Raw genomic sequence first — 142070 nt, 5'->3', positions numbered from 1 at the left:
CAATAATATGAGCATTTGTGAGGCACAGGCAGGTGAACCTATGTTTTCAAGGTAAACATGGTCTACATAGAAATTCTGGAACATGCAAATACATATATTGAGTACTCTTTGAGAAATATCTTTTTAGAGGCTCTTACTTTATTAGAACTATTAAAACAACATAGATTGTAAATACCTTTTAGTGAAAAAATTCATATGTAATAATATTTGGGGAAGATATATACCCCTCTTGAGTTGTCCACAGTGATTTTGAACCTTGGTTCCCAGGAGAACAAAATGCCAAGCTCTAAGCCTGTGTTCTCACAATGAGATGGAGAACCATCATCCCATTTAGTTTTGCAATGTTTTGTACTTAGTGCATATAAATATAAGGGAGTTCCTATTGACATCATCCAGGCTCTGTATATGTAAAAAAACAAAAACAAAAACAAACTTTTAAACTGATATATTTTGTATTTAAATTGTCTGCTCACAATTTTGAGCTTCATATTACATTGGTTGTTAGAAAATAAAAGGTTTCTGGGACAGAATGCTCATATTTTGAGGATATTTTGAAAGTATTGTTTCATGTTGATGGGTTATTTAAGGCTGCTGTGTGCATAGTGGACAAAGAGTACTTTCTGTTGAATGGGCATTTTTTGTTTTTTGGTTTCTGTTTCCTCTTTGTTCTTCTGGCCTAAGTGGTCAAGGATTCTGGTGACTAGGCAGTTTATAGGTCCATTAGGTATCGCCAGTGGGGTTTTGTGGATTTGGATGCCACAGTGGCCTCTCTGGTTGCAATAACCTGTGTGGCCTCTTGTGTCATGGGAATCTGCTTAGTGTCTGGTGTTCTTCATACAGCATAGGCTCCAGTAAAGCAGAAGTTTTCTGCGGAAGTTGTGGGCTGGGATAGGGAGTGCAGGTGGTGTGCAGTTGGGGGCTGTTGGACCAGCTTTTGTGAGTGTTGGAAATCAGTGAGCAGTGTCTTACCTTGGGTCTCTAGAACCAGCCTGGCCTGAGGTAAAACAGAATTCTTCAGCCTAATGTGTAGGTAGGAATATGGAGCCCAGGGGAGGGAATACAGTCTGGGCCTGTAGAGCAGGATTTAAGAAGTGTTAGGTGCAAATGAAGGTGGTATAGCATCCTATCTGGGGTCCCTATGATAAACCTGTCATCCAGTAAATGTGCCACAGGTGTGGGCTGGAATATGGAGCCCAAGAGACATGGTGCTGCTGGTCTATGTTGGGCATGCTTCAATGAGTGTTAGCCAGCAGTGGGCAGAGACTTATCTGGTGTTCCTAGGACCTTCCAGAGCTGTTTGCTGGAATGTGGATCCAAGTGAAGGGGATATTAGGGTCCCTAGTATCAACCTGGCCTTTTGTAAAGCAGAAGTCTACTTCTGATGTTGTGAGCTGGAATATGGAGCCCTACGGTACAGTGCAGCCTGGAGCTGTTGGGAAGACTGAGATCCATAGGACCAGCCTAGAGTCCATTATAGTGCCAGAGTTTGGGGCCAGAATATGGAGCCAAGGGGATATGGTAATGTTCTGGGCTGTTATTTTTCTTCATGTATTTTCTTCTGGTCTTGTTGGATTTTTCCTTAATATTTTGATATACAACTTTGTGTTTTGTGCTTTTGAGGTTCGTGGGTGGCATGTGTGAGAGAGTGAGGTTATTTCATTGTTGTTTTGTTGGGTTTGTTGTGATTTTCTTTTTCTAAAGAAAGAGAGAAAGACAGCATGTGGATTTGGGCAGGAATGGGGGGGGAATCTAAGAAGATTTGGGGTAGTGCAAAATCATGATCAGAATGTATTATATAGGGAGTGTGAATGGTAATGTGATGATATAAAGAGAATTAAATATATATCAAAAATAAAAATGTGTATAGAAATATGGACATTATTAATATATTGAAAATATAGCAGAAAAATCCATAAGCATAAATCATATTCCAATTGTAATTTGCATTTGACAAATTCAGAGAAAATAATTCCATTATCCATCCTATTTTGGTAAGTTCAACATGTACCTGATTCACTTTCTATCCTAACTTATATTACTAACAGAACTATCTTATAACATCTTTCAAATTTACACACTTACACTTTAGTGAGTTTCTTTTCTAAAATTCTTAACAAGGAAAATTATAACTATCTAAACTTTAACTATAACTGTCTAATCTCCAGCTCTATCAGAGACCCAAGAAGGAAATATTACCTAACAAAAATAAAAGCAGGAAGTGCACGCAAGAAGCTTCCAAAAAAAAAAAATGTGCGTTGACAGAAACAGCCAGTTGCCTGGACAGTCACCAGATGTTTCTCCACAGTGTTGGGGCATCATCTTCAACCTATCTGACAGACTCATTTATGAAGTAGGATGTACACAATGTTAACAGTTTGACCTCACATTTTGTGAGAGCAGTCCATGTACCAGAAATACCTGAATTTCACTAGCGTCATGCCATGATTCAAGATTTTAAATTCTGGTAATTATTGATTTTTTTAAAATTCAGCTGTCCATTCTTCTTGGCTGTGTGTGTTTGTGGCTTCATCTCAGCCTCCCATTCTTGTACACATTGCTCGGTTAAATGCCAGGCTACCATTGAGAGGTTAGACTCTGTCAGTGTAGTTACTCTTCAGGAACAACTGTTTCAGCTGCTGTTCCACTGCACATCAGAAGGCATGAGTCCACTGCCAGTTCAGCTGCCTTCGAAGTAAAGGGCACTGTACCTTTTCCAAATTGCAATGGCCACTTCAGAGATGGTACCATATTGTCCCGACCTCAGAGGATGTCTGTTGCTAAAGCTACAACCACACTTGTCATGGCAGGAATTGGTAGACCTTTGTTTCATGTCCTGTCTGTCCATGTTGTCCTGTTTGTCAGCAGTCGATTTGAGCATACTTTGTTGTTCAGTGGCTAACTTTTGCGAGAATGAAAGTTAACTCCATATGCAGTTTCTTCAATGCCCATATTTTCCCTGAAGTAGATTGGTACTGCTAGGAGCTGACATATCTCATAGTCATAACAAAAAAAAAGAAAAATTTTCTAAGTTATTAAAACGTTTTAAGTGCCATATTCTATAGATCTATGAAGCGTTTGATATGACCTGTCTATCTAGAATATATCGGCTCAATCTTGAAAACACATCTAATATGACTACAAGTTCAATTATGTCTAACTACTAACTTTCATTTCTTTGTATTCTAATAGTTGGTAGTAATAACATTCAAGGATCAGCAAATTGCATTACATTGTTAAATGAATGATATAAGTACAATATCTTGAACAAGATTAGAAATATACATATAGCATTTTCTTTTTTTTTTCCATCACAGGCAATTTATTTTGTTCTATTCATTCACAGTTAATACAGAAAATACTTGGAAACATTTCTATATAATGTTTGACACAGAAATCATCAAATAGAAGTATACAATGTTGACAGGAGACAGTATATATATAATTTATAACCCCAAATGTATTTATAAATTAGAAATGGAAAGATCTACAAATGAAATTATGAAGGTTCACCAAAGTCATTTAATCTGTCAGTTTCTCATTCATTTTTATGTCTTAATAATATTCTATTGTATGAATAAGCCACATTTTATTTCTCTACAGTATTTGATAGCTATTTGAGTTGTTTTAACTTTTTTACTATTAGCAACACACTGCTGTAAACCTTCATGTACATGTTTCATAGGTGCACATTTTCAGTAGTTTGAGGATATATTCCTAAAGGTAGAATTGTTGAGTAACAGAGTAACAATGTTTTGCATTTTGACCAACCATCAAACTGTTTTGCCAAAGTGGCACACCATTTTACAATCTCACCAAATCCTTGATTTTAAGGCTCTGATTTTTGTACAAAAGCATTCAATCATTCTGTCAGAACAAACCAGGAAAGGTAAGCTATAGTTCAGAGCTGTTCTATTCCATTTACTATGCAAAGCCAGTCTTGGTGTTTGCAACTCTCAGCCCTTTTGAGTATTCTTTCAGTGTTTACCTTTTCCTCCACCACTTTTTTTTCTTCTTTTTTTTCTGGTTTATTTCTATCTATTACAAATGCATAAAAAATCCTCCATCAACGCTGCTGATAGCAGCAGAACCTTGAGAAATATACCTTTGGTTTGCCTCAGAAAAGGAACACATATTGCACTGTAAAGTTTATAAAATTGGTGCAAAACATTGTGATAATGTTACAATACCAGTTTTAAGAGTTCAGTGACTAATGGGGAGCCGATGGGATACATGCAGAACTGTGAAAGTGATCTCACTTAGCCAGCTGTACGCGTAGACTGTAAATCTACATTCAGATCATTTCTGAACTAAGACTATCATCTCAGTTTATCTGTTGAGGTCAACCAGGAAACCCTAGAATATACCTTGATTTTTGCAAAAAACAAAATAGGAGGAGGGGATTCTTCCGCATTTCAGTCCATGAGTAACAGTATCCTAACAGGCAAAGTGTTCTCTCACTGTCAACATAGAATGAACTGCTGCTGGAGGTCAACTTGGGCTTTAATTTGCATTAGCACTTACATGCATAGTAGTCCCAAGTTGTTGATCTCATGACTTTAAAAAGTAACTCTAAAAAAGTAAAATGGCCCTTCTTGGAAGACTAAAGAAAGACATCCAGCCACAGTTGTAAAAAGTCTCATCAAAACAATATACCCTTTTATGAATTACACCTCAATTTTTAAAATAAAAAAAGTAGCCCCAAATAAGAAGCAGCTCTGAAAAAGAAAATATAACTTAAGATATTTGAAAAAAACAAGGTGAATACAGGTTCAAAAATAATTAAGATGCATTTTCCTAAGGCTACCTAGAATTAGGCTTTAAAGAATTCTACCATTTCAAGTTTACCACTAGTTACTAGATACCTATTTACAAACAAGATGTTCACTTTTTTGTTCCTTTATCAAGAGAAAAATCTACCTTCAGACTATGAGGTTGGTGATGGGGAGGGACTAGAAAACAAGATTCAAACAATCCCATGCAAATATCACATTTTTCAAATGGAAGAACTCCAAACTGCACTAGAAGTTCCAATCACTAAGACACTTTCCATTGAAATGATTTAAGTACAACTACATGGCACCAAGGTTTAGGCCTAATATAGGCCTGACAACCAAGTCCTTGTTTGCTGGAAAAAAGGCCTCAAAAGTCCCACTCAATTCCACATAACAATACTTCAAAGATCAATTAGGTTTTCCTTTCCTTAATATTTTTGTTTTTGACTTCTAGTCTTAAAGACTAGATTAAAACTTAGCTCATTTCTAAGGCATTGCTTCCCTTTGCTCTATGAAAGAGTCCACCAAGACCTCTTCCTCAAAACAATCTAGCCCCCAGCCTCCAGCCTGTGCTTGTGATGCATCTTTATCAACATCCTGAAAAGGTAATGTAGATAAAATATGCTCATAAACATTAAAACAAGTTGTTAGAACGATGTAACTAGCTTTATAATTTAAGTTTTAAAACATAAATACTTGCAGCTTGATCTGCACTGACAATGATTGTCGGAGCCTAGAATTCAACATTTACAAATTATTCACACACAAAAAACACACTATTATCTCACAACTTGTGTCTTGAGAGAATCTTCTGCTTTTTAAATCTTTGGCTTCCCAGTCAATCCCAAATTCAACCAACTTTAACTAAAACTTCACTCAGAATTTCACCAAACTTTTCACCCACACATTAATGCTTGTCATATCTTTCATCAACTGTCAAAATCTGAAGCCTGGACAGATACAATGTCCACTGTTAAAAGAATTTTTCTTCAATTTAAATGTCTTTTCTCATCTCTAAAGAAACCTTAAAGTGCTAACTTTACTTATATAAAGCAGGCAAATTCTTCAAGTAATTTGCTACGCCAATTTTTATCAGCCTAAACAAGGAACTAAAAATAGCAAGTGAAGTGAAAAGGGCAGAACACCCGATGGGTTCCACACAGGTAGACATGCCGGAGAATGTCACCTACCATCCTGCCTTTCTTCACTGCACTGCACAAGCTAACAGATTAAGTATCTGTTTTCTTACATTAACTCCCTAGGATTTGCTAAGGTTTTTCAAGTTACTAGGTAACACATACAGTCCTAAGGAAATAATGTCACTTAAATATCAGCACTGGACACTAATTAAAGCGAGCTTGTGTGTGTCTACTGCCTTAAACTAAAAGTGAGGCATTGCTTACAAACTGTGACGAGCCGCCCTCCACCAGCCTGCTCACTACTCCTGCCCCTCGGCTGCTTTTTCAAGGAAGTATACATTAACCAGATGGCGATTGAGGTGCTTGCTGTAATCCTTTTCCTTTCTGAAAGACCAATCACAGAAAATACAAATAAACTCTCCCTCGGTTATTTTAACTGCCAACCCCTCCTTCCCACTTTTTGAACTTGCTTCTTGTGGCACTGGCCAAGCCCCATGCATCCCAGAATCATCACTTCCCTCGGACATATTATCACTCAGGTCACTTCCATCATGGCTGTGGATGCTTTCGTTTTCATCAATGTCCGGTGACTCATTTTCAGCCAACGTGATAGGAGGCGAGGCCGTTACGGTTGGTGATGGGACAGGAGGCAATGGTGACGCTGGTTCGGGTGCTGAGGCTTTCACAGGGACACAGTCTGGGTTCTGCTCAGTGTCCACTTCCATTTCGCAAAGCCCAGCTGAACCAGTCTGACACTTAGAATGTAACGTTTCACCATCTGACCCATTTAAGTTTTGTTCTGAGGATAAGACACTGGTAGATTCCTTGGGAGCAGCAAGCGTAGCTAGACTCTTGCCAGCTTCCTCTGTTCCCACTTTCTTGAGAAGGGCCATTTTATTTCCTTCCCCATCAGAGCCAATTTCTTGGTCCTTATATGTCTCGTCTCTTCTTGGGTTTCCCTTTGGAAGATCCTGTGCATGCCTGCTTCCCTTCAGAAGCTGGTTATATCTAACAGGCACCAAGCCAACTTCAATAAGGACTTGCTCCTGCTGCACCACCTCACTCCGAATGCCCGACTTCTCCTTGGTACTCTCTTTTCGGGGAGAATACCTTTTGGTGACTGGTTTCACTTGAAGAGGTGGCTCCATGACAGCAGGAGGCTCTTTCTGAACAGATCCCATGTGAGGAGGCCCTGTCTGAGCAACCTCCACCTGAGCATGGTCCAAAGGACAAAGCAGCCTCTTCTGACAATGTCCCCGCTGAGACTCCATGGGAGGAGGCAGCTCCATCTGATCAGGCTCCATGGGAGGAGGCGTCTCCCTCTGAGCAGGCTCCATAGGAGGAGGAGGCTCCATCTGATCAGGCTCCATGGGAGGAGGCTGTTCCATCTGAGCAAGCTCCATGGGAAGAGGCCGTTCCATCCCTGGAGGCTCCATGGGAGAAGGCAACTGCCACTAAGGAAGCTCCAGGGGAGAAGGCAGCTCCCTCTGAGCAGGCTCCAGGGGAGGAGGGGGCTCCCTCTGAGGAGGCCCCAGGGGAGAAGGCAGCTCCAGCTGAGCAGGCCCAGTCTGAGCAATATCCATGGGAGAAGGAAACCCGGGCTGAGTAGAGCCTGTAGGGGTGACCACCACCTGAGTGAGCACAGGACCAGAATAGACCTCCTCCTGAGCCAGCTCCATGGAAGGAGGCTCTGCCGGAGCTGTCTCCTTCTGTGTCTCCTTCTGCATCTCCTGAGCAGGTCTGCTGTCCTCACTTGACCTACCTTTTTGAGGTTCCTTCTTTGCACCTTTTTTAATGGAAGTATTTTGCTTTTTATTGTCCCCCTTAGTCTCCTCCGTCTTGCTGTCATCCTTTGGCACCTCGGTACTATTTTTGGATTTGCTTTCCATCTTTTTTTTTCTTTTTTGTCACTGGTTCCTCGTTCACAGGCTCATCTTATGGATGGGCTTCAGCATCCACCTTTCTTTTGTTCTTCTTGGCTTTACTGACTTTTTCTTTATTATTTCCTGTATGTACATCTATGTGTTTCATCTCTGCTGCCTTAGTCTCCGTCGCAGATTTCCAAGTTCTGGTAGTTACCTGGACCACTGAGGCATTGCCACAAGAGTTCTTCTCTTTTGAAACATCCTTTTTCTCTAGATATTAGGATAGCTACACCAGCTTGTTTCTTAGGTCCATTTGCTTGGAAAGCCTTTTCCCAGCCCTTTACTCAGAGGTAGTGTCTGTCTTTGAAGTTAAGGTGTGTTTCTTGTATGCAGCAGATGGATGGGTTCTGTTTTCTTACCATTCTGTTAGCCTATGTCTTTTAATAGGTGAGGTGAGACTATTGATATTGATGGATATTAATGACCAGTGATTGTTAATTCCTGTTATTTTTTGTGGTTGTGTTGTGTTGTCCTTCTGTGGTGTATGTTGGTGTGGGATTATCTATTGCTTGATTTTTCATGGATGTGTTTAGCTTCTTTGGGTTGAATTTTCCCTTCTAGTGCTTTCTGTAGGGCTGGGTTTGTGGACAGGTATTGATTAAATCTGGTTTTATCCTGGAATATTTTGTTTACTCTGCCTATGGTGGTTGAGAGTTTTGCTGGGTATAATAGTCTGGGTTGGCATCCATGGTCTCTTAGTGTCTGCATGAGATTTGTCCATGATCTTCTAGCTTTCATAGTCTCTATTGAGTAGTCTGGTGTTATTCTGATGGGTTTGCCTTTATATGTTACTTGGTCTTTTTCCTTTGCAGCTCTTAATATTTTTTCTTTGTTCTGTGTGTTTAGTGTTTTGATTATTATGTGGCGAGGGGACTTTTTTTTTGGATCCAGCCTATTCGGTGTTCTGTAAGCTTCTTGTATCTTCATAGGTATTTCTTTCTTTAGGTTAGGAAAGTTTTCTTCTATGATTTTGTTAAATATATTTTCTGTGCCTTTGAGTTGGTATTATTCTCCTTCTATCCCTATTATTCTTAGGTTTGGTCTTTTCATGGTGTCCCAAATTTCCTGGACGTTTTGTGTTACGACTTTTTTGTCTTTAATGTTTTCTTTGACTGACATATCTATTTTCTCTATCGTGTCTTCAGTGTCAGAGATTCTTTGTTCCATCTCTTGCAATCGGTTGGTTATGCTTGTTTCTGTAGTTCCTGTTCATTTAGTCAGGATTTCTATTTCCAGCATTCCCTCAGCATGTGTTTTCTTTATTGTCTCAAATTCATTTTTCAGATCTTGGAATGTTTCTTTCATCTGTTTAATTGCTTTTTCTTGGCTTGATTTAATTTCTTCCCATTTTTTGTTCATTTTTTCTTCCATTTCTTTAAGGGAGTTTTTTATTTCCTCTTTAATGGAGTTTTTCATTTCCTCTTTAAGGGAAGTTTTTATTTCCTCTTTAAGAGAGTTTTCCATTTCCTCTTTAAGGAAAGTTTTTATTTCCTCTTTAAGGTAGTTTTTCATGTCCTCTTTAAGGAAAGTTTTTATTTCCTCTTTGAGGGAATGTTTTATTTCTTCTTTAAGGGCTGCTATCATCTTCTTAAAGTCATTTTTAGGGTTCATTTCTTCTGTTTCTTCTGTCATGATATGTTTAGGTCTTGCAGGGGTAGAATCACTACCTTCTGATGTTGCCATATAGGTCTTTATGTTGTTGCCTGTATTTTTGCACTGGCGTCTACTCATCTTTTCCTCTGTGTGGTACAGGTGGTGTCTGTGTATGAGAGTGCGTCTCTTGTTCTAATTTTTAGTCTTGTTTTAGTAGGGGTTCTTGGTTAAATTGGTGCTATTGGGCTGTTTCTTCAGGGACAGCTGATTTCAGTCGGTGAATTATATACTTATAATTCTGGTGATCTGGTTTAGTGGCTGGGTAGAGCCTTCTTCTGTGTTCTCAGGTCACGTTTTGTTCATTTGTCAACTCCTCAGCTGATCTTCTTTCTTCAGACTTCAAATTGTAGGCATCTGAATCCTTTCCCAATTGGGTTTCAGCTGAGCAGGGTAGTCTCACCAACACCTCCAAGTTGTGAGGTTTCACAGGATCAGCAGTTGGGCCCTGGGTTGTCCCCAGACAGAGTGCCCAGACTCGCCCCGGTTCCGACCCATGGAGACAGCCTCTTCCCCAGGTGTTGGGGCTAGGGCCATCCCCATTCCAAGCTGCGTCTACCCATCTCCATCCCTGGGCCTGTCCACCCCTGCGGCCGCTGCCACAGGCAAACCTGTGTCCCCTTGTCTCCACTGCTGGGCCTGTATGTCCCTGTCAGGTGCCGCTGGGTCTGTCAGCCTCTGCGGGTCGCCAACGGGCCTGTATGTCTCTGCCGGCTGCCGCCATGGGCCTACCTACCTCTGCTTGTCACTACTGCCGGGCCCATCCACCTCTGTGGGCCGCCATCAGGCCTGTATGTCTCTGATGGCTGCTACTGGGCCTGTATGTTCCTGTCGTCCGCTGCCACTGGGCTTGTCCACCTCCGCGGGTCGCCGCCACGGACCCACCTACGTCTGCTGTCTCCGCCGCATGGTCTGTCTACCTCTGTGGGCCGCCGCCGGGCCTGTTCACCTCTGTGGGCCGCTGCTAGGCCTGAATGTCTCTGCTGGCTGCCGCTGGGCCTGAATGTTCCTGTCGACTGCAGCCGCCGGGCCTGTCTACCTCTGTGGGCCACTGCCACAGGCCTACCTGCGTCTGCTTGTCTCTGCCATCTTGTTCTGGGACCAGTCAGCTTCAGTTCCAGTCCATTGCTGATGGAAGTCAGGGCAGCACTCAGGACAAGAACCTGGAGACAAGAACTGAAGCAGAGACCGTGGAGGAATGCTGCTTACTGGCTTGTTACATATAGCATTTTCTAACAATATCAATCTCTCTCTCTCTCTATATATATATATATATATGTATGTATATATATATATATATATATATATATATATATATGTAATTTGTATACAATACACAAAAATCCAATCCAATGTAACAATGTAAAGTATTTAAAACTAGTAATTGTTTTTAAGAGTAGATTAAATAATCTTTCTTTTTATCTATATCATATCTATATCTTCTCTTTACTTTTCCAAGTAGATTCAATAATTTACCCTCTATTCTATCATTTGTATGTATCATTTTTCAGACAAGAAACTTAAATCTAATCTCCTTGCTTAGCTCTTTTTCTAACCCTTAACAACAACTTGTAACCAGCCCTCCTAAACAATAAAAATTATCACAGACCCAAAACCCACTAAAAGACAAAAGAACCCCGTGCCATACACAACATCTTTGGGAATGTGGGTGTCATATTAATAAAATTGCTTCCTGGTGGATATGGTCAAATGTATCTTTTTCTGAAAAGAAAAAAAATTTGGGTTAATTGTCAAATTCTAGGAAAGGTAGCTATATCCTTTGTTGTCCAGTCTGAGAATAATGCCAAAGTTCAGGGCTTATCTCGAGTTCTTATTCAAGTATTCTTTGAAAATGGATTATCTCAGCTAGCCATCTCAAAATTGCTCTGAGCACTTTGTAGTCCAAAGCTGATCTGTATATGATGTTTGTCAGCTTAGTGATATTATTATTGTCCACATGGAATAATTGTTTTTGTGGGGCACCATCTTCTTCCTGGAGATTTCAGTTGATGTTAGGCCTGGCCGTGATTTCCTGCAGAAAACTGATAAAGACTCAAACACAAAAACATGTATAAGCAGCTAATTAAAGCCTTTTTTTCTAGAATTGGATGTACTCTATATGGCCATTGATATCTTAACAAAGTTTAAAATTATATATATATATATATCTTGTAAATTTTGATATAAAATTCATACTTTAAGAAAAAATGTAAAGAATCAGAATAGAATCAAAGAACTGAGATTAGTAGTAATAGAATAGTCCTTTAATTGATTTGGTTTTTCTCCTGTCTCATATCAGAAGATGGATCTTTCTTCTGGCATGATACAGAGAGTCTGCATTTTCCTTTTAACAACATGCTTGAGATTAAAGAAGGATAGAGCCATTCTCCAATTCCAGAGCCAGCTTTAAATTTTAATTGACCTGGGACTACAAGAAGACCAATAGTGTTAAATGTCTTTAGAGTACAGCAGAAACAAACATTTAGGAAGACTTATGAAATTTTGTAGATGATATACCAACGGGCCATTTTACTGTTTTTCCTGGGACAGATGATTTGCCCTTTTTCTTCAGTTGCCTCATTTGTCCAGTGTTCTTCAGATTCCTTAACCTTCATTCTCCTAAAAGACAAAAACAATAATCTTTCCCTAAGACTAATTTTGGGGAGGTTCCCTTTCAGCAAGTTATTATCTGATTAAATGAAAAGGCATGTGTTACTGGTATAAGTTAGTTTAAATTGGATGTTCATGCTGGTTGATGAACTATCACCTCCTCTAATTAAGAGATCTCTCTTGTTCAAATCAAAACATTATCAATTTTGATGTTATCCATAGTTTATCTTCTCCTGTAGAAACAAAAGCAAAACTTCATGTGAAGTTAACACATGTCTTAGTTTTCATTCTGAGGTCAGCCTATCCTTGAAGTATATAGGCTGATTTAATTCTGTAGTTTTTTATATTATCCAATGTCTCTGTGCATCTGTTGTTCCTTTCTCATTGGCACTGAGAAAATTCAAAGTTAATAGAGCAATATGCAGTCTAATTCTGGGGTTTTTTGCTACCTCTTTCTGTTTATTTAGCCTATTCTTTAGAGTTCTGTTTGATCTTTCTATAACTGCTTGGCTGTTAGGATTATGTGGTATACCTATAATATGCTTTATATTGTAAAATCCATTAATATCAACAGAATAGCATAAAATTCCAATTTTTTGAACTGAATTATAAGGACTTCAAACCACTTTACTTAAATTTTCTGATTTGTAATCTGCCTCTCCTTGTTTTTTGGCATTTCGTATAAAATGTATGAACTCCAGATATGGGTTTTTCCTGTACAATTCGAGGCAAAATCCAATCATATCTCTTAATAAGATCAATTCTATCAATTTTGGGATATTTGCAGTAAATTTCTCCAAAAAATACTGCAAGCTTTTTGCCAAGGTTCACTTTCTGCCCATATTTTTTTAAATGTCCTCCTTACTTAAAGGTACAACAATTTCTGCTGGGTCTATTCCTGCCAATATACAAAATCTCAATTTTCCTTTCCAAATCAAGTCAGAGATTTTTTTCCACATAAGTTTTTAATTTTTATTCAATTCATTTAGTAAAAAGTATTAATTCCAAAATAATATCTTCCCTCTGCATTAATATTCCTGTAGGAGAATGCCTAGAGGGTAAAATAAGCAAAATGCAATCCAGCTTTGGATGGATACAATCCACATATCCTTCTTGTACTTTCTTCTACCAAGGCCAATTCTTTCTCAGCCTCAGGTGAATATTCTCTTGGACAAAGTCCTTGTTACCTTCTAAGGTTTTGAACAAATTATTCAGTTCATCATTTTTTATCCCAACATTAGTTTGTAGATGAGAAATGTCTCCAAATAATCTTTAAAAGTCATTAAGAGTCTGTAATCGATCTCTCCTAATTTGTACCTTTTGGGGTCTAATTTTTTTGTAGACCTATTTTATGTCCTAAATAATTAATAGAATCTACTCTTTGTATCTTTTCAGTAGCAATTTGTAACCCCCAGCAAGGCAAAATTGTCTTTACTTCTTCAAACATTCTTTCTAAAGTATCTGCATTTGAGTCTTCTAGTAATATATCATCCATATAATGATAAATTATAGATTTAGGAAATGTTTTAAGTATCACTTCCAATGTCTATTGTACAAAATATTGGTACAGGGTTAGGCTATTCAACATTTCCTGTGGGAGGACCCACCATTGATATCTCTTAACTTGTTGAGAATTATCATAAGTAGGCACCATGAAGGCAAATCTTTCTCTGCCTTTTACTTGTAAGGGTATATAAGAGAAACAGTCTTTTAAATCAATAATTATAAGAAGCCATCTTTTTGGTAACAGAGTATGCAAAGAAATTCCAGATTGTAGAGAGCCCTTTGACTGGATTACTTTGTTAATTGCTCTAAGGTCTGTTACCACTCTCCATTTACCAGACTTCTTTTTAATAACAAATACAGGAGAATTCCAAGGGCTCTCTTAATTCTTTAATATGCTGAGCATTTAACTGCTCTTCTACCAGCTCTTCTAAAGCCTGGAGTTTCTCAGTTGTTAAAAGCCATTGATGAACCCATACAGGCTTCACTATTAACCATTTTAAAGGCAGAGCTGTTGGTATCTTTGGAAGGTCATCAGTTGTGCCCTGTTCTTGTACAATCTGGATGGCTGGTGACCACTTTTTAGAATAATATCTTCTAATATTTCTCTCAGAAACATGTACTAGTTTATGATTTGTTTCTGAGGTTGGAAGGATGTTAATCTGAGTATTTCATTGTTGTAGCAGGTCTCAACCCCACAGATTCATTGCTATGGTAGCCACATATGGTTTTTCTTTTCCTCTCTGTCCTTCTGGACCTATACATTGGAGCCATCTTGCACTGTGTTTCACTTGATATAATGTTCCAATTCCTAACAGTTGAATGTTTACCTCCTGAAGAGGCCAAGTTTGATGCCAAAATTCTGATGCAATTGTGGTCACATCAGCACCTGTGTCTACCAGACCATACAACAAAACACCATTTATATTTATATGTTAATTTTAGTCTTTGTTCATTTAAAGAAGTTTGCAAAAATATTTTTCTTTATGATTTCTCTTGAATTTTATTTTCTCTCTACTCAGCTGTTTCATCAGACCGAGCAGGCTGGTTTATTCCAATAGGATTTTGTTTATTTAATTGCTCTGAGTAGGGGTTTGCTCTATGAGTGCAGGAAAGTTCTGAACTGGATTTCCTGTGGAGGCCTGCCTGAGGCCCCTCTGAGATTTTTCCAAAGACTGAGGCAAAGTATTACCTAGTCTGTCTCTTGTTGAACTACATTGGTTTCCCTTACCACAACTTCTGCATACTCCATAAGGAAGAGGCATTCTGTTGCCATTGTTCCTTGAAGAAACATTGTTTCTAGGAATGCCCTGCTTACAGTCCCTTTTCCAGTGTTTTTGATTTCCCCATCCAAACCATCTAACATTCCTCAAACCTCTCGAAATTGCTTCTCCTATCCACATATCATCATGGTCATGAGCCTCAACAATAAATGTGTCTCTAATACAATCTTCCATGGGTGCATATCTGGCCTTTAAAGGCCTGATTATTCTGTTGAATGCTGCATTTGCATTCTCAAAAGCCAAAGATTCAATTATTATCTTGCTAGCTTCTGAATTTGGGACCATTCTTTTTACTGCTGAGGTCAGTCTTTGGAAGAAATCCATGAAGGACTATTTTGGGCCCTGTACAACCTTTGTAAATGACTCAATTTTCTTTCCTGGTTCCTCAACTATGTCCCATGCAGTCAATGCTGCCATTCGACACAGAATTATGATTTGGTTATCATATAAACATTGTGTTTGTATTGCCACATATTGGCCTTCTCCAACAAGCTGATCCTGGAAGATGTGTATACCTCTATCCCTTCATTTTTTTCTATGTTTTTAGCTTCCTCTTTCAACCACATTTGCCAATGTAGCTGTGCCCCGGGTTCCAAAACAGCATTTACCAACTCTCGCCAGTCCTGTGGTATAATCTTACTATAAATTGACCAGTAGTTTAACATTTGCTTTACAAATGGGGAATGCATGCCATAAGATAGTACTGTCTCCTTAAACCTTTGTAAATCTAACATTTCAATTGGAGTCCAAATATTTTGTGCATTCACTTGACCAGATACCTGCTGTATGGTCACCAGATAAATTAAGGGTGATTGTGTGAAAACAGGCTTTCTCTTTGTAACCTTATAATCCAATACTGAAACAATTTCACCATTATTTTCTGCTGTCTGAATCTGAATTTCTCTATAATTCATTTTAAAAGGTTTAACAGGTTTTTCTAAAGCTTTTATCCTGGCACTTAAATTGACTATCTTTTTAAATAGTAAAATAAGGATAAGGAAAGTAATAATATGCATAATCCCATCATCATTAATCTTCTTATATAGTTATTCCATTTTCAGACTGCCTAAAATTTTATCACACAAAGTTCAATTTTCTTCTAATGTACACATATTACCCATTTTTTAATGTGGGAATTTTTATTCTCTTTTAAATAGTTTTTTCTTTAAAATATCTGCTATCTTAATTGACTTACTTAGTCTGTGTAGAACAGTAGAAATCCGAGAGAATTTCAAACAGCTACCTAGCATCCAAGGTGGGAATCCAAAGAAACAGAGAGAGAGAGAGAGAGAGAGAGAGAGAGAGAGAGAGAGAGAGAGAAAGAAAGAAAGAAAGAAAAGAAAAGAAAAGAAAAGAAAAGAAAAGAAAAGAAAAGAAAGAAAAGCTACGAGTTTTGGCTAAAAGCTTAAATCCAGCCACCTGTTCCCGCTTGAGCCGAGTCAAACCTGGCCTCCAGCTTCCTTAAGCTCTGCCCACATGTGTTGCCATTTTGGCTGAAAGCAGCTCTATCTGCAGTTGCATGTAGCTGCTGCAACTACAGTGCACCCAAACAGTAGCTCCAGCAGGGACTGTGTTGTTCTTATCACCTGCTTTAAAAAAAAAAAAAAAAAAAAACCTGAGTCGCTTGAGTTATCAATCTGGCTGCAAGTAGCTCCAGATGTGGGTAACCGCTTGTAACTGTGGTCAGTCAGGCCTCGGGCCTGGTCCCAGCTGGCTGGATATGGGGAGCCAGGCCAGCTGAGGGCGGAAACCCGGCTGGGCTGGGTCACCAAGCCAAGCAGGTTTTAATGAATTCTTGCCACATGGGCACCAACTGTAGATGCAACAGTCTTATTAAATAAGAAACACAGAGCCAAATGCAGAGTTAAAAGCCCAAGAGGTCAGAGCAAAATCTAAGAGCTGAGACTAAAAACCCTTTCTTATCCTTCATTGCCGCTGCTGTCCTTCGCCTGAGAAAGAGGCCTACTTCCTGTCTATCTGTCTTTTTACAGACTTTCTGTTCTGCCTTCTCATTGGTTATAAACCCAACCACATGACCTCCTCATCACTGCCTGACTATATAGACCTCCAGGTCTCTATGGTTGGTATTGAGATTCAAGGCGTGTGTCTTGTCTCCATGCTGGCTGTATCCTTGAACACACAGAGATCTGCCTGTCATTTGATCAGGGTTAAGGGCATGTGTTAACCACTGCCAGACTTCTGCTATGGCTTGCTATTAGCTCTAACCCCTAGACAACTTTATTAACATACAAATAAAATCACATTTCAGCACAAGTAAAATATCATCATAGAGTTTAATCCTTTTGCATTTTATGTGAAACAAAGTAAGACGTGTCAGACAACATTGCAAAGTTCTGGAGCAGGGAAGTGATTTAGAATAAAAGGGGAAACCTGTGTATGCATTCATGATCACATGCACTTCTGTTAGATGTGAATCAGTGTGTGAAATGTCCAGAAAGACAGTATGCAAATAATGAGAAGAGCCACTGCCAACATAAGACTGTGACATTTCTGGCCTTTGAAGATCCCTTCAGGAAGATATTCAGCATCATGTCCTTGGGATTTTCCTCACTCACAGCTGTCATTCTTGGGGTATTTCTGAAACATAGAGACACTTCTATTGTCAAGGCCAATAACTGGCATCTCAGTTATGACCTGCTCATCATTCGCATTCTCTCTTTTCTCTGTCCCTTGCTTTACATTGGCCATTCTAGCACAGTTACCTGTATCCTGCAGTAGAACACATTTGGACTTCTGTTCACTGTGACTCTTTCCACTGTAATGGCCAAAACTCTCACTGTACTTATAGAATTCAAGATCACTGCTCCATGAAAAATAAGGAGGTGGCTGCTGATAGCAAGGGCCCTCAATTTCATCATTCCCATCTGCACCTTACTGCAAGTTGTTCTCATTGGAATCTGGCTGGCAACCTCTCCTCCATTTATTGACAAAGATATCCTTTCAGAACATGGACACATTATCATCATTTGCAACAAAGGCTCAGCTATTGCTTTCTACTGCATCCCGGGATACCTGGGAACACTGACTATAGGCAGCTACCTTATGACTTTTTGTTCAAGGAATCTGCCTGACACATTCAATGAAGCCAAATTCCTGGTTTTTAGCATGCTGGTGTTCTGTAGTGTCTGGGTCAGCTTCCTCTCTGTCTACCATAGCACTAAGGGGAAGGTCATGGTGGCTATGGAAGTCCTCTCTATCTTGGCTTCTAGTTCATTACTCTTAGGCATCATCTTTGTTCCCAAGTGCTACATAATACTATTAAAACCAGAAAGGAACTCACTTCATCACAATAGGGTTATAACATATGCTAGAAGAACAAACCTTAAACCTAGTTCCCATATTTCTTAAATTAAAGAGTTTTGAAGCATGATTGTTCTTCACTGTCTGAATACTCACATAAAAGTCATAATTTGCCATTTGATACCATAGGCTATTATTTCTTTAAGTAATCATATTAGGCTAAATGAATTTTGCATCTATCCTCTTATTCATGTTCAGATATAGCTTGCATGTTCTGTCCATCTTTTACATTCACTATTACTTTTGTGTTATTGATTTCATTTGCTGATGAAATGCTAATTTGGAAGTTCTTCCACTTGGATCATTTAAACATTTTATTAATTTGAACCCTAGATTATTCCAAAAAAGTTGTATCTATCCTGTCAATTACATATGCTGATGAAAAGATTCAAGCATTTTACATGTATATATTCTTAAAATTTTTATAAATTTGACATTCAGTATAACAAATTTGTGTCAGTATAGTGTTTTTTTTTACTGAAGCCCTTGAGACATTTCCCCAATTTATAATGAGTTCTTATAGGATTTTATTGTGAAGAAAATCAAATTATTCACATTCAATGTAACTATGCATAAAACTTATACTATACCAGATCACTGAATAATGAGCTACATACTAAGTTATTGCAAACTTAAGACCTCATTTTATATCCCAACACCAAATGTCAAGCATAACAACCAATTTACAGTCAATACCTGGAGACTCTCTATAAATTATGGTGCCCTATGTCAAATCCCCAGATGTAACTAGTCCTACTGATTCTGTACTCACTTCTCTGTGTTACTCTAAACATCCAGTCAGCCTTTATCTTGTCACTTCCCCATAGTCCTTCACCTTTTGCTAAATTAGTGCATATTCCTTCAACTCATACAGACTGGAAAAGACCTACAATCCAGGAAGGCCATTTGCAGCCATTGAGGTGGAGGCTTCTCTGTATCCAGGACTCCAGTGGAATCAACAAGACCCTTGGCACTCAGGTTGAGATCTGGTTTGTGTGATGGCTGTATGTGAACCAGGACTTTTTTAGCCATGTCTGAGAGAGCCAGATAAGTCAGGAAGACAAGAGTAAATAATAATCCATAAAGAAGGTGGAGACTGGCAAACACTCTTATACACACAGGGTCCCTAAAAGAGGAAGATGATGCCTCATGTGTCGCTAAAGCCCCAGGACTTCCCATGATGCACTTCCCACATTTTCATGGAAACCCACTTTGTTCATTTGCCTGGTCCATTCAAATAGTGTGTGTGTGTGTGTGTGTGTGTGTGTGTGTGTGTGTGTGTGTGTGTGTGTGTAAGAGAAAAAAGGGAAAATGGAATAAAATAAAATAAGGGAAAATGTTTTAATCTCATCATGGAAGCTGCAGTGTGAGACAGTGATACATGCAGTAAACCCCTTTGTGCATTTATCTTTACTTTCAAGTGTTCATTGCAAAGAGTCATTGGTCTGAATCGAGGCCTTTGGTTTCTACTATCTTATCAATGATGGGCCCTCACTAGGGATCCTCCTGGATATCTTTTTGTTGCCCTATGTTTTAGAAATCTTAAGACTTTAGGTCTACAGAACAGGTCCCGTCACAAGCTCCAGCAGATCATAGATGGCATGAATAGTGGGGCAGGCCAAGTCATATCCTTCGGTCTGGGCCTGGGAAGCTGTAGGATTTGTCTACCAGATGTCAAATGGGGACAACTGCTCCATGTTTTCATCTTTGGGGCTGGCTCACACACAGCTGCACTAACAAGGATGGATCCATTGTGCTGCACTGGTGAGGTCCAAGGCCTGCTCTCCCAAGTGATGCAGCTGGTGGGGTTCAGGTATAGTTCTCCCACTCTATGACCACAAAGTCAGCTCTATCACTTGTCCCAGATATTGAAGGGCATAGGGGAGGAGGGCAACTCTCCTCCACCCATGCCACCTCAAGACAGATGAATAATTGGGACAGATCTCCCATGCTCACAATTTTTAAGCTGGCTCATCCACAATGACACCAACAAGGTTGGCTACATTGTGATTTTTCTCATAAAGTATAGGGTTGCAGCTACTGGGAGTCAGGTATGGTTCTCCCATTCCTATTGCCACAGGACATGCTCTCCCAAGTACCCATATGTCTGGTGATAGCAGGGAGGGGCATGAGCTTGCTTCTTCCCCTTCCCCTCACCCAGCCATGCCTGGTTCATGTGGAAGAGCAGGCCCTGTGGTCTTAGGAGCTGAAGGCATTCCTTAATTGATGTCCCCTCTTCTCAGATGACTTTAGAGGTGGTGACTCAGATGTGTCAAGTTGTTATGAAACCATCCAGCACAATTGACCCCACATCATCTTGACACACAAATACATACCACAAAGTTACCTTTCTTTCCCATTCATCCCTGAGATCCCACATTAAATTTTAAGTAGGGGCTGGAGAGATGGCTCAGCATTTAACAGCACTGGTTATTCTTCCTGAGGACCCAGGTTCAAGTCCCAGCACCAACATGGCAGCTCACAAATGTCTGTAACTTTAGTTTCATGGGATCTAATACCCTGACTCAGATAAACATTCAGGCAAAACAAGAATGCACATAAAATAAAAATAAACACACATTTTTAAAAACATAAGTAACTTTAAATGTCACACAGTTTTAAAAGGCCCACAATGGAACACAGTAAAATTTCACTCAGAGGTTAAGAGTACTGGCAGATCTTCCAGAGGTCCTAAGTTCAACTCCCATCAATTGCATGTTGGCTCACACCAGCTATAATGAGAGCTGGAGCCTTCTTCTGACATTCAGAAATACATGCATGCAGAATACTATACATAATAAATAATTCTTTTTAAAAAATGAAGTCCTGCTGGGAAGTGGAAATGGTGGCACACACATTTACTGCCAGCACTCAGGAGACAGAGACAGATGGACCCCTCTGTTTTCAAAACCAGTCAGATCTACAGAGTGAGTTTCAAGCCCGCCAGTACTACACAGAGAAACCCTATCTCAACAAACAGAAAAAATAGTCCCCTTATCATATCCAGTCTGTTTTCAAACCCAAACAATACTTTTAAACATTTGAAATCTCTCAAGTGTGGGCTCCTAAAAAATTAAAAATTAGCTTAAATAATCCCTTACCTCTAGAGGGAAAGGCCCTAGGCAAAGTCTCTACTGACAAATAAAATCCACTTTCCAACTGTCTAATAGTTCCATTTCCAATGTCTAGATCCACTTACTATCTTCTGGGCTTCTCCAAAGGGCTTGGGTCACTTCTTCAGCTCCATCCTCTGCAGCACACACAGCTTGCCTTCCAGGCTCAGGATGGCTCCACTCTATAGCTGCTGCTGCTCTTGTCAGTCACCCCACAGTACTGACATCTATGGTGATATTTTATTTGTACTGAAATGTGATTTGTATGTTAAGAAATAAAGTTTCTTGAGGGTCAGGGATATAAGCAAGCTATAGCATAAGCTGGGGGTTGGTGGCACATGCCTTTAATCCCAGCACTTGGTAGGCAAAGCTAAGTTGATCTGTGTTTTCAAGGATACAGCCAGCAATAGAGACACACACCTTTAATCTCAATTCCAACCATAGAAGACCTGGAGGTCTGTACAGACAGGCAGTGACTAAGAGGTCATATGGTTTGGATTTACAACCAATGAAAAGGCAGAACAAAAACTCTATAAAAAACGACAGACACAGGAAGTAACTCTCTTTCAGGGAGGTACAGCAACAGTGAAGGGTAAGGTTTTTAGCTCTTAGCTATTGCTTTCACCTCTTGGTTTTCATCTCTGTATTGTCTATGTGTTTCTTATTTTAAGACGATTGGTTACATCTACAGACATCAACCACAATGCTGGGTCTTTGCTGCAACATGGCTGCACTTTCATCAATGCCTCTCATAGACTCTCTTCATGGTTCCACGTCTCAAATTCTCTGTGTGACTCCTTTAATTTTGGACCTTCAACTGCTAGTGTACCTCTTCCTTCACCAATTGCATCTCCTGGATTCTCACAGTGCCAAGCCTCAGCTGGAATCCATGACCAAATCATGCCTTTAAAATCAGTAACACCTGGGTGTCTCACACCACCAAATTTGACTGCCAGCATGAAATACAACTGCCTCTGGGACACAGCACCCATGTGCCCTCAGGAACCACTTCTCAGAAGATTTCAACTCAGCAATGCTGGCCTCCTCTTTTTTTCCCCCATTGGTTTTTTTGAGACATCATTTCTTAGTGTAGTTTTGGTGCCTGTCCTTGAACTTGCTCTATAGCCCAAGCTGTTCTTGAACTCACAGAGATGCGCCTGGCTATGCCTCCAGAGTGCTGGGATTAAAGACATGCACCACCATCACTGTGGACTTTTCTTAATCACCACTAATTTCTCAACTCCAGTCAACCAGAATCCAGTATCTCAGTAACACAAAGGTTTCACTTTAGCAGTTCAGATATTTTGTTAATCAAAGCTGATTATTCAGTTCCAGATAACCAGGACCACATAATCTTAATTCAAAATAACAAATGGCTCCAATAGAGCCTTTAAACTTCCCTCTGAAATTTCACAAGCCATGTTCCCTTCTTCTGCATCACTGAATAATGTGCTCAACATTATTATATTCCAAGCTACTACAGAACAGCTTGCTGTTCCATAAACACTAAATGGATTTTCTTATTCAATGTTTCAAAGTCCTCCAAAGTCCTCCTACAAAACAACATGGTCAGGTCTGTCAAAGCAAGACCCCACTGCTGGTACTAACTTGTCTTAGTTGGAATTTCTATAGCTACAATAAAACAACATGGCCAAAAACTAAGCTGTAAAGGAAAAGGCTTATTTTGCATACACTTTCACATTTGAGTACATCATTGCAGGAAGCCAGGACCAAAATCAAACAGGAAGTGAGGAAGACGCCATGGAGAGGTGCTGCTTACTGCCTTACCCAGTCTACTTTCTTATAGAACTCAGGACCACCAGTGTAGGTATGTCAACACCCACTTTGAGCTGGGTCCTCCCATTCAATCACTGAATAAAAAAAAGCCCTATAAATGGATCTCATGGAGACATTTTCTTTCAAGAGTGTGGGAGGCTTTAAGACAGAGTTTCTTTATGTAGCCTTGGCTATCCTGTAACTAACTCTGAAGACCAGGCTGGCCTCAAACTCACAGACATCTGCCAGCCTATGCCTCCCAAGTGCTGGGATTAAAGGTGTGCACCACCACTGCCAGCTTAAAAACATTTTCTAAATTGGGGTTCTCTCCTCTCAGATGACTTAAGCTTGTGTCAGATTGACAAAAAACTATCCAGTGAGGGGTCCTTGAGCTGAAAGGAGAAGTGGACACAGGCTTCATTCCTAAGCCAGAAGCAATATCCAGTTGATAGCCAGCTGCTAATGAAAGCTTAGTTTCCACCAAGGGAGTCTCACTGGAGTTTCAACTATTCTGAAGGATAGAATGCATGTGCTACAGTGGATGACCAACAGAAAATTAACTCAGTGGCATCTTTGGATGTTTCTTGTCTCACAATATCATTTCAAGATGCTTTCTTTTTTTGTTTGTTTATTTCTTTGTTGTTTTAATCTTTTTTGTTTTGTTTCATTTTGTTTTGTTTTCTCTTCTTATTTTTTTCTTCTCTCATTTTACCCTATAAGGTACTTTGAGTATGGACAATGGCTACCACTTTACAGTTTTAATGGGATTGAGAATGTGCAACCAAGTGGGTCTCTGATTTTGTGACTTTCCTTCTATTTGTTTGTTTTGTTCAATATAATGTGTTATTTTTCTTTTATCTTAGTGTATTTTATTTCACTATTATCCCATAAAAGTCTGTTTATTTTCTAGTGATAGGCAGAAAAGGTTTGGATTCTGGTGTGTGTGTGTGTGTGTGTGTGTGTGTGTGTGTGTGTGTGTGTGTGTGTGTGTTGTGTTGTGTTGTGTTGTATATATGTATGTGTGTTGAATGTATTGTTATGTGCATGTGTGTGTATAAGAGGCCTTGGAGGCCCAAAGAGGGCTTTGATCCCTTGCAGCTACTGTGACAGGTGTGTGTGAACTACATTTTATGATGTCTGTGTATTGAACTCTGCCAATTTACAAGAGCAGTACATGAGTTTTTCTGCTGAGATATCTCTCCAACATCTGCAATATTCTACATTAACTGTTTATTGAAACATCCTGTTCAATCCTAAGTTCTACTTCTCTAATTCCCAGGATGCATCAAGATTTTCTAGTCTTCCCCCTACAAGGGGTAGTATTGTGTTGCCTTCATCTGCAAACATGAGGTCACAAATGTTCTTCAATTTCCCCAATAATTAATTGCTGTTAAAGTCTTACATTCACTAAGATATCAAAAAGAAACCTCTGAGTTACATATTAGAGACAAGGAGAACAGTTCCACTCTTCACTAATATCCAAAAGCCAAGTCCTGTAACAATAGGTGGCTGAGTGGAAGTTTATGGGAGACAATATAGATAAAAGTAGTATACATGACACTGATAAGCAACACCATTAGAAGAAACAGTGAGAGTCACTAGCTAATGAATAACCTTGCATTGTATCCTAATAGTTGGTTCTGTACCAACATTACATTTGTCAGTTAAAATTTATGACATGTGAGTTGTGGAAAATGTTTTTTCTCTTAACTTTTGTAGAGAATTTCTCTCTTGTCTTAGCAAAATGATATAGCACTTGGGTACAAAGATGCATCCCAGCAAGCCAGCACTGGAGGCTAAGATGGAGAAGACCTCCACAGCCACCATGACCTTGCCCTTGGTGCTGTGGTAAACAGGGAGAAATGTGACCCACACACTGCAGAACAACAGCATGCTGAACGTCAAGAATTTGGCTTCATTGAATGTGTCAGGGAGATTCCTGGGCAAGAAAGCCACAGTGAAGCTCCCCAGGGCCAGAGAGCCCAGGTATCCTAAGACAGAATAGAAAGCAGTTACTGAGCCCTTGTTGCACACAATGATGATGTGGCCATGCTCAGAGTGTGCATCAATGTCAACAGAGGGAGGAGATGTTCCCAGCCAGATTGCACAGAGAATAATTTGGATGGTGGTGCAGATAGGAATGAGGTAGGTTGGCGCCCCTGATACCAGGAGCCACTTCATCCTTCTTCCAGGAGTAGTGACTTTGAAAGCCAAAACCACAGTAATTGTCTTGGCCAACACAGTGGAAATAGCCACAGTGAATGAAACTCCATATGTTATTTGCTGCAGAATGCAGGTGACTGAGTTGGGATGGCCAATGAAGAGCAAGGAACAGAGGAAACAGAAGATGAGGGAGATGAGCAGGATGTAGCTGAGAGTGAGGTTATTAGCCTTCACAATGGGAGTGTTTTGGTGCTTCACAAAGATCCCAAGAACCAGAACGGTGAATGCAGAAAAACACAAGGCCATACAGGACAGAGTCATCCCCAAGGGGTCATCAAAGGCCAGAAAGGTCACATCTTTGTAGAGGCAGTGGTTCTGCTCTGCATTGGCATAATGGTCTTCTGGACACTTCATACATTGATCCATATCTGAAACACAAAGCAAAAGTATTGTTAGTGCAACTTCAACATTTCTTTTGGAAAGGCCACGTCAGTGTATTTTGGAAACTTTACAACATCCACATACCTTATTGATAAAGATATAATTGACACTTTTCTGAAAAGCAATGCTTCAATTTCACAGTACCTATCTTCTTCAACAACAAACACAGATCCTATTGATACACTATAACATGAATCTTTCTGTCTGAATTAGAAGTGATGCCCTCATGAGAGATGGAGACATGGTCTTATCCAGGATGAAACACTTATAGTTTTTTTTTTATTCCAACATGATCATCAAAAACCACATTGAATCTATTGTGTGTGTGTGTGCAAGTGCATATTATGTGAAAGCAGTAAATGAAAAAGAGCTCATGAGTTTGAGAGTTTTTGTTGCATGTGATGTATGGGAAGAGAATTGGGAGAGAGAGCTTTTATAATGATGTATGAAATTCTCAAGAAAAGTTAATTAAATATGATGCCCTTAGTTGTGTCCTCATTAGGGAACAGGGACACTAAAAAGTTTATAAAATTAAATAATCCTACTATTAAGGTAGAACACTCTATACATATATAACTCCCAAAAGTCTTGTATCTTTTATCAGCACCTTTGTTAACACACAGCACCTACTTCCTTCCCTAATTTCTTTCTACATGAGACCTCCATGGGGACTTTCCCCCTGAGTGTTTGGGGATTGAGGGATAAATGGTTTAGATGGAAATATAGAGGGAAGAGAGAGACAGAAAAACAGGATAGCCTCAGAGGAGCCTAGATCCTTATCCACCAGCCCAGAACTTTATTCCAAAGGGCTTTTGATATCAATTCCAAGGGGGAGGCAAAAGACCACCCCCTTACTAGATACAACTAAATATAATCCCTACCAAACAGCTAGTACCCAGGCCTGAGTTCCAATAATCCTTGTATGCAGCCCTGATTGTAATGCAAGCTCAGTTATCACTAGGAAACCTCTGTGTACTCCAAAAGACCTGGGTTCTACTAATGTACTCAATGGTGAAGGAGTTATTGTTAAAACAGCATGAACAAGACAACATAAGAACTCCCAAGTGAGAGTGGTAACACAAAATATTTGAAGTGAACAGTAATACCCCATTCATAAGTTGTAATTTCCACAACAGCAAGTAAGTGAAATATGATTGTAATTGTGGTAAACTGTGGATAATAATGGAAAGCAATGATGTGCTTCCAGGATTTTCAGTCATTTCATGAATAAAACCAACCTAGCATTTGTGGCCAGCTATGATTCCTTTTTTTTGTTTGTTGTTCTTTAAGGGGCTGGAAAGATGGCTAATTGTTAAGAACGTGGTCTGCTCTTACAGGGGGCTAAGTCCAGTTCCAAGGACATGTGAAGTGCCATATTACTACCTGTAACTCTAGTACAAAGGGCATCAGATTCCTGTGTTGGCCTTCACTGGGACCTGTCCCTGTTTGGACTTACTACCCTCTATATATGCCTAATTCAAATATTCAAAAACATAAAGTTTTTGTTTATTTTATGTTGGTATTCATTAATATAAATGCCCTTTATACTTATTATCTTAAATCAGTTTTATTACAATATGTTAATTTTTTCACATGTGTGTGCATGGTATGTGTGTGTGTGTGTGTGTATGTGTGTGTGTGTAAAGTGCAAGCTGTCAAGAAGGCGTCATGTAGGGGTTGGCTCCATCTCATTTCAATGGGCTTCCTGCAATGAGTTCAGGTCATCAAATTTGTGGCAAGACATTTACCTGCTAAATCTTCTCATTGACCCTAAATATCCTTTTTTTTTAAAGATTTTGTTATTTATTATATATTCAGTGCTCAGCCTGCATGTATGCCTGCACACAAGAAGAGGGCAGCGAATCTCATTATGGAAAGTTGTGAGCCAGCATGTGGTGTCTGGAAATTGAACACAGGACCTCTGGAAGAGCATCACATGCTTTTAACTGCTGAGACATCTCTCCAACTCCCCAAAAATCTTTTTATTTATTTTTTATTATTTAAACTTTTTGGTCTAATGGCTCAGGCTTCTTGCTAACTGTTCTTATATCTTTTTATTTTATAATTTAATTTAATTTTACATATCAGCCACAGATTCCCTTGTTCTCCCCCCTCCCACTCCCATACCTCCCCCCAGCAGACTCCCCATTCCAATCTCCTCCAGGGCCAAGACTCCCCTGTGGTGTGACACCTTGCACAGGCTTGATGCAGTGGGAAGGGGCTTGGACCTGCCTAAGCTCAGTGTGCTGGGCTCCCTGACTCCCCGTGGGGAACTCAATTTGAGGGATGTGGGGATGTGGTGTGCCTTGGGAAAGAGGGATGGGGTGGGAGGAGGGAGGGGGTTTATGGATAATATGTGGAGTGAGTAGAAAATTTCTTAATGATGAAAAATGAAAAAAAAAGAGTGCTTACAGCTCTTGCAGAGAACAAGGGTTTGGACGTAGCATCCATGAGGAAGCTTATACCTGTCTGTAACTCAAGGTTCAGGGGCTTGTATGCACTCTTTTGGCCTCCACAATCTCATGCACAAAAACACATGAATACATACATACATTCAAGGAAGATAAATGAATAACCAAATATTTAGAAAGACTCATGACTCCAATCTAGTCTACATGTAACTTTACAGGGATATACTCATTTGGACAGTATAGTATAGAATTCTCTCACAGGTTTGTTTGATTTTTCAAAACACTTTCTTTTACAAAATACTACCAACAATGATTTTACAGTGAGTCAAGGGTATATGTGAAGGCACAGTTTGTTATTTATAAGGACATTATTATTAATCACATACTTGTAAAATAAAATTAGGAAAGGAATAGATTCTATTTGTGCTGTAAAAGGGCCACAGAACTTAGTAGGTCCACAAACTCTCTCTAGCAAAACTGAATCCATGATAGAAGTACCAGCCAGACTATAAAACTCACCACCTAGCAGCACCACCTACCAAACTGAAGCAAAGGCCTAATCCATCATAGTCTTTATACTTCTGGAAAAGATTCAAAATGTAGTAACTCTGCTTTTTAACTTCTGTTGGATCTGCTTTCAGCTCACTGTTCTTGGTAACTGAAGTATGTCAACCCAGAACATGGTTCTTTACTTCAAATCTCAACCTGAGAAAGGCTCAGTGCTACACTGTAGTCCTGAACATCAACTGCAGTTGATATCCAGCTAATGATGACTTTATTTGGCTTAAACCTATGTCCAAGGGGTCTTTTCTAGTGAATACCACACAGCAGTGCAGCCCCCTTCCAGGCCCCTTCGAAAGTGCAGTGTGGATAGCAGAATTCAGTCAATCTGAAGGATTTCTCCCTGCAGTCAACACTTACCTGTCTCATTGGAAATCTCATTTTCTGGGCAGGGGGTGCAATCAAAACAGCAGGCTGCCATTCCTTCTTGATGGAATTTTCTGAATCCAGGGTGACAATCAACACTGCACACAGCAGAGGGCATCTGAGGAAAATCAGACAGATGCTGGGCCGGGAGTCTGACTACTCCTTCAGTAGTTATAGCATGTCATCATGTTGAGTAGTTAACAAGATTTCTTTCTATACATTACCTGAGTGAACACATTTCTTTCAGGACTTTGTACAAGACCACACATGAATATATGAGAACAATTGATGAAGTGTTGAGGTGCTTCTGAACTACTAAAAGTTCAGGAAGACCTAGGAGTATATGTTGTGTGACCACTGGAATGCCTGAACTAAACACCCTACCCACACATTGTGTAGCTTAGCTTTGTCAACTTGACACAAAGCAGAGATACAAGAAAAAAGAGAAACTTCATTGAGAAATTGTCTAATTGGTCTTTGGTCATATTGGTGACCAAATTTTTAGTTTTTCATTAATTCTGGGAAGCACCACCACACTTGATTCCATTTCTGAATTTAGTGGAAATGCTTTAAGTTTCTCTCCATGTAGTACAATGTTTTCTTTGTTCTGTTTTTATTTAAAAAACCCTAATTTTGTCAAAAAAAGTCCTTTCTATTTTTCAAATTTGTTTTTTTTTATTTTTCTTTGTTTGCTTTCTCTGAAGGGATGCTGGACATTGCTCAAGACCTTTTCTCTATCTTTTTCAATGAGCATACAATTTTTATCCTAGCATATATTTAAGTGACATATTATACTTGATTGGTTTGCATATGTTGACCCAACCTTACATCCATGTAATAAAGTCATCTTGTGTATAGGGACTGATCTTTCTGATGTGCTCTTGAGACCTGTTTGCCAGTATTTACTTGAGAATTTCTCCATCCATGTTCATTAATTAGAGTACAATTTTCTTCTTTCTGATTCATTTTACCTGGAATGGTCTTTTCCTGTACTGTGGGGACTCTATTCTTTTTTTATGAGTGGAGTAGAAAGACAGTATTTTTTGTTTCTTTGTTTTTTAAAAAAATTCCTTATCTGTGCCCTTTGATTAGAGAGTTGGATTTTTCAAATTCAGTTATTGATGAAAGCTATTTGGTGATTGTTGTGAATTTTGTTTTTGTAAGTTGTGATGTATTTCAAACCTTTGGTTTTCTGTCTAGTGATCTAGTGTAGTTCGCACATTCCTGTGACATCTACTGTTTATCTTAATATTCAGTGTGAAGGAGTGTGACATGTCAAGACAGTCTGGAAGTGTCTTCCTTAGTGATGTTCCAGTAGCTATATATTCCTGCAATTTGTGTTCATGATTACAAGTTTTTCTATCTTCCTGAAATTATGAAGGATTGCTTTGTTGTGTAGAGTAGTTGAAGTTGGAAATTTTGTCTCTGTTTGAAACAAATAATTGATACTCCCTCCTGTCTAAGTGTCTATGAATAAAAGTACTGTGATTATGATGGGGACTTTCAATGAAACTTATCTTCTCTATTGTAACCTAAATCTCCTCTTTATTCTGCCTAATTCAGATTTTAAGTAATATTCAAAATTCAAAATATCGAGACGGGCCCAGAAACAGCCCGCTGAGGTAGACGTGCCCAGCGGCGGCAGCCGACAGGGATATTCAGGCCCGGAGGCAGCCGGCAGAGACATTCAGGCCCAGCAGCGGCCCACAGAGGTAGACAGGCCCGGCAGCAGAGACAAGCAGACGCAGGTAGGCCTGTGGCGGGGGCCCGTGGAGGTAGACGGGCCCAGCGGCGGCAGCTGACAGGGATATTCAGACCCGGCGGCAGCCGGCAGAGACATCCAGGCCCAGCGGCGGTCCACAGAGGTAGACAGGCCCAGCAGCGGAGACAAGCAGACGCAGGTAGGCCTGTGGCGGGGGCCCGTGGAGGTAGACGGGCCCAGCGGCGGCAGCCGACAGGGATATTCAGACCCGGCGGCAGCTGGCAGAGACACTCAAGCCCAGCGGCGGCCCACAGAGGTAGACGGGCCCAGCAGCGGCCCGCTGAGGTAAACGGGCCCGGCGGCAGCGGCTAACAGGGACATTCAGGCCCGGCGGCAGCCGGCAGAGACATTCAGGCCCAGCAGCGGCCCACAGAGGTAGACAGGCCCGGCGGCAGAGACAAGCAGACGCAGGTAGGCCTGCGGCGGCGGCCCGCGGAGGTAGATGGGCCCAGCAACAGCCCGCTGAGGTAGACGTGCCCAGCGGCGGCAGCCGACAGGGATATTCAGACCCAGCGGCAGCCGGCAGAGACATTCAGGCCCAGCGGCGGTCCACAGAGGTAGACAGGCCTGGTGGCGGAGACAAGCAGACGCAGGTAGGCCTGTGGCGGCGGCCTGTGGAGGTAGACGGACCCAGCGGCAGCCCGCTGAGGTAGACGTGCCCAGCGGCAGCGGCCGACAGAGACATTCAGGCCCGGTGGCGGCCCCCAGAGGCAGACAGAACCAGCGGCAGCTGACAGGGACCACAGGCCCGGCGGAGGACCGCAGAGGTAAACAGGCCCAGGGACGGAGACAAGCAGACGCAGCTTGGAACAGGGACGCCCCTAACCCCAACAACTGGGGAAGAAGCTATCTCTGTGGGTCAGAACCAGAACAAATCTGAACACTCCATCTGAGGACAACCCAGGGCCCAGCTGCTGATCCTGTGAAACCCAACAACTTGGAGGTGTTGGTGAGACTACCCTGCTCAGCTGAAACCCATCTGGGAGAGGATTCAGATGCCTACAGTTTAAAGTCTGAAGAAACAAGATCAGCTGAGGAGTTGACAAATGAACAAAAAGTGACCTGAGAACACAGAAGAAGGCGCTTCCCAGACACCAAACCAGATCACCAGAATCATAAGTATATAATTCACCGATCGAAATCAGCTGCCCCTGAAGAAATAGCCCACTAGCACCAATTTAACCAAGAACCACTACTAAACCAAGACTAAAAATTAGAACAAGAGAGGCACTCTCAGACACAGACACCACCTGCACCTCACAGAGGAAGAGATGAGCAGACGCCAGTGCAAAAATACAGGCAACAACATAAAGACCTATATGGCAACATCAGAACCTAGTGATTCTACACCTGCAAGACCTAAACATACCATGACAGAAGAAGCAGAAGAAATCAACCCTAAAAATGACATTAAGAAGATGATAGAGGCCCTTAAAGAAGAAATAAAACATTCCCTCAATGAGGAAATAAAAACTTTCCTTAAAGAGGAATTGAAAAACTACCTTAAAGAGGAAATAAAAACTTTCCTTAAAGAGGAAATAAAAAACTCCCTTAATAAGGAAATAAAAACTTCCCTTAAAGAGGAAATGAAAAACTCCATTAAAGAGGAAATAAAAAACTCCCTTAAAGAAATGGAAGAAAAAACGAATAAAAAATTGGAAGAAATCAAAGAAAGCCAAGAAAAAGCAATTAAACAGATGAAAGAAACATTCCAAGATCTGAAAAATGAATTTGAGACAATAAAGAAAACACATGCTGAGGGAATGCTGGAAATAGAAATCCTGACAAAACGAACAGGAACTACAGAAACAAGCATAACCAACCGATTGCAAGAGATGGAACAGAGAATCTCTGACACTGAAGACACGATAGAGAAAATAGATTTGTCAGTCAAAGAAAACAATAAAGACAAAAAAGTCCTAACACAAAACGTCCAGGAAATTTGGGACACCATGAAAAGACCAAACCTAAGAATAATAGGGATAGAAGAAGGAGAAGAATACCAACTCAAAGGCACAGAAAATATATTCAACAAAATCATAGAAGAAAACTTTCCTAACCTAAAGAAAGAAATACCTATGAAGATACAAGAAGCTTACAGAACACCGAATAGGCTGGATCCAAAAGAAAAGTCCCCTCGCCACATAATAATCAAAACACTAAACACACAGAATAAAGAAAAAATATTAAGAGCTGCAAAGGAAAAGGACCAAGTAACATATAAAGGCAAACCCATCAGAATAACACCAGACTACTCAATAGAGACTATGAAAGATAGAAGATCATGGACAAACCTCATGCAGACACTAAGAGACCATGGATGCCAACCCAGACTATTTTTTTTTTTTTTTGGTTTTTCGAGACAGGGTTTCTCTGTGTAGCTTTGCGCCTTTCCTGGGACTCACTTGGTAGTCCAGGCTGGCCTCGAACTCACAGAGATCCACCTGGCTCTGCCTCCCGAGTGCTGGGATTAAAGGCGTGCGCCACCACCGCCCGGCCAACCCAGACTATTATACCCAGCAAAACTCTTAATCACCATAGGCGGAGTAAACAAAATATTCCAGGATAAAATCAGATTTAATCAATACCTGTCCACAAACCCAGCCCTACAGAAAGCACTAGAAGGGAAAATTCAACCCAAAGAAGCTAAACACATCCATGAAAAATCAAGCAATAGATAATCCTACACCAACATACACCACAGAAGGACAACACAACACAACCAAAAAAATAACAGGAATTAACAATCACTGGTCATTAATATCCATCAATATCAATGGTCTCAACTCACCTATAAAAAGACACAGGCTAACAGAATGGATTAGAAAACAGGACCCATCCATATGCTGCATACAAGAAACACACCTTAACTCCAAAGACAGACACTACCTCCGAGTAAAGGGCTGGGAAAAGGTTTTCCAAGCAAATGGACCTAAGAAACAAGCTGGTGTAGCTATCCTAGTATCTAATAAAATAGACTTCAAACTAAAATCAATCAAAAGAGACCAGGATGGACATTACATATTCATCACAGGAAAAATCCACCAAGATGAAGTCTCGATTCTAAACATTTATGCTCCAAATACAAAAGCACCCACATTCATAAAAGAAACACTACTAAAGTTTAAAACGCACATCAAACCCCACACATTAGTAGTGGGAGACTTTAACACACCACTCTCACCAAAAGATAGATCTACCAGACTGAAACTTAACAAAGAAATAAAGGACCTAACAGATGTTATGACTCAAATGGACCTAACAGATATCTACAGAATATTCCATCCTAACACAAAAGAATATACCTTCTTCTCAGCACCCCATGGAACCTTCTCAAAAATTGACCACATGCTTGGACACAAAACAAATCTCAACAGATACAAAAAAATTGGAATAACCTCCTGTATCTTATCAGACCACTATGCCTTAAAGTTAGAACTCAATAACAACAAAAATTATAGAAAACCCACAAACTCATGGAAACTGAATAATACCCACCTGAAACATCAATGGGTCAAGGAAGAAATAAAGACAGAAATTAAAGAGTTCCTAGAATTCAATGAAAATGAAAGTACAACATACCCAAACTTATGGGACACTATGAAAGCAGTGCTAAGAGGAAAATTCATAGCTCTAAATGCACACATAAAGAAGATGGAGCAATCCCATACCAATGAATTAACAGCACAACTGAAAGCTCTAGAACAAAAAGAAACAAACTCACCCAGGAGAAATAGACGCCAGGAAATAATCAAATTGAGGGCTGAAATCAACGAAATAGAAAACAAGAGAACAATACAAAAAATCAATGAAACAAAGAGTTGGTTCTTTGAAAAAATCAACAAGATAGACAAACCACTAGCCAAATTAATCAAAAAGCAAAGAGAGAACACCCAAATTCACAAAATCAGAAATGAAAAGGGAGACATAACAACAGACAATGAGGAAATCCAGAGAATCATCAGATCATACTTCAAAAACCTGTACTCCACAAAAATGGAAAACCAGGAAGAAATGGACAATTTTCTGGATAAATACCAAATACCAAAATTAAATCAAGACCAGATAAACCATTTAAATAGACCAATAATCCCTAAAGAAATAGAAACAGTCATCAAAAGTCTCCCAACTAAAAAAAGCCCAGGACCAGATGGTTTTAGTGCAGAATTCTACCAGACTTTCAAAGAAGAACTAATACCAATCCTCTTCAAAGTGTTCCACACAATAGAAACAGAAGGAACACTACCAAACTCTTTTTATGAGGCTACAATTACCCTGATACCCAAACCACACAAAGATGCAACAAAGAAAGAGAACTACAGACCAATCTCCCTCATGAACATTGATGCAAAAATACTCAACAAAATATTGGCAAACCGAATCCAAGAATACATCAAAACAATCATCCATCACGACCAAGTAGGATTCATCCCAGGGATGCAAGGATGGTTCAACATACGGAAATCAGTCAATGTAATAAACCATATAAACAAACTGAAAGAAAAAAACCACATGATCATCTCCCTAGATGCTGAAAAAGCCTTTGACAAAATCCAACACCCCTTCATGATAAAGGTCTTAGAAAGAATAGGAATACAAGGAACATTTCTAAACATAATAAAAGCAATTTATAGCAAGCCAACAGCAAACATCAAATTAAATGGAGAGAAACTCAAAGCGATACCACTAAATTCAGGAACAAGACAAGGCTGTCCACTCTCCCCATATTTATTCAATATAGTACTAGAAGTTCTAGCTAGAGCAATAAGACAACAAAAGGAGATCAAAGGGATACAAATTGGCAAGGAAGAAGTCAAACTTTCACTATTTGCAGATGATATGATAGTATACATAAGTGACCCCAAAAACTCTACCAGGGAACTTCTACAGCTGATAAACTCCTTCAGTAAAGTGGCAGGATACAAGATCAACTCAAAAAAATCAGTAGCCCTCCTATACACAAATGATAAAAGGGCTGAGAAAGAAGTCAGAGAAACATCACCCTTTACAATAGCCACAAATAATATAAAATACCTTGGGATAACACTAACTAAACAAGTGAAAGACCTTTTTGATAAGAACTTTAAATCTCTAAAGAAAGAAATTGAAGAAGATATCAGAAAATGGAAGGATCTCCCATGCTCATAGATAGGCAGGATTAACATAGTAAAAATGGCAATCTTACCAAAAGCAATCTACAGATTCAATGCAATCCCCATCAAAATCCCAACACAATTCTTCACAGACTTGGAAAGAAAAATACTCAACTTTATATGGAAAAACAAAAGACCCAGGATAGCTAAAAGAATCCTATACGATAAAGCAACCCTTGGAGGCATCACCATCCCGGACCTCAAACTCTACTATAGAGCTATAGTAATAAAAACAGCTTGGTACTGGTATAAAAACCGACATACGGACCAATGGAATCGAATTGAAGACCCTGACATTAATCCATGCACATATGAACACCTGGTTTTTGACAAAGGAGCCAAAACTATACAATGGAACAAAGAAAGTATCTTCAACAAATGGTGCTGGCATAACTGGATGTCAATATGTAAAAGATTACAAATAGATCCATATCTGTCACCATGCACAAAACTCAAGTCCAAGTGGATCAAAGACCTAAACATAAATCCAGTTACACTAAACTCAATAGAAAAGAAGATAGGAAGCACTCTTGAACACATTGGCACTGGAGACCATCTCCTAAATAAAACACCGACAGCACAAACCCTGAGCACAACCATTAGTAAATGGGATCTCTCAAAACTGAGAAGCTTTTGTAGGGCAAAAGACACAGTCAATAAGACAAAAAGACACCCAACAGATTGGGAAAAGATCTTCACCAACCCCACATCTGACAGAGGATTGATCTCCACAATATATAAAGAACTCAAGAAACTAGACATCAAAGCACTGAACAGTCCAATTAAAAAATGGGCTAACGAGCTAAACAGAGAATTCACAAAACAAGAACTACAAATGGCTGAAAGACATTTAAAGAAATGCTCAACATCCTTAATCATCAGAGAAATGCAAATCAAAATGACTCTGAGATACCACCTTACACCTGTTAGAATGGCTAAGATCAAAAACACCAATGACAACCAATGTTGGAGAGGATGTGGAGCAAAGGGAACACTCCTCCACTGTTGGTGGGAATGTAAACTTGTACAACCACTGTGGAAATCAGTATGGCGGTTTCTCAGAAAATTAGGAATCGAACTACCTCAAGACCCAGCCATCCCACTCTTGGGCATATACCCAAAGAATGCTGATACATACCATAAAGATACATGCTCAGCTATGTTCATAGCAGCACTATTTGTAATAGCCAGAACCTGGAAACAACCTAGATGCCCATCAACTGAAGAATGGATGAAAAAAATGTGGTACATATACACAATGGAGTACTACTCAGCAGAGAAAAACAATGAAAGCATGAAATTTGCAGGCAAATGGATGGAACTAGAAAAAATCATCCTGGGTGAGGTAACCCAAACCCAGAAAGACAGTTATGGTATGTACTCACTCATTGGTGGATTCTAGATATAAAATGAACAATCAGACCACAACTCATAGAACCATAGAGGCTATATATATAGCATGGAGGTCCCTAGGATGACTGTGGCATATAATCAATTTCAGTTTTACTCAATTATTGAAAAAAAATAGCCAAATGAATGGAAACACATGAACTATGAACCAAAGGCTGAGGGGCTCCCAGCTGGATCAGGCCCTCTGAATAGGTGAGACAGTTGATTGGCTTGATCAGTTTGGGAGGCATCTAGGCAGTGGGACCAAGTCCTGTGCTCATTCCATGAGTTGGCTGTTTGAAACCAGGAACTTATGCAGGGACACTTGGCTTAGTCTGGGAGGAAGGGACTGGACCTCCCTGGACTGAGTCTACCAAGTTGATCACAGTCCTCGGGGGAGGACTTGTCCTGGAGGAGGTGGGAATGGAGGGTGGGCTGGGGGTAAGGGGAGGGCGTGGGAGGGGGGAGAATAGGGGAACCCATGGCTGATATGTAGAACTGAATGGTATTGTAAAATAAAAAATATATATCACAAAAAAAAGAAAATTAAAAAAAAATTCAAAATATCCTTTTCTGAACCTGTCTGTTAAGCATTCTGACTGCCTCCTCTATCTGGATGGCCATATTTCCCCAGCATTTGGTAAAATTTTGGCTGTCATTCTATTAGAAATACCTTTGGTTCTTTCACATATTGTCCTCCTCTTGTGCCTGTGCTTTCTTAATTTGGTCTTTTACTGATGTCCCCTAAGTCTCTTGCGTTTTCTTCATCCTTCCTTATTGTTTTATCTTTGTCACAGTTTGAATTATAATTCACCTGTCTTGTTTCAAGTTCTGAAAGCCTGTCTTCTACTTGAGATATTCTCTTAGTAAGACTTTTTATACAGTTTGTTATTTGAATTGTTGTGTCTTTTATTTTCAGAATGGTAGTATGAATTCTTCATTGTTATTGTACCTTTATTGAATTTTTATCACATCTTTACTCTATTACTTATTATTTGCAAGTTTTTGTGATCTAATTGGATTGTCTTTAGAGGTGATTATTTTTGCTCTTTAATTTTTTGAACATCCTTACAATTATTCTTTGTAGTCTTTGTTTAATATGTCATTAAGTTCACTGTCACATAAGCCTATGATTGTATCATTTGGAGTCCTGCTGCTTCACTGTTTGCAAGTTTCATTCCTGCATTATGATTTGTATATCTGTAATATAGCACATACTGGGTTGGTTTTAGTCCTGCCTAACCTTTTGGTTGATGTTGTTGTAATGTTCAAGTTAGACCTGGTAGAAACAGTCTTGTGATTTCATCGTTTGCCTCTGATCTAGTGGAACAGGCCAGTCACTAAAAATTCATCCCATTTGCTCTATTCTCTGAGCATAATTTTCTCATCACTGTGAAAATAGAATATTAACTCTTGATTCAACTCTATTTGAGCAACTTGAAATTATCACTTCAAATTAAGTTTGCACACTTTCTGGACGTAAACCCCTTTCAAACTCAACAAACAACATTGTAGTAGGCGATGTAGTTCAGATAATATAAAACCAGACATAACAGAATCAATACCTATAATATATCTGGGGACACATAATGGAATATTTTATTTACAAATTTTCTCAAAGCCAAATTATGATGGTTATGAGTGCCTGTCCAACCAGATAAGGAAACAATACATATCTTTTTAATTTCACTGTTTATTCTTTTGTTTGTTTGAATGAGTTATGCAAGAACTAAGGTGCAAAGAAATGCTCTTCTAATGAAGGATTCCTTTAGAAGTTATGATTCAGGGCTGGAGAGATGGCTCAGCAATCTATCACACTTGCTGTTCAATCCCCCACTCCTAAACATAAGCTCAAATTTGTATTCCATTCCTTGATATCTTAATTCCTCTCCAGGCATACTTAGCTACCTCATACTCAAATGGAACACAGATATATACAAGCAAAACATCGATATACAATAAATAGTGTCAAAAACAAGTTATAATTAATAAAATGTCTAAAGTGGTCAATGAAAATGTGATGTATTGTTAGAGAAGTGGGGAATCTAAGACATCCTGGTCAAAGTGCTTGAATAAAATTATAGAATATAAATTAATGACTTGCATATCTGTTCCTAGTTCCAAATCTTTCCTTACAATTAGCTTCAGTCTTTCCAGCTTGCAGAATAGAGATTCAGCAGAAGAGAAGAAAGGCAATGGGCAACAATCAGAATGGTACCAAGAGAATATTGATAACTTTACTGGGAATAATATCAAACATTGGTCATATCTAGTTTATATTTGTTTATAAATCAGAGAGTTTCTGATATGATAAAAATATATCATATGTATGGCTTAGATTTTCAAAAAATCATATTTTTAAAAACTGAAGTGAAGATATATCATATAGAAGTTTAAAATTGAATCTTTACATGACCATACTTCTAATTTCACTAAGTCACAGGGAAACCCAAATGGCCCCACTTGACACTGGTTACAGCTGTGAGGTGTGCATCAGTACCTTTTGGTCAGACCCACCTGTCTAGTTCCTGTGGTCCATGCTATCATGTCTTCATATAAATGGAGCTGTTCACCATGTGGAAAATATGGCTTAAACTCTCCTATTTTCACCTTAAGTCCAACACCATGGGGGAAATTAGAAATGTGGTAAATGCCATACTCGGCTTGCAGTTTTTCTTTCTGATTCATATTTATTACATCTCCAACAGGATTAATAAAGTGCATATTCTTCAGAAATAGGTGAAGCTGAAAGATAGGCAACATTTTAATCTGTATTCCCTTATTTTATGTCTGAAAATCTGTTTTGATTTCATCCCAAGGCAACTTTATTGAAGGTGCCCAAGGGAAAAACTCAATAAAAACATGTGAATAAATGAAATCATTGTGTTCATACGATTTTAGTTCTCTTAGGAGAAACAATCAAACACAAACACAGACATATACACAACCCACAATATAAATTTGCACCATACACACACACACACTCACACACACACACACCTACACACACACAATTACACACAGATACCCATGCAGAGGCACACACATAATACAACCACACTCATTCACACACATACACAATAACACACACATAAATATAGACCTAAGTGATCAAATACAGACACAGTCACAGAGACACACAGGCACATAAAGACACAAAACACACACAAAGAACCACACTGATAAAAACATTCACAAAGAGACATACATACACACGACAAATATATGCTCATATACACAGTTACTCACAAACACAGGAGAGAGACATTCATACATACAAAGTAGCACATCTACACACACACACACACACACACACACACACACAGGCACAGAAATGCATTTAGACACCCACAAAGACACAAACACATACACAAAAACAAACACAAAGACATAAAGACAATCAAACACAAATATACCCACACACACAGGCACACAAGTAGGTATTGAACTGAATCTCAGAAATATTTCCTGCGATATTGTTCTCAGAGAATCAAGAGGGATAATATCCACAAAGCTTACAGTGGTATCAGAATCAATTGAATACACTTATGCACACCATCCCTTATAGCAAACCCCACATATGCCAAATATTGGTTTCAGAATGTGAGAGACTCTTAAAGAATATAGCATTGATGATACCAAGTACCATCCATTGGAAGATAGTGTACCTGTGAGCAGTCAGAATCTAGTGCTCTCACAGTGTTGATTGGCTGATTTTCTACTTGTTGAAGAAGCATTTCATGGAGAGCATGGGCTACAGCATACACAGCATTGTATATATCATAAGCATCATCACTGAAGGCCATGTCAAAACTCTGTAGCATTAACCATTCCAGGGAGACATTTAATGAGCAGTTCTCCAGTGTCTTACAGTTAGATGTGGAGGCATCACAGCTAAAGTACATCCACTCCAGTCCTGCTAGGAACATGTCTGTGTATTTGGAAGTGTTCAGTGTCTGAACAAAATTTTTAAAACCAAAAATCTCAGCATGGTGGTGTGCAAAAGCAAGAGTCCCATGGACTGAGTCAAGGATGAAGTCTCTCTTACTTGTAATGACATCCCACTGTGAGGTGGTAACCCATATTCTCTGCATACCCTGTGATACCCACATTCTAAAGCACACAGCAAGAGTACTCTCTGTGTCACCATAAATGATAACAACATTTGTGGATGATGTCTCAATTTGGTTGTTATACACTTCAGCTCTTGACATGTATAACTCCAAGTTGACTGGGATCATGATCACAAAGGCTAAGCAGACTCTTTGGACTTCACCTACTCCTCTCAGATCTGAGAGAAATTGGAGACCCTGGTCATCATCTGAGATGGCCAGCCCAACCCAGTTCCAGTTGAAGTGAAGAATCAAAGAGACCATGGCCAGGGCCAGAGCTGTGTCCTTGGGTGCCATCTGATACAGATTGGGAAACTGTTTACGATCACTCAGGATAGGATGGAAAGGTCCATAGGTGAGCTGAAGGACATAAAACACAGAGAACAGTATAAGGTAGAATACTGTCAGAAATCTCAATGAGAGCTCTGAGGTGTGGGAAGCAGCAGTTTGAAATGACAGGAAGGGCAATTTTCCCCTATTGCTACAGGTTTTTATTTTATTTTATTTTTTATTATACTGTTAAAAACCTGCAGAAAATCACCTTTCTACAATTTGTTCAAGGAAAGTCACCTTGACTGCTAATTCTTCTTCTCATCTACATGTCAAACAATGAATTGGGAATGTACCATTGAGTGAATGATTAATTACACTTGAACTTGATTTACATTAATGTGAAGCCAATCTCCCCCTTATACTCTCCTCAGCATCAGGCTAAGCCAAATAATGAGAAAGATTCCATACTTTCCTAAGCTCACCTGTGGATATTTGCAGAACTCCAGAAACTGTGCCAGGCTCATGGATGGCAATAACATTGGTCCTGTAATCATTATACGACATTTGTTCGTATCTTTACAGATGTAGTTAAGGGGAAGTCTATACAATTTTGCAGCAAAGTATATGAAATTTTGAAATGCTTGTTTATCATCATAATTGTCAGTGAAGAAGTAAAATATGAGAGACACATTTGGTAGAAGATATATATTCCTGTTGACTTCTTCCACAGCAAAAGCCAAAGGCAGAGCAAACTGGTAGTTTCTAGTTGGTATTCTGAAAATAATGGCACAGGGTTTAGTATGGATAAGGCTATATAGGTGAAAGGTTTGTAGTTAATACAAGGACTATCCTGCATTCAATGTCATTTTCACATATAGCTTGACAAATTCCTCTGAGTTGTTGGAAAAATAAGAGATGTTTGAGAGCTTGAAAAAACCCAAAATGTTGATGAGAGTGGATGTCACAAAACTAAGAAATGTGTTCTTGTCCACTTTGACAGAGATTTTCTCCTTGGCTATTTGAGGACTGGACGCACATTTGATAAATGATATATTTGTGTATCTGTAGGAAGCTTAAGAATTCAGTTTTCTGGCTCAGCCTGGGAGGAGTGGACTGAACCTGCCTGGAATGAATCTACCAGGTTGAACTCAATCCTCGGGGGAGTCTTTGCCCTGGAGGAGATGGGAGTGCGAGGTGGGCTAGGGGGAAGGCAGGGGTAGGTGTGGTGGGGTAAGGCAGTGGTTTGGAGGAGAACAAGGGAATCCGTGGCTGATATGTAAAATTAAATTCAATAAATAAATTTTAAAAATGAAAAAAAAGAATTCAGTTTTCTTGGGGGCCAGAAGAGTAAGCTGGATCCTGCAGAGCTGGAATTGTAAGTGGTTTTGAGGTGCCTGCCAACTGAACTCAGATCCTTTGACAGAACAGCAAGTGCTCTTAAATGATGACTTGTGTCTACAGCCCCAGTTTATTACTGCTTTCTATATTCTAGATATATATTCTAGATATTCTTCAGTCTAGTATAGCCAGTAGATATTTTTTCTATCTGTGTGGGTTGCCTCTTAACATACTCATAACATTTTTGAATGAAAACAAAATTAGTTTTATGCAATCACATACAACATGTATGACTGCAGGTCAGAAGAGGGTACCAGATCACATTAAAGATGTTTTTGAGCCACCATGTGGTTGACAGGAATTGAATTCAGGACCTCTGGAAGAACAGTCAGTGCTCTTAACCTCTGAGCCATCTCTCCAGCCCCCAAGCCTGAATCTTCTACACAGGTTGTGGCTGAAAATTTTGTCAAATCCCAGGTGACTATATCCATGGAATTGAATTATGAGTTTTCCATTTTGCTTTCTTGAAATATTTATATAATACTGAGTTAGCACTGTGATCCTCCGTTACTATTGCCCTAGGTTATAAATAAAATACACGTATTGTGATACCTCTAGCAGCAGTGGTTCCTTTCTTCACCTTTGCTTGGTCTATCTGGAATTTGATTTGTTATAAGAAATTTTGGATTGTTTTTTCCTATGTTTTTCGTTATGTTTCAATGGAATTTTGATAGAGATTACATAGAATCTTAGATAATTTTGGTAATTTAACCACGTATTAATGTATAATACTGATTGTGCTAACCCATCAACATGTCAGATAGTTTCATTTTCCATTGTCTTCTCTTTCTTTCCTCAGTGTTACAAAATCTTCACCATGAAGACCCTTGAGTTCCTTGGTTGCATTTATTGTCAGGTATTTTAATGTGGGAAGTTATTGTAACTGTGGTTGCTTTCTTAACTTTTTTCTCAGTATCACCATTCCTTGTACACAAAAAATGATCTTTTGTATCTTGATTTTGTATTCTCCTGTTTTCCTGATGGTATTCATTAGGTCTAAGGCACACTCCCAGAGTATTGACCACCTCATGTACAAGTTTATACCATCTCCTGGTAAAAAAGCTTGACTTCCATTTTTGATTCATTACATCCTTTTTTCTGGGCTTATTGTTTTATCAGAATATTAGCAAGACTTATTTTGTGATATATGAATGAGCATCTTCCCACCTTCAAAGTGTTTCTAAGGGAAAGTTCTCAGTTATCCTCCATTTGATGTAATGCTGGACATGGGTTTATCCTGTGCAGACTTCAGCCCATTGAGACATTACCCTTCTATCCCTAATGTTTCAGAGATGCTGTAGAATGTCAGATGTCTTTTCTGCATCTTTTGAGATGATCATGTAATGTCTTCCTTGTCTGTTAAAGCTATCTGTGACATTCACTGAGTTTTGGTGTTAAACCATCTTTCCATCCCTAGTCCACAGTGGATCTTACGGATACATATTTGAATTTGGATTGCATGTATTTTCTGGAGAATATTTGGTATAAGTACATCAGTAATATTTGCCTATAATTGCCTTTTCCTTTATTCTGTTTTGATGATTCCTTATTTGGTTTTGGTGTCAGGGACATACTGAATTTTTAAAATATCATTGTTTCTATTACTTTCAATTTCTGAGAATGGTTTAAATGACATTCTTGTTGCATTTTCTTTTTTTTTCTTTTTTTGGTATTTTGAGACAGGGTTTCTCTGTGTAGCTTTGTGCCTTTCCTGGGACTCACTTGGTAGCCCAGGCTGGCCTCAAACTCACAGAGATCTGCCTGGCTCTGCCTCCCGAGTGCTGGGATTAAAGGCATGCACCACCACCACCCAGCATAGCATTTTCTTTAGGTATCTGGTAGAAAAATTAAACCAAGATGTGGCAAAAACCTTAAGCAAATCTACTTTAAGGATTGAGATTGAAACAGTTATAAAAAATCGTCTTCCAACTAAAACCCACCAGACTATTAGTAGTCACTACTAGATGCAAATAAATCTTCCAATAACTAACACCAATGCAATTAAGTTTTTAAATTATTACTTTTAGCAGAAATGGATGAAGTACTATCTAAATATAGATATGAAGGCAGTGTCTTTCTGATGTTCAAACAATATTTATACAAAACAAAACTTCTATGATGATTTAATAAAACACTCATATCTTTTTGATACAGGGTCAGTTATGTCTCCCTGGCTCTCCTGGTATTCACTATATAGACAAATTTGGTCTTGAACTCACCAGAGACTGCTTATATCTGCCTCCAGACTGCTGGGATTACAGACCTGCTCCATCATGACCACCTATTTGTAGATTCTTAATACAGTATTTTTAAAAACAATTAAAGAACACCTTAGATTAAATCATTCACAATGATTGTAGGCTTCTTTCCAGAAATGCAACAATGGATCAGGATAAGGAAATCTATTAATGTAATGTATTGCATAAATGACCTAATTAATGAATCACAGTCTCATCTGGCTAGATGCAAAAAATACTTGGGACAAAAATTCCCTTTTTGTATCAAATACCTCTTTTTGTATCAAAGAACAAAAGAGAAACCAACAACTGGACTCCATATTTGAGATCGTAAACACTCCACAGGGAATTATTTACATCAAAATGACAGGATACAAAATTACCACAAATTCCGTTGCTTTCCTACATACAAAGAACACATTTGCTGAGAAAGAAAACTGCATTCACTGCATTCACAATTGTCTCAGAAATATGGTAAAGTAAACTTAAGAAAAACTTGAAGGACATTGATAATGAAAAAATTAAAACAATGAAGAAACTGAGTATATCATTAGTAGATGGGGAACTCTTACACACACACACACACACACACACACACACACACACACACACACATAGGAATACTCAATATTGTGAAAATAATTCCTTTAAAAAATTAATTGAGAGAACATAAGGGAACTGGATGGTCAAACTGGAATTGGGAAGGAGTGGGAGAGCAATGAAAGAGATACCGTGATAAAAGGAGACATCATGGGGATAGCTAGAAACTGAGTACTAGGGAAGTTCTCAAATTCCACAAAACACCCGAGCTTAGACTACTAGCAATAGTGGAGAGGGTGCCTAAACTGCCTTACTCCAGTGATCACATCAGTGAATACCCTATCTGTCATCATAGAGCATTCGTCCAGTAACTAATGAAAGCACTTGTGGAGATCCTCAGCCAATCACCAGGCCAAACTCCAAGAGTTTAGTCGAGAAAAGAGGGAAGAGGGATTCTATGAGCAAGGGGCATCAAGATCATGATGGGGAAATCTACAGAGAAAACAAACCAAAATAGTGGGACCTCATGAACTTTGCCCAACAGCTGTGGAGCCACCATGAGACTGGAGTAGGCTCTCTGCATAAGGGAGACAGTTGTGTAGCTTGATGATTAAGGGTTCTGCTGGCAGTAGGATCAGGATCCATCCCATCACAGGAGGTGGCTTTTTGGAGCGCACTATATATGATGGAACACCTTTGACAGCCTTGATACAGGGAGAGGGCCTTGGGCCTGCCTCTACTGAATGCACCAGGCTCGGATAATTTCCCATGGAGGACACCTTATTGCATAAGGGAATGAATAGTGGTTTGGGGAGGGGAGAAACCTGGAGGGGAGAGAGGATAGAACAGACAGAGATATATGGTTGGTATGTAAAATAATTTTAAAAATTCCTTAACAAAACACACACACACACACACACACACACACACACAAGGAAAAGAGGAATAGATGTAAAGGGAAGTATCAAAGAATAAAACATTTAGACTTAAAAACATCAGACACATACATATTTTACAGTAGCAGAGATGACCCAGTGTGTAGCTTCTCCATGCCAGTTCTCAAATGATGACAGCTACCACAGGCAGGTCCTGCCACTATAGCAAGTGAGAAGGGGAGTAAGCAGTCACCACTATAAGCAATGGCCTGGCTTTTTCAGAATGAAAACATAACATTTGAAATGAAGACATTCCTTTTTGACTTCGAAGACAGAGGTAGACCTGACCTTTGTAATCCTTAAAAGTCTGTAACTGTGCATGTGTTCAAGTGAGGGGGACAAAAAGCACACACAAGTACCTCACAGTAGACAGATCTCATGCATCCTCACCCTCGCAGCTTAGGAGGTGTGGAGTGATCCCACGCAGAGTACCTGAAAACTTAACTAAATGGCTACATGGATACTCACTCCATTGACAAATGGCACAAATATTAGAGACCCTGCATCCACAGTAGGAGTCACACACTGATACATGTGACATTAGCAGACTCTGGAAGAGACTGGAATGCACCTTGTGACTACTGAACTCAATGTAGTCGTGTGGAGCGTCTTGTCTTACAACACCACTGTCTACCTCACAAGGGCACCTGTGAAAAGTAAGGCTGCCTATGATCGATCAAAGTAATGAATGCTGTTTTTAATTTTGCTGTCAGCCTTGTAAATGAAGGCTACTTGGAAGAAAATTTTAAAAGTCTCACAGCTTGATAGTGGGATAACAGTGATTACTAAATATCAAAACATATTTTGCATCAGTTTTAGTGATAGGATTGGGAGAAAGGACATAACCTCCCAGCATTGCTCTACCCTATAACACACATTTCACAAATTATATATCATGACATTTACATGAAAAATGCAAACACACTTACAGCACATCCAGGACAAAGTTGAAATACTCTTTGTTCAACGATCTGGGCACTGCAATAAGGTAAAAGACACAACCTGTCACCACCTCTCCAGGCTTGTCTTCATTCTGCTTCATTCTCCAAAAGCACTTGGGGTGAGTGAGGTTGGACATGAGGAGGGGGATGTTCAGGAGCCAGAAGAAGAAATGCAGAGTGAGCATCAGGTCCTGTCTCCAAATCTCTAAGCCAGTAGTGTGGTCTGTGGATGCATATCAGTTTATCAAATGGATAATCATGTATACACATCTGCTTTTATGTCTGCTGCCTACTGGAGAGGTCACTTATGTAGATGAGATGCCTTGCTCTCCAGATGGCTCCACTACTCTGGAGAAATGTCAAGCACTCTCTGACCTAGGGCTCTGCAGCTGATGTCCACAGCAGAGTAAAAAAAATATGGGCTGGAAAATATATCCAAGAACATCTCAGCCTCAGGTCCTATGACATCAACTCATATCCCTGGGTATTGAGGCCCATGGGGGAAAGCAATGTTGGGCAGATTGGTCCCAGGACAGTGTCAATGAGTTATTTGTTTGAACACCTTAGAAATGATCTCAACAGAATGTATCAGAGAATGGACAGTTAGATGTGAAGGTAAAGAATTGAAACAACCCATGACAATCAAAGTTCATGTGGACACACTGTGTTTTCTATTCCCAAGTGCATATGAGAGAGCCTGTCTCATGTGTACGGCATTCACCATTCATAGAGCATAAGCAGTATGGCCTATACTATATCACTCACAGAGACCCAATAACCAACCAGTATCCCTGCTGTCCATTTTAAGAAGCTCCAACAATCAGGTCAAATCTAGAAATTCTTGTCTTATACTGTGTTCAGAAATGCCCAGGCCATCATTATCCATGAGAAATTAAGCTGAGTATTTGAGTTATGAATCATGAACTGCTTCTCTGATGTCAGTACTTTTTGATGGCCTATTTCTTCAACTTTATCCTTCATTATCTATGCATTTCTGCTTATATTAGAACCCAGTAGTGACTCCAAAGCAGCACTATATTCAGTAGCTTAGAACCGATTTGTAACTGGGAATAAAGCCTGTGTTCAATGTGTAAGCTGTTCTTATTCCATTGTGATGCTCATATAATTGTGGCTGCATTCTAGAATATGTATTGCCAGTGGGAAAGCTCAATGATGAGTGTGGGCTGAGGAAACACCTTTAGATGATGTGGACTATAGAGCAAAGACCACAATCGTGGGGCAATTACTTGGTGTGGAGGACGGTAGATGTTATTTAGAACTGGAGATGAGGTACACAGGGCTGGTGTTCTCTGGATCTTGTGGAATATTTAAAAATCAACATTTAACACATGCATGGCCCCCTGGTTCTGTGATGAGCTGACTAAGACTGAATAAGTTGTGGATATTCATGGATGTGATGGGAATAAATGTTTATATGAAAATGAGAAAATTCATTTTTCAAAGCTGAATCTGTATTGATCATAGTAACCAGGATTAATGCTTTCTTTCTACTAATTATTGTTAGTATTTAAATTAGTTCATAACATAATAGGATTTAGTCGGGCATTCTCTTGTGATGTGGATAGAGACAGATGTGATTGAAGTAGACGCTCATAGTATCTTATGGCATGCATTCCCCATATGTAAAGCAAATGTTAAATTCCTGGTCAACTTATAATAGGATTATACCACAGGGCTGGCAGGAGCTGGCACATGTTGTTCTGAAAACTGGACAACAGCTCCAGTGGCAAATGTGGTTCAAAGAGGAATCTAGAAACATAGGAAAACAATGTAGGAATAAAGGTACACAAGTCTTCCAGAATCAGCTTTTTGGAGGAGGCCAATATGCTGCAGAACAAAAACAATGTTTATATGATATCCAAACCTTAATTCTACGTTGAATGGAAGCCTTAAATGCATGGGACAGAGTTGAGGAACCAGGAAACATAACTGAGTCATGTACAAAGGTTATACAGAGCCCAAAAGAATCTTTCACAGATTTCTTACAAAGACTGTCTTCAGCAGTAAAGAGAATGGTTCAGAATGCAGAAGCTAGTCAGATAATAATTGAATCTTTGGTTTTTGAGAAGGCAAATGCAGGATGCAAGATAATAATCAGGCCATTAAAGGCCATTAAAGGCCATTAAAGATCTGAACCCTTGGAAGATTGGATTAGAGACACAGTTAATGTTAAGACTCATGCCCATGATATGTGGATAGGAGAAGCCATTTCAAGAGGTTTGAGGAATGTCAGATGTTTTGGATGTGAGAAGCAAGGACATTGGAAAAGGGACTATAAACAGGGCATTCCTAGAAACAATGTTTCTTTAAGGAACAATGGCAACAGATTGCCTCTTCCTTCTGGAGTATGCAGAAGTTGTGGTAAGGGAAAACACTGTACTAATGAATGTAGATCAACAAGGGACAGGCAAGGTAATACTTTCCTCCCTCTTCAGGAAACTCAAAGAGGGCCCTCAGGCAGGCCTCCCCAGCAAATCCAGTTCAGAACTTTCCTGCAGTAGTAGAGCAAACCCCTACTCAGAGCAATCAAATAACCAAATGCCTATTGGAATAAACCAGGCTACTCGGAGTAATGGAACAACTGAGAAAGAGAGAACAGAAAATTCAGGAGAAAACATAAAGAAAATTATTTGGCAAACTTATATAAATGAACAAAGACCAAAATTAACAATAAAAATAAATGGTGTTTTGTAGTCTAGTCTGGTAGACATAGGTGCTGACGTGACCATAATTGCACCAGAATTTTGGCATCCAACTTGGCCTCTTCATGAGGTAAATGTTCCACTGTTAGGAATTGGAACATTATCTTAAGTGAAACAGAGTGCAAGATGGCTCCAATGTATAGGTCCAGAAGGACAGTAAGGAGAATTAAAACCATATGTGGCTAACATGGCAATGAATTTGTGGGATCAAGACCTTTTACAACAATGGAATACTCAGATTAACAGACTTCCAACCTCAGAAATCTTGAGACTTTAGGTCTATAGACCAGGTCCCATCACAAGCTCCAGCAGATCATAGATGGCATGAATAGTGGGACAGGCCAAGTCATATCCTTTGGTCTGGGTCTGGGAAGCTGTAGGATTTGTCTACCAGATATCAAATGGGGACAACTGTTCCATGTTTACATATTTGGGGCTGGCTCACACACACCTGCACTAACAAGGATGGATCCATTGTGCTGCACTGGTGAGGTCCAAGACCTGCTCTCCTAAGTGATGCAGCTGGTGGGGTTCAGGTATAGCTCTTCGACTCTATGACCACAAAGCCAGCTCTATCACTTGGCCCAGATATTGATGTGCATAGGGGAGCAGGGTAACTCTCCTCCAAGATACCACATCAAGACAGACACAGAATCGGGACAGATCTTCCATGCTCACAATTTTTAAGCTGGCTCATCCATAACCACACTATCAAGGTTGGCTATATTCTGCTTTTCTCATGAGGTATAGAGTTTGCTCTCCCAAGTTTTGCAGCTGCTGAGGGTCAGGGATAATTCTCCCATTCCTATTGTCACAGGACATGCTCTCCCAAGTACCCATCTGTCTGGTGGTGGCATGGAGGGGCATGAGCTTGCTTCCTCCCCCTCCCCTCATCCAGCAATGCCTGGTTCATGTGGAAGAGCTGGCCCTGTGCTCTTAGGAGCTGAAGGCCTTCTTTTAACTGATGTCCCCTGTTCTCAGATGACTTTAGATGTCATGACTCAGATGTGACAAGTTGTTAGGAAACCATCTAGCACAATTGACCCCATATCATCTTGACACACAAATACATCACCAGAAAGCCACCTTTCCTTTCCCATTCATCCCCATGAATTCACATTAAATTCTAAGTAAGGGCTGGGGAGATGGCTCATCATTTAACAGCACTGGTTATTCTTCCTGAGAACCCAGGTTCAAGTCCCAGCACCAACATGGCAGCTCACAACTGTCTGTAAGTTTACTTCCATGGGATCCAATACCCTGACACCAATATATATTCAGGCAACACGCCAATGCACATAAAATAAAAATAAATACTTTTAAAAACACGAGTAACTTTAAAATGTCCCACAGTTTTAAGTGTCCCACAATGAAACACACTAAAATTTCACTCAGAGGTTAAGAGTACTGGCAGAATTTCCAGAGATCCGAAGTTCAACTCCTAGCAATTGCATATTGGCTCATAACCAGCTGTAATGAGAGCTGGTACATTATTCTGGCATTTAGAAATACACGCATGCAGAACACTATACATAGTAAATAAATCTTTTTTTTAAAAAAAAAAATGCAGTCCTGCTGGGCAGTGGTGGTACACACCTTTATTCCCTGCATTTAGGAGACAGAGACAAGTGAATCTCAGTGATTTCAAAACCAGTCAGATCTACAGAGTGAGTTCTAGGCCAGCCAGTACTACACAGTGAAACCCTGTCTCAAAATACAGTCCCTTTATCTGAAAAATCAGTCCCTTTATCATATCTAGTCTCTTTTCAAACCCAAAAAAATTATTTTAAAACTTTGAACTCTCTCAGGTGTGGGCTCCTAAAAAATAAAAGTTAGGTTAAATAATTCCTTACTTCTAGAGGGAAAGGCCCAAGGCAAAGTCTCTATCTGACAAATAAAAACCACTTTCCAACTGTGTAAACGTGTGATTTCCAATGATGGAACCACTTACTACCTTCTGGGTTTCTCCAAAGGGCTTGGGTCACTTCTTCAACTCCATCCTCTGCAGCACACACAGCTTGCCTTCCAAGCTCAGGATGGCTCCATTCTATAGCTGCTCCTGTTCTTGTCAGTCACCCACAGTACTGACATCAACCACAATGCTGTGTCTTCTGCTGCAACTTGGCTGCACTTTCATCAACACCTCTCACGGACTCTCTTCATGGTTCCAAGTCTCAAATTATCTGTGTGACTCCTTTAATTTTGGACCTTCAACTGCTAGTGTACTTCCACATTCACCAATGGCATCTCCTGGCTTCTCACAGTGCCATGTCTCTGCTGGAATCCATGACCAAATCATGCCTTCAAAACCAGTACTACCTGAGTGACTCTCACACCACCAAATTTGACGGCCAGCATGAAATACAACTGCCTCTGGAACACAGCATCTGTGTGCCATCAGGAACCACTTCTCCAAGGATTTCAACTCAGCAATGTTGGGCCTCTCTTTTTTTGTATGTATTTTTGGTTTCAGGCTGGCCTTGAGCTCACAGTTATCTGCCTGGTTCTACCTCCTGAGTGTTGGGATTAAAGGTGTACATCACCACCACCGTGGGTTCTTCTTCATCACTACTAATTTCTCAACTCCAGACAACCAGCTTTGAGTATCTCAGTAAAACAAAGGTTTCAATTTAGTAGTTCAGATATTTTGTTAATCATAGCTGATTACTCAGCCAGAGCTAACGAGAGCCACAAAACCATTGGAAGTGATACGTAAAAAAATTTCCTAAATCTATAATTTATCATTATATGGATGATATTTTACTAGCTGACTCAAATGCAGATACTTTAGAAAGAATGTTTGAAAAAGTAAAGAAAATTTTGCCTTGCTGGGGATTACAAACTGTTCCTGAAAAGATACAAAGAGGAGATTCTATTAATTATTTAGGATATAAAATAGAGCTACAAAAAATTAGACCCCAAAAGGTGCAAATTAGGAGAGATAGACTACAGACTCTTAATGACTTTCAAAGATTATTTGGAGATATTTCTCATCTACGAACTATTGTTGGGGTAAAAAATGATGAACTGACAAATTTGTTCAAAACCTTAGAAGGTGACAAGGACTTAAATAGTCCAAGAGAATTAACACCTGAAGCTGAGAAAGAATTGGCCTTGGTAGAAAAGAAAGTGCATGAAGGACACGTGGATCATATTGATCCAAAGCTGGATTGCATTTTGGTTATTTTACCTTCTAGGAGTTCTCCTACTGGAATATTAATGCAGAGGGAATATATTATATTGGAATGGATATTTTTACCAAATAAACCAAATAAAAAATTTAAAACATATGTGGAAAAATCTCTGACTTGATTAACAAAGGAAAATTGAGACTTCGTCAATTAGCAGGCATAGACCCAGCAGAAATTGTCGTACCATTAACTAAGGAGGACATTGAAAAATTATGGACAGAAAGTGAACCTTGGCAAAGAGCTTGCAGTAATTTTTTGGGAGAAATTAACAGCAAATATCCCAAAAGCAATAGAATTGATCTTATAAAGAGAGCTGATTGGATCTTGCCTCGAATTGTACGGCAAAAACCCATATCTGGAGTTCGTACATTTTATACAGATGCCAACAAAGAAGGAAAGGCAGGTTACAAATCAGAAGATTTAAGTAGAGTGGTTCAAAGTCCGTATTATTCAGTTCAAAAATCAGAATTGTATGCTATTCTGTTGATATTAATGGATTTTTCAGAACCTCTCAACAAAGTAACTGACTCTCAGTATGCTGAAAGAGTGGTGTTACATATTGAGACTGCAGAATTTATCCCTGATGCTTCAGAATTAACTTCACTATTTATTCAATTACAAGATACAATCAGGAAAAGGAATCATCCTTTATATATAACTCACATTTGATCCCATACTGGTCTGCCAGGCCCTCTACCACAAGGCAATGATGAGATTGATAAATTATTGATAGGAAATGTGCTGGAGGCCTCAGAATTTCATAAAAAACCATCATGTCAAATAGTAAAAGGCTTAAAAAAGGATTTTTCCATAACCTGGCAACAAGCCAAAGAAATAGTAAAGAAATGTCCTACTTGTTCCTTCTACAATCAAGCGCCATTACCAGCAAAATGTAACCCAAAGGGTACTCAGAGGAATGAAATCTGACAAATGGACGTGTTTCACTTTGCAGAATTTGGAAAATTGAAATATGTACACCACACCATCGATATTTATTCAGGATTTCAATGGGCAACTGCTTTGAGTTCTGGAAAAGCTGATTCTGTAATCACTCATTTGCTAGAAGTTATGGCCATCATGGGTATACCTGCACAAATCAAAACTGACAATGCTCCATCATATGTCTCTGTTAAAAGGAAACAGTTTTTTGCTTATTACAATATTAAGCATATTACAGGCATACCACATAATCCTACAGGTCAAGCAGTTATAGAAAGATCAAACAGAACTCTAAAGGATATGCTAAATAAACAGAAAGGGGTAACAAAAACCCCCAGAAATAGACTGCATAATGCTCTTCTAACTTTGAATTTTCTGAATGCCAATGAGAAAGGAACAACAGCTGCAGAGAGACATTGGATAATAGAAAAAACTACAGAATTAAATCAGCCTATATACTTTAAGGATGTGCTGACCTCAGAATGGAAACCAGGGTATGTATTACATTGGGAATGCGGTTTTGCTTTTGTTTCTACAGGAGAAGATAAGCTGTGTATACCATCAAAATTGATAAAGGTTCGATTTGAACAAGAGAGACCTCTTAATTAGAGGAGGTGATAGTTCATCAACCAGCATGAACATCCAATTTAAACTAACTTGTACCAGTAACACATGCTTTTTCATTTAATCAGATAATAACTTGCCAAAAAGGAACATCCCCAAAATTAGTCTTGGGGAAAGGTTTTTGTTTTTGTCTTTTAGGAGAATGAAGGTTAAGGAATCTGAAGAACACTGGACAAATGAGACAACTGAAGAAAAGGGACAAATCATCTATCCCAAGAAACAGAATGAAACGGTGTATGGGTATATATTATCTAAAAAAAAAAATTATGTCTTCCTAAATGTTTGTTTCTGCTTTTCTCTAAAGATTTAACACTACTGGTCTTCTAATAGTCCCAGTTCAATTAAAATTTAAAGCTGACTTTGGAGTTGGAGAATGGCTCTCTCCTTCTTTAAACTCAAGCATGTTGTTAAAAGGAAAATGCAAACTCCCTGTATCATGCCAAAATAAAAGAGCCATATTCTGCTATGGTACAGGACAAAAGAAAAATTAATTAAGGGACTATTCTATTACTAATCTCAACTCTTTGATTCTATTCTGATTCTTTAAACTTTTCTTAAAGTATGAATTTTATATCAAAATTTGCAAGATTAACATATATAGATATATATATATTTTAAACTATGTTAAGATATGAATAGTCATATAGAGTACTAACTAATTCTAGAAAAAAAATGCTTCAGTTACCTGCATATATATGTCTTTGTGTTCGAGTCTCTTATCAGTTTTCTTCAGGAAATCACGGACAGGCCTAACATTAACTGAAGTCTCCAGGAAGAAGATGGGGCCCCACAACAACAACAGTTCCACATGGACAATAATAATATCATTAAGCTGACAAACATCATCCACAGATGACCTTTGAACTACAAGGTGCTCAGAGCAATTTTGAGATGACTAGCTGAGATGATCCAGTCTCAAATACTACTTGAATAAGGACTTGAGATAAACCCTGAACTTTGGCATTATACACAGACTGGATAATAAAGGATATAGTTACCTTTCCTAGAATTTGACAATTAACCTAAAATTTTTCTTTCAGGATAAAGAAAACTTCACCCATACCCAGCAGGAAGCAATTTTAAGAATACGATGCCCACATTCCCAAAGAGGTGGTGTGGGGCAGGTGGTTTTTTGGTCTTTTTAATGGGTTTTGGGTCTGGAATAATTTTCAGTATTTAGGGGCGTTGGTTACAAGTTATTGTCAAGGGTTAGGAAAAAGGCTAAGCAAAGGAGATTAGATTTAAGGTTCTTATTTAAAAAAAAGAAAAGGAAGAAAGGAAAGAAAAAGACAATTACTAGTTTTAAATACTTTACATTGGATTGGATTGTCTTATATTGCATACAAATTTGAAACTGATATTGTTAGAAAATGCTATATGTATATTTCTAATTGTATTTATACCATTCATTTAACAATATAATGCAATTTTCTGATTTTTGAATGTTATTATTACCAACTATTAGGATATAAAGAAATGAAAGTTAGTAGTTAGACATTACAATAGAACTTATATTCATATTAGATATGTTTTAAAAATTGAGCAGAGATGTTTTAGAGAGGTCATCTTCAAACCCTTCAGAGATCTACAGAATATGGCATTTAAAATGTTTTCAAAACTTAGAAAATTTTTCTTTTTTGAAACATGTCGGCTCCTGGCAGTACCAATCTACTTCAGAGAAAATATGGGCATTGAAGAAACTGCATACGAAGTCAACTTTCATTGTGGCAAAAGTTAGCCACTGGACCTCAAAGTATCCTCGAATCAACAGGACAAAATTGACAGACAGAACACGAAACAAGGAACTACTGATTCTTGCCAAAACAAGTGTGGTTATGGCTTTATCAAAAGGAATCTTCTAGGCCAGGACAATATGGCCCCATCCCTGAAGTGGCCTTCGCATTCCAGAAAAAGTATGGTGCCCTTTTCTTTGAAGGCAGCTTAACAGGCAGAGGGCCGATGGCTTCTGTTGTGCAATGGAACAGCAGCTGAAAGCTCACACCTCTTGATAGTAGACTGGCATTTAATAGAGGGATGTGGAGAAGAAGGGGATGCTGAGATGAAGCCATATATACACAGCCAAGAAGAATGGACAGCTGAATTAAAAAACTGTCAGCAATTTCCAGAATTTAAAATCTTGAATCATGACAAGACACTAGTGGAATTCATGTGTTTCTGGTACGTGGACTGCTCTCACCCAATGTGAGGTTGAACTGTTGACCTTGTGTACATCCTACTTCACAAATGAGTCTGTCAGATACACTAAGCCTATAGGTTGAAGATGATGCCCCAACACTGTGTAGAAACCTCAGGTGACTGCCCAGGCAGCTGGCTGTTTCTGTCAACTCACAAATTTTTTGGAAGTTGCTTGCATGCACTTCCTGTTTTTATTTTTGTTAGCTAATATTATTCCCTTCTTGGGTCTCTGAGGGAGTTGAAGATTAGTTAGTTATGGTTGAAGATTAGTTAGTTATAGTTAAAAATTAACTAGGATAGAAAGTGCACTAGATACATCTTGGATTTACCAAAATAGGATAGATAATGGAATTATTTTCTCTGATTTGTGAAATACCTGTTCAGGTATTTATTACTTGTATATATTGTATATAGTTATTGTACTTTTGTATATACTTTTTCTTTTGTTAGTTATAACCTTTTACTTTTTTTTCTTTTTATTAAAATAGAAAAAGGGAAATGTGGTGGTATTCTAATTGTACTAAAAATTGATTTTGATTGTATGTTAATAAATAAACTTGCCCAGGGGTCAGAGCTATTAGAGCCATAGACAGAATGTGGCAGTGGTGGCACACACCTTTAATCCCATAGATCTCTGTGTGTTCAGGGATACAGCTGGCATTGGAGACATATGCCTTTAAGACCTGGGGGGCTGTACATACAGACATTGACGAGGCAGTCACGTGTTTGGGTTTACAACCAATGAGAAGGCAGAACAAAATAATATAAAAAGACGGACAGACAGGATATAGCTCTCTTTCGGGAAGCTGGGACACCGCAAGCGGAAGGGTGAGATTTTAGCTCTGAGCTCTGACCTCTTGGCTTTCTCTTTTATATTGTTTCTGTGTTTCTTATTTAATAAGACTGTTGAATACATCTACATTTGTATGTATTTTTGGTTTCAGGCTGGCCTTGAACTCACAGTTATCTGCCTGGCTCTACCTCCTGAGTGTTGGGAATAAAGGTGTACACCACCACCACCATGGGTTCTTCTTCATCACTACTAATTTCTCAACTCCAGACAACCAGCTTTGAGTATCTCAGTAAAACAAAGGTTTCAATTTAGTAGTTCAGATATTTTGTTAATCATAGCTGATTACTCAGCCAGAGCTAACGAGGGCCACAGAATCTTAATTCAAAATAATAAATGGCCCAAATAGAATCTTTAAACTTCCCCCTGAAACTTCACAAACCATGTTCCCATCTTCTGCATTGCACTCAACCTTCTTATTATACAAGTTACTGTTCAGTAAAGACTCAAAGGATTTTCTTATACAATGTTTCAAAGTCCCTCCATAATCCAACTACAAAACAACATGGTCAGGTCTGTCAAAGCAAGATCCCACTCCTAGTACCAACTTTTCTTAGTTAGAGTTTCTATTGCCACAATAAAACAACATGGCCAAAAACCAAGCCGGAGAGGGAAAGGCTTATTTTGCATACATTTTCACATTTGAGTCCATCATTTCAGGAAGCCAGGACCAGAATCAAACAGAAACTGAAGCAGAGGCAATGGAGAGGTGCGGCTTACTTCCTTATTCAGCCTGCTTTCTTATATAACTTAGGACCACCAGCCTAGAAATGTCACCACCCACTTTGAGCTGGGTCCTCCCAGTCAATCACTGATTAAGAAAATACCATATAGCTGGATCTCATGGAGACATTTTCTTTTGGGGACATGGGAAGCATCAAGACAGGGTTTCTTTATGTAGCCTTAGCTATCCTGTAACTAACTCTGAAGACCAGGCTGGTCTCAAACTCACAGACATCTGCCAGCCTACGCCTCCCAAGTACTGGCATTAAAGGTGTGCACCACCACCAACAGCTTTAAAACATTTTCTTAATTGGGGTTCATTCCTCTCAGATGACTTTAGCTTGTGTCACATTTGCAAAAAAAAACCTCCAATGCAGGGTACTTGAGCTGAAAGAAGAAGTGGACAAATGTCTCATTCCAAACCCAGAAGCAATATCCAGTTGATAGCCAACTACTATTGAAAGTTTAGTTTCTACCAAGGGAGTCTCACTGGGGAAACGAACTACTTTGAAGGGTAGGTTGCATATTCAACAGTAGATGACAACAGAAAATGAACTCAGTGGCATCTTTGGATGTTTTTTGTCTCACAGTATCATGTCAGGGTGTTTTCTTTTTTTTTGTTTATTTCTTTGTTGTTTTTTCTTGGTTATTGTGGTTATTGTTGTTATGTGTTGTTTTGCTTTGTCTTCTTATTTTTCTTCTCTCATTTTTACCCTATTAGTTTCTCTGAGTACGTATAATGGCTAACACTTTAAAGTTTTTATGAGACTGAGAATGTGCAACCAAGTGGGTCTCTGATTCATCTGACTTGTTTGAGCTTCGTTCCTTCTTTTTTGTTTGTCTTGTTTAATCTAATGTGTTATTTTTTGTTTTATCTTAGTACATTTTATTTTATTATTATCCCATAGAAATCTGTTTATTTTCTACTGACAGACAGAAAGGGATAGGATTCTGGTGAGTGTGTGTGTCTATGTAGGTGTGTGTGTGTGTGTGTGTGTGTGTGTGTGTGTGTGTGTGTGTGTGTTGAGTGTATTGTTATGTGCATGTATGTGTATAAGAGGCCTTGAAGGTCCAAAGAGGACATTGATCCCTTGGAGCTACTGTTACAGGGGGGTGTGAACTGCATTTTATGAGGGCTGTGTATTAAACTCTGCCACTTTACAAGAGCAGTACATGATTTTGTCTGCTGACACATCTCTCCAGCTTCTGTAATATTCTGCAATATCTGTTTATTGAAACATCGCTCTCTCTCCTAAGTTCTACTTCTCTAACTCCCAGGATGCATGAGTATTCTCTAGTCTTCCCCCCTACAAGGGGTACCATTGTGTTGCCTTCATCTGCAAACATGAGGTCACAAATGTCCTTCAATTTCCCCAATAATCAATTTCTGTCAGAGTCTTACATTCATTAAGATATCGAAAAGAAACCTCTGAATTAATTTCAAATCTTATTACATATTAGAGACAAATAGAGCACTTCCACTCTGCACTAACATCCAAAAGCCAAGTCCTGTAAAAATAGGTGGCTGAGTGGAAGGTTATGGGAGAAAATATACATAAAAGTAGTATACATGGCACTGATAAACAACACCATTAGAAGAAAGAGTGATAGTCACTATCTAGTGAATAACCTTGCATTGAATCCTAATAAGTGGTTCTGTACAACATTACATTTGTGCATTGCAATTTATGAAATGTGAGTTCTGGAAAATGTTTTTTCCCTTAACTTTTGAAGAGAATTTCTCTCTGGTCTTAACAAAATGATGTAGCACTTGGGGACAAAGATGCATCCCAGCAAGCCAGCACTGGAGGCTAAGATGGAGAAGACCTCCACAGCCACCATTACCTGGCCTTTGGAGCTGTGGTAGACAGGGAGAAAGGTGACCCAGACACTGCAGAACAACAGCATGCTGAACGACATGAATTTGGCTTCATTGAATGTGTCAGGGAGATTCCTGGCCAAGAAAGCCACAGTGAAGCTCCCCAGGGCCAGAGAGCCCAGGTATCCTAAAACAGAATAGAAAGCAGTTACTGAGCCCTTGTTGCACACGATGATGATGAGGCCATGCTCAGAGTGTGCATCAATGTCAACAGAGGGAGGAGATGCCCCCAGCCAGATTGCACAGAGAATAATTTGGATGATGGTGCAGATGGGAATAATGTAGTTAGGTACCCCTGATACCAGGAGCCACTTCATCCTTCTTCCAGGAGTAGTGACTTTGAAAGCCAAAACCATAGTAATTGTCTTGGTCAACACAGTGGAAACAGCCACAGTGAATGAAACACCATATGTTATTTGCTGCAGTATATAGGTAGCTGAGTTGGGATGGCCAATGGAGAGCAAGGAACAGAGGAAACAGAAGATGAGGGAGATGAGCAGGATGTAGCTGAGAGTGAGGTTATTGGCCTTCACCATTGGAGTGTCTTGGTGTTTCACAAAGATCCCAAGAACCAGAATGGTGAATGCAGACAAACACAAGGCCATACAGGACAGAGTCATCCCCAAGGTGTCATCAAAGGCCAGAAAGGTCACATCTTTGTATAGGCAGTGGTTCTGCTCTGCATTGTCATAATGGTCCTCTGGACACTTCATACACTGATCCATAGCTGAAGCAGAAAGCAAAAGTATTGTTAGTGCAACTTCAGCATTTGTTATGGACAGGCCACTCCAGTGTATTTTGGAAATTTTACAACATCCATGTACCTTATTAATAAAGATATAATTGAAACTTTTCTGAAGAGCAAAGCTTCCATTTCACAGTGCCTATCTTTTTCAAGGACAAACACAGATCCTACTGATACACTATAACATGAATCTTTCTATCTGAATTAGAAGTGATGCCCTTATGAGAGATGGAGACTTGGTCTCATCCAGGATGAAACCTCTTATGGCTTTTTTTAAATTCTCATATGATTACTACCAAACACATGAGTAGCCCAGCAACATCAAATAGAATCGTGTTTGTGTTTGTGTTCATGTGTGTGTGTGTGTGTGTGTGTGTGTGTAAGTAAGTGCATATGTATGTGAAAGCAGTAAATGAAAATGAGTGCTTGAAAATAGTACATTAAAAAGAGCTCATGCGTGGCCGAGTTTTTGTTGCATGTGATATATGGGAAATAGAATTGGGGAAAAAGAGAGAGAGAGAGGGAGAGAGAGAGAGAGAGAGAGAGAGAGAGAGAGAGAGAGAGAGCGCTTTTATAATGATGTATGAAATTCTCAAGAAAAATTAATTAAATATGATGCCCATAGTTTTGTCCTCATCAGGGAATGGGGACACTAAACAGTTTATAAAATGAAATTATCCTACTAATAAGGTGGAAAACTCTATACATATATAACACCCAGAAGTCTTGTGTCTTATACCACCACTTTGTGAGCACAGAGCTGTTACTTACTTCCCTAATTTCCTTCTATATGAGACATCTGTGGGGACTTCCCCCTGGGTGTTCTTGGGGAGTGAGGGATAAGAGATTTAGATAGATATATAGAGGGAAGAGAGACGGAGAGACAGAAACACAGGATAGCCTCAGAGGAGCCTAGATCCTAACCCACCAACCCATACCTTTATTCCAAAGGCTTTTTATATCAATGCTGTGGGGGGGCAAAAACCAACCCCTTAGTAGATACAACTAAATGTAGACCCTACCAAACACCTAGTACCCAGGCTGGAGGTCCAATCATCCTCTTATGCAGCCCTGCTTGTAAAGCAAGCTCAGATATCATCTGAAAAACTTTGTGGACTCCAACAGACCTGGGTTCTACTAATGTACTCAATGGTGAAGGAGTTATTGGTAAAACAGCATGAACAAGACAACATGAGAACTCACAAGTGAGAGTGGTAACACAGAATATTTGAATTGAACAATAATACCCCATTCATAAGTTGTATTTTCCACTACAGCAAGTAAGAGATATATGAATGTAATTGTGCTAAACTGTGGATAATAATGGAGAGCAATGATATGCTTCCAAGATTTTATGTCATTCCATGAATAAAACCAACCTAGCATTTATTGCCTGATATGATTACATTTTTGTTGTTTTTAAGGGCCTGGGAAGATGGCTAAACTGTTAAGAACATGGTCTGCTCTTACAGGAGGCCAAAGTCCAGTTCCCAGAATATGTGTAGTACCATATTACTACCAGTAACTCTGGTACAAAGGGCATCAGATGCCTCTGGTGGCCTTCACATGGATCTGGCCCTGTGTGGAATTACTAACCTCTACACATGCCTTTTTCAAATATTCATAAACCCAAGTTTTTTGTTTATGTTTTGGTATTTATTAAAATAAATGCCCTTTATAGTTATTAACTTAAATCAATTTTATTACAATCTGTTATTTTTTGGCACGTGTGTGAGTGGTGTGTGTGTGTGTGTGTGTGTGTGTGTGTGTGTGTGTGTGTGTGTGTAAAGTGCAAGTTGTCAAGAAGGTATCTTGTAGGAGTTGGCTCCATCTCATTTCAATGGGCTTCCTGCAAGGAGTTCAGGTCATCAGACTTGTGGCAAGAGATTTACCTGATAACTCTTCTCATTGAAACTAAATATCTTTTTTTTAAGATTTAGTTATTTATTATGTATGGTGCTCAGCCTGCATGTGTGCCTGCACACAAGAGGAGGGCAGCGAATGTCATTACAGATAATTATAGATAGATATAGGTGGTTTTAAGCCACCATGTGGTTTCTGGAAATTGAACACAGGACCTCTGGAAGACCATCCCATGCCCTTAACTGCTAAAACATATCTCCAATGCCCCAAATGTCTTTTTTAAATGTTCTTTGCTTTATAGACAATGACTAGCAATAAAAGTCAAAAACAATTCTGGAATCTCCTTTGAATTTGGTCATCTCCAAATCAATAACCAGTTGACTTATATGGATCGTGTATGCCAAACTATCATTGGAATCATTGTGGCTGTTTCTTTTCGCTAAAAAACTATTTTATCTATATTATTGTGACATTCATTGCTACTGTGTACAAAAATTTTAAGACGGACACCTGTCTTTCTCCACATCAAGTATTCACACTTTTCCCCATTTTTTATATGAAATCAAGGGCTGTCTCGTTTTTAGCTGTTTCTAGTAATTTTACTCACAGTTCCTACTCTTTAGTCACTACAACCTACAATGGCATCAGTCTCAAAATCCTCTGAGAACCTCCCTCACATGGAAGTAACAGCACTTGCATCATCTCAAAGTTTCCTGAGCAGGCTCCCATTGCAGCCTTATGGTACCACCCTGAATTCACATCTTCATGCTGTCTTCCACACACACCTGTCAGCTAAATAACAACACAATATACTTGCTATTCATCAAATGCTGTATAAACAGCATGTCCACCACCACACAATACTTATTTATCATCATAACACATGGTGACTCAATATCTCTCTTTGTCAGCAATGTTTGTGGGCAGTGGCAAGAACAAGTTGTGTAGGATTCATGACTTCAGTGGCAGGAGATGACTCAACAGTTAAGAGTGTTTACAGCTCTTGCAGAGAACAAGGGTTTGGACTCAGCATCTATGAGGAAGCTTATACCTGTCTATATCTCAAATTCAAGGGGCTTGTATGCACTATTTTGGCCTCCACAATCTCCTGCACATGAACTCACACAGGAACACATACATACATTCATGGAGGATAAATGAATAACCAAATATTTACAAAGACTCATGACTCCAATCTAGTCTACCTGTAACTTTACAGGGATATAATCATTGGGACAGATAAAGCGTAGATTTCCCTCACAGGGCTGTTTGACTTTTCAAAACACTTTCTTTTACAAAATACTGCCAGCAGTGATTTTATAGTGAGTCAAGGGTATATGTGAAGGCACAGGTTGTTATTTATAAGGACATTATTATTGATCACATAATTATGAAAACAAAATTAGGAAAGGAATAGATTTTATTTGTGCTGTAAAAGGGCCACAGAACTTAGTATGTCCCCAGAACCTCCCTAGCTCAACTGACTCCATGATAGAAGTACCACTCAGACTATAAACCTCACCACCTAGCAGCACAACCTGAAAAACTGAAGCAAAGGCCTAACCCATCATAGTCATTATAGTTCTGGGAAAGTCTCGAAATGTACTAACTTTACTTTTAATATTCTGTAGATCTCCTTTTGGCTCACTGTTCTTGGTAACTAAAGTATGTCAACCCAGAACATCGTTCTTTTACTTCAAATCTCACCCTGAGAAAGGCTCAGTGCTACACTGGGGTCCTCTATACCAACTGTAGTTGACATCCAGCTAATGATGACTTTATTTGGCTTAAACCTATGTCCGAAGGGTCTTCTCTGGTGAATATCACAAAGCAGCACAGCCCCCTTCCAGGCCCCTTCTAAAGTGCAGTGTGGATAGCAGAAATTAGTCAATCTGAACAATTTCTGCCTGCAGTAAACACTTACTTGTCTCATTGGAAATCTCAATTGCTGGGCAGGGGGTGCAATCAAAACAGCAGGCGGCCATTCCTTCTTGATGGATTTTTCTGAATCCAGGGTGACAATCAACACTGCACACAGCAGAGTGCCTCTGAGGAAAACCAGGCAGATGCTGGGCCAGGATTCTGACTACTCCTTCAATAGTTACAGAATCTCATCATGCTGAGTAGTTAACAAGTTTTCTTTCTATACATGAACTGAGTGTACACATTTCTTTCAGGACTTTGTACAAGGCCACACATGAATATATGAGAACAACTTGATGAAATATTGAGGTGCTTCTGAACTAATCAAAGTTCAGAAATATCTAGAAGTATATGTAGTGTCACCACTGGAATGCCTGAACTGAACACCCTACCCACCCATTGTGTAGCATAGCTTTGTCAACTTGAAACAAAGCAGAGATACAAGAAAAAAGAGAAACTTAATTGAGAAATCGTCTCTGTCTAATTGGCCTCTGCTTCTATTCGTGACCTATATTTTTGGTTACTCATTAATTCTGGGAAGCAACACCACATTTGGTTCCGTTTCTGAATTCAGTGTAAATGCTTTGAGTTTCTCTCCATATAGTATAATGTTTTCTATGTTTTGTCTTATAGAAACTTACTTTGTCAAGGGTTTTTTATGTTTCTTTGTTTGCTTTTTCTGAAGGGCTGCTGGACATTGCTCAAGACCTATTCTCTATCTTTTTCAATGAGCTTACAATTTCTACCCTAGCATGTTTATGTGACATATCATACTTGATTGATTTGCACATGTTGAACCAGTCTTACATCCCTGTAAATAAAGTCATCTTGTGTATAGGGACTGATCTTTCTGATGTGCTCTTGAGACCTGTTTGCCAGTATTTACTTGAGAATTTCTCCATCCATGTTCAGTGATTAGAGTACAATTTTCCTCTTTCTGATTCACTTTACCTGGAATGATCTTTTTCCTTTACTGTGGAGACTCTGTTCATTTTTTATGGGTGCAGTATTTACCTTCTGAGCAACACAGTATTTTTTTTAAATTTCCTTGTCTGTGCCCTTTGATTAGAGAGTGGGATTCTTCAAATTCAGTTATTAATGAAAGCCATTTGGTGATTATTGTAAATTTGTGTGTTTGTAAATTTGATGTATTTCAAACCTTTGATTTTCTGTCTAGTGATCTAGTATAGTCTATACATTCCTGTGATATCTACTGTTTAACGTAATATTCAATGTGAAGGAGTATGAAGTGTAAAGATTCTCTTCAAGTGTTTCCTTTAGTGATGTTCCAGTAGCTATATATTCCTGCAATTTGTGGTCACCATTACAAGTTTTTCCATCTTCCTGAAATTAGGAAGGATAGTTTTGCTGGGTATAGTAATTAGAGTTGGAAATTTTGTCTCTGTTTGAGACACATAATTGATACTCCCTCCTTTTAAAGTGTCTATGAATAAAGCTACTGGGATTATGATGGGGACTTTCAATAAAATTGACCTTCTCTCTTGCAACCGAAAATTCCTCTTTGTTCTGCATAACTGAGATTTTAAGTAATTTTCAAAATGGTCAGGTCCCTTTCTGAACCTGGCTGTTAGGCACTCTGAATGCCTTCTGTATCTGGATGGCCATGTTCCCCAGAATTTGGTAAAATTTTTGATGTCCTTTTATTAGAAATACCTTTGGTCCTTTCACATGTTGTCCTCCTCTTGTGTTTGTGCTTTCATAATTTGGTCTTTTACTGATGTCCACTAAGTCTCATGTGTTTTCTTCATCCTTCCTTATAGTTTTATCTTTGTCGTAGTTTGAATTAAAATTCATCTGCATTTTTTCAAGTCTTGATAGTCTGTCTTCTACTTGAGACATTCTGAGAGAAAGACATTTTATACAGTTTGCTGTGTGAATTTTTGTGTCTTTCATTTTCAGAATGTTAGTGTGAATTTATGAAATTTTTGTCACATCTTCACTCAATTCCTTATTATTTGCAAGTGTTTGTGATCTTTTTGGTTTGTTCTTAGAGGTAATTTGTATGCTCTTTGATTTTCTGGAACATTCTTACAATTATTCTTTGAAGTCTTTGTTTAGTATGTCATTGAGTTTACTCTCATGTTAGCCTATGATTGTGTCACTTGGAGACTTTCTGCCTCACTGTTTTCAAGTACAGCACATATTTGGTTGTTTTTAGTTCTCCCTATCCTTTTGGTTGATGATTTTTAATGTTCAAATTGGACCTGGTAGAAGCAGGCTTGTGATTTTATTGCTCTCCTCTGACCTAATGGAACAGGCTAGTAGCAAAACTTCATCCCATTTGCTCTGTTCTCTGAGCATAATTTTCTCATCACTGTGAAAATAGAATATTAACACTTGATTTAATTCTATTTGAGCAACTTGAAGATTAAATTTGCAGACTTTCTGGAAGCAAACCCCTTTCAAATCCAGCAAACAATGTTGTAGTAGGCAATGTAATTCAGATACTATAAAATCAGACATATCAAAATCAATACCTATAATCTATCTGGGAACATATGATGGAACATTTTATTTACAAATTTTCTCAAAAAAAATTATGATGACTATAATTGCCTGTCCAATCAGATAAGGAAACAATACAAATCTTTTTTGTTTGTTTGTTCATTTGTTTGTTTGTTTGAATGAATTATGCCTAAATTAAGGTACAAATAAATGCTCTTCTAATGAAGGATTCCTTTAGAAAATATGATTCAGGGCTGGAGAGATTGCCTAGCAATCTATCACACTTGCTGTTCAATCCCCCACTCTTACACTTAGGCCCAAATTTGTCTTCAGTTCCTTAATCCCTCTCCAGGTATACTTAGATACCTCATACTCAAATGGAATATATATAGGCAAAGCATCCATATACACAAAAGTCTAAAAAACATGGCTAAAAAACAAGTTATAATTAATAAAAATCTAAAGTGGCCCAAGAAAATATGAATGTATTGTTAGACAAGTAGGCAATTTAGTCAATGTGCTTGAATAAAATTATAGAATATAAATTAATGACTTGCATATATGTTCCTAGTTCCAAATCTTTCCTTACAATTAACTTCAGTCTTTTCTGAATTCAGATTAGAGTTTCAACAGAAGAGAAGAAAATCAATGGGCAGCAATCAGAATGGCACCAAGAGAATATTAATAACTACTGGGAATAATATGAAATGTTGGTCATATCTAGTTTTATATTTTTTATAACACATATAGTTTCTGATATGACAAAATATATCATATGATTGTCTTAGATTTTCAAAAACTTCCTTTAAAAATCATATTTTAAAAATCTGAAGAGAAGAAACATCGTATAGAAGTTTAAAATTGAGTCTTTACATGACCATCCTTCTAATTTCACTAAGTCACAGGGAAACTCAAATGGCCTCACTTGACAGTGGTTACATCAGTACATATTGATCAGACACACCTGTCTAGTTCCTGTGGCCCACTCTATCATATCTTCATATAAATGGAGCTGGTGACCATGTGGAAAATATGACTTAAACTCTCCTATTTTCACCTTAAGTCCAACACCATGGGGAAAACTCCATATATGGAAAATGCTGTACTCTGCTTGCAGTTTTTCTTTCTGATTCATATTTATTACACCTCCAACAGGATTAACAAAGTGCATATTCTTCAGAAATAGGTGAAGCTGAAAGAAGGTAAACATTCTTTAGTGCATATTCCCATATTTTAAGTCTCAAAATCTGTTCTGATTTCATCCTAAGGAAACTTTATTGAAGGTGCATAAGGGAGAAACTCAATGAAAGTATGTGAATAAATGAAGTCATTGTGTTCCTAGAATTTTAGTTCTCTTGGGGGAAACCATCAAACAAACACAGACATGCACACAACAATCAAATATAAATATGCAACACACACAATTTCATACAAATACCCATGTAGAGGCACACACATAATAGAGCTAAACTCATTAACACACATGCACACTAAAACACACATACAGAAAGACCTAAGCAACCAAATACAGACACAGATACAGAAACACACAGGCACATGAAGACAAAAAAACACACAGAGAGAAACACACTGATAAAAATATTCACAAGAGACATGTACACACAACAAATATATATGCTCATATACACAGTCATATACACAGGAGAGAGACATTAATATTTGCAAAGAAGCACATGTATACACATGCATACAAAGGCAAGAAAATGCATTTAGACACCCACAAAAACACAAACACATACACAGAAACAAACACAAAGACATACAGACAATCAGACACAAATATATTCACACCCAGAGGCACACAAGTAGGTATTGAATTGAATCTCAGTATTATTTCCTGTGATATTTTCCCCAGATAATCAAGAAGGATAAGGTCCCCAGAGAATACAGTGGGGTCAGAATTAGGTGACTACACTTATATAAACCATCCCTTATAGTGAACACCACATACATGACAAATATTGGTTTCAGAATGTGAGAGATTCTTAGAGAATGTAACATTGATGACACCAAGTACCATCCATTGGAAGATAAAGTACCTGCAAGCAGTCAGAATCCAGTTCTCTCAGAGTGTTGATTTGCTGGTTTTCTACTTGTTGAAGAAGCATTTCATGGAGAGCATGGGCCATAGCATACACAGCATTGTATGCATCGTAACCATCAACACTAAAGGCCATTAAAAGTCTGTACATTAACCATTCCAGTAAGACATTCAATGAGCAGTTCTCCAGTGTCTTACTGTTAGATGTGGAGGCATCACAGCTCAAGTACATCCACTCCAGTCATGCCAGGAACACGTCTGTGTATTTGGAAGGGTTCATTTTCTGAACAAAATTTTTAAAACCAGAAATCTCAGCATGGTGGTATGCAAAAGCAAGAGTCCCATGGAATGAGTCAAGGATGAAGTCTCTCTTACTTGTAATGACATCTCACTGTGAGGTGGTGATCCATAGTCTCTGTATACCCTGTGATACCCACATTCTAAAGCACACAGCTAGAGTACTCTCTGTGTCACCATAAATGATAACAACATTTGTGTATGGTGTCTCAATTTGGTTGTTATACACTTCAGCTCTTGACATGTATAACTCCATGTTGACTGGGATCATGATGACAAAGGCTAAGCAGACTCTTTGGACTTCAATTTCTCCCCTCAGATCTGAGAGAAATTGGAGACCCTGGTCATCATCTGAGATGGCCACCCCAACCCAGTTCCAGTTGAAGTGAAGAATCAAAGAGACCATGGCCAGGGCCAGAGCTGTGTCCTTGGGTGCCATCTGATACATATTGGGAAACTGTTCACGATCACTCAGGATAGGATGGAAAGGTCCATAGGTGAGCTGAAGGACATAAAACACAGGGAGCAGCATGAGGTAGAGGAATGTCAGAAATCTCAATGAGAGCACTGAGGTGTGTGAAGCAGCAGTTTGAAATGACAGGAAGGGCAATTTTCCCCTATTACTACAGTTATACTACACTGTTAAAAACCTGCATAAAATCACCTTTCTAAAATTTGTTCAAGGAAAATCACCTTGACTGCTAATTCTTCTTCTCATCTACATGTCAAACAGTTAATTGGGAATGTCCCATTGAGTGAATGATTAATTACATTTGATCTTGATTTACATTAATGTGAAGCCAATCTTCCCCCCCAACCCCCCACCCCCGCTTATACTCTCTTTAGCATCAGGCTTAGCCAAAAAAAATGAGAAAGATTCCATAATTTACCACCTAAACAACCTCACCTGTGGATATTTATAGAGCTCAAAAAATTGTACCAGGCTCATGGATGGTAATAACATTGGTTCTGTAATCATTACACAACATTTGGTCTTACGTTTACAGCTGTAGTTAAGAAGAAGTCTATGGCTTTTTGCAGTAATATGTATGAAATTTTGAAATGCTTGCTTATCATGATAATTGTCAGTGAAGAAGTAAAGTATGGGAGACACATTTGGTAGAAGATATCGATTCCTGTTGATTTCTTCCACAGCAAAAGCCAGAGGCAGAGTGAACTGGTAGTTTTCAGTTGGTATTCTGAAAATAAAGGCACGGGATTTAGTATGGATAAGGCACTATAGATGAATGCTTTGTAGTTAAAGCAAGGATTATCATGCATTCGATGGCATTTTCAGATATAGCTTAACAAATTCCCTTGTGTTGGAAGGTTGGATAAAAAAGGAGATGCTTGAGAGCTTGAAGAAAAACCTAAAATGTTGATGAGAGTAAATGTCACAAAAATAAGAAATGTGTTCTTGTCCACTTTGACTGAGAATTTCATCTTGGCAATTTGAGTACTGGATGCATATTTCATAAATAATATGTGTGTGTATCTGTAGGGGACTTGAGAATGCAGTTTTCTTGGGGGCCAGAGGAGGAAGCTGGATCCTGCAGAGTTGGAATTTTAAGTGGTTTTGAGGTGTCTGCCCACATGGGTGGTTGAAACTGATCTCAGATCCTTTGACGGATCAGCAAGTGCTCTTAACTGATGACTCATGTCTACAGCCCCAGTTTATTAATACTTTCTATATTCCAGATATTTTTCAGTCTAGTATAGCCAGTAGATATTTTCCCATCTGTGTGGGCTGCCTCTTAACATGCTCATAACATTTTTGAATGCAAACAAAATTAGTTTTATGCAATCACACTTGTTAAAATGTGGTCTTATTTCCTGAGTTAGTCAATATATTTAAATGTTTTCCCCATGTTTTCTTTATCAGATTCATGCTTTCTGTACTTACACTAAGGTCTTTGATCCATTTGGTCTTGATTTTGGAACAGGACAATTGTTGGGAGATACTTCTTTTTTACCTCTGAATGGGCAATTTTTCCATTAGCATTTTTTGAGCAGACTGTCTCTATTCCACTTTACACATAGGGGATTGTGTACTATTAAATTGAATTTGTTTTCCTAGAGTGTAGTTTAATAATGTTTTTCTCTTCTTCCAAATTCTTCTGTGTCCTCCTCAACTGCCTACATACCTAACTTTTTTTTTTTTTTTTGGTTTTTTTTTTTTTTTTTTTCGAGACAGGGTTTCTCTGTGTAGCTTTGCGCCTTTCCTGGGACTCACTTGGTAGCCCAGGCTGGCCTCGAACTCACAGAGATCCGCCTGGCTCTGCCTCCCGAGTGCTGGGATTAAAGGCGTGCGCCACCACCGCCCGGCTTTACATACCTAACTTTATATTGATTTTTTTCTCTATTTTTCTTTAAAAACAAAACCAAATAGAGGAGAAAAAAGGCAAAGAGAACAACACAAGGGGGATTAGAGATTTAGCTTTGTTGTAGAGCATTTGAGTAGCAAATGTAAGGCCCTGTGTTTGGTTTTCAGCTCTTAGAAAAAAATAAGAAAACCCATAAAAATAAGCATAAAAAAACAAATAGACATCTGTTTCCATATGTCGTTGCATGAAGTATCTGCTATGAGAATTGGTCTAGACATCAATTTGAGAGTATAGAGAAATATCATTGGAAATCATTCCATTGACTTTTTTCCTACTCATATTTGGTTATATCCCAGGTCTCTGGGATATCCCGATTCCATGTCCTGGTCCTCATGGAGGATTTCCTCTCATGAAATGGGGCTCCAGCTGTGCCCGTCATCTGTTGGTCACTCCCACAACTTCTGCACCATTTTTACCCCATAACTTGTAGAAGGGACAAATTATAGCAGTCAAATATTAGCATAGCATGGGGAATACTGCCAAAGAGCAAGAGGAAGGATTGTAGGATCTAGTGGTGTCAAGAGCACTACAAGAAAACCCACAGAATCAACTAACCTGGGCTCAAAATTGTTCACAGAGACTGAAAGGCCTATATGTTACAACTGGGTAACTTTGTCTTCATGTAGGATTCCTAGTAGTGAGAGCAGGGGGATGTCTCTGACTCTGTTGCCCACTTTTGGGACCCATTTCTCCTGCTGGACTGCCTGATCCAAACTTGGTGGAAGAATGCGTGCTTGCTCTCACTGCAGCTTGATATACCTGGACTCACTGATATCCATGGGATTCCTTCCTGTATCTAAAGAATAATAGTGAAGGAGGATTTGATGTGGTGGAGGGGGAGAATAAAGAACCAGGGATCTAGGAAGAGGGAATGAAGGGAAAGCTTTGGGTGGAATGTAAAATCAAGAAAATAAATAAACACATAAATAAATAATAAATATGAAAAAATGAAAAGACAAGTACATAAAAAGACCAAGAGAAGAAAAATAAGACAAAAAAATCTACAAAAATACCTTTCTGTCCATTTTGTGTTATGGAACCACTCCTGTGCATGGGACTGTCCTGAAGTGTGTCTGATAATATACTCAGTGAGACTCTACTGGAGAAAAAAGATTTTCCTTTTCAAAGCAGGTATCAATTTCACATAGCTTCTTCTTTAGGGGTGAAAATTGGTGTCCACTTGTCCCTCTCAATCATGAGACACCTGTAGCATTTCAACTTCAATAGGCCTTGGGCATGCCCACACAGTCTGGGTGAGCTTTTGTATTTATCAGTGCCATTGTGTCTGGAAGACACTGCTTCATTGGAGTTATCCACCTCCTTTGACTCATAATTCAGTCTGTCTCCTCTTCTGCATAGATCTCTGAGCCTTGAGTTGAAGGAATTGATGAGACAATTCACTGAAGACAATGTGCTCCAAAGTTCTTCACTCTCTGCACAAACTATCCAGTTGTGGATTTCTGTGTTAGTTCCCATCTACTACAAGAAAAATCTTCTCTGACGAGAGCTGAGTGATGCACTGATCAATGAGCATTGCAGAATATCATTAGAATTGAATTTATTGCTGAGTTCCTTAAACAGAATATTAGTACTAGATTTTCCACTATGTCTTTGACATATATACACTGAGGTTCTGGGAATCTTTATCCATGTCAGGTCAAATTCCATTTTATGGAGTGAACTTTAAATCCAGTCAGACATTGGTTGGTAAAACCACTAATATTTATGCCATTATTGTACTTATATATCATGCAGGCAGGTCACCATTGTAGATCACAAAGTCTGTAGCTAGATTGGTGGTTACAATTCTCCTCTGGTAGAATACAGAATTCCTTCCAGTACAATGAATGCAAGTCAGTGGTGGTGAAGGCTTTAGGTAAGCACTAGCTTGACTTCTCCATGTTCAATGAAATAATAAGTGGTGTCTTCTGCAATAAAGCTTTAAGAGAAACTTGTGTAGAGTAACTAACAGCTTCGGGAATAGCAAAATTATATTTGGTAGTTTCCTTGGATGCCCTTTAGCCAATGACTCAACAAGATAATGTAACCTGTCCCTGGCATTAGATAAATATTTGGTGCAGAAAATATCTAGCTGGGGCACTTCTCCGCCTTTATTTAGTGATTCCATTTAGACTTCTTTCACACATGTAAATACATTAGGAACCTTCTATGTAGCAGGTTTCCAAATAGTTTTCAAGTGGCCTTGAGTGTGAGTTGTCCTTCTAAACACACCTACATTTACCACTTTCTGCCATTCCCTACCTATTTTATCTTCTAATTCTGTTTGCCCTGTGTCTCTCCATAACAGTGTGTTCCATTTTCCTCTTCATGTTATATCCTCTCCTCCCCCTGTCCCTTACTATATACATAACTTCTGTGGTTATTCAGATGGTAGCATGCATATCAAAGATTTAAAAGCTAATAATCACATGTAAAAGAAAACCTGCATTTGTCTTTTTTTGGGTGTTAGGCACATTCCTCAAGATGATTTTCACTACTTCCAATATTTACTTGTTTATTAAATGTTTATTTATTAATTTATATCCTGACCATAATTCCCCTCCCTCCTCTCATCCAAGCCTTTCCCCCCACCTCACCTCTTCCCCACCCCCATCTATTCCTCCTACTTTTATATTCAGAAAGGGTCAGGCCTCCAATGGTTATCAACAAATTATGCCATATCAAGTATCAGAAAGCCTAAGCACCTCCCCTTGTATTAAGGCAGCCCAGGAAAAGGAGTAAGATCCCAATGCCAACAAAAGTGTCAGAGATAGCCCCTGTTCCCACTGTTAGGAATCCCACAAGAAGACAAAGCTACACAATTGTCACATATATGCAGAACACCTAAGTCACTACCATGCAGGCTTTCTTTTGTTGATTCAGTCTCCCTGAGCTCCTACGATCCCAAGTTAGATTTACTATGAGTTTTCTTGTGATGTCCTGGATCTCTCTGGCTTCTACCACCTTGTGCTCTCTCTCCTGTAGGATTCCCCAAACTCAGAATAAAGTCTGGCTGTGGATCTCTGTCTCTGTTCAGGAATTCCTCTTAAAAAATTATTGCAACTGAAAAACAAAACCTCAGAGTTCAAATGTGCTATGATTTCATTATCCATTCCTCAGTTGATGATGTTCTAGGATGATTACAATTTCCAAGTGTTACAAATAGAACAAGAATGAAAAGGATGAAGAAGTATCTGTATAGCAAGATGTAGAATACTTTGATTATGTGTCTAAGAATAAAGTAGCTGGATATTGAAGTACATAGATTCACAACCTCATGAGGAATTGTCACCCTGGTTTCCTTAGTGGCTGCACATGTTTTTACTCCCACAATCATTCAATAAGTGTTTCCCAGAATCCTCACCAGCATGTGCTGTCCTTTGTATTATTGACCTTGGCCATTCTGACTGATGTAAGAGGAGTTCTTCTTAAAGTAGTTTTTACTTGCAATTCTGTGATGGCTAAGGATGATTTCTGTAAGTGTTGTTCAGACATTTGTATTTAAACCTCTAAGATCTCACTGACTACTTCTTTACCCCACTTTTAATTTGACTATTATTTGCTTGATGTTCTTATGTATTTGAGATACTAAATCTCAATGTCCAGTTTCCTAACAATATTTATTAAAAAGAATGTTTCTGAGGGAATGCTGGAAATAGAAAACCTGCGTAAAAGATTGGGAACTTCAGAAGCAAGTATAACCAACACAATGCATGAGATGGAAGAGAGGATCTCTGGGGTTGAAGATACAGTAGAAGAAATAGTTTCATCAGTCAAAGGAAACACTAAAGCCAAAAAAGTCATGAACCAAAATGTCCAAGAAATTTGGGACACCATGAAAAGATCAAACTTATGAATTATAGAGATAGAAGAAGGTGAAGAATACCAACTCAAAGGCACAGAAAATATTTTCAACAAAATTATAGAAGAAAACTTTCCCAACTTAAAGAAGGAAATACCTATGAAGATACAAGAAGCCTATAGAACACCAAAGAGACTAGATCCCCCAAAAAAGTCCCCTTGACACATAATAATTAAACAACTAAACATACAGAATATATAAAGAATATTAAGAGCAGCAAACGAAAAAGGCCAAGTGAACTATAAAGGTAAACCCATCAGAATAAAACACGATTTCTCAATGGGGACTTTGAAAGCAAGAAGGACCTGGACAGATGTAATGCAGACACTAAGAGACCATGGATGTAAGCCCAGACTAACACACCCAGCAAAACATTCAATCATCATAGACGGAAGGAACAAGACATTCGAAGACAAAGCCAGATTTAAACAATACCTATCCACAAACCCAGCCCTACAGAAAGCACTAGAAGGAAAATTCCAACCGAAGGAAGTCAGATACACACTCAAAAACACAGGAAATAGATAAATCCACAACAGTAAACCCCAAAGAAGAGAAGTACACACACACTACAACCAAAAATAACAGGGATGAACAATCACTGGTCGTTAATATCCCTTAATATCAACGGACTTAATTCACCTATAAAAAGACATCGACTTACAGAATGGATACGAAAGCAGGACCCATCTTTCTGCTGCATACAAGAAACACATCTCAAATTCAAAGACAGACACTACCTAAGAATAAAAAGCTGGGAAAAGACTTTCCAATCAATAGGTGTTAAGAAACAAGCAGGTATAGCCATCCTGATATTCAACAAAATAGACTTCAAACTAAAATCAATCAAAAGAGATCAAGAACGGCATTACATCCTCATCACAGGAAAGATCCACCAAGATGAAGTTTCAATTCTGGACATTTATGCCCCAAACACAAGGGCACCCACATATGTAAAAGAAACATTACTAAAGCTTAAACCACATATAAAACCCCAAACATTAATAGTGGGAGATCTCAACACCCCACTTTCACCACTGGACAGATTTCCCAAATCGAAACTTAACAGAGAAATATAGGACTTAACTGATATCATGGCCCAATTGGACCTAATAGATATCTACAGAACATTCCATCCTAACAAGAAAGAATATACTGTCTTCTCAGCACCCCATGCAACTTTCTCTAAAATCAACCACATACTTGGAAACATAGCAAATCTCAACAGATACAAAACAATTGGAATAACATCCTGTGTTCTATCAGACCACCATGGTTTAAAGTTAGATTTCAACAACAACAAAAACTACATAAAACCTACAATCTCATGGAAACTGAATAATGCTCAACTGAATCACCAATGCCTTAAGGAAGAAATAAAGAAAGAAATTAAAGACTTCCTAGAGATCAGTGAAAATGGAGACACCACATACCCAAACTTATGGGACACTATGAAAGCAGTGTTAAGAGGGAAATTCACAGCACTAAATGCCCACATAAAGAAGTTGGAGAAACCCCACACTAGTGACTTAACAGCACACCTGAAAGCTCTAGAACAAGAAGAAGCAAAGTCTCCCAGGAAGAATAGACACCAGGAAATTATCAAAGTGAGAGGTAAAATTAATAAATTAGAAACTAAGAGAATAATACAAAAAATTAATGAAACAAAGAGTTGGTTCTTTGAGAAAAATCAACAAGATAGACAAGCCCTTATCCAAACTAACCAAAAGCCAGAGAGAAAGAATTCAAATCAACAAAATCAGAAATGAAAAGGGGGACATAACAACAGACATTGAGGAAATCCAAAGAATTATAAGGTCATATTTCAAAAAACCTACTCCACATAACTGGAAAACCTAAAAGAAATGGACATTTTTATCAATAGGTACCACATACCTAAGTTAAATCAAGACCAGATAAACTATTTAAATAGTCCAATAACCCCTAAGGAAATAGAAACAGTCATTAAAAGTCTCCCAACCAAAGAAAGCCCAGGACCAGATTGTTTCAGCGTAGAATTCTACCAGATCTTCAAAGAAGAGTTAATACCAATTCTCTCTAAATTGTTCCACACAATAGAAACAGAAGAGACATTACCAAACTCTTTATATGAGGCTACAATTACCCTGATTCCTAAACCAAACAAGGATGCAACAAAGAAAGAGAAATACAGTCCGATCTCCCTTATGAACATTGATGCAAAAATACTCAATAAAATACTGGCAAACAGACTCCAAGAACACATCAGAACAATTATCCACCATGATCATGTAGGCTTCATCCCAGGGATGCAAGGGTGGTTCAACATATGAAAGTCCATCAATGTAATACACCATATAAACAAACTCAAAGAAAAAAAGCCACATGATCATAACACTAGATGCAGAAAAGGCATTTGACAAAATCCAACACCCCTTCATGATAAAAGTCTTGGAGCGATCAGAAATACAGGGAACATATCTACACATAATAAAGGCAATTTACAGCAAGCCAACTGCCAACATCAAATTAAATGGAGAGAAACTCAAAGCAATTCCACTAAAATCAGGAATGAGGCAAGGCTGTCCACTCTCCCCATACTTATTCAACATAGTACTTGAAGTTCTAGTCAGAGCAATAAGAAAACTTAAGGAGATTAAGGGGATACAAATTGGAAAGGAAGAAGTCAAGCTTTCCCTATTTGCAGATGACATGATAGTATACTTGAGTGACCCCAAAGATTCCACCCAGGAATTGATAAAGCTTATAAACACCTTCAGCAACATAGCAGGATACAAGATCAACTCAAAAAAATCAGTAGCCCTCCTATATACAATGGACAAAGAAGCTGAGAAGGCAATTAGAGATACATCACCCTTTACAATAGCCAAAAATGACATAAAATACCTTGGGGTAACACTAACCAAGCACGTGAAGGACCTATATGACAAGAACTTTAAGTCCCTGAAAAAAGAAATTGAAGAAGATGTCAGAAAATGGAAAGATCTCCCATGCTTTTGGATAGGCAGGGTTAACATAGTAAAAATGGCAATCTTACCAAAAGCAAACTACAGATTCAATGCAATCCCCATCAAAATACCAACACAATTCTTCATAGACCTGGAAAGAATAATACTCAACTTCATATGGAAAAACAAAAAACCCAGGATATTCAAAAGAATCCTGTACAATAAAACAACTTCTGGAGGCATCACAATCCCTGACTTCAAGCTCTACTATAGAGCTACAGTAATAAAAACAGCTAGGTATTGGCATAAAACACAACTTGTGGAACAATGGAATCGATTGAAGACCCAGAAATTAACCCACACACCTATGAACATATAATTTTTGACAAAGAAGCCAAAAGTGTACAATGGAAAAAAGAAGGCATCTTCAACAAATTGTGCTGGCATAACTGGATATCAATATGTAGAAGGCTGCAAATAGATCCATATCTGTCACTGTGAACAAAACTTAAGTCCAAGTGGATCAAAGACCTCAACATAAATCCAGCTACTCTGAACCTGCTAGAAGAGAAAGTAGGAAGTCGTCTTGAACGCATTGGCATAGGAGATCACTTCCTAAATATAACACCAGTAGCACAGACACTGAGACAAACAATCAATCAATGGGATCTCTTGAAACTGAGAAGCTTTTGTAGAGCAAAGGATATGGTCAACAAGGCAAAGCGACAGCCTACAGAATGGGAGAAGATCTTCACCAACCCCACCTCTGACAGAGGACTTATATCCAGAATATATTAGGAACTCAAGAAATTAGACATCAAAACGACCAACAGTCTAATTGAGAAATGGGCTTTAGAACTAAACAGAGAATTCTCAACATAGGAAATTCAAATGGCTGAAAGACATTTAAGGAATTGCTCAACATCCCTAATCATCAGGGAAATGCAAATCAAAACAACTCTAAGATACCACCTTATGCCTGTCAGAATGGCTAAGATCAAAAACACTGAAGACACTTTATGCTGGAGAGGATGTGGAACTAGGGGAACTCTCCTCCACTGCTGGTGGGAATGCAAGCTTGTACAACCACTTTGGAAATCAATATGGTGCTTTCTTAGAAAATTGGGAATCAATCTCCCCCAAGATCCAGCTACACCACTCTTGGGCATATACCCAAGAAATGCTCAATCTTACCACAAGGGCCCTTGCTCAGATATGTTCATACCAGCATTGTTTGTAATAGCCAAAACCTGGAAACAACCTAGATGCCCTTCAACTGAAGAATGGATAAATAAATTGTGGCACATATACACAATGGAATACTACTCAGCAGGGAAAAACAGTGACATCATGAGGTTTGCAGGCAAATGGATGGATCTAGAAAAAATCATTCCAAGTGAGGTAACCCAGACTCAGAAAGACAAATATGGTATGTACTCACTCATAGGAAGATGCTAGATGTGGATCAAGGATGACTTGACTGCTACTCACATCACCAGTGAGGCTACCTGGAAAATGGGACCCCAAGAAAGACACGGAGAAATGGATGAGATCTACATGAACAGCCGGGACATGAGTGAGAGCAATGAAGGGCGATGGTGGAGGGAAAGAGAGTGGGAGATCCTAGCTGGATCAAGCAAAGAGAGGGAGAACAAGGAATAGGAGACCATGGTAAATGAAGACCACATGAGAAGGGGAGGAAGTAGAGAGCTAGGGAGGCCCATGGAGATCCACAAAGATACCCCCCGCAAAAGACTGCTGGCATTGGTCGAGAGACGGCCGGGACTGACCTACCCTGGTGATGGGATGGCCAAACACCCTGATAGTTGTGCCATAAACCCCATCCAAGGACTGAGGAATCTGGATGCAGACATCCACAGCTGGGCCCTGTTGGAGCTCTGGGAGTCTAATTAGTGAGAAAGAGGAGGGTTTATATGAGCGAGAATTGTTGAAGCCAAGGTTGGATAAACACATGGACAAATAACCAAATGAATGGAAGCACATGAACTATAAACCACAGGCTGAGGGGCCCCCAACTGGATCAGGCCCTCTGAATGGGTCAGACAGTCGATTGGCTTGATCTGTTTGGGAGGCATCTGGGCAGTGGTGCCTGGTCCTGAGCTAGTTGCATGAGTTGGCTGTTTGAATCCTGGGACTTAGGCAGTTAAGCTTGGCTCAGTCTGGGAGCGGGGGACTGGACCTGCCTGGACTGAGTCTATCAGGTCGATCCTGGTCCTCAGGGGAGACCTTGATGTGGAAGAGGTAGGAATGGGGGGTGGGCTGGGGAAAGGGGGCGGGGGGCGGGAGGGAGAGCAGGGGAATCTGTGGCTATTATGTGGAACTGAATGGTGTTATAAAATAAAAAAAAGGAAAAAAAGACTGTTTCTTCTACACTGGTTATTGTTGAAACTGGTTATTGTTAAAGGTCAGGTGTCTATACCTGTGGAATTGAATTATGAGTTTTCCATTTTTCTTTCTTGAAATATTCATATAATATACAGTTAGCACTGTGATCCTCTTACTATTGCCCTAGGTTATAAATGGGACACATGCATTGTGATGCCTCCAGCATTCTTTCCTTTCTTGACCTTTGCTTGGTTTATCTAGAATAAAAAATCTATCTGATTATTTTATGAAAAATTTTGGATTGTTTTTGCCTGTTTTATAGTTATGTTTTCATCGAATTTTGATGGTCATTGCATAGAATCTTAGATTATTTTGGTAATGTAACCAAGTGTTAATGTACAACACTAATTGCGCCAACCCATCAACATGTCAGATAGTTTCATCTAACATTGTCTTCTCTTTCTTTCCTCACGGTTTCCAAATTTTCACCATGAAGACCCTTGAGTTCCTGGTTTGAATTTATTCTCGGGTATTTTATTGTGGGAAGTTATTGTTACTGTGATTACTTTCTTAAATTCTTTCTCAATATCATCATTCCTTGTACACAAAAATGATATTTGGTATCTTGATTTTGTATTCTCCTATTTTTTCTGATGGTATTCATTAGGTCTAAGACACACTCAGGGAGTGTTGACAACCTCATGTACAAGTTCATACCATCTCCTGGTGAAATAGTTTGACTTCTTTTCTTGATCCATTTTGGTATTTTTTCTGGCTTATAGTTTTAGCAGAATATGAGCAAGACTTACTTTTGTGATATATGAATAAACATCTTCCCTCCTTTGGTGTTTTTAAGGGAGGGTTCTTGGTTACCCTCTATTTGATGTAATGCTGGACATGGGTTTGTCCTGTGCTGCCTTCATCCTATTGAGATATTATCCTTCTATAACTAATGTGTCAGGGATACTGTAGATTGTCAGATGCCTTTTCTGCATCTGTTGAAATGATCATTTAATGTCTGCCTTGTCTATTAAAGCTTTATGTGACACTCACTGAGTTTTGGTGTTAAACCATTTTTCCAACCCCAGAATGAAGCCACATAGTCCACAGTAGATCTTGCTAATACATACTTGAATTTGGATTTCATGTATTTTCTGGAGAATATTTGGTTTAAGTACATCAGTGATTTTTGCCTATAATTGCCTTTTCCTTTTTTTTCTGTTTTGATGATTCCTTATGTGGTTTTGTTGTGGGGGACATACTGAGTTTCTAAAATATCAATGTTTGTATTACTTTCCTTTCAATTTCTGAGAATTGTTTGAATGACATTCTTGTTGCACTTTTTTTAGGTATTTGGTAGAAAAATTAAACCAAGATATGGCAAACACCTTAAGCAAACTACTGTAAGGATTGAGTGAAACAGTAACAAAAAACCATCTTTCAACTAAAAACTCACCAGACTAGTAGTAGTCACTACTGAATGCAAATAAATCTTCCAATTACAAACACCAATACTATTAAGCTATAAGATTATTCTATTCAAAAGAAATGGATGAAGTACTATCTAAATATGTATATGAAGGCAATGTCAGCCTGATGTCCACAAGATTTATACTAAAAAAAATTTATATGATCATTTAATAAAACACTCTTGTATCTTTTTGAGACAGGGTCAGTCATGTCTCCCTGGCTATCCTGGTATACACTATATAGACAAAATTGGTCTTGAACTCACTAGAGACTGCATATATCTGCCTCCAGAGTACTGGGATTACAGATTATAGCTCCATGATGACCGGCTATTTAAAGACACTTAATATATAATTTTAAAACAAATAAAAGAAGACCTTAGATGAAATCATTCACTATGATCCTAGGCTTCTTTCTAAAGATGCAACAATGGCTCAGGATAAAGAAATCTGTAAATGTAATGTATTGCATAAATGGCTTAAGAAATAAATCACCCCTTTGCCTGCAAACTTTATGATGACAGTTTTTTTTTCTGCTGAGTAGTACTCCATTGTATATATGTGTCACATTTTCTTTATTCATTATTCACTTGAGGGGCATTTAGGTTGTTTCTAAGTTCTGGCTATTACAAATAGTGCTGTCATGAACATAGTTGAGCATGTGTCCTTGTGGTATGATTGAGCATTCTTTGGGTACATACCCAGGACTGGTATACCTGGGTCTTGAGAAAGATAGATTCTCAATTTTCTGAGAAACTGCCATATTGATTTCCAAAATGGCTGTACAAGTTTACATTCCCACCAACAGTGAGTGAGTGTTCCACTTGCTCCATATCCCCTGCAACATAAGGAGTCTTCAGTGTTTATTATCTTAGCCATTCTGACAGGTGTAAGATGCTATCTCAGAATCGTTTTCATTTGCATTTGCATTTCTGTGATGACTAAGTATGTTGAGCATGTCTTTCAGCCATTTGAAATTCTTCTGTTGAAAAGAATGAATGGAAAAATCTCTTAATAAAAATTAAAAATCAAAATAAATAAGAAATGGATCACAGTGCCATCTGGCTTGATGCAAAAGTACTTGGGATAAAAATTCAACCTCTTTTTGTATCAAATGACACAAATAAGGAAAGAATAAAAGGATACTATATTGCACTGGTTATTTCTTTCCATGAGACTCAAACATGACATATCTTGGAAGAAAATGTCTTTTGGGAGAAGTTACCTCCATCAGATTGGATTGTACACATGTCTTTCAAGGCATTTATTGATTGTTGATTGATATATGAGGAAAAGGCTCAATTTGACCCATACCATCCCTGAGCAGATAGACCTGGGTTGTATTAAATATCAAACTGATTAAGCCATTGATAGCAAGCCATTAGGCAATGTTTCTCCATGATTCTTGCCTCTGCTCCCACTGGAGTTTCTGACATGTCTTCCTTCAGTGATGGACTGTCATCAGGAGAAGAAAGCAAGATATAAATGTATCCTCTCCAAGTTTCTTTTGGTTGGTATTTTATAACAACAACAGAGCAAATTAAAATATATACCAGCACTGTAATAATATTTGTGACAAGGTGCCAACAATGTAATAAACAGAAAAAAACTCACTATTTTGGATAAAACCAAGAAAAACATAAGTGCTTTCATTAGTCCATTTTGGGAGTAAGGATGGGACAGAGTCATAAAAGGTATCTTAGTTAGGGGTTTTATTGCTGTGAAGAGACACCCTGACCATGCCAACTCTTATAAATAAAAGCATTTAATTGAAGTGCCTTGCTTATATTTTCAGAGGTTCAGTCCTTTATCATCAGGATGGGGAGCATTGCAGCACACAGGCAGATGTGGTGCTAGATCTAAGAGGCCTACATGTTGACTCAGAGGCAACAGGAATTGGACTGAATGTCACACTGAGGGAAGTTGGAAAAAAGAGACTTCAAATCCTTCCCCAAAGAGACACATTTCTTTCAACAAGGCCATATCTGCGTATAGTGCCACACCATTTGGGGGCCATTTTATTTCAAACTACCACAGAGGTAAATCTGGTTGCCCTAGAACATACTATGCAAAGCATGCCAGCCTCAAAACCACATAGTCCAGTCTGGCACTGCCTCCTGAGTTGTAGGATTAAAATAGTTGACCACCATGTCCAGATTTTGTCTCCATTTTATGCTATGCAGTGATTGAAGTCTTAGCCAAAGCAATAGGACAAGAGATGACATACAAGGGATACAAATAGGAAAGCAAGAAGCCAAAGTTTCCTCCCTCGAAGAAGATATGCTTCCATTGTAAAATATTATTTTGAGAAGTGTTACATTTGTTTATGCTGTGGAACATTTGTTTCAATGATGCCAACATGAGTTGCATTCTTTAATGTTTCATTTATTCAACTGTGTGAAGCTGTGTTACTATGCTTGTCTAAAATACCAGATTGGTCTAATAAAGTTCTTAATGGCCAGTAGCTTGGCAGGAGAAAGGATAGTCAAGGCTGTCAGACAGGAGGGATAAGCAAGGGGATAAATTTGGAAAGAAAAGATTGAGAACAAAGAAAAAGAAGAGTGGAGGACTTGAGGGGCCAGCCATCCAGCTACAGAGAAAGCCACAGTATATGAAGTAAAGAAACAAATACAGAAATAGAAAAAGAAAAAAGGCAGAGACAAAGTGTAATGAGGTATTTTAGGTTAAGGAAAGCTGGCTAAAAAAGCCAAGCTGAGACCAAGTAGTAACAAGAATAAGATTCCATTTATTTATTTCTGAACTGGGTATTAGGCCCCCCAAATTGACAAAGAATAAAACAGAAACCAACAACAGGCTTCCACATTTGAGATCCTAAACACTCCATGGAAAATATTTACATCAAAATGGCAGAAATTTGTCCTTACTGTGGGCCAGGCAGGACTGGAGAAAACTTCAGCTACAAATGGCACCCAATGGCTCGAGTTTCTACCTTATACCTGAGAATATTTAATACATAATTCTAAACAGAACCAAAACCAGGTTCCTGCTCCATGTCTCATATGGGCGGCTAGACACCACAACATGTGGCCTTGAGCTACTCTATGGCAGGTTCACGAAATGTGGGTTTGACCTATTTCCAGCAAGGTACACAGATGGTTCTATAAGCCACACAACATAAAAAGCAGTTTCTTGACTAAATGCTGCTTTTATAGAAGCATAGACCCACTGTTTCTGAGGGTTGATGACTCCCAGACCTGTCAGTAAATGTATCACCACCGTGTTGGGAAGCTGAGGTGGGTGGAGCCAGCAGCCACAGCAGTTGTTTCAGTCTTAGAATGCTGCAGTTAAAGCAATAGATTCACAATAAGACAGATTCAGATGGTATAGTTTACAATTTGTGTAAAAAATGTACTTAGTCTTGAAAGAGAGAGAAAAGGGAACATACGCAGCTATGTAAACAAATAGTTTTTAAAAATAAAGTCTTTAAGAGACAGTAAAGGTAGTATAAAATAAGCCACATAAAGAAGGATATTACATAGAGAATCTGGATTGTGTTGTCTTTGGGATTTTTAAATACACAAAAACATTTGATCATAAAAGTTGTTTTAAGAAAAGAGTTAAGCCAATATATATATATATATATATATATATATATATATATATATATGTACTTTGACTTCAAAATTTGGATGTAAGGATATATTGCTTTGGAAAGAAGGCCCTGCTTTTGTTTCCACAGAAAGCAAGTGGCTATAGATTTGTTCCAGATTAAGATACATTAGGTTTGACCAGCCAAGACCCCCTGAAAGGTCTCTGATGACACCATGGCCCAGATGATCCAACATCTAGAACAGTTTCAGGGCAACTGGCTCAGACAATACAGCCTCACGGACTACCCCATAAGGTTAAAATTTTCTATGTATCTCCATAAGATACAGCACCCCCCTCCAGCAGGAAGTAGTAAGAGAAGCTATACCCAAATTCCCAAATATTCCAAGCTGGCTTTGGAGATGGAATTGGCAAACTCCTTCTCTAAACCCAAGCATATTAATAAAAGAAAAGGATAAGAGATTCTTGTGTCCTATATCAGAAAAGCCCTCTGATGTGGAACAGAGATAAAACAATATTTTAATTTAAATCAGGTTGATTATAAATGTAATCTTTTTCTAAAGAAGAAAAGGGGATAGATATAGATATGGTAGGATGAAAGGGTAGATTATTAAATCTATATTTAAAGAGCAACTTTTTGAAAATATTTTACATTGCTATGGATTTTAGTCTATTGATATGAGTTTAAACTTGTTATACTGTATATATATATATATATATTTCTATATTAGTTAAGTTTTCTAGGTATACATAGATATATTTCAAATAGATACGTAATCTTCAAACACTTCAAAGACCTACAGAATATGGCACTTAAAATGTTTTAAAAATTTAGACTTTCTGGACAATGAGACATGTCTGCTCCTGGTAGCACTGATTTATTTCAGTGAGGAGGATAGGCATCAAAGACATTCCATATGGAGTTTATCTTTACCTTGGCAAAAATAGCCATTTGTGCAAGAAACTGTACTTGCCTGGAATGCTTGATGAAATGGACATACAGGACCATAGGAAGGTGACTACAGAGATTTGCATGGCAAAATTGTCCTTCAGGTTCCTGCTTCACAGAGGAAACTGCCAGACATTCTACAGCACACAGAGAAAAGTGACTAAGAGACTCTAGGCCTGTGGACTGAAAACAGATGCCCCAACTTTACAGAAAAACATTAGGTGACTGTTCGGACTGCCAGCTGTCTCTGTCTACTGTCACAAGACTCCCAAAAGTTGCTTGTGTCCTTCTTCTGTTTCTCAGATAATATTATATCCTTCTGAGGTCTTTGCTAGAATTGAAGACTAGATAGTTATAATTTCTTCAGTTATGATAAAAATAAGTTAGATATGGAACCTTAGACTCACAAATGTAGGATAGACAGGATATCTTCTTTAATTTTGCTAAATACAAATAGACTAGATATTGTAACTGTTATTCTTCCTAGATAACTGTTTTGTTATATGTAATTTTACTATGTGAAAGTTAAAAACTTCCTTTAAAAAAAGAAAAGAGAAGTGCTGTGGATATCACTCTGTATAAATAAAATGCTGATTGGCCAGTAGCCAGGCAGGAAGTATAGGCAGGACAAGCAGATGAGAATTCTTGCAAGTGGAAGGCTGAGGCACAGAGACACTGCCAGCTCCCGCCATGAGAAGATGTTAAGATACCGGTAAGCCACGAGCCAAATGGCAAATTATAGATGAATAGAAATGGGTTGATTTAAGATACAAGAATAGTTAGCAAGAAGCTAATGTCACACACTGATACATGTGACATTCACAGACTCTGGAAGAGACTTGAATGAGCCCTGTGACTACTGAACTCATTGTAGTAGTCTGGAGTTTCTTGTCTTAGGACACCACTGGATACCTCACAGTGGCATCTGTGAAAAGGAAGGCTGCCTATGATAGAACAAAGTAAAGAATGCTGTTTTCATTTGGCTTTCTACCTTGTAAATGGAGGCTAATTAGAAAAAAATTTAAAGTCTCACACCTTGATAGTATGAAAACAGTGATTATTAAAAATCAAAATGTATTTTGCATTAGACCTTGGAGATAAGATTGGGAGAATAGGACAGAAGCTCCCAGCATTGCTCTGCCCATTCACACACCTATCATGCATTATATATCATGACATTTACATGAAAAATGCAAACACACTTACAGCATATCCAGGGCAAACCTCAAATACTCTTTCAAGTCCACCTGCACTTCACTGCTCTGCACTGCAATAAGGTAAAAGACACAACCTGGAACCACCTCTCCAGGCTTGTCTTCATTCTGCTTCATTCTCCAAAAGCACTTGGGGTGAGTGGGGTTGGACATGAGGAGGGGGATGTTCAGGATCCAGAAGAAGAAATGCAGAGTGAGCATCAGGTCCTGTCTTCAAATCTCTAGGCCAGTTGTGTGGTCTGTGGATGCATATCAGTTTATCAAATGGATAACCATGTATACACATCTGCTTTTATGTCTGCTGCCCTCTGAAGAAAATACTTACGTGGATGAGATGCCTTGCTTTCCAGGTGTCTCCACGACCCTGGAGAAATGTCCAGCATTCTCTGACCTAGGGCTCTACAGCTGATGTCCACAGCAGAGGTAAAAACATGGGTTGGAAAACAATCTGAGGACATCTCAGCCTCAGGTCCTATGACATCAACTCATATCCCTGGGTATTGAGGCTCATGGAGAAAACAATGTTGGGCAGATTGGTCCCAGGACAGTGACAATGAGTTATTTGTTTGAACATTTTTAGAAATGATCTCAGCAGAATGGATAAGAAGATGGACGGTTAGATGTGAAGGTAAAGAACTGAAATGACCCATGGCAATCAGAGTTCATGTGGACACAGTGTGTTCTATTCCCAAGTGCAAGTAAGAGAACTTCACTCTCATGTGTACGGCATCCACCTTTCATAGATCATGAGCAGTAAGGCCCATGCTACGTCAGTCACAGAGACCAAATATCCAACCAGTATCCCTGCTCTCCATTTTGTGATGCTCCAATAATCAGGTCAGATCCACAAATTTCTTGGCTTATATTGTGTCCAGAAATGCCCAGGCTATCATTATCCATGAGAAACTAAGTTGAGTATTTGGTTATAAAACATGACCTCCTTCTCTGAAGTCAGTTCCTTCTGATGACCTTTTCCTTCAACTTAATCCTTTTTTATCAATTTCCTCATGCTTATCTCAATACCGGGTAGTGACTCCAAAGCAGCACTGTGTCCAGTAGCTTAGAACCCATTAGTAACTGGGAAAAAGCCTGTGTTCAATGTGTAAGCTGTTCTTATTCCATTGTCATGCTCACATAATTGTGGCTGCATTCTAGAATATGTATTGCCAGTGGGAAAGCTCAGTGATGAGTGTGGGCTGAGGAAACACCTTTAGATGATATGGACTACAGAGCAAACAGCACAAACATAGAGCAATTACTTGGTATGGAGGGTAGAGATGTTATTTAGTCCTGGAGATGAGGTACACAGGACTGGTGGTCTCTGGATTTTGTGGAATATTTAAAAAATCAACATTTAACACATGCACGGCCCCCTGGTTCTGTGATGAGCTGCCTAAGACTGTCTAAGATGTGGAAATAGACAGATGTGATGGGAGTAGATGTTCATATGAAAATGAGAAAATTCATGTTTCAAAACTGAACCTGTATTGATCACAGCAATCAGGAATAATGCTTTCTTTCTACTAATTATTGTTAGTTTTTAAACTAGTGCATAACAAAATGGGATTTAGTGTGGTGTTTTCATATGTGTGTACCAGTGTACTTTACTGATGATTGCTCCTTTATTACCCACATTTGTCACTCATTTCCTAATGATTTTCTTACTCAGCACAAGTAACTGCCTTCTGAGTTCATGTCATATGTGTGTATGTGTTTCATATGAGAGAATATGTGGTAAATTTGCACCTTGGAGTGTTACTCTGCTCTTTAAAAAAATGACATCATCAGCTGGGCAATGGTGGTGTATGACTTTAATCCCAGCACTCATAAGGCAGAGGCAGAGGGATCTCTGTGAGTACACGAAAGCTAGATCTACAGAACAAGTTCCAGTTCAACCAGATATACACAGAAAGACCCTGTTTCCAAAACCAAAACAAAACAAAAACGGCATCATGAAATTACAGGCAAATGGATATAATTAGAAAAAAGAAACACCTTGAGTGAGATAACCTGGGCCCAGCATGATAAATATGGTATGTATTCACTTATGGGTGGGTATTAGCCATTTGATAAATGATAACCTACTTGTAATCCATAGACCCCGAGAGGGTAGGTATAGAAGAAAGCTCTCGGAAAATGCATGAATCTTTCAGGGGGAGAAATAGAATAGAATTTATGGGTGGAATGGGGATGGGGGACAGGAATGGGATGTCAGGTGAGCAGGGTGAAGAGAAATGGGGTTGAGGAAGGGAATCTGGGGAGAGACAACTGGAATTCAGTAGCAGTTGATCCCCTAGGTTGCTGAAAGTCATATAGACCTGCTCAGCTCATCATTCACTGTTGAGTTAAAAATTTTGGACTTTCTAACCATTATAGTTTCATCCAGTGGAAATAACAATAATTTTATTTTTTCCCTTCACAATCAAATTTTCTTATCTGATTAAACTAGAATGTTATGTAAAAATGAAGATAATGGGAATTCAGGTTCTTTTCCAAATTATGCCAATTTGTTTTTGTTGTTAACATTTGATCATTTAACATGACAATTTTTCTGGTAGGTGTTTTTTGCAAGACTAAGAAATCACACTCTTAATATGGCATGAGTTTTAAAATTTTTATTATTTTTTAATTTGTGTGTATATGTGTGTGTGCGTGCACACACACATTTGTGTGTAAATACAGACACTTAAAGTGTGGGTGTGGAAGTCAGGGGGTAGTTCTCAGAATCTATTCTCTCCTGTCACTATGGGATCCTGCGGTTGGTCTCAGAGCCTCAGTTCTGTCTGTGTCTCTTGCCACTGAGACATCTTGCTGGCCTTGGTATAAGTTTTTAGTACATCTGCTGTTGTTACTAAAAACAGAAGTTGATCAGGTAATATGGCAGTTTAGAAGCCATGCTAGAACTAGCAAATGATTATAGTTGGGGAAACAAAGGGAACATGAATATTTCATCACTCTGTCAGCTGCTTTTCCAGTCCCTAGGATATAATTACTCAATATTCCAGTATCCATGGTGTCAGCACTCATTGCCAACAATAGTCTGAAGATATTTAATGGAAAATCCCAGATATAAGTCATTCATAAGTTCTAAGTTAGTGTCATTTTAAGTAGCATGATAAAATACTATGTCTTTTCATTCTTTCTTGCTTGAGACATGAATAACTTTGTTCAACGTGTCCATATTGGACACGCTACCCACTAATTAGCCACTTGGTTATCAGACTGACAGTCATGGCATCTGAATGCTTGTGTTCATATAACACTTATTAAAAGGTTTTATTTGAGAAAAATTAGAGTGGCTGGACATTTCTATGTCATTTCATCTAGGCCTCAATTTCTTTAATGTGGTTTTATTTGTAGATTTTCTGTTCTCAGAATTCTAATTCCTCTCATAAAGGAAAGTGTTTAAAACTACATGATAGTAATATTAGGATTTTTACTGAAAAAATAAGGAAACCACAGTTTCCATTTCACATTTAATTATTTTTCCCATTTTTTATTAAGAAAGTTTCTACTAACCCTACATACCATCCACAGGTCCCACCTTCTCCCTCCTCACACCCCCCGCCCTCCCTCCCAAGCCACCCCTTATCCCCACATCCTCCAAATCAAAGTCTCCATGGAGAGTCAGCAGAGCCTGGCACACCCAGCTGAGGCAGGTCCAAGCCACTCCCGGCCTCACCAAGGCTGTGCAAGGTGCCACAGAACAAGCACTGGGCTCCCAAAAGCCTGACCATGCACCAGGGACCAATACCTAGTCCCCCTCCTGGGTGTCCCCCAAAGAGTTCAAGCTAAACAACTTTCCCCCATATCCAGAGGGCCTAGTCTAGTCCCATGGGGGCTCCAAAGCCACTACTCAACAATTCATGGGTCTTCACCAATATGGCTGGTCATCTGTGCATGTCTTCCCATCATGATCTCGCTGTCCTCCTGCATCCGCTAAATCCCTCCTCTCTCCCACCGACTGGATTCCTGGAGCTCAGCCTGGTGCCTGGCTGTGGAATCCTGCAACTGCCTCAATTAGTCCCTGGGAAAAGGTCCTATGATCACAGTTAGGGTATTCACTAGACCGGTCACCAGAGTAGACCAGTCCAGGCACCCACTCCATCACTGCCAGCAGTCCAAGCTGGGGTCATCCAGGTGGATTCCTGAGAGCTTACACGGGACCCTGCCTCTACCCACTCCCATGATGTAGGGCAAGGGATGGCAGACTGCAGCCCACAGCTTTGGAGAGGCTAGCTGACAGGGAGGGACACATGGATTGTCCCGCACAGGAGAAGTGGGTGGGATCTGCATGAGCTGGCTGGGGTGGGGGCAGTGGTTGAGGGCAAGGAATGAGGGGTGAGAACAAAGGGAAATGGGAGGGTCCAGCTGGAGCAGGGAGGGAGTGGGAGATCAGGGAAGGAGATACCATGATGACTTGAAACTTTAAAGGACTTCATGAATGAGAAAATTATCTCTGGCAGAAATGAATCCTATAATTAAATATTATTAACTAGAAACTATGCCTTATATGGAAATCAAAATATGGATGATTAGACTAGTATATCAGCTTTTTTTTGAAAATTCCAAATTACTGATTGTGTTCTCTTAGAATTGAAGTTTAGATTTTTCTCCAAATGGACTTCTCTTTCTATTTAATAATGTTATTTTGTATGCTGTGGTGTTCTGTGGGTTTTGCTGTTTATACAATAATTTGATTAACTTTTTGAGTATATAATCTCTCATATTTACATCATACTCACCACCAAGTCCTCGCAGATCCAGCCCTTACCTCACCTCCACCGTTTTATCCTCCATATTTTATGTAAGCCACTGTGCCCTATGTGTTGCCCATATACTAATGGCTGGGAGGACATTTACTACATGGTTAACCTAGCAGGTACCATACCTTTAATAAAACCTGATTCTCCTTCTGGAGGCTGTCACAGTTCTGTAGCTTCTCAGTTAGCCATGGGGATTAAGGAGCCACTCCCATCTCCATTCTTGGTTAAATGCATTGCTCATCTACAGGCTTTGTTCCGGCAAACACAGTTTGTATTAGTTCATGAGTACCACAGTCCTATTTTGTACAGAAGATATTGCTTTGATCAGGTGATCCCTAACCTCTGATTCTTGAAAACCTGTTCTTATCTTCCGTCATGGTGGTCCCTGAGCCTATGTCAGTGGGTTGATATATTTTTCCAAACGTGGCTGACCATTCTACTGACACTCTCTGCACTCTGATGACTTCTGGGCATCTGTGTTAACAACTCTCCACTGCACAAATGTGCTTTGCTAATGATGTCTAGAGTTGCACTAAGTAGGAAATGTAAAGATATGAATTTAGAGGACTGTTTAATACTATGTTCACTTAGATAATTAATAGGAGTGATTTGCCCCTGGGGATGTTGGCCAGATTATATCACCAGGCATGCATTTCTGTCTACTGAGCACATCTTGAATCCAATGAGAAAGTAGTTGGTTACCAATAGAACATTTATGCCACTACTGCAGATAAGGCATATCCTGCCTTACCAGTTGTTACCATATCTAGCCTGTAGAGGGGTACTTTCATTTCTTTCTATCTTGATGAGTTTGATTTTAATTCATCATTATATAAATTTAAATTTTCTAATAAAAGAATAAAATCAAACACAAAAATACACAAACTCTAAAATATGTGTGTGCTTCATGAAACAATCAACCTTTCCATGATAAAATTGCTTGTTTCTTGATATCTTTGAAGCCTTATATAACCACAGTTACTATTCATTTATGTATGTATGTAAACAAGCATGTGATGTCTAGGAGCTAGTCACATTTGTCTTCTCACAGTGATAAATGAACTTGGTTTTAGAACATAGAACATATTACGGAGTTCTGAGAGCTAAACTTAAACAGCTAATTTCAGACTCCGAACAGGAATACAACAACAACAACAACAACAAATACTCCCATATTATACTGAAGGAATTGTATAAAGCCATGTCATTCTTAAAATTACAAGAACTCACCCAAATATTTCCTCGTATTCTTTTTCCAGCATGATTGTAGCACAGAATTAAAAATTTGCATCTTCTTACAAAAGATGGATAGACCTCATGATCCTGGAACACTGAGGATAAAAAGGTTTTACTATGTCTTTTATCCTCTGAAATGGATGGAGAAAGAATTGTCTGTTGGAATTCACTACAGACAACCTTAGACACCTTTTCATTGTTGTTACAGCACTTTATTCTTTATCTAAACCACGAAACAAGCTGTAATTTATTAAATAATCCAAATAATATGAAGCCCATCCACAGTTTACCTATTCTAATATGATTAATTCAAAAAACAACCAATTTCTAAAGAAGAATTACAGGGTATCAGGGATTCGATTATTATTAAAACTTGTGGTGAGACACAATAATCTTCCTCAAGATACAGGAAACTGGATGCAAGGTGATATTTATTTAATGCTGAGTGGTTTTCAGAATAGGAACCCTCTCACCATCTGTGCACAATGATCTACAGAGAAGCTGCTCTAGTGTTCACTAGGGGAGGAATACCATCTGCATTTTATTTTATTGTTCTGCAAAAGACACAAAGTAAACTTTAACCATCCTATCATGGAACAAAACCCACAGGCAACCTGATCTCACATGGCAAAAAGCATAAAGCAACACCACTGAAGTCAGGAAGAGGACAGAGATGCCCACTATCCCCACTCATTTACAGAACTGTGGTTGCAGTACTACTTGGAGCAGTAAGGCAAGAGAAGGAAATCAAAGAGGGCACAAAGAGAAAAAGTAGAAAGTCTAGGTTTGGGTATACAGGCCCGGGAGTTGCCGGCAGAGAAATACAGTCCCGGTGGCAGAGACAAGCAGACGCAGGTAGACCCGCGGCAGCGGCCCACAGAGGCAGATAGGCCTGGTGGCAGCCGACAGGGACATACAAGCCCGGCGACGGAGACAAGCAGACTCAGGTAGGTCTGTGGTGGCGGCCGGCAGAGGAAGACTGGCCTGTCAGAGGCAGTCAGGCCTGGAGTGGAGGCAGGCAGGCACAGCAGGCGGCTGCGGAAATACAGTCGCAATAAAAACCAGAAACAGAGCTATTACCCACTGAAGAGCTAGTGAAAAAAACACTAAATCAAAAGCTTGGAACAGGGACACCTCTAACCCCAACACCCAGGGAAGAAGCTATCTCTGTGGGATGGAACCAGAATGAATCTGAACACTCCGTCTGAGGACAACCCAGGGCCCAGCTGCTGATCCTGCAAAACCCAACAACTTGGAGGTGTTGGTAAGACTACCCCGCTCAGCTGAAATCCATCTGGGAGAGGATTCAAATGCCTACAGTTTGAAGTCTGAAGAAACAAGATCAGCTGAGGAGTTGACAAATGAACAAAACATGACCTGGAAACACAGAAGAAGGCACTGCCCAGCCACCAAACCAGATCACCAGAATCATAAGTATGTACTTCACTGACTGAGATCAGCTGCCCCTGAAGAAACAGCCCAATAGCACCAATTTAACCAAGAACTCCTACTAAACCAAGACTAAAAATTACAAGAGAGGCACTCTCAGACAAAGACACCACCTGCACCAAGCAGAGGAAGAGATGAGTAAACGCCAGTGCAAAAATACAGGCAACAACATAAAGACCTATATGGCAACATCAGAAGGTAATGATTCTACACTTGCAAGACCTGAACATACCAAGACAGAAGAAACAGAAGAAATCAACCCTAAAATGACTTTAAGAAGATGATAGAGGCCCTTAAAGAAGAAATAAAATATTCCCTTAAAGAGGAAATAAAAACTTCCCTTAAAGAGGAAATGAAAAACTACATTAAAGAGGAAATAAAAAACTCCCTTAAAGAAATGGAAGAAAAAAAAAAGAAAAAAAAACGGGAAGAAATCAAATCAAGCCAAGAAAAAACAATTAAACAGATGAAAGAAACTTTCCAAGATCTGAAAAATGAATTTGAGACAATAAAGAAAACACACGCTGAGGGAATGCTGGAAATAGAAATCCTGACTAAATGAACAGGAACTACAGAAACAAGCATAACCAACCTATTGCAAGAGATGGAACAGAGAATCTCTGACACTGAAGACACAATAGAGAAAATAGGTTCGTCAGTCAAAGAAAACACTAAAGACAAAAAAGTCAAAACACAAAACATCCAGGAAATTTGGGACACCATGAAAAGACCAAACCTAAGAATAATAGGGATAGAAGAAGGAGAAGAATACCAACTCAAATGCACAGAAAATATATTCAACAAAATCATAGAAGAAAACTTTCCTAACCTAAAGAAAGAAATACCTATGAAGATATAAGAACCTTACAGAAGACGGAATAGGCTGGATCCCAAAAAAAGTCCCCTAGCCACATAATAATCAAAACACTAAACACACAGAACAAAGAAAACATATTAAGAGCTGCAAAGGAAAAAAAGACCAAGTAACATATAAAGGCAAACCCATCAGAATAACACCAGACTTCTCAATAGAGACTATGAAAGCTAGAAGATCATAGACAAATCTTATGCAGACACTAAGAGACCACCGGATGCCAACCCAGACTATTATACCCAGCAAAACTCTCAATCACCATAGGCGGAATAAATAAGATATTTCAGGATAAAACTAGATTTAATCAATACCTGTCCACAAACCCAGCCCTACAGAAAACACTAGAAGGGAAAATCCAACCCAAAGAAGCTAAACACATCCATGAAAAATCAAGCAATAGATAATCCCACACCAACATATACCAAACAAGGACAACACAACACAACACAACCACAAAAAATAACAGGAATAAACAATCACTGGTCATTAATATCCATCAATATCAATGGTCTCAACTCACCTATAAAAAGACACAGGGTAACAGAATGGATAAGAAAACAGGACCCATCCATCTGCTGCATACAAGAATCACACCTTAACTTCAAAGACAGACACTACCTCCTAGTAAAGGGCTGGGAAAAGGCTTTCCAAGCAAATGGACCTAAGAAACAAGCTAGTGTAGCTATCCTAATATCTAATAAAATAGACTTCAAACTAAAATCAATCAAAGAGATCAGGATGGACATTACATATTTATCATGGGAAAAATCCACCAAGATGAAGTCTCAATTCTAAACATTTATACTCCAAATATAAAAGCACCCACATTCATAAAAGAAACACTACTAAAGTTTAAAATGCACATCAAACCCCACACATTAGTAATGGGAGATTTTAACACACGACTCTCACCAAAAGACAGATCTACCAGACTGAAACTTAACAAAGAAATAAAGGACCTAACAGATGTTATGACTCAAATGGACATAATAGATATCTACAAAACATTCCATCCTAACACAAAAGAATATACCTTCTTCTCAGCACCCCATGGAACCTTCTCAAAAATTGACCACATGCTTGGACACAAACTCACCCAGGAGAAATAGATGCCAGGAAATAAGCAAATTGAGGGCTGAAATCAATGTAATAGAAAACAAGAGAACAATACAAAAAATCAATGAAACAAAGAGTTGGTTCTTTGAAAAAATCAACAAGATAGACAAACCCCTAGCCAAATTAACCAAAAGGCAAAGAGAGAGCACGAAAATTAACAAAATGAAAAGGGAGACATAACAACAGACAACAAGGAAATCCAGAGAATCATCAGATCATAATTCAAAAACCTGTACTCCACAAAAATGGAAAACCAGGAAGAAATGGACAATTTTCTGGATAAATACAACATACCAAAATTAAATCAAGACCAGATAAACCATTTAAATAGACCAATAACCCCTAAAGAAATAGAAACAGTCATCAAAAGTCTCCCAACCAAAAAAAGCCCAGGACCAGATCGTTTCAGTGCAGAATTCTACCAGGCTTTCAAAGAAGAACTAATCCCAATGCTCTTCAAAGTGTGCCAAACAATAGAAACAGAAGGAACACTACCAAACTCTTTTTATGACGCTACAATTACCCTGATACCCAAACAACACAAAGATGCAACAAAGAAAGAGAACTACAGACCAATCTCACTCATGAACATTGATGCAAAAATACTCAATAAAATATTGGCAAACCGAATCCAAGAATACATCAAAACAATTATCCATCACGACCAAGTAGGATTCATCCATGGATGCAAGGATGGTTCAACATATGAAAATCAGTCAATGTAATACACCATATAAACAAACTGAAAGAAAAAAACCACATGATCATCTCCTTAGATGCTGAAAAAGCCTTTGACAAAATCCAACACACCTTCATGATAAAGGTGTTAGAAAGATCAGGAATACAAGGAACATTTCTAAACATAATAAAAGCAATTTATAGCAAGCCAACAGCAAACATCAAATTAAATGGAGAGAAACTCAAAGCGATACCACTAAATTCAGGAACAAGACAAGGCTGTCCACTCTTCCCATATTTATTCAATATAGTACTAGAAGTTCTAGCTAGAGCAATAAGACAACAAAAGGAGATCAAATGGATACAAATTGGCAAGGAAGAAGTAAAACTTTCACCATTTGCAGATGATATGATAGTATACATAAGTCACCCCAAAAACTCTACCAGGGAACTCCTACAGCTGATAAACTCCTTCAGTAAAGTGGCAGGAGACAAGATCAACTCAAAAAAATCAGTAGCCCTCCTATACACAAATGATTAAAGGGCTGAGAAAGAAGTCAGAGAAACATCACCCTTTACAATAATCACAAATAATATAAAATACCTTGGGATAACACTAACTAAACAAGTGAAGGACCTTTTTGATAAGAACTTTAAATCTCTAAAGAAAGAAATTGAAGAAGATATCAGAAAATGGAAGGATCTCCCATGCTCATGGATAGGTAGGATTAACATAGTAAAAATGGCAGTCTTACCAAAAGCAACCTACAGATTCAATGCAATCCCCATCAAAATCCCAGCACAATTCCTGATAGAATTGGAAAGAAAAATACTCAACTTCGTATGGAAAAACAAAAGACGCAGGATAGCTAAAAGAATCCTATACGATAAAGCAACCATTGGAGGCATCACCATCCCTGACCTCAAACTCTACTATAGAGCTATAGTAATAAAAACAGCTTGGTACTGGTATAAAAACCAACATACAGACCAATGGAATTGGATTGAAGACCCTGACATTAATCCATGCACATATGAACACCTGGTTTTTGACAAAGGAGTCAAAACTGTACAATGGTAAAAGACAGTATCTTCAACAAATGGTGCTGGCATAACTGGATCTCAATATGTAAAAGATTACAAATAGATCCATATCTGTCACCATGCACAAAACTCAAGTCAAAGTTGATCAAAAACCTGAACATAAATCTATTTACAGTAAACTTAATAGAAAAGGAAGTAGGAAGCACTCTTGAACGCATTAGCACCAGAGACTATTTCCTAAATAAAACACCAACAGCACAGATCCTGAGCACAACAATTAATAAATGGGACCTCTCAAAATTGAGAAGCTTTTGCAGGGCAAAAGACACAGTCAATAAGACAAAAAGACAGCCAACAGAATGGGAAAAGATCTTCACCAACCCTACATCTGACAGAGGATTGATCTCCACAGTATATAAAGAACTCGAGAAACTAGACATCAAAATACTGAACAGTCCAATTAAAAAATGGGCTAAAGAGCTAAACAGAGAATTCACAAAACAAGAAATACAAATGGCTGAAAGACAGTTAAAGAAATGCTCAACATCCTTAATCATCAGAGAAATGCAAATCAAAACGACTCTGAGATACCACCTTACACATGTCAGAATGGCTTCAATCAAAAACACCAATGACAGTCAATGTTGGAGAGGATGTGGAGCAAAGGGAATACTCCTCCACTGTTGTTGGGAATGTAAACTTGTATAACCACTGTGGAAATCAGTATGGCGGTTTCTCAGAAAATTAGGAATCAAAGTACCTCAAGACCCAGCCATCCCACTCTTGGGCATATACCCAAGGAATTCTGATTCATACCATAAAGATACATGCTCAGCTATGTTCATAGCAGCACTATTTGTAATAGCCAGAACCTGGAAACAACCTAGATGCCCATTAATGGAAGAATGGATGAAAAAAATGTGGTACATATACACAATGCAGTACTACTCAGCAGAGAAAAACAATGACAGCATGAAATTTGCAGGCAAATGGATGCAACTAGATAAAATCATCCTGAGTGAGGTAACCCAAACCCAGAAAGACAGTCATGGTATGTACTCACTTATAAGTGGATTCTAGATATAAAATAAAGTACAATCAGACCACAACCCATAGAACCATGGAGGCTATATATATAGCACGGAGGTCCCTAGGACGACCGTGGCTTATAATAAATTTCGGTTTTACTCAATTATTGAAAAAAATAGCCAAATGAATGGAAACACATGATCTATGAACTAAAGGCTGAGGGTCCCTCAGCTGGATCAGGCCCTCTGAATATGTGAGACAGTTGATTGTCTTGATCAGTTTGGGAGGCAACTAGGCAGTGGGACCAAGTCCTGTGCTCATTGCATGAGTTGGCTGTTTGAAGCCTGGAGCTTATGCAGGGACACTTGGCTCAGTCTGGGAGGAAGGGACTGGACCTGCCTGGACTGAGTCTACCAGGTTGATCGCAGTCCTTTGGGGAGGATTTGCCCTGGAGGAGGTGGGAATGGGGGGGTGGGCTGGGGGTAAGTGGAGGGGGTGGGAGGGGGAAGAATAGGGGAACCTCTGGCTGATATGTAGAACTGAATGGTATTGTAAAATAAAATAAATAAAGAGAGAGAGAGAGAGAGAGAGAGAGAGAGAGAGAGAGAGAGAGAGAGAGAGAAAGGAAGGAAGGAAGGAAGGAAGGAAGGAAGGAAGGAAGGAAGGAAGGAAAGAAAGAAGGAAAGAAAGAAGGAAAGAAAGAAAGAAAAAGAACTGAGAAAATCTGAGGAAGATGTAAAGGCTTACAGACCCTCAGTAATATGTCCCCACAGAATTGGTTTGCAATATCTCAACATCACACCCTATACTCTATACCTTTGAGTATATGCCTGCCAAGGTAATATGTGGTGGAGGAATGGAGGAAGATACAGCAGGACTTTGTTCCCAATCACAGACAGTACCACTCCTAGGAGCCAGTTATAATGGACCAGTGTATTAGAAGCCAAAATGTAAATAACTTTTAAAACTTTGAATGTGATGTGTGTGACTTTGGAATCTGTTTGTCACCACTGATTGATTAGTGAAGTAAATCTCTACGAGATTCAATATTTAAAATCAGAACAAAGCCAAGTGGAAAAGTATGGTGATATTTTATTTGTATTCAAATGTTATTTGTATGTTAATAAATAAAGTTGCCCGGGGGTCAGAGCTATTAGCAAGCCATAGGAAAACCAGGCAGTGGTGGTGTATGCTTGTAATCCCAGCACTTGGTAGGCAGAGCTAGGTAAGTCTCTGTGTGTTCAGGGATACAACCAGTATTGGGTACACATGCCTTTAATCTCAATACCAATCAATAGGAAACCTGGAGGTCTATACAGACAGGCTGTGACGAGGCAGTCATGTGGTTGGGTTTATAGCCAATGAGAAGGCAGAACAGAAACACTATAAAAAGACAGACACACAGGAAATAGCTCTGATTTGGAGAGGTAGGACCACTGCAGGAGGAAGGGTAAGGATTTAGCTCTTAGCTCTGACCTCTTGGCTTTCTTCTTTGCATTGGTTCTGTGTTTCTTATTTAATAAGAATGTTGGTTACGCCGGGCGTTGGTGGCGCACGCCTTTAATCCCAGCACTCGGGAGGCAGAGCCAGGCGGATCTCTGTGAGTTCGAGGCCAGCCTGGGCTACCAAGTGAGCTCCAGGAAAGGCGCAAAGCTACACAGAGAAACCCTGTCTCGAAAAACCAAAAAAAAAAAAAAAAGAATGTTGGTTACATCTACAGAAAAGACAACACATTTTCATTTTGTAAGCAAATTATTAGTTCAATAAAAGCAAAGTAATAAATAGTACATATAAATAGAGGAAACAAAAGCACAACATGTATTTTTTTGGAGTCCAATTTTTAGGTTTCCTAGTAGCTTTACCCTGCAAGGTCTCTTAAAGAGGATGATTGTACAAAGGGCTGAGTATAGTTGTCTGAGATGGTCTGCACTTTACTGTGCTGGGGGGAGGTCTTTTGCTCCAAATCTTGGCATTCCTTTAAATACCCAAAGGCAGAGACAGTCAGGGCCCAACGGATTAGGATCCAGGCCCTCCCAAGGCTTTCCTCAGTTTTCTATCATTTCTCTCCCCGCTTATCCTTCCAATATGTCCTGCTGCTTCTACTCAAGAACACTCTGGGAAAATGTATGGGTAAGGAATGGCCCTCCACAATATTTAAAAATAAAAAAAAACTCCTTATTGGTTTAGAAGAAAATGAGACTAAGGTATTTAGATCAAGAACCAATAACCCATTCCATCAAATGCTAAATTATAACCTATATGTGACTGTTCAAAGGATGCTGAACAGAGTTCAGGATTTCCATTTAATTTCAGAAACTTGCAAGCTATGTTTCGAAGGTTTTTTTTTCCTAGAATGAGTTTTGTCTCTGATATGATGAAGTAAGTTTCTTTCTGGCCTTAACAACACAATGTAGCACTTAGGGACAAAAATGAGGCCCAAGATCCCTGCACTGGAAGCCAAGATAGAGGAGACTTCCAGAGCCACCATGACCTTCCCCTTGGTGCTGTGGTAGACAGGGAGGAAGGTGACCCAGACACTGCAGAACACCAGCATGCTGAAAGCCAGGAATTTGGCTTCATTGAATGTGTCAGGCAGATTCCTGGACAAAAAAGCCATAAGGTAGCTCCCTAGGGCCAAAAATCCCAGGTATCCAAGGATGCCATGGAAGGCAATAGCTGAGCCCTTGTTACACATGACAGTGATGTGTCCATGTTCAGAGTGAGCATCTGTGTCAACAAATGGAGGAGAGGTTGCCAGCCATATTCCAGAGAGAAGAAGTTGGACTGTGGTGCAGAGTGGAATGATAATGTTAGGAGTCCTTGATATCATTAACCTTCTCATCATACTTCCCAGAGCAGTGACCTTGAAGGCCATGACTACAGTTACAGTTTTGGCCAATACAGTAGAAAGAGCCACAGTGAACAGAAGTCCAAATGTGTTCTGCTGAAGGATACAGGTGGCTGTGTTGGGACGGCCAATGAAGAGTAAAGGACAGAGAAAACAGAAGGTCAGAGTGATGAGCAAGATGTAACTAAGAGCCCGATTATTGGCCTTGACAATGGGAGTATCTCTATGCTTCATAAAGATCCCAAGGACAAATGCTGTGAGTGAGGAGAGGCCCAGGGACATGGAGGTGAATATCTTTCCCAAGGGATCATCATAGGTCAGAAAGGTCACAGTCTTCTGGAGGCAGTGGTTCTTCTCTGTGTTTGCGTAGTGACTCTCTGAACACTTCATACACTGATCCATATCTGGTAGAAATGAATGTGATCAAAAGCACATGCTCAGGTTGTCCTTTTAATCTCCCCAGGCAATCTCCACCCACCAGTTCATTGCACTTCTCTCTGAACCATCTCCCTTTGCTTGAGGGACAAATACTTTCTGAATAGTTATTCTGAAGTCATATATCCATTCTACTTCCTAAGTTACACAGCCCTAATGCTTCTTTCTCTGTTATACACACACACACACACACACACACACACACACACACACACACACACACACACATACACACACACTTGACATAAATGATATTGTTTTATTTGTTTTTGGTGTCCTTTGAGTACTGAATTAAATTTCTGGAATCTAGTTTTGCACTATTTGATACCACTACTTTATGAAATAAATCTGTGTCCTTAATAGGACATATGATTTCAGTATGACTGAAAGAGTGTCTTTTGTAAACCTTTTAAAATGTTGTTCTCAAATATGCCTGAAATATATCTACATTAACAAAGTCCATTTTGTTACCAATTTTTTCATTCTTTGAAATGCCCTGTATTTTAACATTTACAAGGTTGAAACACTTCAACAGTGAAAATTCTTCATGATTGTTTAATTTAATTTCTGTTGAGACATCCTTTTAATAGATTATCAAATTTATTTTCTATAGACTCAATTTTCTCTTTGTGAATATTATGTTTTCTTCAGCTCTCCCACAGTCCTCATTTCATCAAATCATACTTTCACTATATTTTCATTGATCTCGTCACCATTACCTCTCCTCATCTTTCTTCAGTGTATTAATTTTGTTCTTCCTGTCATTGCTTATACTGAAGGCTTCATAAATATGGTACAATGTCTTGTTTATTAAAGGCATATGACATATAAACCATTCAAATCACTTTATATTGGATTAAACATTTCCTTTTAGAGACATGTTTCACCTACTTAACAGTTTTTGTCAGCTAATAATTGATTCAATTTTAAAGTGTCCTACAATTGTGTATTAATCCATCCTTAATACTACAGATTTTTATAAAAACTAGTTCTTAACACATACACGTAGGATTTGTTTGTGGTAGTTGAAATGTTCCTTCATTGGACACAGCTAAAACTATTAAAACAAATACATATCCAATGTGAATATTCAAGTTAACTGTGGACACTGTATCTTTTCTTTCTAAATCTATTCAGATGCTAACACAATCTGAATCACCTTAATATTATTATGAGAGTATGACAAATATAAATAAAATTCACATTTAGAACATCCCTATTATAAAGTTGACACCTGTTTTTCCATGTGATAATTATGTAATGTTATTTAGGGATAAATAAACAGTACCATTAATGACATAGTTGCCAATTATTGTGAATCATTTCTATTTCTATCTTCCTGTTCCATACACACAAAGAAATCAATGCTCCTTCTCACATGCTCTGGATTTAGTGTCTTTCTTTTGCTCCCTGAATTTAATGTGCCACCAGGTTTCTCTGTTTTGTTAATACTGCCTTTAAAATGATGATCTTTCCACTTAATTGTCCCAAGTTTCTGTAACTACAGGTAGATGAACTATGCCTGGCTTTTTTACCTCATTTCTTTTAAGCAAACTGCTCATGTGCCATGTTTTGAAATTTCAATTACTTGTCACAAAAACTATTCCTCAACTTGGGCATTTCATAGAAGCAATGCTCATATTAATGTTTGTGAATTATAAGCCTGTAGTAGTGCTACTAATGATAATTTCCCATTTTTCCCACTTTGGAATACTCCATCATGTAGCTGAGATTCATCCTAAATTTTCCATAATGATGAACTTCTGTAATGATGAATTAATACATTCAACTTGTTAATTAATATGCAAGTATTTATTGTCACTTATCTTGTGAACAGAATATTCTGTTATTTTCAGTACTGTACTCTGTGAATTTTCTAGCCTTTTACAGACATTAAGTCTCAACATGTGGTTAATGGTTTGAAAGAGAATGACCGCCACAGGCTCATGCATTTGAATGTTTGGTTCTCAGTTAGTGGAACTGTCTGGGAAGGATCAGGTGACAAGGCCTTGATCGAGTAAGTGTGGTCCTGGTGAAGGATGTGTGTCACTGGGGATGATGGGCTTTGAGGTTTCAAAAGTCTCTCTCTCTCTCTCTCTCTCTCTCTCTCTCTCTCTCTCTCTCTCTCTCTCTCTCACACACACACACACACACACACACACACACACACACACACACTCCATGCCCCTGTGGATCATGATGTAAAACTTTCAACTACTAGTGCAGTGCCATGCCTGTCAGCTTCCTGCCATGATCAAACTGGTCTAACCCTCAGACTTAAACCCAACAAGATGCTTTCTTTATAGAGGTGCCTTCATGGTAGTGTTTCTTCACAGCACTAAAACAGTGAATAAGATACTGAGTTTACAGCATACCAATCACATAATCTTGACTTTATTTATAACATATTGTTTGTTGTAGAAGTGAGAGATGTTGGAACTGTTATAAATGAGGAAGAAAACATGTTCATTATAGGACTGTAAAAATTTAGTTTTGCTGGATGCAACACACACACACACACACACACACACACACACACACATACACACACACACACACAGAGAGAGTCTTTTCACATGTGCTGTGTTTCCAGATTCATGCTGGACATCATATATTTAGAAATACAAAAAGGGAAAGTCTTGACTCCTGATTATGATCAAAATATGATTTAAAAGTCATGAAGAGATGGTGCTGTGTGTTCAAGGTCATTGTGCAGCAAAGCCTACTACTCTGGTGTGGGAAGAGTTTTCTGTAGGCGGCTGTGCTTACAATGGATCAAGATCATAAAGCACATCATAATTTCTGTGTCAAGACTGTGTTATTTCAGGGATAACATAATAACCTATAACTTATGATTCACTAACATGAAAAAGAAGAGAATTGTCTCTAAATTCACTTAGAGGTGTAAATTTACTTAGATACTGCAGAGGTGGACTGATGGAAACATCCTTTGCATGAATGATATTTACCAGTCTCATTGGAAATCTCATTCTGTGGGCAGGGTGTGCAGTCAAAGCAACAGACAGCTTTGCCTTCCTGTGGTGTCTTCCTGAATCCAGAACCACAGCTCTCACTGAATACAGAGTGAGGATTCTGAGAAAAATGAAATAAATGTTAGGAAATGCTCAGGATTTTATTGAATCTCCAAGCCTAGAGGGAGTTAATATATAACATTAATTTGGTAATTTAGATATTTGTAAATGAAAGTAATTATAGTGTTACTACTAGGGTAAGTCATACACAGGGTCGAGTGGTCAGTGGTTGGTGTGGAAGCCCACAAAGTTTTCTCTAGTTAGATCTGAGCTTGCTTTACACAGCAGAGGTGCATGAGGCGATGGTTTGACCATGCACAAGGTCAACAAGTGCTAGAGATGGTATATACTTGGCTGCGTTGGGGGAGGTCTTTTGCCTCACCCCTTGGCATTCCTTTAAAAAGCCCTTTTGTAGAGACAGAGGAGGCTGGTAGGTTTGGACATAGGGCCTCCCGGGGCTATCCTGTGTTTTCTGTCTTTCTCTCTCTCTCTCTCTCTCTCTCTCTCTCTCTATATATATATATATATATATATATATATATATATACATCTATCTACTAATTCTTCATATGTCCCTGCTCAAGAGTTCCCTGGGGGAATGATAAAAGCACTGAGAAAGAAGTAAAAAAAAATCACCCTTTACAATAGCCACAAATAATATAAAATACCTTGGGATAACACTAACTAAACAAGTGAAGGACCTTTTTGATAAGAACTTTAAATCTCTAAAGAAAGAAATTGAAGAAGATATCAGAAAATGGAAGGATCTCCCATGCTCATGGATAGGTAGGATTAACATAGTAAAAATGGCAGTCTTACCAAAAGCAACCTACAGATTCAATGCAATCCCCATCAAAATCCCAACACAATTCTTCACAGACTTGGAAAGAAAAATACTCAACTCAACTTCATATGGAAAAACAAAAGACCCAGGTTAGCTAAAAGAATCCTATATGATAAAGCAACCTTTGCAGGCATCACCATCCCTGACCTCAAACTCTACTATAGAGCTATAGTAATAAAAACAGCTTGGTACTGGTATAAAAACCGACATATGGACCAATGGATTCGAATTGAAGACCCTGACATTAATCCATGCACATATGAACATCTGGTTTTTGACAAAGGAGCCAAAACTATACAATGGAAAAAAGAAAGTATCTTCAACAAATGGTGCTGGCATAACTGGATCTCAATATGTAAAAGATTACAAATAGATCCATATCGGTCACCACGCACAAAACTCAAGTCCAAGTGGATCAAAGACCTGAACAAAAAGACAGTTACACTAAACTTAATAGAAAAGAAAGTAGGAAGCACTCTTGAACGCATTGGCACCGGAGACCATTTCCTAAATAAAACACCAACAGCATACACCCTGAGCACAACAATTAATAAATGGGACCTCTCGAAACTGAGAAGCTTTTGCAGGGCAAAAGACACAGTCAGTAAGACAAAAAGACAGCCAACAGAATGGGAAAAGATCTTCACCAACCCCACAGCTGACAGAGGATTGATCTCCACAGTATATAAAGAACTCAAGAAACTAGACATCAAAATACTGAACAGTCCAATTAAAAAATGGGCTAAAGAGCTAAACAGAGAATTCACAAAACAAGAAATACAAATGGCTGAAAGACAGTTAAAGAAATGCTCAACATCCTTAATCATCAGAGAAATGCAAATCAAAACGACTCTGAGATACCACCTTACACATGTCAGAATGACTATGATCAAAAACACCAATGACAGTCAATGTTGGAGAGGATATGGAGCAAAGGGAACACTCCTCCACTGTTGGTGGGAATGTAAACTTGTACAACCACTGTGGAAATCAGTATGGCAGTTTCTCAGAAAATTAGCAATCGAACTACCTCAAGACCCAGCCATCCCACTCTTGGGCATATACCCAAGGAATGCTGATTCACACCATAAAGATACATGCTCAGCTATGTTCATAGCAACACTATTTGTAATAGCCAGAACCTGGAAACAACCTAGATGATCATCAACAGAAGAATGGATGAAAAAAAATGTGGTACATATACACAATGCAGTACTACTCAGCAGAGAAAAACAATGACAGCATGAAATTTGCAGGCAAATGGATGGAACTAGAAAAATCATCCTGAGTGAGGTAACCCAAACCCAGAAAGACAGTCATAGTATGTACTCCCTCATAGGTGGATTCTAGATATAAAATAAAGAACAATCAGACCACAACCCATAGAACCATAGAGGCTATATATATAGCATGGAGGTCCCTAGGACGACTGTGGCTTATAATACATTTTGGTTTTACTCAATTATTGAAAAAAATAGCCAAATGAATGGAAACACATGAACTATGAACCGAAGGCTGAGGGGCCCCCAGCTGGATCAGGCCCTCTGAATAGGTGAGACAGTTGATTGGTTTGATCAGTTTGGGAGGCAACTAGGCAGTGGGACCAAGTCCTGTGCTCATTGCATGAGTTGGCTGTGTGAAACCTGGAGCTTATGCAGGGACACTTGGCTCAGTCTGGGAGGAGGGAACTGGAATTTCCTGGACTGAGTCTACCAGGTTGATTACAGTACTCAGGAGAGGATTTGTCCTGGAGGAGGTGGGAATGGGGGGGTCGGCTGGGGGTAAGGGGAGGAGATGGGAGTGGGGAGAATCGTGGAACCCGTGGCTGATATGTGGAACTGAATGGTATTGTAAAATAAAATTAATAAATTTTTTTTAAAAAAAGTGTTCCCTGGTGGAATAAGAGGGAGCTGTTCTCTTATAGGCTGGTCCAGGATTGAGTCATTGTGGAAACCAATCTTTGAACATTAATGTGAGAGATTTTCTAGATGAGGTTGCTTGCAGCAGGGAGGCCTTCTCTAAGTGAATGTCCCCACTTAATTGCCCTTGGTCCTAGAAGGAGTGGAAAGGAACCAGAAATGTGGACAGCAACAATCAGTGATCTCTGCCTCCTGACTGTGGATGCAATGTGACCAGTTACCTCCATCCCCTAAAGACATGGTTTCCTGGAGGAATTGGAATACACATGTAAATTGTAAGCCAAGGATAACCTACCTACATGGTTTTGTAGGTAACATTTTTGAAAAATCAACAAAAAAATCTACAAGTTCTTGTCATGTTTTTTTTGTTTACTTTGGTGAGGCCTAAAAAAAAAAGACCAATTTTTCCACGATTCATAAACATAAAATTTTAAGGATAGGATTAAAAACCTGTCATCAGTCAGGTGATCTGTGACAGTGATAGAAAGCATATTGTATTAGTTAGGGTTTCTGTTACTACAAAAAAACAGTTACAAAAATAAAATTGAGGATGAAAGAATTTAATACATCTTATAGCTTGCAGTCCATTAACCATGGAAGTCAGAGCAGAAACTCAAGGCACAAATATGGATGGAGGAACTGATTTAGAGACCATAGTGTAGTACTTGGTTCTTATGGCTTGTTTAATCTGATTCTTAGTACCCAGGAGCACCTTCACAGAGATGGCACTACCCACAGTGAGCTAGGCTTTCTCATATCACCCAATGTAAAACCATGCAGCACAGGAGTGCTCACAGGCAAACCTAGTGAGACCATTTTCTCTATTGAGGGTCCTTTTTTCCAAATGACTCTATATAATATTGACTCTGACATAAAATTAGCCATGACAACATGTTAGAATAAATATTGTTTTATCATATGAAATAAACAAATAGGTATAAAAACAATGTGTCTATCCAGCAGAACTATGTAGTAAAACTATACATTATATTAGTGGTCATCATGTGTATATACATAGATCTCACTGGAGCCATGGAGATTAATGAACTCAGAAACATACTTTGTTACTTACATAGTGGTCAAAGCATGAGATTATATCCAACCCACCTCTATAAATCCTGTGGGCCATTGTATCATGTGCTCAGATAAAGACAACTGTTGACTCTGGGGAAGATTTGGAGAAAATGTTCCTATTTTCACACTTAGCTGAAGACCTTTTGGGAAATTCCAAAAATTGAGAATGTCATAGTCTACATCTAGTTTCCTCTTCGAGCCCAGAACCATATAGCCACTGGCAGGATTGGTATATTGGATGTTTCTGAGAAAAGGTTGAATCTAAAAGAGATGCATGATGCTAAGGTAAACAGGTCTCAGGAAGGTGCAATTGAGCCAGAATTAGTTATAGTCTCCCACTGACTTTGCTTTCTGAAGTTAATAGCAACTTTAACATAGTATTAATTATATTGAGCAATTGATATCCATGGAGAATAGAAACATCATTATTTTTCTAAATGTCAATAAGTTTTATGAGGAAATTTAGAACCGAGCACATAAAAAAAGTGCACTCAGACAAATCTTAGTTTCCTTGGAGAGATAAACACATGGAAAAACATTTCAAAACTATTCCAATTATGTTGGTATAAAATCAATATTTTTATGTTCAAAGAGTTAGTATAGGTGAAAATGTACATAATGTAAGCATTTTATTGGTTATTAATTACCTATATCTTCTTTTTCTGGTGTGAGATATGTACAGGGATTTTTTTATTTGAACATTTCATCATGTGATGATTGTGAGTGTTAGAATACAACTCAGTATAGACACTAAACAGTTTTCCTCTTTGCCTCAGCAACCTATTCATCACAGATATTGATGGTTATGATTTTATTGATCACTGAAGAGTGAACAAGTTCTGTGTTCCCTGTGCATTTCATTACTATATTATAATTATAAGTTTCATAATATCTAGTTTCATGACTTTATAAACCCTAAGAACATCACATTGTTGATACTCTACTACTATGGAAGTGACATTACCTTCCAGGGGAGGAATACCATCTCTTTTCCATTTTCCAGTGATTGATTTTGTACTTGATTAATAATCATCTCATGTAGACTGTGGGCCACAGCATACACGGCATTGTACACATTGTACCTCTCTTCACTCATGGCCATGTCAAACATGTTCCCTGGCAAGAATCCCAAGGAGGCATTAGGCAGACAGTTATCGATGATTTTACAGTTTTTCCACAAAAATGAGCAATTAAAGAATGAGTGCCACAACACATGAAGATAAATGTCTTCTGGGTATTTGGAAGGATTTGCTGTCTGAATAAAATCTGTAAAATTATTAATCTCCTCATTATGGTGTGAAAAAATTAGGGTTCCATGCAATGCATCTAACAGGAAATAGTTATCAAATTTGGAGTGATCCCAGTGTGAGTTCAGGACCCAGACTTTCCATGTGACTAACTTCTGCTTTATATTTACTATTAAGCTTAAGAGAGAATCAGTATCTCCATAAATAATAATCACATTTGCTGATGAATCCAGAATCTGCACCTGATTTTTCCAGGAAGTGGTCAGAAATGAACCCCTGATGGCTAGGATCATTTCCACAAATGCTATACAGACTCCATTTTTCTCCAGCTCACTTCTCAAATCTGACAGAATCTGGGCACCCTTGTGATCATCTATGATGAACAGCCCAACCCAGTTCCAGTGGAAATGAAGCATTAATGACACAATGCCAAGTGTCAGAGATGTGTCCTTGGGGGCCACCTGGTACAGGGAAGAAAACCGTCCTTGTTCACTCAAAGTAGTATCAAAAGGCCCAAAAGTAAGCTGTAGGGAGAAACAATTAGAAGGAAGAACATTGTCATAAATATCAATACAGTTCTACAGCAATGGTTTGATGCCTTTACGACAATCCTGCTTTAAAGTTCAAATCTGTCTTCCTATGGGTTTCTGAGAACATACAGGGATGTTCTTCTGTCAGCTCAGCAGCTGCACACAAATCTACTGATACTTTAACTACTGTCTTCAGCCCCACAGCCCTGCAATAAGTGCCCCCAATGGCCACTCAGGCTGCAGCCAGGAAGAGCTTCCAGTCCCCTGGCCTGGGCACAAGGTGGCTGCTTTATGTAGGTTTAAACTAAGTCTCTATCATTTTATTTACCAACAAAGACTTAGAATCAGATGTGACAGTGAAAACCTGTTAGATCAGAGAGACTGAAGATCATCCATCTGACCTTCCTGTTTGACTGGAGACCCAGCAATTTACATGTCTCTCCATTTGTCCTAAAGCAAAACAAAGAACCAAATTCCATGTCCCACTTTATGCCTTTCTGTGCTGTCTCTCCATCTGTATTCCAGGATGATCTGAATACTCTATGGTTAATTCCATTCAACTAGTTGCAGGCTCTGAACCAAGGCTGATTTTTAAAATTAATTCACAGATACTACAGTGTGATTCATATCCCACAGAAATACAGACAATATTCAGAGGTTTAATAGTGGTGTGTTTGCTCCACCCTTTCTTCCCCTTCTCTCTATTCTAAGCCACAAAATATAGATGTGTCAACTGTGTCGACATTATTTCCCTATCCATGAAGGGTTACTCAAGCTGGCTCCCTTTCCCTCACAGACAATTGAAATGTTACCAAGCAGAGCTGACATCATGTCCTAGCCCATCACCTTTTCTCACCTGTGGGAATTTGTAAAGATCCAGCAGTGTACCCATATATTCAGATATTGCCCATGATGGTCCCGTAAGTACAGCAGCTGACACGCTCTTTCTTGTACATCTGTAGTTAGGGATGCCATAGTCAGTGCCTGAAAGTGAGGCAAAAAGAGCTGCCAGAGTGCGCCTTTGACCATTTGGGACATTATGGACCTCGAATCCCAGGGATATATTAGGTAAAAGATAGGGATTGCTATTGATTTCTTCAATGGCAAACATCATGGCCAAAACACATTGGTAGTTCCTTAACTTTAACCTGCATAGAAGGTAGAACAATATTTAGGAGGAAGGATCATAACACACTACACATGACATACATTCAAGAATTAGATTTTTTACATACAATATATTCTAAATACAGTTTCCCTCAATAAACTACTCCAGTTTCTCCCCAACTCTCCTCCTGCTCAAATCCACACCCTTTCTTTCTCTCTCTTATTAGAAAACAAACAAGTATAAAAAATAATGATAAATTAACATAAAAACAAAAAAGGCAGAATTGGAGAAAACAAGCAAAGTGATAAAAATCCAAAGAAAAAGGACAAGAAACACAAGAGGAAAAGACACACATTTTCATACACAGAAACTCATGGAAACAAGAAATCAGAAGCAATACTTGTGCACAAAAGTCATGTAATGTCAAAAAAGTTAACATCCACAATTGCCTTGAGTGTATTTCTTTGTTTAACATCTACTACTGAGCATGAGGCCTTCCCTTATGAATTGTTTGTATACCCAGGAGACACCCTTGGAGAGAACTAATTTTTGTATTTGCAATTGGGTTAGTGATGGAGGCTTGTGACAACTTGGAGTTGGCTTCTGAATTAAAGATGAGGGCTTGTGTCCACTTCCTCTCTCAGTGTTGGCAACCCATTTGTCTTAGTGGTACAGGCCTGTACATCCTTCCCAGTCTCTTGATTCATATGTTCATCAGTCCTGCTATATTTAGAATGTCTTGTTTCCTCAGTGTCTTCCACTTTCTCTGACTCTGATAATCTTTCCACTTCCTCTTCTTTTGTGTTTTCTGATCCCCAAGGGAAGGGACTTTAAGAAGACATCCCATTTAGAACTGAGTGCTCCAATGATCTATTAATCTGGCAGAATATCCTTAGGAAACCTTTTATTGGTACATTTCTTTAGCAAAACAATAGTATATAGTTTCCCCCTGATTTCATGGCCTGTCTTGTCTCAAGTTCTTGACAAACTGAGAAGTGTTGGGTTCCATCTCATGGAGATAAACCTAAAATCCAATCAGATATTGGTTGTTTAGTCCCACAAGCTTTGAGCCATTTTGCACCAGTATATCTTGCAGGCAGGACATCATTATAGATCCAAAGGTCTATAGTAAGTTAGTGTTTACCTTTCTCCTTGGGTAGCATGCAGCCTGCATTCCCGTACCATGGACACAGTGTATAGGAGCAAAGACTCTAGGTAGGCACTAGCTCAACTTCTCCATGTTCAATGAATCCTGTAGTGTGGTCTCCAGCAATAGAGCTTTACCATCAATTTGTGGGGAGCAACCAATAGCTTTGGCAATAGCCTGAGTTGTTACAGCATTTCCAGGGGGTCTGTTTTGCTGACAACTCGATTACCCCATCCCCAAACTGGAAATTATATTTGGTGGTGAGAAATTATTTTGTTGTTGCTTTCTCTTCTCTGTTATTTGATGATTTCATTGGGATTTCTTTCATCTATGTATATATTTTAAGAACCTTCTACTGTATTAAGTATCAATATGACTAGGAGGCTCTTTGTTTTATTTTTTTAGGACTATGTAAAACCCCGAATGTGAACCTTCCAATGACTTGAGCTCTAGGAGTGTGAGCCAAGTTTCAATTGTCCTCTATTGTGATGAATTCTGTCCATGAGTTTCGACAAGGTCTTCAGATCTCCTAGAGTTCAGCTTTCAATATGCACAACCACAAAAAAATAGAATGTTTCTTGATCAAGTCACCAGTTACTAAGAAACTGCTTATCTCAGGAAAATCCAGGCCATTCAAGGTGTCTGAACATCAGTTGAAATTTCAATAACAATTCATTCTTATATGTGTGTTGCGTGACATATGTCTCTGTGATTTCACATGATTCTAACCAGGGAAAACTTTAAATGGGTGGGTTTTTTTTAATCTTAATCTGTATTTTAATAACAGGTCTTTTGTGGCACATAAACTTGAATTATTCCTACTTCTATTTGTCATTTCTCCCAAAACACATGTGCACTGCAATGCTCCCTCCCATTGTTTTGCTTTTGAGAACTGCAAAAATAAACTCAGTTCTTATATTTGTACGGCAAGCATGTTACCTTATGATCTATTTACTTATTCTCATAATATTACACAATAGTGAGGAAAATAACTTGCACTCTGTAAACACAAAAATTTCCACACATGGAAGAATATTATGATATTCTTCCATGAAAAATATAATATGTGGAAAGACTTGTTTCATTAAGTTTATATTTTATATGTAGTTCTTTTATTTGTGTGCCAAAGTTCATTCCCATGGTGACATACATTTAATGAATTGTATAAATGCAATGTTATTTTCTTCACGTTTCTGGGTTCTGTAGAATAGGAGATGAATAACACCTTAAACTCATGTGATAAGAAAACAGGCTTTATTCAATTTGTCCCTATTTTCTCCTAGACTTTCTTCATGAAATGATATTGGACTTTTGTTAGAGGTTTTACTCCTTAACCAGATGACTCCCTTTTCCCTGTTCTTTAGTGTGTTTATATGGTGTTGCATTCATTGATTTAGAGATGTTGAACCAGACCTGCATTGGACAAGGCCAATATGATCATGGTGTATAATAATTTTTGTGTGTTCTACAGTTCAGTTTTCAAGCATTTTATTTGTTTCTATGTTAATAAGCAGTTGCCCTCTAATTTTTCTTCATTTTACAACAGGGTGTTTGTATGTTTTTGAAATCAGGGTAATATCACCTTTCCAAAGTAACTGTTCTTTCTTTTTACTATTTTGTGTAATAGTGTGAGAAATATTAATGTTAGCTCTTCTTTGAAGGCCTGGTAGAATTGTGCACTCACTATATCTAACTTGTGAGGTTTCTTTAAAATTATGGTATTTTTGGTTAATGTTTTAATATCACTGGATGTTATATGTTTATTTGAACTATTAACTTCATTTATATATAACATTGGTAGGTCATATGCATATCTTCAAATGCATCTATTTCTTTAATTTTTCTAATTTATAGAATATATTTGTTTTATAATTTATTCTTTTAATTCTCTGAATTTCCTCAATATCTGTGGTAATCTCTCACCTTCCATCTCTAATTTTATTCTTTTGAATTCTCTATATTTTTCTTTTGTCCATTTGACTAATACACTATTAATCGTAATATTGGCTTCACATTTTTTTCTATTGAATTTTTCAATTGTGCTTTGTAAATTTCTGTCCTGATTTGATGAACTCTTACTGATTACCTTTATGAGTGTTGATTGTTCTTGTATTTTTAAAGGTTTCAGGTATCTCCTAAAGTCATTAATTGTGATCACTCAAAGTTTTTGACATGGATTCACAGTTCCATAAACTTTCCTCTTGTGACAGCTCTCCTTGTGTTCTACAGGTCTTGATGTGTAATGATTTCATTTCCATTCAATTCAAGGAATGTCAATGTCTGTCTAGATTTCTTCCTTCTGTCAATTATGGTTCAGTTTTGTGTGACTTAACATCCATGAATTTGTGTTCTTTCTTTTTAATTGTTTATATTCTGATTTAGTCCATATCATATGACAGCATGCAGGATGTGCTTTAAATTTCCCTGTACATTAGAGACTTGCTTTTATCCTAATAAGTAGTCTATTTTGGATAAAATTACATGAGCAGCAGAGAAGAATCTATATTATTTAGTTTTTGGTTGGAATTTTCTGTAGATATATGTTAAGTCTACTGGATTTTGCAGAACTCCATGTATAAAGGATTACAAAAGGAACATGCTATGTTATAAAATAATAGTAATAGTTAATATACAGGAGCAAGAAATGACTTGGAAAGCTACAAATGAGAATGATCAAGTCATATTTAAAGGGGTGTTCATTAGAATAGCAACAGATTTCAGTAGATATTAAAAACCCAGAAGATATTGGGCATATATTCTACAAGTTATGAAACAGTACTGATACCACATCAAACTACAATACCCAGAAAAACTATCAATAATAATGAAAGAGAAAGGTACATTTTTCAAGATAAATATTGGTTGAAGAAAATTATGATCACTAAAAAAATATTTCAAAATGCAAATTAAAGAATAGCTAAGACTAAGGCAAAGAATAAACATATTCAAGATGGCACAGGGAACAATGAAGGTAGAAATGAGAAAGACCAAGTCATATTCAAAGAGGGACCCATCAGAATAGCAACAGATTCTTTTCAGGGAGCTCCTATACCTGATAAACACCTTCAGCAATGTGGCTGGATACAAAAAAATTAGTAGTCTTCCTATATACAAGGACAAATGGACTGAGAAATAAATCAGAGAAAGAATATACATCAAAATATCCACAGATAATATAAAATACCTTGGGATAACACTAACTGAGCATCCAAACATGTGAAAGACATTTATGATAAAAACTTCAAGTCTTTGAAGAAAAAAATTTAAAAGATGTCAGAAGATGGAAAGATCTCCCATACTTTTGAATGGGTAAGATCAACATGGCAAAATGTCCATTTTACCAAAAGAAATCTATAGATTCAATTTCAGTCCTCATTGAAATTCCAAGATAATTCTTTATAGATCTTTAAAGAACAATACTGAATTTTATATGGAAAAACAACAGCAACAACAACAAAAACAGCATAATTAAAGCAATCCTATACAATAAGAGAACTTCTAAGGTATCACTATCACTGATTTCAAACTATACTGTGAGGTGTAGTAATAAAAACTGCATTGTATTGCATTAAAACAGACAGGATGATCAACGGAATCTAATTGAAGACCCAAATGAAAATCCACATACTTTTGGACACCTAATTTTTGATGAAGAATCCAGAAAGACACAATGAAAAAATAAAGCATCTTCAACAAATGGTGCTGGTCTAACTAGATGTTTGCATGTAGAATAATGCAAATGATGCACATTTATCACTCTGCACAAAATTCAAATCCAAGTATAACAATGACCTCAAAATAAAACCAGCCACATTGACCAAACAGAAGAGAAAGTGGGGAATAACCTTGAATGTATTGGCAGAGGAGATTACTTCCCAAACAGAAAAAAAAGCTAGTTTTGGCACTAAGATCAACAATTAATGAATGGGACCTATGGAACTTAAAATCTTCTCTGATGCAAAGAACATAATCAGTAGAACAAAATCACAGCCTATAGAATGGGAAAAGATATTCAGCAATTATACTTCAGATAGAGGGCTAATATCCAAGCTATACGAAGAACTCAAGAAACTAGACATCAACAAACCAAATAATCCAATTAAAAAGTGGGGTACAGAGCTAAACTGAGAATGAACCAAAGAAAAATGCAAAAATTGTTGAAGACAATTAAAGAAATGTTTAACATCCTAAGCCATCAGGGAAATGCAAATCAAAATGACTTGGAGATTCCATCTTACAAGAGTCAGAATGGCTAAGATCCATAACACAAGTGATAGCTCATGCTGGCAAGAATATGGAACAGGGGGCAACAATTCTTCATTGGTGGTGAGAATGTAATCATGTATGGTAACTATGAAAATTAATATGGCAGTTTCTCAGAAAACTGGGCATCAACCACCTCAAGACCCAGCTATACTACATTTGGCTGTGTGCCCAAAAAACATTGCATTCTACCATAAGGATACTTGCTCAACTATATTTATTGTGCCTTTTTTCATAATAGCCAGAAATTGGGAACAATATCGATGTCCCTCAATAAAAAATGGCTGAAAAAATTGGTATATTTATGTGCTATGGAATATCATAAACATAGCTACATTTATACAATAGAGTAATATTCAACTGTTAGAAAAAACGACATCATGAAATTTGTAGGCAAATGTATGGAACTAGAAAAAAATCATCCTTTTGTGAGGTAACTCAAACCCAGAAAGACAAACATGATATGTATACACTTATATGTGGATATTAGCTGTTAATATGTGGTAATCATGCTATAATCCACAGACCCAGAAGTATAAGTAACAAGGAGGGCTCTAAGTGGGACACATGAATTTCCCTGGGAAGGGGAAATTGAATACATTGTGTGGGTGAACAAGTGGTAAGGGGTGGAGGTGCACATTGGAACAGGAAGGATCAGGTTTATGTGAGGGATGGAAGGAGAGATTACTGGAAGAGATGACTGGAATTGGGGTGCATTTGGGCGAAGACTGGTCCAGTAGAAGCTCTCAGGATTTTATGAAGGTGACCGTAGGGAGGACTCCTAGTAATGGAGGAAATGGGTCTGAACAGTCCATGTTCAGTAACAAGGCAAATCTTCCAGTGTTGGGATTGGGACACCAACCCAGCCACCAATCCTTCAACTTACAATTAGTCCTGCCTTCTAGAAGTGCTGGGGCAGTGGAGACACAAAATTTGTCAGATTGGCTAACTAATGACTTGCCTAATTTGAGGCCCAAGGCCTGAGATGGAGCCAATGCCTGACACTGTCTAGATGACTAGGAACTGGGGGCTGTATAGCCCAGAGATCTAGGATAGAACAAAATCAATAAAATGATTCTTAATGATATTCTGCTATACTCATAGATGGTGCCTAGCCCAATTGTCATCAGATAGTCCTTCTCTGGTAACTGATGGGAACAGGTACAGATACCCATAGCCAAACATTAGTCAGAGAGGGATCCCAGTTGGAGATCTCCATTGGGTCCCTCCCCTTCTAGGTGGGGAACTCCATGGAAGAGGATCTCACAGAAACTGATGCTGCAATTGTGTGGTTGTATGGGTCTGCTTATATATTATGATTCTTTGGTTGCTGTTTTTGTGGGACCCCTAAGGGTGGGAGTAGGGTGCCTCTGACTCTTTCATTTGTGCTTGGGACCCGTTTCCTCCTAACGAATTGCCTCTCCCAGCATTGATATGAGGGCATGTGCTTAGTTTTATTGGGTCTTGTTATGCACTGTTGGGCTGATATCCCTGGGAGGCCTGCTGTTTTCTGAAGAGAAATGGAGGAGTAGTGGATCTGAAGGAGAGTGTAGGAGGGGTACTTGGAGGAATTCAGGGAGGGAAACCTGAAATCAGGATGTACTGAAAACAAACAAAATAATACCCCCTCAAATATCTAAGCAGGCACAACTATCTTAAAATGAGACAAAACAAATATCCAACAAAACCTATTCAGAAGAGACAGTGAAGCATCCTTTCTACTCATTAAAGAAAAAAAATCCAAAAACAGGGTATAACAATCCTAAACAAATACACATCAAATACAGATTCCCCAACTTCACTGAGGAAACAGACTAACATTTAAATGTACAGGTCTACCTCAACACAGAGATGGTAACTGACTTCAATAACCCTCTTTTAACAACAAACAGGTACATGGAACAAAAGACTAAATTGAGAAATTCTGAACTTAAATGACATCATAAGTTAGTTTAACCTCTATATTTATAACACATACTTGCAATCCTCAAGATAGATGAAATATTTACAGAAATTGTTTGTATCCTGTACAATAAAGCCACCTCTGGAGACATCACTATCCTTGGCCAAAAGCTCAACAATAGAGCTATAATATTAAAAACAGCTTGGTATTTGCATAAAAACTGAAATGTGGAACAAGGAATCAAATTGAAGACACTGACATTGACCCACACACCTATGAACACCTGATGTTTGACAAAGAAGCCAAAACTGTACAATAAAAAAAGAAAGCATCTTCAACAAATGGTGCTGGCATAACTGGACATCAACATGTACAAGATTGCAAATACATCCATATCTATCACCATGTACAAAACTCAAGTCCAACTGGATCAAAGATCTCAATATAAAACCAGTTATACTGAACCTGATAGAAGAGAAAATCAAAATAGTCTTGTACACATTGGCACAGGAGACTACTTTCTAAATATGATATCAGTAGCACAGACACTGAGAGCAACAATTAATAAATGGGACATCCTGAAACTGAGAAGCTTTGTAGAGCAAAGGACACCATCAATAAGACAAAATGACAGCCTACAGAATGGGAAAAGATCTTCACCAACCCCACATCTGACAGAGGGCTGATCTCCAAAATATATAAAGAACTCAAAAAGCTAGACTTTCAAAATACTGAACAATCCAATTAAAAAATGGACTACATAGCTTAACAGAGAATTTTCAACAGAAGAATTTCAAGTGGCTGAAGGGCATTTAAGGAACTGCTCAACATCCTAAGTCATCAGGGAAACACAAATCAAAATGAGTCTGAGATACCATTTTACACCTGTCAGAATCAGTGAGCTCAAAAACACTGAAGACAACTTTATATTGGAGAGGGTGTAGACCAAGAGGAACACTCCTCTACTGTTGGTAGGAGTGCAAAATTAGATAGCCACTTTGAAATCAGTGCAGTTGTTTCTCAGAAAATTGAAAATCAATCTACCTCAAGATGCAGCCATACCACTCTTGAGCAAATACCCAAGGAATGCACAAACATATCACAAAGATGCATGCACAACTATGTTCTTAGCAGCATTATTCAAAGAAGCCAGAACCTGAAAACAACCTAGCTGCCCATCAACTTAAGAATGGATTCAGAAAATGTGGTACATATACACAATAGAGTTCTACTCAAAAGAGAAAAGTAATTACATCATGAAATTTGCAGGCAAATGGATGGAATTAGAAAATATCATGCTGAGTGAGGTAACCCAGACTCAGAAGGACAAACATGGTATATGCTCACCCATTGGTGTATACTAGATGTAAAAAGAAGGATAACTGGACTACAACCTACAACTCCAGGTAAGTTAGGTAACAAGGAGGATACAAAGAAGCATACATGTTATTCCCTGGGAAGGGGAAATAGATGAGATCTTCTTGAGTAAACTGGGGATGAGGGGTGGGCAATGGAAAGTAGGGTATAGGGGATAAGAACATAAGAGAATGGGATGGTCGACCTGGAACAGGGATGGAGTGGGAAAGCAATGAAAGAGATACCATGGTAGAGAAAGACATCATGGAGATGGAGAGAAACCAGGTGCTAGGGAAGTTTCCAGGAACACTCAAGGATGACCCCAGCTTAGACTACTAGAAATAGTGGAGAGGGTGCATGAACTGAACTGGCTTACCCCAGTGATCAGATCAGTGAATACCCTAACTATCATCATAAAGCTTTTCTCCAGGAATTGATGGAAGCAGATACAGAGATCACACACCCAAACACCAGGCAGAGCTCCAACAGTCCAGTCAGAGGGAGAGAGGCAGGATTCTATGAGCAAGTGCCTCAAGATCATGATGGGGAAACCTGCAGAGAAGACCAAACCAAAAGTGTGGAAACTCATGAAATTTGGATCAACAGCTGTGGAGACTGCATGGGACTGTGCTAGGCCCTCTGAATATCAAGACAGTTGTGTAGCTTGTTTTATTTAAGAGGTCCTTGGAAATAGGATCAGAATCCAACCCTGGTATATGAGCAGACTTATGGAGCCCACTGCCTATGATGGGACACGTCACACAGACTTGAGGCAGGGAGAAGGGCTTGGATTTGCCTCTACTAAATGTACCTCCCCGTGGGAGGCCTTTCCTTCTTGTAGGAGGGAATAGGGAGTGGGTTCGGAGGGTGTGGCTGGAGGGGTGGGAGGAGGAAAGGGGGGGAATCTTTGATTGGTTTATAAAATGAAAAAAAGAAAGAAAGTACTGTTTGTCCACTATGCATAGAGCAGCATTCAATAACTCATGCACATGAAACAATATTTCTAAAATGTCTTCAAAATATGAGCATTCTGGCCCAGAAACCTTCTATTTTCTACCAGCCAATGGACTATGAGTCTCAAAAGCTTGAGCAGAAAATTTTAATGCAAAATATTTTAGTTTACAAGCTTTATTTTATATCCACAGAGATCATATGATATAAATGAAGACTCCTTGATGTTTATATGCACTATGTACACAACAATGCAAAATTAAATGTATTGATGGTTCTCTGTCTCATTGTGAGCACACAGGCTTACAGCTTGGCATTTTGTTCTCCTGGGAACCAAGACACAAACACACTGCAGGCAACTAAAGAGAGAAATATATCCTCCTCAAATATTATTGTGTATGAAGTTTTCACTAAAATTATTTATAAACTATGTTCTTATTAGCTTTAATAATAAAGAAGAGGATCTACAAAGATATTTCTCAAAGAGTACTCAATATATTTATTTGCATGTTTCAGAATTTCTATGTAGACTATGCTTGCCTTGTAAACATAGGTTGACCTGTCTGTGTCTCATAAATGCACAGATTAAAGGCATGAACTACCATAATGTCCAGTAAGATGCTTTGTTCTGATAGTACATGGCTTATCATAAAATGGACAATTAATATCACTAAAATTGAAATGGAGAACATATTAAATTCTATAGTTAAATTGCTGCATATTTTTACATTATTATTCTCTATCCCATACTGATATAATGGTGGCATATGAATATGTGAATATGTGTAAATATTACTGAAAACTAAGACAATGCAAACATTAAAGAAATTAGTGCTATTGGTTTTAGAACAAAGCAGGAAAGCTGTGTCATATCTGAAAAATATAGTTTTGATAACTTAAAAATATACCTTGTAAAGCTAAAAGTTCATGTTATTTTACACCTTCAGTATGATATATTATAAATGTTTAGAATAAACCTGGCCTCATAAAAATGTTTTCAAATAAGCAGTAAGCAGATATTTATGTCTTTTAATTTGAAAAAACTAAAAGATGGAAAATATCCACTGTAAAATAGAAATCTAAAAATCTGACTTTTCATATTCTTATAATACATAAATAGTTTCTAGCTATTAATGTACAAATGCACATATCAGTGACAAAATGCAACTTGGACATACTAAATCAGCTGTATTTTTAAGTTAGTGTTAAGAAAAAAAACACTCCCAACACAGTGAGAGAAAGTAACATTATTAATTTTTGTAGGGAAATTAACCACAAAGCATAAAAGATTATATAGTGTGCATAAACATGTGTTTTGTAGATTGATAATGCTTTAATCAAATGGAAGACATATTTTGCACCTATTAGACACTATTCTCTACCTATCAAATATTTATTTACCATCTTCCTAATTTGGACAACAAAGTAAAATACCAGTAGAAAATTAGACCACACAAAATTAGTGTCATAGAAAACTGTGCTAGCTGCACAACTTATGGTCTTTTGTAGTTAGAGTAATTAAGATAAATATATTTATGCAACCACTATGAGGAAATTTAACTGGAGACAGACAACAATCTCTCTTTCAAATTACACACATAGTTCCTCACACCTATGTAAAAAAATTTTATCAAGAGCATGAAAGCGATTGTGAACCTTGAAGTGTATATGCTTGCATGTGTCTCACTCTTTATCAAAAGTATGAATTGGAAATGCCTTGTATAATCAAATATGTTAATTGCTTATAGTTTTATAAGTTTATTTTAATTTCTTTCTGACTTCATAAGATATCAAATCACATTGACACAGCACTCTCTTCTTGTATATGTTAGACAAGCCAGGCACAGGGAGCTCATGTAATTACAAGTGTGATCTTTGCATGCATGGGGTTACTGCTGTAGAACCTGAAGAGGGACTCAGGCTGATGCAGAGAGGTGCCTGAACTGCTGAGATTGGAGAGCAGAGGAGAAGAGGACGAACAGGGACACCATCTACTGTAAAGCAGAAGAGTCTCCTTCTAGATTGCAAAATCAAATATCTGGTAGATCATATAGCACTGTAACCTTACATGATCCCTGGAGTCAGTAGACTCATTCACAGAATATTTCATCTAGATGTCAGTTTTTAAATTTCCCCAACTGCCTTCAGTGTGTCCAATTCAGAGTAAAGCTACTACAATATCCTTCATGTCAAATGACATTCCACAATTGAACATTTGTCCTCTTCCACTGCTGAATTGATGACTTACTCCACAGTCACATTTTAGCAGACAGTAATGTCATACAGACAAGTATCCATCCTCGGTCCTGTGTTTATTTTAGGTGATTAACCATCAATAGCCTCCAATCTAATTCCTGAAAATGTATTTCCATTTTGCCTTTGTTGAGTTCAGAATTGAGTTAAGCTGCATTTACCATTTTCAAATATTTATTCGTGGTTACCTAGAACTATGGGCATGTCAGCCTGGGATAAAACATACCTGACTTCTTTTAAACCCCAACACACATGACTGTTTTTCTTTTTTTTTTTTTTTTTTTTTTTTTTTTTTTTTTTTTTTTTGGTTTTTCAAGACAGGGTTTCTCTGCGTAGCTTTGCGCCTTTCCTGGAGCTCACTTGGTAGCCCAGGCTGGCCTCGAACTCACAGAGATCCGCCTGGCTCTGCCTCCCGAGTGCTGGGATTAAAGGCGTGCGCCACCACCGCCCGGCTATGACTGTTTTTCTTATCAGGACATAAGATACTCAAGCATACATGTCAGACACAATGTCTTGATCTTGTATCTTTGAGAATGCCAAGAAAAATCTTTCAGAAGCCCCATCACAGTCAATGTGTGCACAGAAACACATTCATAGCAAAGATCAAATACACATTGGATATATATGCATGAAACAGGAAAACATCTTAAGTTATAAAAGGAAATAGAGATCAATATCAGATAAAAGAATGTGAGACAGATGAAGGCATTTGTAAATCAGAGAGTAGGTCTCAGTGTCTAATGCTGACATCCCTGCTCCCAAATCTTCAGCAGCAAACACAAACAAATTCCCACTCCAGCCTCCTACATGGAAATTGCTGCCATTAACATCAGTGACATTACCGCTTCTCATAGGAGCACAGCTAGATTTTAGAGTCCCTTCAAATAGTAGGTCAGTCCTCTCTTCTATGATCTTTCCCTTGCAGAGCTAGCATTGCAAACATCCAAATCCTAAGGAGTTACAGGCATGGCAGAGACACTGGGGGGGGGGGAAATTCCCAGTGTATAGGAAAAGAATAAAACCCAAATTTCTTCGTCTCTTTTGAAGACACTAGATGAGTCACTAGGGAGACAGCACTGCAGAAAGATCTAAGAGTGGAAGAGAGAATACTTCTTAATGGGGTAAGAGGGAATAAAAAAAGCTTGTATCTGTACTTCCCCTATGGCATATGAATGCCAAACCTTGAAAAGGAATAAATGAATAAAGGACTCACTCAATCATATAATCTCTGCTAAATTCAGTCATTCTCCATTCAATTGTTTTGTTGATTGGGTAGGCATTAAAAGCAGGGAAAAATCCAACAATCATCACATTTCCTTTACCAGTTAAACGATAGTTGATTCTGACTAAGCACTCACTGCTGCTTCTGTAGGAGCACACAAGAACAGGAATCTTCAGAAAGCAAGAGATGAAAATCCAAGAGAACAGCATATTAATCAAGTATCTGGCCCCTCATGAGAATGATAAGGTGGACTCTGCAGGGTCTAGCTTGTAGATATGTAGCTCATGTGTGTGTAAGTGTTTGCTTATAATTTTATTGATGACTGCAGCTATCCCTTGAATCATCCCAAGTCCTTTCTGACAGGACTCTTCACCCCCACCACACACACACACCGTGGAATTATCCAGTAATTGCTTCCCCCAGGCATTGAATCTGAGGCCCTGCTTTCAGAATAACAAACAATATGCACAAATATAGCTTTTAGGATCTTCTCCAGCCACAGGCAGTATGATTTCATCCAGGAGCACAGAGAACAAGTCCCAAGACATGAAATCCTCTTAATGGATTCTGCCACAAGTGTGAACCAAGAGACTGCTCATGGGAAAGCCATTTCTGGTGATACAAACTTGTTACACCAGATGATGCCATGGTAGTTAAAAAGGGAAAGGGTCAAATATGGCCCATGGCAGGACTGGCCAAGTCACAATAGCATACATCATGTTCTGTAGAACTGGAGTCTCAATCCTAGCTTAGGATATTGTCCATGAACCACAGAATCCTTTTCTGCAGATAAATGTCTGAATCCCAATATTATGTCCATGTACCACTCTAAACAGTTTGCGTCTCTTTTTAATGAAACCAATGGTCAAATGAATGTATTTCCAAATGATCATCTTCATGTTAATGCAGAAATCAAGTTTTGTTTTTGAATCTGAAATTTGACTTTCTGTAATATTCTTTTATGAACCATGAACCAATAAATTGGCATATTGTCATAACACCCCTAATCCTAGAACACTGTGTCCTCCCACTAATTATTTGACTCTGAGTACATAGTGTCATAAAGAAATATAATACCTTAGAAATACATCTAGCTTTTCATTCCTCCAAACACTGAGTAGGAGAAGGGCTCTGTTTCCAAAAGCACAGGGATCAGTTAAGTCAGTGACTCCACTGTGTGTGTGTGTGGCACTGTAGTCATGATGTGTTAATGTAAAGGTAACCATAATGAAAACTATGCACATCATAGAATGTGAATCATTGTGCAAACAATGATTTCTCCTTGATAGTGATGAATCAATATTACTGGACTAGGCTACAGTTAAGTGAGGTAATTCATTAAATATCTTTCAGTCATTTGAAATTCTTCTGGTGAGAATTCTCTGTTTAGTATTGTAGCCCAATTTTTTTTGTATTGGATTGTTTGGTAGTTTCATGTCAAGTTTCTTCAATCCTTTATATATTTTGGAGATCAGCCCTCTTTCAGATGTGTGGTTGGTGAAGATCTTTTCACATTCTGTAGGCTGTCATTTTGTCTTGTTTACTGTGTCCTTTGCCTTACAGAAGCTTCTCAGTTTCAGGAGTTCCCATTTATTAATGGTTGCTCCCAGTGTCTGTGCTATTGGTGTTATATTTATGAAGTAGTGTCCTGTGCCAATGCATACAAACCCACTTCCTACTTTCTCTTCTATTGGGTTCATATTAATTGGTTTTATATTGAGGTATTTGATCCACTTGGACTTGAGTTTTGTGCATGGCAACAGATATGGATCTATTTGCTGTCTTCTATGTTGACATCCAGTTATGTCAGCACCATTTGTTGAAGATGCTTTCTTTTTTTCCATTGTAGAGTTTTGGCTTCTTTGTCAAAAATCAGGTGTTCCTAAGACTGTGAGTTAATGTCATGGCCTTAAGTTCAATTCCATTGGTCCACATGTCAATTTTTATGCCAGTATCAAGCTGTTTTTATTACTATAGCTCTATAGTAGAGATTCAAGTTATGGATTGTGTTGCCTCCAGAGGTGGCTTTATTGTACAGGGTTGTTTTAGCTATCTTGTTTTTTTTTTTTTTTGTTTTTCCATATGAAGTTGAGTATTGTTATTTCCAGGTCTATGAAGAATTGTGTTGGGATTTTGATGGAGATTGCATTGAATTTGTAGATTGCTTTTGGTAAGATTGACATTATTACTATGTTAATCCTACCTATCCATGAGTATGAGATATCTTTCCATTTTCTGACATCTTCTTTAATTTCTTTCTTCAGAGACTTAAAGTTCTTGTCATACAGGTTTTTCACTTGCTTAGTTAGGGTTACTCTAAGGTATTTTATATTATTTGTGGCTATTAAAAAAGGTGATGTTTCTCTGATTTCTTTCTCAGCCCATTTATCATTTGTATACATGAGGGCTACTGATTGTTTTGAGTTAATCTTTTATCCTGCCACATTATTGAGGTGTTTATCAGCTCTAGGAGTTCCCTGGTAGAATATTTGGCATCACTTTTATATACTATCATATCATTGGCAAATAGGGAAAGTCTTACTTCTTCCTTTCCACTTTGTATACCCTTGATTTCATTTTGTCTTATTGCTCTAGATAGAACTTCAAGTACTATATTGAATAAGTATGGGGAGAATGGACAGGCTTGTCTTGTTCCTGATTTTAGTGGAATCGCTTTGAGTTTCTCTCCATTTAATTTGATGTTGACTGTTGGCTTTCTGTAAATTACCTTTATTATGTTCTTTGTATTCCTGCTGTCTCCAAGACCTTTGTCATAAAGAGGTTTTGACTTTTGTCAAAGTCTTTTTCAGCATCTAATGAGATGATCATGTGGTTTTTCTTTTTCAGTTTGTTTATATGGAATATTGCATTGACAGATTACATTTTCATATTTCATATTACATTTTATAATTTGAAGCATCCTTGCATCTCTATGATGAAGCCTACTTGGTCATGGTGGATAATTGTTTTGATGTATTCTTGGATTCAGTTTGCCAATATTTTATTGAGTACTTTTGCATAATGTTGATGAGGGAGATTGGTTTAAAAACCTCTTTCTTTGTTGCATCTTTGTATGGTTTGGGAATCACAGTAACTGTAGCCTCATTAAAGGAGTTTGATAATAGTCCTTCTGTTTCTATTATGTGGAACAATTTAAAGAGTATTGATATTAACTCTTCTTTGAAGATGTGGTAGAATTTTGTGATGAAACCATCTGGTTCTGGGTTTTTTTTTGTTTCAGAGACTTTTAATGAGTGATTCTATTTTCTTAGGGGTTATTGGACTATTTAAATAGTTTATCTGGTCTTGATTTAACTTAGTTATGTGGTACCTATCCAGAAAATTATCCATTTCTTTTAGATTTTCCAGTTTTGTGGAGTAGAGGTTTTTGAAGTATGACCTGATGATTCTCTGGATTTCCTTGTTGTCTGTTGTTATGTCCCCTTTTTCATCTCTGATTTTCTTAATTTGGATTCTCTCTTTATCTGCTGTTTCATTAATATTGGTAAAGTCTTGTCTATCTTGTTAATTTTCTCAAAGAACCAACTCCTTGTTGGATTGATTCTTTGTATGCTTCTCTTTGTTTCTATTTTATTGATTTCAGCTCTCAATTTGATTATTTCCTGGCATCTATTTCTCCTGGGTGAGTTTGCCTCTTTTTGTTTGAGAGCTTTTAGGTGTGCTGTTAGTCAGCAGTGTGAGACATTTCCAACTTCTTTATGTGGGTATTTAGTGCTATGAATTTCCCTCTTAACACTACCTTCATAATGTCCCATAAGTTTCAGTATGTAGTACCTTCATTTTCATTGAATTCTAGGAAGTCTTTAATTTCTTTCTTTATTTTTTCCTTGACCCACTTGCAATTCAGTTGAGCATTATTCAGTTTCCATGAGACTGTAGGCTTTCTGTAATTTTTTGTTGTTATTGAAATCTAACTTTTAACCACAGTGGTTTGATTAGAAAATAGGTGGTTATTCCACTTTTTTTTGTATCTGTTGAGATTTGCTTTGTGACCGAGTATGTGGTCAATTTAAAGAAGGTTCCATGGGGTGCTGATAAGAAGGTATATTCTTGTGTATTAGGGTGGAATGTTCTGTAGATATCTATTAAGTTCATTTGGGTCATAACATCTGTTAGGTCCTGTATTTTTCTGTTAAGTTTCAGTCTGGCAGATCTGTACTTTGGTGAGAGTGGGGTATTGATGTCTCCTATTATTAATGTGTGGGGTTTGATTGCAGTTTAAACTTCAGTAATGTTTCTTTTATGTGTGTGGATGCCCTTGTGTTTGGGGCATCAATGTTCAGAATTGAGACTTCATCTTGGTGGATTTTCCTTGTGATAATTATGTAATGTCTTCCTGTCCTCTTTAGATTGATTTCAGTTTGAAGTCTATTTTATTAGATTTAGGATACCTGCACCAGCTTGCTTCTTAAGTATATTTGATAGTAAAGTTTTTTCCCAGCCTTTCACTCTGAGGTAGTGTCTGTCTTTAAAGTTGAGGTGTATTTCTTGTATGCAGCAGAAGAATGGGTCCTGTTTTCTTATCCATTCTGTTAGCCTGTGTCTTTGTAGGCAAATCGCGACTATTAATATTAATGAATATTAATGACCAGTGATTGTTAATTCCTGTTAGTTTTTGTTGGTAGTGTTGGGGTGTTTTTCTTTTTTCATATTCATTGGTGTGGGATTATCTATTGACTGTATTTTCATGGGTGTATCTAACTTACTTAATTTGGATTTTTTTTTCTTCCAGTGCTTTCTATATGGCTGAATTTGTAGATAGGTATTGTTTAAATCTGGTTTATCATGGAATATTTTGTTTACTCTATCTATGGTGATTGAGAGTTTCCTAGATATAATAGTCTGGATTGACATCCATGGTCTCTTAGTGTCTGCATAGTATCTGTCCAGGACCTTCTGGCTTTCAGAATCTCAATTGAGAAGTCAGATGTTATTCTGATGGGTCTGCCTCTATATGTTCCTTGGCCTTTTTACTTTGCAGCTCTTAATATTTTTTATTTATTCTGTAGGTTTAGTGTTTTGATTATTATGTGGTGAGGAGTCTTTTTTGAATCCAGTCTATTTGATGCTCTGTAAGCTTCTTGTACCTTCATAGGAGTTTCCTTCTTTAAGTTGGGAAAGTTTTCTTCTATGATTTTGTTGAGTATATTTTCTGTGCCTTTAAGTTGGTATTCTTCTCCTCCTATCCCTGTTATTCTTAGGCTTGGTCTTTTCATGGTGTCCCAAATTTCCTGGACATTTTGTGTTATGACTTTTTTGGCTTTAGTGTTTTCTTTGACTGACGAAACTATTTCCTTTATTGTACCTTCAACACCAGAGATTCTCTCTTCCATCTCTGGTATTTTGTTGGTTATGCTTGCATCTGTAGTTCTTGTTCATCTACTCAGATTTTCCATTTCCTGCCTTCCCTCAGTTTGTGTCTTCTTTATAGCCTCTACTTCAGGTTTCAAAACTTGGACTTTTTCATTCATCCATTTAATTATTTTATTTTTTCTTGGCTTTTTAAAGGGATTTGTTGCTTTCTTTCAATTTTTTGTTTGTCATTTCTTCGAATTCTTAAGGGTAATTTCCGTTTCTCCTTCAAAGGCCTCTGTCATCTTCTTAAGGTCATTTTTAAGGTAAATTACTTCTGCTTCTTCTGCTTTGGGATGTTCAGTTCTTGCTGATGTGGCTCCACTAGGTGCTGTTGGTGCCATAGTATTCTTTATGTTGTTGAATGTATTTTTTCACTGGCATCTTCCCACCTCTTCCTCTACTCTGTGCAAGTGCCATCTGTGTCTGAGGGAGCCTCTTTTAGTCTGATTGGTACTCTTGATCTATTAGGAGCTCTTGATCTCATCCAGATTCTTGGTCCAATCTGTTCCCAATCTGTCTCATACCTAGTATTCTCTTTGGTTATGATTGCATCCATAGTTCTTGTTCATTTACTCAGATTTTCTATTTCTAGCATTCCCTTGGTTTATGTTGTCTTCATTGTTTCTATTTAAGTTTTCAGGTCTTGAACTGTTTCCTTCACATGTTTGATTGCTTTTTCCTGGTTTTCTTGGCTTTCTTTAAGAGATTTATTGATTTCTTCTAATTTTTTGTATGTCTTTTCCTCAATTTCTTTAAGAGAACTTTTCATTTCATCTTTAAAGGCTTATATCATCTTCATAAAGTTATTTTTAAGGTCTCTTTCTTGTTTTTTCTTCTACATTGTGATGTCCAGGCCTTGTTGTTGTAGAACTGCTAGGTTCTGGTGAGGCTATATTGCTCTTTATGTTGTTGTATGGATTTTTGCACTGGCGTCTTCCCATCTCTTCCTCCAATAGGTGCAAAAGGTGCCTGTGTCTGAGCAAGCTTCTCTTGGTCCAACCTGTGCTTGCTGTGTCTGTGTCTCAGGGGGCCACTCTCGATCCAATCTTAGCTCTTGTTCTAATTGGAGTTGACAGAATCTTTGTCTCAGGGAGGTGCTCTTGGTCCAATCCAAGCTGGCTGATTCTGAGTCTCAGTGGGCCACCTTTGGTCTTACCAGGGCTCTCAGTTCAATCAGAGATGGCAGATCCCGTGTCTCTGGAAGCCTCTCTTGGTCTAATGTGAGTTCTTGGTCCATATTTGCTGGTAGATTCCATATCTTAGGAAGCCACTGGGGTCTCAGGGGGATGGGCATGTTTGGAGTAGGGCATAGGTCTTGTAGATTACAGGGTCTGATGGGGAGTTTTGGTCGGGGTGCCTGCCTGCAGGAGTCTTCCCTGCTTGTGAACAACTGGGGCAGTGATGGGAGGGGGTTCCTGGGGACTGGTTGTGTCCCAGGGCCTGGGTCTTAGATGCAGGACTCTGGGTAGGAGAAGAGTCATTCATCTGCTGGTCCAATGACAGCTGGCAGATTCTGTGTCTCAGGAAGCCACTTGGGTCACAGGGGACTGGGTAGGCTTGGAGTAGGGCATGGGTCTTGTAGATTCAAGGTTCCACTGGGGTGTTTTGGTGGGGGAGCCTGCCTGCAGGAGTCTTTTTTGCTGGCTGGCAACTCTTGGTGCAATGAAAGCTGGTAGATTCTATGTCTCACGATGTCTCAGGAAGCCACTCAGGTTGCAGGGGGATGGGTCTGTTTGGGGTAGGGCATGGGTCTTGTAGATTGCAGGGTCCGATGGTGGGTTTTGGTGGGGAGCCTGCCCACAGGAGTCTTCCCTGTTGGCCACAACTGGGGCAGAGGTGGGCAGGTATTCTTGGCGACTGGTTGTGTCCCAGGTCCTAGTCCTAGAACATTTCAGTGTATTTCTGTGTCTATATACATCAGGCATATTTGCCTGTACTGTGTTGTTGTTGTTTCGGGTACTAGAGTGATACAGATCTTGTTGAAGGAGTTTGGGGAGTAGTTCTTCTGTTTTTATATTTTCAATTTTAAGAAGTACTGGGTGTAGGACTTCTTTGAATGTCTTGTAGGATTCTGCCATGAATCTATCTGGCCCCTGATTCTCTTTAGTTGGAAAAGTTTTTCTTACTGTTTCAATCTCTCTATTTGTTATGGTCTGTTTAGGTTCTTGATCTTTCTCTAGGTTTAATTTCTGTAGTTTGACTAAATTTAGAGATTCATCCATGTATTATGTTTCCCAGCTTAATGGAATGCAGATTTTTAAAAAAAAAATATTCCCCTATGGTATTTTAGTTTTCTTTGGTGTCTGTTCTGATGTTTTCCTGTTCATTTTTTACTCTCTTAATTTGCCCTCTGCTTCCTTTTTTCAGTTTGTTGAGCTAAGGGTCTGCCAATTTTCTTTATCCTCTCAAAGAAGCAAGTCTTAGATTTGTTGCTTCTTTGAATTGTTTCCACTTTGTTGATTTCTGTTCTGATTCCTATCATTTATTTCTATTCACTGTGTTTGGTTTTGGTTTGCTCTTGTTTTTCCAATATTTTGAGTAGTGTCACTAAGCCAATCATTTGCATTATTCCTGTTTTTGATTTTTTAAAGAATATTTTTATTCATTTTACATACAATCATAGCTCCTCCTCTTCCCTCCACCTACCTCTGCAGCCTTCCCTCCCCCAACCCACCTCCATTCCCTCCTACATGAAGGTAAATCCTCCCATGGGGAGTCAGGAGAGCCTGGTACATTTAGCAGTGTTGGGTATAAGTCCCTTCCCTTGTCTAAAAGCTGTGCAAGGTGTCACACTATAGGTAGTGGGCTCCAAAAAGCCTCCTCATGCACCAGGAATGGATCCTGATCTTATTGCCAGGGGGCCCTTGAGCATATCAAGGTATACAGCTGTTCCACTTATGCAGGGGTCCTAGTCCAGTCCCTTGGAGGCTCCACAGGTGTTGGTCTAAATTTCATGAGTTCCCACTTTTATGGTTTGTTTGTCTCTGTAGGTTTTCCCATCATGGTCTTGATGCCCCTTGCTCATAGAATCCCTCTTCTCTCTCTACGAATGGACTCCTGGAGCTGTTTTTGGTGTTTGACTGTGAATCTCTGCATCCACTTCCATCAGTTACTGGATGAAGGCTCTATGATGACAGGGTATTCACAGATCTGATTACTGGGGTAAGCCAGTTCAGGGACTCTCTCCACTATTGCTCGTAGTCTATGCTGGGGTCATCCTTGTGGATTCCTGGTAACTTCCCTAGCACCTGGTTTTTCCCTATCCCCATGATGTCTCTCTCCATCATGGTATTTCTTTCATTGCTCTCCCACTTCATCCCTGTTCCAGCTTGACCATTCTATTCCCTTTTGTTCATCCCTCACTCCCTACCCTCCATTGCCCACCACTCATCTCCAATTTATTCATGGAGATCTCTTCTATTTCCCCTTCTCAAGGTGATCCATACATCTGTCTTAGGGTCTTTTTTGTTACCTAGATTCTTTGGAGTTATGGTTGTAGTCTCATTATCCTTTGTTTTACATCTAATATCCACTTACGAGTGAGTACATACTATGTTTGTCTTTATGAATCTGTATTATCTCATTCAGGATGATATTTTCTAGTTCCATCTATTTGCCTGTAAATTTCCTGATGTCATGTTTTCTTACAACTGGATAATAGTCCATTGTGTATATGTGCCACATTTTCTGTATACATTCTTCAGTTGAAAGGTATCTAGGTTGTTTCTAGTTTCTGGCTATTATGAATAATTGTTATGAATATAGCTGAACATGTATCCTTGTGGTATGATTGAGTATTCCTTTAGTATATGGGCAGGAGTTATGTCATTGAGTCTTGAGATAGATTGATTCCCAGTTTTCTGAGAAGGTGCCATAGTGATTTCCAAATTGGCTGTACAAGTTTGCATACCCACCACCAGTGGAGGAGTGTTCACCTTGCTCCACATCCTCTCTTATTGGAAAACTTTTGTCTATCCTTTTACTCTTATCCCATTTCTCTCTTTAAAGTGATATTTTTCTTTATAGAAAAGAATAGATGGAATTTCCTCTTGATTTATTAGGTCACTTTGTGTCTTCTGAGTAAAGAATTGAAGTTATTAATACTTGTAATTATTGAAATTTTAGTGTTTATTGTGGTCATCCAGTTGTTGATTTTTGTTTTTTTTATATGTATTCTCAGTGTTATTTTGTGTTTTACTAGTTATGACTCCATTTTCTTTCCACAGTCTCTCTCCTATGCTCATTCCTCTACTCAGTCCAAATAATATAGCCTGTAGGTTTGGATAAAAATTTTTTAAATGCTGTTTATGTCTTGGAAAGGTTTTGTTTATCTTTCATCAAGGCAGATAGTTTTATTGGGTATATTATTTAGGCTGGCTCTCTTAGTCCCTTGGAGTTACTTGGAGTGCCCTGCTCCAGGCTTTTCTGGTTCTCATAGTTTACATTGAGTTACTAACTGTTACCCTGATGACTCTTACTCTATATGTGACTTGATTTTTTTCTGTTACAGATTTAATATACGTTCTTCATCATCTATAGTGTTTTAAATATGGTATGCTGTGGAGTTTTTCTCTTCTTGCCTTGTCTATTTTGTGTTGTATGTGCTTTGTGTATATGTATGTGTGTGTCTTTCTTCACTTCATGACATTTTCTTCTATGAACTTACTTATCAAAGGTTTATTCTATGCAAATGATTTCAGATTCGTTTTTTCATGTATGACTATGATGTGAAAGGTTTTTTGGGTTATTTTTGGTCATGGTGTCCCAGATTTCATGTGTTTCTTTAATGTGTTCCTTTAAAAATTTCATATTTCTCTCTTACTTGGTGTAAATCCTCTATTTTATCTTCAAGACATGATAGTTCTTCTGCTTTATTCATGCTATTAGTAACACCTTCTTTTGAATGTTCTAGTTGACTTCTTGGGTTTTTCAATTCCATCTTCATTTCAGCTTGAATGCTCTTCAGTGTTTCTCTCTTCTGATTGAATTGTATTCTTATGCCTTGGGTTGCCTTGGTCATTTCTATTAGCCTCATTTTTTTGGGTGGGGGTATGATTTATTTTTATTTTTTTTTGGCATCACTCTGATATTCATTATCCATTGTCTCTTTCATCCTAAGTTCATTGAGCTGTTTCTTTGTGTCTTATTTAAACTCCTTGAATTCTTTGATGAAGCTTATGATAGTTCTTTTAAATTGGATGTCCTAGAGTTAATCTGGTTAATTATCACCAGCAAACATTTTTATAAGACTTTAGGTTTTTAGAGATAAGATATGGGCTTGATCTTTCTTATTGTTGGTATTTTTGTGATGCTGTCTGTGCTTGCAGATTTCCCTTGTTTGTTCTGAGTTTGTTCTGAAAAAAAAAAAGATGTGGTGGATGGTTGGGATGAGATGTTGGAAATGGTTTTGGTGGAATGAAATCAGCTGGATAAAGGGGACTGGCCTGGTATACAGGATGTTTTTCCTTTTCCAAGCCAGAAGAGTGGAGCTAGATAGATCTCAGTGGAAAAGATGAATGTGACATGGAAGAGGTCAGTGGTTTGGGGAATAAATAAGAAGGATCCTGAGCCAGTCATAGAATTCCTTTGCAGCAAAGACTAGCACACTGATGTGGAACCAGGCTAAATCTGGGGGTTTCAGGAGAAGTGGGGATAGGGAGGTCATGAGTTATCACCAGGACAGACCCAGCAGTTGGATGTGGGAAGTCTGGGTGACTGAAGTCTAGTGAATGATGGAAGCAGATGCAGAGATCCATGGTAGGAAATTATTAAAATGAGAGCTAAAATCAATAAAATAGAAACAAAGAACCATACAAAAAATTAATGAAACAAAAAGTTGGTTCTTTGAGAAAATCAACAAGATAGACAAGTCCTTATCCAAACTAACCAAAAGACAGAGAGAGAGAATCCAAATCAACAAAATCAGAAATGAAAAGGGGGACATAACAACAGACATTGAGAAAATCCAGAGAATTATCAGGTCATATTTCAAAAACCTCTACTCCACAAAACTGGAAAACCTAAGAGAAATGGACAATTTTCTGCATAGGTTTTTTTTTAAATAGGACCTTTTAAGATTCGTGCTACAAAGGAATTTATGAGTGCGACATGATTATTCTAGTTTAAACAATAGAGAGCAGGGATACTGATTGGTTATTTGGTCTCTGTGACTGGTTTAGCATGGGCAATACTGCTCATGCTCTATGAATGGTGGATGCCATACACATGAGGCTGAGACTTCCTGATTTGTACTTGGAAATAGAACACAGGGAATGTCCACATAATCTCTGGTTGTCATGGGTCCTTTCAAATCTTTACCTTCACATCTAGCTGTGGATCTTCTGATACATTCTGCTGACATCACTTTAAAAGGTGTTCAAACAAATAACTCATTGATACTGTCCTGGGACTAATCTGCCCAATATTGCTTTCTCCCATAGGCCTCAATACCCAGGGATATGAGTTGATGTCCAAGGACCTGAGGCTGAGATGTCCCCAGATATATTTTCCAACCTATGTTTTTACCTCTGCTGTGGACCTAAACTGCAGAGCCCCAAGTCAGAGAGTGATGGACATTCCTCCAGGATAGTGGAGCCATCTGGAGAACAAAGCATCTCATCCACATAAGTGACCTCTCCAGTGGGCAGCAGACATAAAAGCAGTTATCCATTTGTAAAACTGATCTGCAGCCACAGTCCACACTACCAGCTTAGAGATTTGGAGGCAGGGCCTGATGCTCACGCTGAGCTTCTTCTTCTTCTGGCTCCTGAACATCCCCCTCCTTGTGTCCAGTTTCACTCAACCCAAGTGCTTTTGGAGAATAAAGCAGAATGAAAACAAGCATGGAGATGTGGTGACAGGTGGTGTCTTTTTTCTTGCTGCAGTGCAGAGCCCGATGAAGAAAGAGTATTTCAGCTTTTTTCTGGAAACATCGTAAGTATGGTTGCATTTTTCACGTAAATGTCATGATATATAATGCATGATAGTTGTGTAAATAGGCAGAGCAATACTGTGAGCATCTCTCCTTTTTCCCAACCTCATCACCAATAAGCAACCCAAAATACATTTTGGTTTTTAATAATCACTGTTTTCCCACTATCAAACAGTGAGACTTTTTAATTTTTCTTCCAATTAACCTCCAATTTCAATGCTGAAAGCCAAATGAAAACAGCATTCTTTACTTTGATCTATCATAGGCAGCCTTCCTTTTCACAGGTGCCATTGTGAGGTGTCCAGTCATGTCCTAAGACAAGAAACTCCAGATGACTACAATGAGGTCAGTAGTCACAAGGTGCATTCAAGCCTCTTTCAGAGTCTGCTAATGTCACATGTATCAGTGTGTGACTCTAGTGTAGATGCAGGGTCACTAATGTTTGCGCCACTCCTCACTGGGGAGAGTATCCATGTAGCCATTTAGTTAAATTTTCAGATACTCTGCATGTGATCACTCCACACCTCCGAAGCTGTGATGTATGAGATCTGTCTACTGTGAGAACCTTGGGTGTGTCCTTTGTCCTTCCCTCACTTGAACACATGCACAGTCACAGGCTTTTAGGGATTACCAAGGCCAGATCTAGCTCTATCTTCAAAGTCAGAAAGGAATGTCTGCACTTAAAATGGTGTGTTTTCATCCTGAAAAACCTAGGATATCATTTACAGTTTTGATTGCTTACTCCCCTTCTCACATGCTAGACTGGCAGGAGCTGCCTATGGTAGCTGTCAACATTTGAGAATTGGGGTGGAAAGGCTGCACACTGGGTCATGTCTGCTACTGAAAGACATATATGTATCACCTGTTTTTTAAGGTTAATTTTCTTTATTCTCTGATACTTACATTACATTTACTTCTGTATCTCTTTTAGTAATTGTATTAAGCATAGCTGCATATTTTACCAATGTGGACACTACATACATTTTATCCTGAGAATTGCTAGCAGTTGCTTCTCAAACACATCACCTTGGACCACTAGACCATTCCATTAGCTCATGTAATCATTGTTTCTTTCTTTTTTCTTTTATTTGTTTATTAATTTTTAATTCACTTTACATACCAAACACAGATCCCCATTTGATCCATCCTCTTCTTCTCCCACAACCTCTTCTCCCTGATCCCTCCTCCAAAAGGGTAAGACCTCCCACAAAATGTCAGGAAAGCCTGGTACATTCAGTTGAGGCAGAACCAAGCCCCTCTCCACTGCTTCAAGGGTGAGCAAGATGTTTGACCATAGGTAATGGGAGCAAGAATGTCAGCTCATGCACCAGGGATAGATCTTGATCCCACTGCCAGGGGCTCCTCAAATAGACCAAGCTACACAACTGTCTGTCATATGCAGAAGGCCTAGTCTGGTCCCACAGCTGTTGGTCTAAAGTTCATGAGTTCCTATGAGCTTGAATCAGTTGTTTCTGTAGATCTCCTCATCATGATTTGAGCCCCCTTGCTCATACAATCCCTCTTCCCTCTCCTTGACTGGATTCCTGGAACCTGGCCTACTGCTTGGCTATGGATCTCTGCATCTGCTTCCCTCAGTTACCTGATGAAGGTTTTATGATGACAGTTAGGGTATTCACCAATCTGTTAATTATTGTTTTTTAAAGTTGTATGTGTGCAGAATTTTATTTCTTAGTTGAACAATTCTAATCCATTGATGTAAAAACTTGTTTATGCCAGCATGTGCTGGTTTTGTTGTTATTCACTATAATCAGGTATGTTGACCTGCCAAACATTATTCTTTTTGCTCAGATCACATTGCCCATCCAGCATATTTTGTTTATTGTATGAATTTCAACACTTTTTTTTTCTCTTTATACAAAGAGTGGCATTATATGTCTGTAGGAGTCAATACTAAGTCTGTAGATTCGTTTTTGAAAGTAGTCATTTTCACAATAGTGAATATTCCAATATAGATGCATGAAAGATTTCCCTATATTCTAATGATGTATTCACCTTCTTTATTTTAAAGTTTTTTTAAGTTTTTTTTTTAAATTTATTTATTATGTATACAGCATGTTTGGCCAGAAGAGGGCACCAGACCTTATTACAGATGGTTGTGTGCCACCATTTGGTTGCTGGGAATTGAACTCAGGACCTCTGGAAGAGCAGTCAGTGTTCTTAACCTCTAAGCCATTTCTCCAGCCCTATTTTAAAGTTTTTATTGTTGATGTCCTTCAAGTTTTTATTAAGTTTATTCCACCATATTTCTGAGACAGTTGTGAATGAAGATTTCTTTTTCAAATAATTTATTTATTTTTATTTTATGTACATTCATATGTTGCTTGCATATATGTCTGTGTAAGGGTGTAATATCCCCTGGAACAAGAGGTAAAAACAGTTGTGAGTTGCCATGTGGGTGCTGGAAATTAAAAACAAGTCTTC

The 142070-nt window shown here is 38.5% G+C and overlaps 2 protein-coding genes and 2 pseudogenes across 8 annotated transcripts; all 4 read right to left on the bottom strand.

The window, feature by feature from the left end:
• Window positions 1-6210: 6210 nt before the first annotated feature.
• Window positions 6211-8053, bottom strand: LOC143273011 (RE1-silencing transcription factor pseudogene; annotated as a pseudogene).
• A 16639-nt stretch (window positions 8054-24692) lies between these two features.
• On the bottom strand, window positions 24693-47959 carry LOC102907113 (vomeronasal type-2 receptor 116-like). Of its 7 annotated transcripts, XM_076568086.1 has the most exons (7): window positions 47763-47959; window positions 42206-42497; window positions 41007-41810; window positions 39856-40083; window positions 29029-29152; window positions 27445-27447; window positions 24693-25683 (listed from the first exon to the last, which is right to left on the bottom strand). In XM_076568086.1, the coding sequence occupies exons 1-7, from the start codon at window positions 47957-47959 to the stop codon at window positions 24764-24766; spliced, it is 2568 nt and encodes an 855-aa protein (XP_076424201.1). In that variant the 3' UTR covers window positions 24693-24763. The 7 variants fall into 7 exon arrangements, with proteins under 7 accessions (XP_076424201.1, XP_076424190.1, XP_076424180.1 ...); XM_076568075.1 differs by lacking the exon at window positions 27445-27447 and having other exon boundaries at window positions 41007-41819; XM_076568065.1 differs by lacking the exon at window positions 27445-27447 and having other exon boundaries at window positions 41007-41862; window positions 42225-42497.
• Window positions 47960-60706: 12747 nt separating this feature from the next.
• LOC102928268 (vomeronasal type-2 receptor 116-like) lies at window positions 60707-70787 on the bottom strand (annotated as a pseudogene).
• Window positions 70788-103479: 32692 nt separating this feature from the next.
• Window positions 103480-127530, bottom strand: LOC102904607 (vomeronasal type-2 receptor 116-like). The gene is made up of 6 exons (XM_042269746.2): window positions 127313-127530; window positions 113975-114266; window positions 112306-113112; window positions 111375-111602; window positions 107442-107565; window positions 103480-104441 (listed from the first exon to the last, which is right to left on the bottom strand). The coding sequence occupies exons 1-6, from the start codon at window positions 127528-127530 to the stop codon at window positions 103480-103482; spliced, it is 2631 nt and encodes an 876-aa protein (XP_042125680.2).
• Between the last annotated feature and the right edge of the window lie 14540 nt (window positions 127531-142070).

This window comes from Peromyscus maniculatus, chromosome 1, assembly GCF_049852395.1.
Source record: "Peromyscus maniculatus bairdii isolate BWxNUB_F1_BW_parent chromosome 1, HU_Pman_BW_mat_3.1, whole genome shotgun sequence".
NCBI classification, from domain to species: domain Eukaryota; kingdom Metazoa; phylum Chordata; class Mammalia; order Rodentia; family Cricetidae; genus Peromyscus; species Peromyscus maniculatus.
The sequence above is the reverse complement of the archived record's forward strand: the minus strand, read 5'-3'. Positions and strand labels throughout refer to the sequence as shown.

What these genes read in the sequence shown, in the direction of transcription:
- LOC102904607 (XM_042269746.2), bottom strand. Translation starts at nt 127,530, where the DNA reads ATGCTGTTCTCTTGGATTTTCATCTCTTGCTTTCTGAAGATTCCTGTT. An exon ending in TGGTATTCCTCCCCTGGAAG is followed by an intron (nt 111,603 to 112,305) that starts GTAATGTCACTT and finishes CATCTCTTTTAG; the next exon opens with ATTCAACCTTTTCTCAGAAA. An exon ending in TGAGATTTCCAATGAGACTG is followed by an intron (nt 104,442 to 107,441) that starts GTAAATATCATT and finishes CATTTCTACCAG; the next exon opens with ATATGGATCAGTGTATGAAG.
- LOC102907113 (XM_076568065.1), bottom strand. Translation starts at nt 47,959, where the DNA reads ATGCTCACTCTGCATTTCTTCTTCTGGCTCCTGAACATCCCCCTCCTC. An exon ending in AACTTTGTCCTGGATGTGCT is followed by an intron (nt 42,498 to 47,762) that starts GTAAGTGTGTTT and finishes CATTATTTTCAG; the next exon opens with AATACCAACTAGAAACTACC. An exon ending in TAGATTCTGACTGCTCACAG is followed by an intron (nt 40,084 to 41,006) that starts GTACACTATCTT and finishes CCTATCTTTCAG; the next exon opens with CTTCACCTATTTCTGAAGAA.